Below are 144,179 nucleotides of genomic sequence, written 5' to 3' on the forward strand. Positions count from 1 at the left end.
ATGGTGAGGGCCCTCGTGGATTGCCCTCTTGCCATGTCGAACCCGCAGGGGCAATCCACGCGGAGCCCTCGAGGAAAATCCTCATGGATTCCATATGGATTTTCCACGCGGTGCCCTCGTGGATTTCATAAAATGCCCTTAACTTTATTTTCAATTAAATTAATAAATTAATTATTTATTAATAACAAATTAGTCCAATTATTGATAAATAACATTCTTATTTAACAATTTTTACTTTTTTTAATTAAATCGTGACCAAAAAAAAAAAAAAAAAATCTGACGCACGCGGGAATTGAGCCTACGACCTACTGACTACCAGACAACACTCTTACCACTATGCTACGGGTCCTACTTGAAAGTTATTGCTTTAATGTAGGTGACTTGCTGACTTGCTTTTGATGATTCAATAAATTATTTATTAACACTAATACACCATGACAAATAATTAAATAGTTTAATAATAATAATAACAATATCAATAATATAATAATAGACCATAAATATTCATAAATTAATATTTTTATAATTTCAAAAAAAAAAAAATGTCAAAACATTTGTGTTAAAAACGCGTTTTTCATAGTTTAAAATCATTATAAACATTAATTTTTTTATGTAAAGAAAAATTATTTTTTTGGACTTAGAAATTTTTTCTATAGTTAATGATGTGGGCAATCCATGAGGGCCCTCGCGTGGGCCCTCATGGATTTGCCCTTAGGTAAGTTCAATATTTTCAAAAAAAGTAACATTAAATATTTGTTAAAAACGTGTTTTTCATTGTTTAAAATGATAGTAAACAATAATTTTTTGTTGTAAAAAAAAAATTTTTCGTTTGGACATAGAAAAATTGTTGAGCAGGGCATTCATAATGGCTAAGAGCAGGGGCCCTGCTGGTGCCCTCGTAAATTTCCATAACTTTGTGATAGGATTTCTGGAAAAATGTCACTTAATGTTTATTTCAGGTGCTTTGAAACGTAATTTAATGCATTCTGAACTAAAGTTTTTCAACAAAAAAATTTTTTTTTTAAAACTTAGATAAATTTTTGAGCAGGGCAACCGTAAGGGCAAAGAACGGGGCCCCTGCTGGTGCCCTCGTGGATTTCTTCTCATGGATCTTCCACGAGGGCCCCGGAGCTGTGGGGCTCGAACGTGGCTTTTTCCACACGGGAAGAAAGAAAGGGTTGGTGTAATTAAAAGAATGTGAAAAATCGATGAACAGAAGTATAATTTAAAAAAATAACCCATATAATAAAATATGGAAATGTAAAATAATTATTTTTTTTTATTTCTGGTTATTAACTGAGATAAAAGTTCCTTTGAAACAACACAAAAAATTTATACTGACAAATAATTTATGACAATTATTATTAACCACTTTATTATTACTATGCAAAAAAGTATAATTAAAGTTTATTACAAACAAAGAGATATGTAAAGAGAATTAAAAATGACAATGTACATGTTGAAAAAAATATACTTTTTTCTTTCAGTTGTTGACTTGTTTTAAGAGAACGTAAAAACTATACGACATTTTAATAATCTGAAAAGAAAATATTAGATTTTTTAATCAAATATTTACTATGAATTATGTGAATTAATATTAATTATTAATTCCTACTAACTTATTATTGATTAATTATTTAACTCACTGTTGATTTGTACTATTAATTAATTAATATTCATAACTAAATAATTCACACTATTAATTAATAATAATAATTTAATAATCAGTACTTATTAGTAATTAATTATCACTATTAATTAATACAAGTAATCACTAATAGCAATCACTACTAGTAATTAGTTAATATTTGTAAATAATGAATAACATTATTTACATTCTCATGTGTCAATGTCTTTTCATTGGTGAATGAAAAGACAGTTTTTTAATTTTATGCCTTATTGTACTAACGGTAAATAATCTTACTTTAAAGAATGTGTCAACTGACAACAAAAAAAACTTTCCGACACATAATGTCATTGGAACTTGTAGGTGTGACATAATAATGCAAAGGGATTTTCTGAATTTTAAACTTGGCACTGACATCCATCCGCATTCATAAACTGCATCCATTAGTTCTGTCGTCTGCAACAAGTATCTCGGTATTTTTTTCAAACATTTTTTATATCTTTCAATTAATATTTTATATTGTCGAAAGAAAGTTACACTATAGTGAAAGATAAATACTATTTCAATTTAAAAAAAATAGTGTTAAGTTAATAATTTTAAATGAATGAGAGTGTTTGAATTAAATTTAATTGTATTTTTTCCAGTTGCAGTGTAAAATGACTGAAAGTAGGGAAAATGAATGTTTAAAGTTTTAATAAAATTACTTGCCTTTACGGTGATGTCATTACCACGCCATGTGTAAATAAATATTTGATACAACACGCACATTTGATATGTCAAGTACATGTAAAACTCCATCGTTGTTGGTGAAATCTAATAAAACAATATTAGTACTGATTTAAAGTAAGTACAGTAAATATTTTTACTAACATTTTTTATTACTTTTATTATTAACATTTTTTTTGAAAATGTTCAAACTTTTGTTTTATTTGTTTACTTTAATTGTCTTTGTTTATTTTAAATATGACAAATACAATATTTTTCAGAAGAGTATTATTTTTGTTCCTAATTTTTATAAAGAGAACTTACTGATGTTATTTCATAAGTTGTCGCACAAATGATGAAACTACTAACGCAGACTTGTACCACAATTCCAAATTGAAAAAAATTCGTAACATCACTAACAAATCTTAAAATGGAATCAAAATTAATAATTTAGGTATACTTTTTATTAATACTTTTTTAATTTTTGTACCATTTTTGTTTCATTTTCATATCTCTAAAACCTCCAAACAATAGTTTTCGACGCCGAGCGTTGACGCTAACTTTAGAACATATTATTTTTAATTTCGAAGTTATTCAAAAAATGAAATTATTAAATAACAATTTTTCGCGAAATTAAATTTTCCTATCAGAAAAAGTAAATTAAATAATTTTTTGGTTTGCACTAAACTTTTAGTTGAATTAAGAATATTGTAAAATAGGTTTGTAATATTATAACCCTTCAACGGGTTCAAAAATCCATAACTTTATTAAAAATTAAAATATTCTTGTTTTCTGAGCGGGAGTGGCCCGCAAATTTATTCAATTTTATGGACAAATTTTATAGAACAACAAATAAATACCAAATTTTTTTTGTAACAATATATAAAAGGTAAGTATGTTTTTGTAATATTTGCAAAAGCATAGCAAAATATTAAGAGAAAATTAACAAAATTTAGCAAACATAACTAATAGGGTGTTTTTGGGGTCGCTGATTACGAATAAGAAGTAAGTTTTTCAAAATTCAAAATGGCGGATCCAATATGGCGAACGATTTTTTTAATTGATCCGATTTGCATCAAACTCGTCACTCGGAGGTTTTTGGGGTCTCTGATTACGAATCCAATGTCAGCTTTTAAAAATTCAAAATGGCTGATCCAAAATGTCAGACAAAGTTTTTAAAAGTTGAGCTAAACTTTTGAAAATGATTATTTGAGGATTTTTTGGGTCGCTGATTACGAATCTGATGTGTGTTTTTTTAAAATTATAAGTTGTGAATCTAATATAGCGGAAGAAATTTTTAAAAAATCATGTTATGCACTTACAATTCGTTACTAGTGAGTTTTCGTAAACATCCATCGTCAAAACCGACAAAATCGACATTGAATTACGAGTTTCAAGAAAATCCTAAAAAATAAAAAAAATCGGCCGCCGTATTGGATCTGCCATTTTGAATATTAAAAAGTTGACAGCGGATTTGTAATCAGCGATCCAAAAAATCCCCGAATATCGTGTTTGATGCAAATCAGAACAATTTTTTAAAAAATCATCCGCCATTTTGAATTTTGAAAATTTTGCAAAACTGATATCGGATTGGTAATCAGCAACCTCAAAAAACACTTAACTACAGTAGATGATGAAATTTTTGTTATTTTAAAAATGTCAGACATTAAAGGGTTAAGAATACATCGTTCTTTAAATTTTAAGATACAATTTGTATTGACTCAACTAAAAGTGTCAAATTAAACTATTTAATTCACAGAACACTTATTTTTCTTGTCGACAAGCCAAATAGAAGAATTGAAATTAAAATTAATTTTCGAAAAATTAATATAATGAATGACGATAAAAGTAAAAAGAACATTTGCTATTATTAAAAAATGACTTTTATCTTACTTGATAATTGCCTGATATCGCAATAAACATTGAATAATTTGATCGTTTAATATTTTGTCCAAAGATTCTTCATTCTCCAGGAAATCATCTTTTGGCGATTTTAAATATAAATTATTCAAAATTGTCGTATTTATATCCTGAAGAATTGACAAATCACTAACAAATTGCTTCTGTTCATTAAATAATTGATAATTTTCATAAAATTCTCTATTCTTCTTGGAGAATTCAATACTTGGACTCATTGAATGTGCAGCAAATAAGTTTGTCAATTCACGAAAATCTTGTTTGAGGATTTCCATATGTCCCACCATGACAACGTAAAAGTTAAGAGTCAGCATGTCAATCATGCCATTCATAGTTGCTGTCGTTACCAAAAGAATTGTTTGAGAAATGTATGTATATGCATAACCCGGATTCTGTGTTACATTGTATGGATACCACGCAGCGTAAAGTAATGTCTTTTCCTAAAATGAAAATAAAATTGTCGTTTTGATTATTAGAAAATTTTACAAGAAAAAATGAATATATAGTAACTTTTTCTGTTTACGGAGTAAAATTTACCTTGGCTACAAAATAAATTAATTTTTCAATTTAATTAAAGTTAATTTAATTACCTCTCTATTTTCAACCAAAGGAAATATGATCCATATAACACAAGTACCAAGTGACAATGAAATAAATGTTATTGTACTTGCTCGTCCAATGTCTGCTGATTCTTTCAATATATCTAAATGCTCCCTTCGTCTTGGTGTAAAAATTGGATCATTTAATCTTTTCAAAAATCCCTCTATATTCTTGCGTCGAAATAATAAATTAAGAAGTTTCGATGTATAACCAACGCATGTTAATGTATAGAAAGAACTATCGACAAGTTCTTTCATGTCACCACGCATAATATAAATACTTATAAATTGTGCTGGTAAAAGTCCAATATAATAAAAGTGGATTGCAAAGCCGTAAAGTTTGTAAATACATCTTAAAAATTAAAATTATCATCTAAAATATACAACGCAAGTGTAAAATTTTATAAATTATTGTTTAAAATTTTGGTAAATTTTTTTAACTGACTTTACATCACTTTAGTTATTTTCTTTTAAAAACTATGAAATATTCTTATTTTTTAAAACTAAATTTCTTTGAATATTTTTAAATTTTCAGAAACTATTTTTCAATTACATTTATTTTTAGAAACTATTCTTCAATTATTTTTATTTTCGAAAAATATTTTCATTTTCTATCATGTTCTGCGAGTGTATAACAGATTAAAAAACCTTAGAGCCGGATTCTTTACTGCCAAAGGCCAAGCGCCAAATAATTTAAAAGTTTGAAGATTTAGAGAAAATGCGTCTTCTGGTCTATAGACGTCCATTTCAGGATGGGAAATTTTCTCTCAAAAGAAGGATGTATTTTGTAACACGGGGTTGCATTAAATTCACCTAACTATGCAGGTAATAATTCGAGGCAGTTGAAAATGATTGGCATGTAAAATCCATATACTTGGTTGCAGTATCGCGAAATAATAGGCACTCGAAAGAAACGCCCCCTCCTTATTTCTCAACTCGAATTTCCTGAAACCAACTGTCTATAATTTAATAGGGTTCGAATCAATTGTAAAACGTTGTTTTGCAATATTATCCTATGTCGCTGTTACTTACAGTATTATTATCATCTCTATCTTTCATGATACTTTAAATGTCAAATGCATCAATGAGGGTAATATTCTGAATTTTTCAATTTAGTGAAAACTGTTCTTAATTTCTATTTTTCTTATTTTTCGTTTCTTATTTTTACTATTAATTACTTATTTTTACTGTTATTTATTACTCATTTTGGGGATCCCTCATTTTTATTATCACCGTCAACCTAGGGTGTTTTGTGCAGCAAATAGCTATTTTCTGACTCAACGATTCATTAAAATTGAGAATTATAAAAAGTTAATTCGACTATTGTTATATGTTGTAGACATCCTTTTAGAGTTGGCCGATGAACAAAAATTTCTCTTCTGAGTTGTAATCACTAAAAGTCGTGCACAAAATAAATAATAATTGTAAAATAAATCACTAAGATTTTACTAATATCTATAGATTTACTAAAAATTAACAACTTAAAAAAATAGGAAATTAAAATAATTCATCTCAAAAATTTTATTCATTAAAAACTTCAGATTCACAGCATAGCTCCAGTTGATGGAACAGAATTTTATTACACTGAAATAAAAATTTATTTGAACCAAATAAAGATGCGATTACTTGTTTTTTATCAAATAAATATTTATTTATATCAAATAACTATTATCTTCATAAGTTTCATTTTTACAAATAATTTGAGTTGCTTCTGACCTACAGTGAGTCAGAAGGCAAGTAAAAGTGGCTAAAAGTAAAGTTTGAAATTTTTTGTGATAGACATGTTTCCTTTTCAAATGACCAAATTCCAATCACTATATTCTGCTTCACAATACAGCCAGTCAAGGTATTTAAACACTCTTTGAAAGCAATAGTTTAAAATAGAAGTACTACTTTTGGTTTACAAGAAAAAAATATTCCCTAAAATTGTATGCGATCCACTGTTGGCCACGTATGCCGATTTCTGAACAAAAATAATTAATTTCATGATAGAAAAAATTTGCAACATTTAACCATTTCTACTTATTGCTTTTTAAATCGCTGATTATAAATCTGAAGTCAAAATTAACAAATTCAAAATAAAGGATCCATTAATTTTTTATATTTCATGTTCGCCATTTTGAATTATTTAAACTTAACTTCAGACAGGTAATCAGCGATTTCATTTTAATAATCTGTACAAGAAAAAAATTACAATTTTCTACAAATACAAATTGATTATATTTGATTTATTTGTTATAATTTTTTATTGCAAATATTCACTAATACGAAGTAAAATTACCTTAAAGAAAGTGTCAACTGACAACATAAAGAACTTTCCGACACATAATGTCATTGGAACTTGTAGATGTGACATTATAATGCAAAGCGACTTTCTGAATTTATTATACTCGGTACTGACATCCTGTCACATTCATAAACTGCATCAATTATCTCTGTTGCCTGCAACAAAAATAACTCTGCGAATGACAACATCAACAACAAATAGCGATATATAACAACAAATAATAAAATGTAAAGAATGTAAGAGAAATAAAAGTTGTGGATTTTTTCGCAGATCAGGATTTGTGTAAAAATAAAAAATACATCACTAAAAATTTATCGAAAGTCGCTAATTTAACTTTTTTTATTCATCTAGGAGGAATAAAAAAACATCCACATTAAGTTTTCAACCTGAAAATCTTGAAACAATTGTTTGATTTTTTTTTGGTTTCAGAGAAAAAAGTGTTTTTGACACTTGACGCTAACTTTAGGGACCTTTTCACTTATTATTATTTGCCTTGTTTCAAACAAAAAATAAAATTACTTGCCTTTATGGTGATGTCATTACCACGCCAGGTGTATATAAATATTTGATATAACATGCACAATTGATAAAGGAAATACGTATAAAACTGCATCGTCTTTGCCGAAAACTGCGAAAACAATAGTAAATAATAAATACAGGTATTTTAATATAACTTGGAAAATGAAAACTTTTTTAGTAGACTTCCTACAACGCATGTGTCGGCCCTCCAACGATCCACAGAAAGTCCCCGACCCCCGGCAGTACTATAGGGTCACTCACCTGCGTAATTCAGGGACTAGCCAATGCGCCCAAATTAAGTCAATAGAAAAAACTGACCCAGAAAGCAATTATAGTGGGTAGCATTAACATTTTGTTCCATTGTAAGAAACTGTATGAAAGGTGCCACCCTCGCCAAATTTGTCAGTCCAAAAATTATCGTCTAATCAGATACCTGTGTTCTTCGTGTCAGTCCTACAACCGTCACCAAGTTAACTAGTTGTGTACTTTCATAAAGTTTCTTCTTCGACTCCAGTCCAGAAAACCTCCTCAAGTACCAAGTACCTTCTTCGAGTCTCGCCTTAGTCAAATTCATTCAAGAAGATAATTTCTACTACGCGGAACATTTTTGTTTTTCTAAGGAATGTATTACCACAACATCAAATAAATAATTTGGTTACTCCAAGGCTGATGGGTGTTCAATCTAATTTGCATCGACACTTGGACTGCGGACTTTTCACTTTGACTGGCCCGAAATTAATTTGAGGGAAATCTCCTGCTGCATTCTCTATTTCCGCTAGTCAAGGTCATTTCCTCGAGCACATACTGAAGAAGGTATCGCTTGCTGGGTCTACGACTCTAATAAGAATTTTAAAAGTTAAATAACTAATACTTTAAATTTTGTCCCTATTCAAATTCTCTTTAATTCCACAAAGTTCTATTTTTGTTTCAGTGTGTCTGAAGATATCTGGATCTACTCTTTCTCTCTCATTCTAATTGTAAAGGATTCAAATAAAAACCTTAATATTTTAATTTCAATTTTCACAGTTTCTTTTTTCTTAAATCCGCCCCCGTAAGATCAGAACCTTGCACTCTGTGAATAAATCAATGAATCACCGATGCCGGCCAATTTAAAGATACAGAGTGTCCCAGTCATAGGTGTATAGTCGTGCTCAGGAATGCCTTCCGCCAGGGAAGGCTCTAATTTCACGAAGTTTGCCTACCTTCTACATAAAGAGAAAAATCAAGCGTTTGTACTATGGACATGGTCCATACTGAAAAAGCACGGCGCTGTTTATACTTGATTTGTTGAAATCTATGCTAAAAGAGTTAAGATCTATACTCTTTTAGCATAGATTTCTACAAATCGAGTATAAACAGCGTCGTGCCTTTTAAGTATGGACCATGTCCATACTACAAACGCTTTGTTGCGATTCAACAGAGTTTCAACACTCAAATATTATTTCACAAAATAAAATATCTCGAGATCAATAATATAATTTATTAAAATTTTCTTTTTTGTTTTACTTAGCAAGTTTGTAATATTTAAGATTTTAATAAATTTGTTGTGATTTAAAACAATTTTCTTCTTTTGTATAAACAATTAAATTTCAAATAATTATAAAAATCGATACATTCTTCCACACAAAATACTCGTACACATACGCACATTCACACATACATTTTTATGGACATTAATACTCCAAATATTTTTTAATAATCTTGTAAATCAAATATAAAAGGAACACAATACAATTTTTAGTGTTATCACACTAACTTACTGCGAGCCAAAATCGTTTAATTTGTTTCTGCAAGCAGCGTGAATATTGACAATATAATCTCTTACTATCGTCCACCGATATTCCAACGAGATATTGAATATCCACCTGCTTCTATTAAAACTTCGTGATTATGTCCTCAAAGACAGCAACCCAGGGATTAGAAGTCGCCGTCCTTTTTATAATTGTATGAACGAAAACCACGCTACAAATGTTAAGGACGATATTCTTAATTGATTGTCACAATTGGCTCTAATTTTATTATTTAAAATATATAAATTTATATTTGCCGGGCTCACCTTTACAAATCGTGGTGTCCCGTCACTTTATATTATATTCTTTCACTGCTATATATTTTTCGTCAGTTTTTTTATTATGTATATATTTTTGAAGTTTATCGGAGTAAGTCAAAATTAATAATGAATCGTCGAGTACAAATAATTTTCCTTCGTTCAATTTCTCCCACTCTCACTTATTTTCCTCTTTTCCATACTAACTCTCATACTCACTAACATTTACACGCACTCACACATCCATACCGCTACAGCTTGATTTTTTTCTCTGTGTATATTGTCAAAAAAATCAGCCAACGGAAAAGCAGAATTCCGTCAAATTAGTGTCTTCCCTGAGAGAAGGCATTCCTGAGCACGACTGTACATATTTATTTGTTAAAATCTATGTCAAAATTGAAGACGAAAAGTCTTTTGATGTTTTTCAAAATATTTTACTGTTTTCGAGTTATTAATAAATAAAAGCATTTAATAAAACGCAGCATTACAGTCAGGAGAAGAAGGAGTAATTAGACTATTACAGTTCCTCTCTCTCTCCTGCGCTAAATTGGATACTTTCATTTATTAATAAATAAAAAAAAAATTTTACATTTTGAAAAACTTCAAAGGACTTTTTGACTTTACTTTTGACAAAGATTTCAAGCCATAAATATGTACACTCATGACTGGGACACCTTATATATATTATAATTTAGGATATATTTATTTTCCTTCTGAGATACACCAGTATATAAGCCGGCGCACGGTGCAGAATACTCGATAGAGTTGAGGCAGGGTTACTGCATAATCCGTCATGGTAAAAAAGTGTTACGTCAGACTGAAGCAGTATTCCGGCTTTGTTATTCCATTAAGACGTGTTACAGCAGATGTAACAACTAATTTACTAACTCATTATTTGAACTTACGCCTACTTTTGGGGTCCCACAAGATTTCATTCTTAGATCTATTTTATTTGTTATACTATATAGAAGATTTAGACTTCTCTTTAAGAAAATAATGAATTTTTGTTATACCTGAAATGCTAAATTGTTTAAACCTATCAACTGTATGCAGGATTGAAAAGATCTCTAGATGGAGGAAAAATATTGCGTAGATGGGGTGATGGGATTCACTGCGACTCACGATTCCGTTTATATGTGGAACCCCAGTAACCTAACGGTAGCTTTGAGACTATAAAACGATTGTTTATGTTAGTTTTATAAAAATAACTTACCGAAGTCATTTCGTAAGTTGATGTACAAATGGTAATGCTGCTAGCGCAGACTTGTATCGCAATTCCAGTTTCGAAAAAGTTCGTCACATCCTTAATGTATCTGAATTTAATATAAGCAGAATAGTAAATAATAATTAAAAATTTAATATATAAATAAAATATAAAAAATAAGTACATTTATAACTATAATAAATTAATTTAATATAAAATTAATAATTAATTACATTTAAACTCACTTGATAGTTGCTTGATATCGTAATACACATTTAATAATTCGATCATTTAATATTTTATCTATTGTTTCTTCATTATAATAAAAAATATCTTCAAAAGTGTTCGACGAGTTTAAGGAAAATTTTGTTAATTCACAAAAATCTATTTTTAACATTTCCATTTGACACACCATTGAAACATAAAAATTTGTCGTCATAATATCAATCATGGAAACCATTGATGCTGTCGTTAATAGAAGAAATGTTTGAGAAATGTATGTATAAATATAAGCTTCATTTGTTCTCACATCATAAGGAAACCATGCAGCATAAAGAAATGATTTTTCCTGTAAAAAAATATTTTTTCTATATTATCTATTCAGTTATAGTTGACAAATTTTCATTCTTCACCTCTTTTCAATTTGTTTCTATATCTATCTTAAGCCTGACAATCTTGGCTGTACATGTATTTTACACCGAGGAATTTTTTTGTATTGTTTGATTGCTAAACTTAATACCAAATGTTAAGTCAATATAGAACGCCTTGCAATTAGTACTCGCATTTGCTTGGACCCCCCGTCATCTGTATTTTGTCACTCTTCTGTTGGGTTCCCACTTGTCTGACACAAGTGTTAAAAATTAAATAAAAAATAACAATCTGACCCCCAAAAACAATAAAAGTGGATGGTATGACGTAGTATCCCCTTGCAAAAGAAACCTATAAAAGGTGCCGACAGTCCAGGAAACGCCTTCAAGTTAGTTAGTCCAGAAGTCACTACTGAATCAACTTCAAGCCTTCTTCGTGTCAGTCCAGCGACCAAGTTAACTAATTGTGTACTGTCATCGAGTTTATTTTTCGACTCCTGTCCAGAAAATCTTTTCAAGTACCAAGTGCCTTCTTCTAGTCTTGTCCTAGTCAAATACATTCAAAGAGATAATTTCTACTGTGAGGCACATTTCTGTTTTTCTAAGGAAAACATCAACGTCAAATAAATCATTCGGTCACTCCAAGGCTGAGGGGTATTTAATCAAATTTATATCGACACCTAGGCTCTGGACCTTTCAGTTTGGTTGTCCCGAAAACTATTTCTTAGACATAACACTTTTAACAATTTAATTAATTAAATTATTTAACGAAAATAATGCTTGGGAGAAAAATTGGATCGTGCAGTCTTTGAAAAAATTCTTCAAGTTTTTTGCGTTTAAATAAAACAAATGGAAGTTTTATTACTAAACCAATACAAGTCAATGTATAGAATGAACTATCTACAAGTTCTTTTAAATCAGTTCGCACAATGTACATACTTATAAATTGTGTAGGTAGTAATCCAACATAATAAAAGTGAATTACAAAACCATAAATTTTGTAAATAAATCTGAAAATGATAATACAATTGCGATAATGAAATAATTGCTTCCTCATGGAGTCATTGTTTTATACAGAAAATTTTCAAACTAGATTATTTCACTTTTCGTCACGTTTTCAGTCCTCAGAAACTCAACAATCGCAGTTTTAAAATTTAAACCTCACATGTTCTGGTAATTAATTATAATTATTATCTGGTAATTAATTATAAGTAACATGGAATGCCAATTGAAACGCCTCAAAACCGAAGTGGTTAAGTATGCCTTTTTCACTCTTAACCTTTTATTAAACACTTTTTGGTTATGTTAGCCAAAGTTATTAACATTTTAAGAACTCAAAATTTTTAAAAAAGTTAATTTTTTACGTTTTTTAACAATAATTTAACATTTAATTGTTATTTTTTTCCTTTAGGTTTATAGTTATTTTTGAGACGCGTTTTTTGACCCCTTTATTAAACATTGTTGGAGCATATAAGCAGCGGTTTTATAATTCATTTTAATTTTACTTAATGATAAAAAATTATAGTAACAAAAATATCGAAAGATGAAAACTTTAAGGACATAACAAATTTAATATTATTCACTAATTTTTTAAGCAAAGCAAATAAAAAATAATTCTTTGTTGATGTGCAATAATTAAAGTGAAAAGTTTGTATGGTAGTAATAATGAATTGAAATTTTTTTATGAGTGCAGAACAGATTTAAAACCTTAAAGCCAAACCATTTAAGTACTCGAAGATTCACAGCAAATTTATCTTCTGGTCTATACTCTTCCATTTTTCTCTCCTTTTTGGATTAGGAAATTGTCTATCAATTTATATAAAGTTGTAATACAGGGTTTTATTTTAAATTCAGATTAGCATACAAGTAATTCGAGGTATTGTTGAAAATGATTGGCATGTTACAATGTAGGAGACGTAGATCCATAAGTTCCAGTGTCGCGAAATAATAGGTACTTGAAAGAAACGCCCCCTTATTCTAAATTCGAATTTCCTGAAATGAACTCTATAATTTAACTGTTTTCGAATCGATTCTAAAACAACCCAGTGGGCAATTTTTGTCCGAGGACAATTCGGGGACAATGATGGTAATGTCTCTGAGTCATCAAAAAGACAACTAAAAGTCGTCTAAAAGACGTTCCATGTCTGGTCCAAAAGACATAAAAAAGGACGTCTTAAAGACGTTTTTTGGACGCCTAAAAGACAGTTTAATTTTATTTTTTCTAAAATGTGCAGAAATAATGAAAAAATTCCTACGAAGCTGGGATCAAACACGGATACCTTGAGATTGAAGCACTGCGCCTTAAGCACCTTAGTCGTTCAAGACAGATATGAAGCTCTACAAAGTTAACGATCTCACTTGTGAATGAAATGAATTTAACTTAGAAAAATTCCAATGAATTTTACATTCATGAATTCCTAAGTCCAAGTTGAACTTAGCAAATAATATTTCCTATTTATGAAAATTTTTCAATTTTCAAAAGTTGAATAAAAAAGACGTCTATAAGACATCTAATGGCCAAGACATAGAACATTTATAGGACGTACAAGTCCAAAAGACGTCCGCAAAAAGACATCCTTAGGATGTCTTTTGTACAAGTGGGGAAATGTTACTTCGTATTTTAACATTGAAAGAAAAGCCACATTATTGTGTCTTTATAACCAGTTTGTAAAGTAACTGCTATATGATATGATCAATCAATGGCCAGAACTTAAATCAAGAATTCTTTTATTGATTATTATTTTTCACAAGGAAAGGGCTACACTCTATTTGTCATAAAATTCTCATGTTTTTTCTCCTTAATTTTGTTTGTCCCACTGTAAGTAGAAACAAACCAACCGTCAATAAATTTTAAGGAGATATTACACAGAAACAAATTTATGAACAAAATATCTTACCTGTATAACAAGTTGCTTACGTGCCAAGAAGATTTCTCTTTTACTAAAAAGTGTATCAAAAATAGAGCCCCGTAGAATTGAAAACGGTCCAAATATTTTATAAGCAGAACTTAAGACTGACTTGTAAGGTAGATAACAAACTTTAGACTGAAGGACTGCATGAGATTGGAACAAGACTGACTTTTCCTACAGAACAGACCCCTTGATTGATTGAAGGCACATGGTGCAAAGGAGGCACATGTCAGAATTACATTGATTTTAGGTATAAAAGTAAAATGCTCTTAATAATAATATAATTAATAATTACAATATAATTATTAACTTATTTATAAAACACGTTGTTTGTAGTTTTCATTATATTTATAACCCTGGTTAAAAAACCGAACAGATTTCGAACTAATCCGAAATTTTTCCGAAACAATGCGGTTTATGGTCAGGTTTTTGTCACCCGAAATTAATCCGGAAAAATCCAAACTCTATACGGTTTGTGAATAACTAGTGAATCCGGAGTTGGTCCGATGATGTCCGAAATTAATCAGTTAATTTTAACTAGTGAATCCAGAATAAGTCTGAAGCAATCAAAAATTAGTCCGGACAATTTAGTAAATGTTTATAAAAAAATAATTATACAAGTTACACATATTAATTATTATTACTTTATGGTACATTCAACATATTTTTCGATTTACCTATCGCAATTTTATTTACATTAACTTAAAATTTCTAACGCTTGGGGATTCGAACCTGCACCTATCTAACATTATATCGCACCGAAATCGAATACACTAACCACTATACCACGCTCGCATGGGAGTTCAAATTCATAATAGAATTTATAAAGTGCCACGAAAAGAAATGACAAGAAACTAACACATAGTCAGTGTTAATTTTAATATTGAAACAAGATAACTAATAATATTAGTAAATTTGTAAAAACAAATTGACTGCAGAATTAAATATTTCATTTACCATAAGTAAATACGCTGAATAAAAAGTAGGACCGATTTCGGACTAATCCGGAATTTGTCCGCAACAGTAAGGTTTATTGTGGAGTTTTTTCACCATGAATTAAGTTTGAAATCAATACCGTTTTTTATCACTATTGAATCCGTAATTAGTCCGGTTTAGTCTGCAGTTAGTCAGATCATATGCAACTAGTAAATGCAGAAGTAATCCGGTTGGTTTAACCAGTGAATTCGCAGCTAATCCGAAACAGTCTGCTTATGGACAGGTTTTTGTTCTAAAATCATTCCGGATTAAGTCTTTGAATTGGATTGAATATGGATTGTATTGAACTGTCTGTGGATTGTATATATGTTACGGGCAATGTTCAAGAGCCGGGCAATGTCCGACAATGCCCGGGCACTGTCGACATTGCCCACTGTCACTGGGCATTGTCGACATTGCCCTGGTTTTTTTCGGGCAATGTTAGAAAATATCCATATTACTCGGTTGTACCGGGCAATGTCGACATTGCCCGGTCCGACTTGGGCAATGTCTATCTAACGTATAATATCATAATGTAAACAAGGTTTATATTCTTAAGTTTTCAATCAACTTTCGAAGGTAAATAACTCATTAATATAAACGAAATTTATACTGATTAGTTTGCATTTTGCTGTGAGTAGTTATCGACGTGCGCGATCATGGAAATTTCAAATGAAAAACTTCGTTTTGAAAATTATTTAAAAGAAGTACATTGTAAAAAACGCGCTGATAATAGTTTTGGCCTTTCTTCGGTGGCATATGATGAGTGTGTACAAAAAGTAGAACTTTTAAAATCAAAAATCAAAAAGGATTCGAGTGATTTTAGATATTTACGAAGATTTGACACAATTGCCGTTAATAATCAACGGAAATTAATAAAACCAATTATTGCGATGGAAAATGTTTTAGCTTTGCAAATCTCATTGAGAGAAGCTGCTTCCAAGAAGAGCATATTTGGTGTTCAGGGTTACGAGAGGTGTAATTGTAAAACGGGATGTGCCCAAAACAAGTGCAAATGCTTTAGAAATAACAAACTATGTAATTCTAAGTGTCACAGTAGTTTGTCCTGCACAAACAAATAAGTATAAAAATTTTTGTTCCTCATCAAATAAAAAATCTTGAATTAAATCAAACTCATTTGTCATAATTTCTACTGATATCGACATTGCCCAAATGCCCGGGCAATTTCGAGTGAGCGCCTCTGGGCCACTCACTGCTACCCGACTGGTACTAGCGCGTGTCATCCGAGCGTCCGACCGGTTCTTGAATTGGGAGCCTCAATTGTCTGCAACAATCCGGATTTAATCCAATTAAAAGGCATAATCCGAAACAAATATGAAATAATCCGAAATCTCTACGCAAAGAATCCGACATTAGTCCGATTCAATTCGGAATTATTGTGGTAAAATCATATTCCGAAACAAATACGCAACAATCCGAAATTAGGACCATTAAGAAACTCATCTAAAATAAATACAGAATAATCCGAAATCAATATGTAAAGAATACGAAATCAGCCCGCAATAATAAGAATTTAATCCAGTTAAAATATTTAATAGGAAACAAGTATGGAACAATTCAAAATCTGTATGCAAAGAATCCGGTAATAGTCAGCGGCAATCCGATCAAAACACCCCAGTCCGAAAATAAGTCTTATTTTATTAAAAGAATTTGTAATTATATACAATCCACAGACGGTTTGAGACAGTCATATTCAATCCAATTCAAAGACTCAATCCGGAATGATTTTGGTATAATATTGAATTTGTATATTAAAAACAATTTGTATTAAAACCAGATAAATTCAAACTGTAATTATAATTTCGTATGACAAAAACCTGACCAAAACCAGATTTATTCCGGATTTAATTGTAATAATTTTTGCAGTCAATTTGATTTTACACTAGTATTATTAGTTATCTTTTTTAATATTATAATTAACACTGATGTGTTAGTTTTTTGGCATTTCTTTTCGTGGCACTTGATAAATTCTATTATGAATTTGAACTCCCATGCGAGAGTGGTATAGTGTATTCGATTTCGGTGCGATATAATGTTAGATAGGTGTAGGTTCGAATCCCAAAGCGTTAGAAATTTTAAGTTAATGTAAATAAAATTGCGATAGATAAATCGAAAAATATGTTGAATGTACCATAAAGTAATAATAATTAATATGTGTAACTTGTATAATTATTTTTTATTAGCATTCACTAAATTGTCTGGACTAATTTTTGACTGTTTCGGACTAATTCCGGATTCACTAGTTAAAATTAAATGATTAATTTCGGACTTCATCGGACCAACTCAGGTTTCACTAGTTGTTCACAAACCGTATAGAATTCGGATTTTTCCAGATTAATTTCGGGTGACAAAAACCTGACCATAAACCGCATTGTTTCGGACAAATTTCGGATTTGTCCAAAATCTGTCCGGTTTTTTGACCAGGGAGTGTTCATGAAATGAACACAAAGAGAATTGTTAAAACATACAACTTTGCAGCGGTTTTTTATATTACTTACTGTTAAAAAATCTGTCAATTCACGAAAATCAAGTTTTAAAATTTATAAATTGTTTAATTATTAGTAATAAATAGTCTTATAAAATATTACTTAGGGGAGACTGGGACTTAACCAGACGGATTTGGTCTTTGACCAGAAAACTCATACAAAAAAATGTTTTTTGCTAAAGAGTAATTAATATATACGGTTTTGAAGCTTGTTCCCTCACCTACAAATCGCAATTGTTCGATTTTGAAAAACTACAGTAACTTTGGTGATATATTGCTTCGAAGGTGACTACGTCAAAAAACGAAGATCTCAAAACTGGTGGGACTAAACCGGACACCATATGGGGCTAAATCAGACACCGCTAAATAATTAAAGAATGAGACACAAATTTTCGTTTTTATGTAGAAAATATAAATCAATTTTTTGTTTATTTATTTGTAGGTAGTTCTATACAAAGAATATAATATAAATTATAAAATAGGTAATTAATATAGTATGAATTATAGTTTTCAGATTTGCTTGTTTACAGCAGCTCGCTTGCTAATTCATGTTTTAAAATAAATTCTTTATTTATTTATTTATGAAGTGGTTCTATCCAAAGAATATAATATAAAATAGTTAATTAATATAAAATAAATTATAGTATTCGCAGGCTTGGTTGTTGTTTATCACAGCGTTCGGTTTAGCCCCACACCGTCATTTAATAATTAACCTGCAATATATTTTTTCTTCTTAACGTTTTTCATTAAACTTTTTTTCTACTAAACTCAGTACACCTTCAATTAAAAAAAAAATTCCCATATAATATTATTTGAAATTCTTCACGGTTTTGGAAATATTTGACTTGTCCGTTTTAGTCCCAGTCTCCCCTAATATTTATTAATAGAAGTTATTTAATTGAATTATTTAAAAGAAGTTATTATTTGCTTTCATTACTTATTCTGTTGATAATAATTCTAATATAATGTATTTTCTTTTCCTTTTGTTTCAGGTGAGTTAAACAACATATATGTTTCCTGTCGAGTTTATTTTGTAAGTGTTAAATAAATGTATCGAAATATATAAAATTATATTATATTTTTAGTAAATTATAATTTTCAAAAGCAGAAGCGTGAATATAATTGAGGGCTCGGATCGAAGAACCGACGCTTCGCAATGTTCTGTGCGTTCACAAGCGTCGGTTCTTCGATCCGAGCCCTCAATTTCATATAATCTAATAAATAAATGGAACTTTTTATTACACAGAAAAGAAAAGTTTGTTACCTGTTTCGAATCAACCAATGGAAAAATAATCCAAGAAGTACAAGTGGCAAGTACAAGAGATATATAAATCGATGTATTTGTCCTTGCCGATATTGTATATTTATTCAACACGTCCAAATGTTTCTTTCGTTTAGGAAAAAATATTGGATTCTTCAATCTATCGAAAAATTCCTCGAGTATATTGCGTTGCAATATAAATACAATAAGTTTTAATGCATAACCAATGCAAGTCAATGTAAAGAAAGAATTATCCACAAGTTCCTTCATGTCGCCTCGCATTATGTATGTTTTTAGTTTTTATAATGATGATATTCCCTTCAAAAATTTGTTTTATATTAGAAGTAAGTAGAAATTTTGATCCGTGGAAGGTAAAAGTATGGACATATTCGTTTTATGTCATATTTTTTATTAATGTCAAATAATTAAAATGATAGCGACGTTTCGATGACTTAGTTTGTCATCATCATCAGGCTAAGCCTAAATAAATAAACAATAAATTTACACCATAAATAAAGACGAAAAATAAGGACGAAAAGAAAAAAATTATTTAAAAGTTATAAATTTAAAAAGAAATTATTTATCACATCACAAAAACACGTTACATATTAAATTCGCACAGTTATAACTGGCACGTCGAGTTTTGGAAAGCGTTTCGTCAAGACTAAAATCGTTTTACAGAAAAATAGAACTCTAGATAAATTGGAGGAGTCAATGAACTGAGATGTAAACAGCACGTGGCGATGACAAGATGACAATATTTTGAAAAAGAAATCAATCATGAATTTAATTTGCTTATTAGGGGAATATAAAATTATTTAGGTATAAAATATCCTCCTTTTTATTAATTGTATGTTTGTTAATTCTTATGTGCAGCATTTCAGAAAAACATCGTTTATTGAAATTTGGTTCACGATCAAGAATTTTTGCATATTCCCAGTCAAACTCATGATTGAATTCAGATTGATGCGCTTTGACTACAGTTTTTGTGTAGTTTTTATTATTTTTGTGTTCGTTAATTCGTGTTTTTAGAGAACGTTTTGATTCGCCAATATAATTCAACACTGTTACTAATTCAATTGGTAAACAAATCCGCACTATTTCATTAGTAGAAAACTACTAATTCATATTTAGAGAGTAAATTTCTAGTAAATTTTTAGAGAAAATATTAAATTTTTAATAAAGTTTTAGTACATTTCAATAAATCTTTTAGAAATTTGGTAAAATATTAGTAAATCTAGTGAATGTTTAGTATGAATCTTTTAAAAATAAACTGCTTGTTAATTTTTAGGTAATTTAGTAAAATATTTAACAATATAGGTTAAAATCCCCGTACAGGATCCTTAAAGGATCCTCTCGGGATCCTGTGCAGGTCCTGTGCAGGATCCCGAGCGGATCCCGTACCCGTCCTGTACAGGATCCCGACCGGATCCCGTGCAGGAAATTGGAACAGGGTTCCTGTGCAGGTTCCGATGCAGGAACCTTAGCTATCAAAGGTTCCTGTAAAGGTTCCTGTACAGAAACACTTGCAGGATCATGTACAGGAAACTTTGTGAAGGTTCCTGCACAGGAACCTTTACAGTTTTGTAAACTGCAGGTACTTAAGTATAAAGGATCCTGTAAGGAACCCGTAAAGGATCCTACACAGTTTCCTCAATTAATTTATTTATATTTTTAACTCCTGCGCAGTAGTTTTCTATGAGTTTCTCGAATGCGCAATACATTTTTCTGTCCAACATTGTTATACGAGCCTAACATATTGAAATATGAAGTCTATGTATGTCAAATGTTGCTTAACCCTTTAAGGACCAAATGTACAAAAATTGTATCCGAACTTTGGGAGCAATTTTTGGTATGAAAACGGATTGCTAAAAATTTTGCAATAGACATTTCTTAAAGCTCAGGAACCGCTCTTTCGAATGCTGCAATAACAAATATTGAAAATTTATAAATAAACAAATTACATACAATTATTTAAAAAAAACACAATTTTGTAAAGATTTTTTTTTGAAAATAAAATTTTTTTTATTATTTATGGCGAAGGAATACGTCTCAAAGGTAAAAATATCGCGTCAAAAATGTCTAACCAAAAAAGTTGTAAAATAAAAATTTGAAAAAAACAAAATGGCGGATCAAAAATGGCGTTCAAAGTTGACTTTTTAGTAAATAATATACAGCAAGTGCACATTTTTTTAAAAACCTCACAGATTCGCTTGAAACTGGTTACTCGGGGGTTTTTGGGGTCGCTGATTACAAATATGATAATAGTTTTTCAAGAATCAAAATGGCGAATCTAATATGGCGGACACTTTTTTCAAAATTTCATCGGATTCACTTGAAACTGATTACTCGGGTGTTTTTAAGGTCGCTGATTACGAATATGATAATAGTTTTCAAAAATTCAAAATAGCGAATCCAATATGGGGGACACTTTTCAAAACTTCACCGGATTCGCTTAAGAGGTTATGCCACTCTAGGATTTAAAAAAATCGTTTTTTTTTGCATTAAATAGTCCCTTAGGGTATCAGAAATAACATATCGTAGTATTACGGCTAGGGAAAATCTCTAAGTAATTTATTTTCGTAGTTTCGTATTTTCGTAGCGGCGAGGTCCTTTTGTTAACGCGCTACGGGAGGTGATCTTTGAAGGATCTAGAGCAGGTATAAGGCTACTTTTCTGTCTAAACTATAGTCTATTCTACACAATTTGGCTTCACAAACAGTATGCAAGCGTCTGTTTCAGTCAGTTAGGCATAGCCAAGCATGTGAAGAGCATATTAACTTTAAACTTTAAACGCGATTATCTGAAAACTACATTTTTCGAGTTGGGCGCACTAACAACTCGTACAATTTTCAACCGATAAAGTTCAAACTTCACAAACATCTTTGAAAATATATTTTTTAAGGCATCACGTAGGATTTTTTTTTATTTTGTATTGTTCATTTGTTATTAACAATTTACTGACGATTTTTTGGTAGAATTTAGAAAGGTTAACTTTAGAAGTGCGCCTGACCATAAATCAATATATCGAAAAAATCCTACGTGTTGCTTTAGCTATTGTAATGTACAATAAATAAAAAATTATATACTCAAGATATTTCAAAATTTACGGGAACAGTTGGTGCGGCCACGGACCTATTTTTCGGTTTCTAGAGTGGCATAACCCCTTAAAACTGGTTACTCAGGGGTTTTTGGGGTCGCTGATTACGAATATGATAATAGTTTTTAAAAATTCAAAATGGCGAATCCAATATGACGGATACTTTTTTTAAAACTTCATCGGATTCACTTGAAACTAATTACTCGGGTGTTCTTGGGATCTCTAATTACGAATATGATAGTAGTTTTCAAAAATTTTAAATGGCGATTCAATATGGCGGATACTTTTTCTAAAACTTCATCGGATTCACTTAAAAATAATTACTCGGGGGTTCTTGGGATTTCTAATTACGAATATGATAGTAGTTTTCAAAAAATAAAAATTTCGGAGCATATACATTAATTTTTGTAATATTTTACAGTAGTAATTTTAGAATTGCGTTAACTTTATTTTGTTGTAAAATATTTCAATTTTTATTAATTAATTAATTAATAATTCGAAAAAAAGCGTTTTTTTCGTTTTAGATATTGAAAGTACACATCTTAAGCTTTCTTTTGGTACAAGAAAAAGAAAAAAAGGGTCCTTTTTGAAAGAAAAATAAAAAAAATATTATACTAAAAAAAATATAGGTGTATATTACGTGGTAGTTAATTAGTCATACATATTACTAAATACTGTGAAAATATTAGCCCGATCCAACAACTTGCAATTTTGACTTTGGTACACTCGAGAAAATTTGCCCCTTAAACATAATTAATCTTTATTTATGAGGCTTCAAAGACAGACAAAACTAGATAATAACAAAGAACAGTTCCTATTAGTATTATTATTATAACAAAGAAATAGTTATGATTAGTATTATTATTATTAAGTTTAATATTATTAACCAGTTTTAAGCGATAATCCGGTGAAGTTTTAAAAAATGTCCGCCATATTGGATTCGCCATTTTGAATTTTTAAAAACTATTATCATATTCGTAATCAGCGACCCCAAAAACCCCCGAGTAACCAGTTTTAAGTGAATCCGGTAAAGTTTTGAAAAGTGTCCGCCATATTGGATTCGCCATTTTGAATTTTTGAAAACTACTATCATATTCGTAATTAGAGACCCCAAGAACCCCCGAATAACCAGTTTCAAGCGAATCCGATGAAATTTTGAAAAAAATGTCCGCCATATTGGATTCGCCATTTTGAATTTTTAAAAACTATTATCATATTCGTAATCAGCGACCCCAAAAACCCCCGAATAACCGGTTTCAAGCGAATCCGATGAAATTTTGAAAAAAATGTCCGCCATATTGGATTTGCCATTTTGAATTTTTAAAAATTATTATCATATTCGTAATCAGCGACCCCAAAAACCCCCGAGTAACCAGTTTTAAGCGAATCCGGTGAAGTTTTGAAGTGTCCCCCATATTGGATTCGCTATTTTGAATTTTTGAAAACTATTATCATATTCGTAATCAGCGACCTTAAAAACACCCGAGTAACCAGTTTCAAGCGAATCCGATGAAATTTTGAAAAAAATGTCCGCAATATTGGATTCGCCATTTTGAATTTTTAAAAACTATTATCATATTCGTAATCAGCGACCCCAAAAACCCCTGAATAACCGGTTTCAAGCGAATCCGATGAAATTTTGAAAAAAATGTCCGCCATATTGGATTTGCCATTTTGAATTTTTAAAAACTATTATCATATTCGTAAACAGCGACCCCAAAAACCCCCGAGTAACCAGTTTTAAGCGAATCCGGTGAAGTTTTGAAAAGTGTCCCCCATATTGGATTCGCTATTTTGAATTTTTGAAAACTATTATCATATTCGTAATCAGCGACCTTAAAAACACCCGAGTAACCAGTTTCAAGCGAATCCGATGAAATTTTGAAAAAAATGTCCGCCATATTGGATTCGCCATTTTGAATTTTTAAAAACTATTATCATATTTGTAATCAGCGACCCCAAAAACCCCCGAGTAACCAGTTTCAAGCGAATCTGTGAGGTTTTTAAAAAAATGTGCACTTGCTGTATATTATTTATTAAAAAGTCAACTTTGAACGCCATTTTGTTTTTTTCAAATTTTTAATTTACAACATTTTAGGTTAGACATTTTTGACGCGATATTTTTACCTTTGAGACGTATTCCTTCGCCATAAATAATAAAAAAAATTTTATTTTCAAAAAAAAATCTTTACAAAATTGTGTTTTTTTTAAATAACTGTATGTAATTTGTTTATTTATAAATTTTCAATATTTGTTATTGCAGCATTCGAAAGAGCGGTTCCTGAGCTTTAAGAAATGTCTATTGCAAAATTTTTAGCAATCCGTTTTCATACTAAAAATTGCTCCCAAATTTCGGATAACATTTTTGTACATTTGGTCCTTAAAGGGTTAACATATAAAAATTAAAAAAATTAAAAAGTTTTCTGTACATGATCCTGCAAGTGTTCCTGTACAGGAACCTTTACTGGAACCTTTGATAGCTAAGGTTCCTGCATCGGAACCTGCACAGGAACCCTGTTCCAATTTCCTGCACGGGATCCGCTCGGGATCCTGCACAGGACCTGCACAGGATCCCGAGAGGATCCTTTAAGGATCCTGTACGGGGATTTTAACCTGGGTAAACAATGACATGTTTTTAAGAATGGAACGCATTTGAACCAAACACCGGGGCGATCTGTACTCGCAATCAGTGCGTACTTTAAAGGTTAAATATTATTACTACAGAAGCTTAGTGCTGTAATAATAATTTTATTAGGGGAAATCGGGTTACATGGCGCATTTTTCACTCTTTGTTGTTTAATTCAAACATTTTTGCTTATTTTAATCCTTATTGCACAAAAAACTTGCTGTAACATCTAAGCTTCAATTTAAGAAAAAAAATTTAATTATATTAATTTAATTGCATAGATATACGATTTAAAGTTTAAACATTATATGATATAGTAAAATAAGTTTTCTATTGGTATTTTACAATAAAATTATTTTAAAAACGCATTCTTCATTTACATTTTTTAAATAGGGTTATTTTTTGGTATTTAATAATATACAAATTACGAAATATTAAACTTTATTAAAACCCGACCAAACCGCGCCTAGTAGGGGAACATAGTTGAGGTCGGCCCACTTTTTGACTTTTGTTTATAACTTTTTTTTAAAAATGAATTTGGACAATTGAACACAAAGTGGCCGACCTTGACAGAAAGTAACTTTACCGAATTGTTGTAAACACAAAGAAATACGTTTCGGGATTCGATTTTTCACTTTGTTTTTCTTTCAACCATAAGTCCCAGAAAATTTCTGCATGCTTGCCTTGACGATTCCATTTTTTTAAAATCTTTTATTAATGGTTTTTTACATGATGCACAAAACTTTTTTTAAGCTTTTTTTGTACCGACGTCACAGAAAACACAATTTTTGATTCTCCGAAAATGTAATTGAACAAAAAGTTAGGTTCCACTAAGACAAGCTTCGACAGGCATGCGCGTAGGTGGCGCTAGTGAATTGTCCAAAAAATCGCGTATGGCCTACCTAGACAGTGGTCCAACCTTGACTATACTCCCCTACCCCTGAAGGGATATTTTATATAATTATTAATTTTTTATTAACAATATTAATATTAATCAAAAATTCCTTATTGTCACTTTTGAAAATGAATTATTAGAGTTCAAAATTTTATATCTGAGCTTTTTTAAAATCATTTCCTGGAAAGATATAACAAAAAAATGAAGAGATTAAAAATTTACTTTGGATTACCAAAATCAATTATTTTAATCTATATACTTATTCCACAAAAGTTGATGAATAAAAATAAAACTTTGTACGAACTTATAGTTCATCAAGTACTTCAACTTGAGTGGAGAGAAAAATTCATTCAACTTAAAACTTTCGAATAAAGTCGAGTGCGCCAAGTAACCCCTGGACCAAAAATTTATTGTTTACTTTTAGTTGTAGTCACAAAATAATGAAGAATAAGTGACACTTTTTTACAAATTCTGTGAAAAACATCAATTACTATCGGCTCAAAAAGAACAGGCCCCTGACTTTGAAAGCTCACAACGCAGGTAAAAAAAATCATAGAGAGTTAAGACAAAGTGTAATACGTAGCTTAATTATCTAGTCGTTCTTATACAAAATTTCATAACCCAAAAAAATTTTTTGTTTAAGTTATAGATTTTTATTGAAAAAAATACGTGGTTTTTTTCATGATTTTGGGAATAGCCTACTTTGAAAGCACGTAGCTGATTTCAAGAATATCCAATCAACATACTGATTTTTTTCTATAATATTTGTATCTTTCTTAAATATATAGTGGAGAATTTTCTTAATTTCTTTAATAACTTTCGGAGATTATTTAAATCAAAAATAAAAAGTTATATCTCTTGCGATCAGAAGCACAGATTTGAAATAAAATGCAAATTATGCATAAGTTTTTTCTTAGATAAAAACAATTTGAAAAAACTTGTAAAAAAATTTTGTTTAATAATTATTTATGAAAATGTTTTTTGTTTTTTGCTTTATTACCCCATTGAAGCAAGGTGCAGTCGGACATGAAACCCTTTTGTCAACAGTAGAGAATTCTATAACAGTAGTAAACTACCGCACTTTTTTTTATATGATGCTTCTATTCTTATTAGTTATTTACAACTTTAAAGACTTTTTTTTGGGGTTCTAGCAGTGGTATAGGAAGGAGGGCCTTTAAACACAAAATATTTTTCTTTTACTTGTAACACTTTTAAATCAGGTAATTTAAAAGTAAAGTAATAATTATATAATTGATAAGTGACTTATTTAAATATTACCTGCTTTATATTTAATTTTTAATTTAATAGTTAATTTTTAATACAATTAATTATTCAATTTTTAATTAAATTAAATATTCCATTTTTAATTCGATTATTTTAATCTTATTCAACTTAATTATTTGAATCTGATTAACATAAATCTTTATTTTAATTTATTTGAAACAAATAATATTATGTAATTTCTTTTTACAATTATTTCTTTTTTCTTTGCATAAATTGAGGGTTTACATGCAATAAGAGGATACTTGCTATCTACTTTACACTGAGCGTATTCCCTTATTGCACTTAAATTCTCAATTCTTCTCAGTTACAAACATACAGACTCATTTATACCTGAGCGCTGATAGAAAAAATGGGTTTCCCAAGATTTTAGACCTCGGCGCCTTTGCAAAATAGATTTACGATAGCCTGCACCTTGCTTTAATGGTGTAATAAAGCAAAAAATGAAAAACATTTTTATAAATAAATGTTAAACAAAATTTTTTTACAAGTTTTTTCAAATTGTTTCTGTCTAAGGAGAAACTTTTACATAATTTGCTTTTTATTTCAAAGCTGTGCTTCTGCTCGCAAGAGAGATAACTTTTTATTTTTGATTTAAATAATCTCCGAATGTTAATTAAAAAATTAAAAAAATTCTTCACTATATATTTAAGAAAGATACGAATATTACTGAAAAAAATCAGTATGTCGATTGGATATTTTTTAAATGAGCTACATGCTTTCAAAGTAGCCTATTCTCAAAAACATGCAAAAAACCATGTATTTTTTTCAATTAAAAATCCATAACTTAAACAAAAAATTTTTTTGACTTATGGAATTTTGTATACAAACAACTAGATAAGTAAGCTACGTATTTGACTTTGTCTTAACTCTCTACGATTTTTTTTACCTGCGTTGTGAGCTTTCAAAGTCAGGGGCCAGTTCTTTTTGGGCCGATAGTAGGTAATTTGATGATGTTAATTCTCCACTTGATAAAATGAGTTTTCAGTTACGAGACAAGTAGAGTGGTACATAAAATTTGATCGGTATTTACAATCAATTAGTTACTCCATGTTAATTACAAACAGTGATAATGCCAATTAATTATTTATACAAGTTGCGGGAACAACATTTTTTCTACAGTTGAGAACAGAATATTACATGTTATTTAGTCAAATTTTACCATAATTTTGGAAAAAATATTATCCTATAAAGAAGATGATGTAAGTATAAAAATGTTTCTAATATCGAACAATCAAAAAAAAATTATAATTGAAGGACCCTAAAGTTTTGAACGTTCATTTGAACGAAATTTTTTTTTTTTATTTATGAACTTTTCTGCAATAATCTTGTTCAGAATAGTAAATACAACAAATATCTAACAAAAAATTATCAAAATTTTAATATTGGGGGTGAAAAACAACCCCTTTCCAAATAACATATATGCATAATAATAAAATATTAAATATCACTATTAGGAGTGAAAATTTTTGACTCAAAATATTTTTAAAAATTCTCAATAAATATACCAAACAATTTCCACAAGGTTAGAATCGGCGCGACCCAAAAAAAATCCACCCCTAATTAAAAATCGATTAAAAAAAGACATAAGTGCCCCATACTAATAGAAGGCGTAAAATTTTTTACTCAAAATATTTTTAAAAATTCTCAATAAATATCCCAAACAATTTCCACAAGGTTAGAACCGGCGAGACCCCCTAAAAAATCCACCCCTAATTGAAAATCGATTAAAAAAAGACATAAGTGCCCCAAACTAATAGAAGGCGTGAAAATTTTTGATACAAAATATTTTTAAAAATTTTCAATAAATATACCAAACAATTTCCACAAGGTTAGAACCGGCATACCAATATGCATTTCACCAATAAATGTGTGAAAATCGCGGAAAAGTCAAAATTATGTATTGAATTGAAACCTACAACAGTTCCGGGACTACCAAAGCTCAATTTTTGGTTTCAATTTTTTTTTCAATTCGTATATAGATTTTCCGAGTTTTTCGTCAATATTAAAACTCGCAACAGTTATTCCTAATCCAAAAAATAATTTAGAAATGAATTTGAATTACTTCTGCCAGTTCTGAAACAACGTAAATAGATTATTTTTATTATTTTGACTTTTCCTGAGTTTTCCGAGATTTTAACACATTCTTCGGACATCAGGAAAAAGTCTAGATATCATTGTAAATATAAAATTGTTTTGGAATTAATCTAAGTTAACTTTACACTACCCTAAACCGATTCTGACCACTTAAAAAGAATTTGTTACATTTTTCAAGGAATTTTCATAAATTTTCCGACTTTTCCGACAGTAACCAAGCATGTGGCAGTTAATTGTAGACCAGAAAATATTTTATGATATGTTTTTATCCCTTTTGCTCTTATTCCAACTTAATTCTTATTTTTCGGACTTTCCATGGTTTTTCCTGATTTTCACCACTTTCCCGAGGGTATAGGGGGAAATGAAGGTTACTACTCGATTCCTGGGCTCAAAATGTATAAGAGTTCACTTGAAATTTACTTCTCGCTTCGGGGTCAAAAATCGACCCTTTTTTAACATCCTTTTTTTTTTAATGATTAAATAAACAATTTAGCACTATTCTTTGAAGGCTTATGAAGAGAAACAGAGTTTGCTGAATGTAAAATATTTATTTTCAAGGATTCTATACCAATTTTACGAAAAAGTGTTTTTTCCCATGCATTTTACATGGGAAACTTTGAGCGCTTTGAGCAACCTCTAAATATTTTTTTTGTCCTACCTGCACGGAAAGTATGTCATTTCGGGCACTTAGAGCGGGCGCAAAGTATCTCATTCCCACCCAGGGGCAGGGGAAGCGGGCGCAAAATATTTTGCGCCCGCTTCCCCTTCCTCCGAACTGGCGGAGAGGATTTTGCGCCCGCATGTTAATTATTCGATTTTCTTCACTAAAATGCGATATTTTCGACTTTCTTTTTATGTTAACTATAAAAATGAAAACATTTTTAACTTGTTTTATTTTGTCTATAAAAATGTGCAATTTTTTTCGATTTTCTCTAAAAAAAATTATGACAAATTTGGTTTTGTTCCCATTTCGGTTGGAAAAATTGTCAATTTTAAATACATTGTTTTCTTATTTCTATATTAAAACGTCTATCATTATAGACTTCAAAGAGTTAACATTTATATAGGGTTTAATTTTTAATTAATATAAGCGTTTAATAGTTCGTGCCCTCAATGACATACTTTCCATGCAGTTAGGACAAAAAAATATGTTAGCATCATGGGCGCAAAATAGGTGATTACGACTCTGGCGAAATCACCTATATTGCGCCCTTGATACGAAAATAACTATTATTTTCAAACAATAGGGGTATTTTTTTCTCCATATAGAACAATCCTAGGGGGTGAGAGCATTAAAATTCCGATTTTACTTTTTTTAGACCACCCTATGCAGCACTCACTGTATTCACATGGCGTTCATAACAAAAATAGTTTCTAATATATTTATGTAAGACTTAAAATTCTTTATCACATCGGAATATTGAAGTTGACACCCAAAGCGAAATAAATCAAAAGTTTACTAATTTTTAAAACTTCCTATTTCAAAAAAAAAACTTCATTATATTTACACAAAATTTTTTGTTTTGTACGTGAAAAACAGTTTTTTTAGTTTTTCTGTGTAAATAATAAACCTATGTGCAGAAATTTTCCGTGTTAATTTATTTATAAGATTGTTTATCAATTGTTTTTAGCCTACCATAAATAAAAACGGCGAGTACAAACGTAAAGGGAAAAACGGACTTCTTGAATGATATGGGTTTAGATTCTAACACTCGCATATTGTACATTTATTGTTTTTGGAAAAATTCCATCTTTAGAATTTTATTCAATTTTAATTCATCACTGGAGGTCACTCTTTATTTGGAACAAAAATATAATTTTTGGGAAAAAACGAAAAACTCCATGTTGAGAAGTAAAAAAAAATCATTTTCTATATTTATTGTTTTTAATAACTAATTTATAAAACACACTCATTTGTAGATTTCACAAAAATTTATAAATTACGATTGAAAAGAGAAACATACTTTTCACCAAGAAAACAATTCTGTTTTGTTTGTTATAAACATAGTTTTTATTAAGAAACTAATATTTAGAAAAAAACTAAATTTGACTAACAAATAATTTTCTTTTGTAAAATTGTCCATAAAATGTTGATTTCACCCAAATAAAAGAAAAGCTTTCATTGAAGAGATGTTTCTTAATATTTCTCAATATTACACAATTTTGCAGTTTTTAAAAAATTGACGAAATTTGAGTAATTTAAAATAAATGGAAGAAAAGAAAGATTAGTTTAAAACTTATCTCTATACTTCACTTTTATTTTACAAATTTTCTCTGCTCAAAAGAAATTAATTAAAAGCTTGCAATTATTTTTTTATATTGCGTATGACAAAATGTAATTATCGCCTTTGCGATGTAATTTTTAAACATTCTACTTTTGCTCCATTAATTCCTTTTTCATGTTCATTTGCTTCAGTAGAACGTAAAATGTGTAGGCCAATTTTATAATCTGATAAATGAAAAAATTTGCATTAGTCGCAAGCAGTTAATTTTGCGTTTCTCTTTAGTGTAAAAAGTAAAAAAAATAATAATAAAATTGTATAGGGTCATTTGGGTAAATGTAAACAGAATATCTATTTTTCACCCCAAATGACCCTATTTTACTATAAAAATTAAATTAAACTAAAATTATATGTTTTACTACTACTTAAATAGTCATTTTATAATTAAAAAGACATTAATAATTATATGTTATTAATTTTTTTCTATTACTATTAACAATTGTGACTGTAATCGAATAGATAAACCCACAACCCGGAATATTCATTTCTAATGCAATTTTTTACTCTGAATCCGATAATGACCTCGAAATTGTTTCATCACGTCAAGATTTTGAAATATTCTAACCTAAATTTGTGAAAACTGATATAACTCAGCCAAAATAAATTAAATCAAAATAAGAAAAATAGATTCGAAAGATGAAATATAGCACTGTATTGTGACATTTAAACCAAAACTTAAAGTAGTATTTTGTTGACTTCATGGACATTTAAATATTGACAAAAGCGGCCTTTTTACACATTTGGGTTAAAATATTTCAAAATTCTAACATAATAGAACAATTAGAGGTCATTTTCGGACGCAGCGTAAAAAAATACATTAGAATTGACTATTCCGGTGTGTGGGTCTGACAAAATCCAAAATTTTCTATGTAAATTAACAACAATTAAAGTATAAATAGTGAGAAAGATTTACCTTGAAGTAAGTGTCGACTGATAGTAAAAAAAATTTTCCAACGCGTAATGTCAATGGAACTTGTAACTGTGACATAATAATGCAAAGGGATTTTCTAAATTTTGAATTTGGTACGGATATCCATCCACATTCATAAATTGCATCTTTCAATTCTTCAGTCTACCACAAAATTTTGTTTAATTATGGTGTAATTCAATTATTATTAGTTGTGACGACTAACGAAGAGAAGGAAATTTTATAGGTTATGTTTGTTATATTTTGAGTAAAAATACATAAAGTGGGTTAACTCTCAATCCAAACTAATTAAGTTTAACACTTTATTGCAATAAAAATATTCAATAAAAACCCAGGCGGAAAAGTCGGACGAATACCGGATCGTCCAACCGTCTAGGGCCCGCGCCGGTTGAATTGGAGAGTCAATGCCAGTGCAGGCAGTCTGTACCGATTCGGATGAGAATTTCTGCTGGCGCGGTACAAAGTCGTATCCGACTTTCGGTACAGTCTTTCTACTGTCGGCGGTACAGGCGCGGTACAGGATTTGATCCGACCGCCGGATCAAAATTTATACCAACTAGCAACCGGCGTTGTACTGGCATTCGTCCGTCTAACGACCCGAGCGGTACAGGCATTCTACCGACTGAGAACTATATAATTTATCTTATTATTAATATATTAATTAATTTAATTTACTTACTTATTTATTGATTTATTATAAATAAATTATAAGTAATATTAAATAAATTTGATTGGATTTATTTAATATTACTTATTTGTTTATTTATTGATAATAAATCAATAAATAAGTGAATTAAAAATTATTAATTAATTAATTTATTAATAAGAATATGCTTAGAATATAGTAATTGTTACTAGTTTTCAAATTAGTTTTATTTTTATATTGGATAATTTTTTTTATAAATGCGCTTTTAAAAATCTTACCACAAATATATTTTAAAATCTGACAAGTTTTGCTTTTTTTTATAATAAAAATTAATAATAATAAATTTAATCCATCATACTTTAAACATTTTTTGTATTAATAATTTTTAAAGAGTCGAAAGTACATTCGCACTGTCATTCTATTGCAAAATGCGTCCGGCTCGGTGCAGGTTTCAGCCCGCCAAACACCCGGCGTTGTATTGGCATTCGTCCGTCTAGCAACCAGCACGGGCCAAATTATATTCTTTATTAAAAATTCAAATAAAAGAAATGTTTAATTAACTATGCAAGGTGAATGTTAATTAATATTTAATATTTCTTTCAAATTAATTACATTCATCTTTTTCTCTTTTTTAAAAACAGTTATAAAGTATAAATGAAACGCAGTAAGTTACAAATGTTTATTTTAGTTAATTTTGTATTGATTTCGAATAGTTATAAAGTGAAGTGTTCAACTAATTATTCCTAAATAATAAAATAAAGATAAATATTAAAAACATTGAAGATTAAATAAAAATATAATAAAACTTTAGACTTCGGTGCGTAGATTAGGATAGGCTTGGGCTTCGTATCCTACTGCGAGCGTTTAGAATTTTAATGTGTAAAAAAAATGTAAAATGTGTAAAAAATGCTTCAAATGATCTATAAATAAATGTTAATTAACATGCACCATGCATAGTTAATTAAATATTTTTTTTTATTTTATTTTTCAATAGAGAATATAATTTGGCCCGCGTCGCTTGCTAGGCGGACGAATGCCTGTACAACGCCGGTTGTTCGGCGGCATTAAATCTGTACCGAGCCAGGCGCGCAGCCACTACAACACATTGTCAGGTTCCAGTACAATGTCTGCACCGCTCCGGTCGTCAGGCGGATCCATGCCAGTACAGTCTTACCGACGTCTGTACAGGCGCGGTACCCTGCCAGTGGGAAATTTCCGCCTGGGAAATATTTTTTATTTCTCATAATTAAAAAAGAATCCTTTATTCGAGATAAAGAGATAACAAACATAACCTATAAGTTTTTGTCTCTTAAATCACTTTCTTCGCGATGCATCACAATTATTTTAGCAATTTATTTATTTATTTAAGTACACTGAGAAAACATTATACTAAATTTAAATAGAAAAATAATTTTAAGTGATTTTATTTAATTGAAATTAGTTTGTGAGCTTAATCCCAATATATAGAAAATATCTACTGCTTTGATTCAAAAATATTATTTGTTTGAATAATTATATTTAATTCAAACATATTTTCTGTTTTGATTTAAACAAAAATTATGTTTAAAAATTTTATGTTTGATTCAAACTTAAAAGTTGATTATAAATAATTTAAAATCAACGACAACTTATGTTTGAATTAAATATATTATTTCTTTAAATGAACCAAAATATGTTTGACTGTATATAGCAAAGATATTTTAAGTTTTATGTAAACATATGTTTGAATCAAATAAATCGTTTTCTCAGTGTATTTTAAGTTCCTATATGGCTAATTAGCCCTCTAAGGAACATTTATTAATAAATATTTGTAATTTTAAATAATTAATAAATTAATAATACATAAATAAATTACTACTAAATTATTAGATTTTAATTTAATAATTTAATAGTAATTTATTTATTTATAAGGTTTTAATTTTTAATAAGACATTATTATTAATAAAATGAATTTACATCAGATGCGCTCCAAAGAAAGATGCCTAAGAAGCAAATCATTTAAGGTTATGTTTGTGTTAATTTTATCTTAATTGAATGTTTCTGTTTAATTGCGTAAAAATAAAATCAGTTTTTATTAATTTTTTTAAATGTTATAAAGAATTGAACATCAGTAACTTAAACTGAGAGTTGAATCTCTTTGTTTATTTTCATTCAAAAATTTACAAACATAACCTCCAATTTTTTGCTTCTTAGGTAGATTTTTTTAGAGCGCGTCAATTATTCACAATTTTACCTTTATAGTAATGGTATTTCCTCGCCAAGCGAAGATAAATATTTGGTACAGGATGCACAATTGATATTGTAGAAGCATGTAAAATTGCATTGTAGTCGGAGATATCTTAAGATAAGCACAAAATTAAATAAAAAGGAAAGTAATTTTCCTCTTTTTTTAACTGTAAAATTATATATAGGTATCTTATACATCTTTTAAATTAGCGTCGACACTAAACATCGAAAAAATTTTTTCATAATTTTTTTCCAAGATAATAACACAAAATATACACTAATTTCATTAGTATTATAAATGAAAGTACTGAATACTGAAACTTTTTAAGTTTTAACACACTGTTTGAACCTAAAACTTATGAAAAAATAAGTTTCTTTTTTGATTAAACGGAAAAATTATTTTTCGGCACTCAGCGTCAACGCTAAATCTCAGGAATTGTAAAACTTACAGAAGTCATTTCATACGTTGTCGTACAAAATATAATGCTTGTAACGCAGACCTGAACCACAATTCCAATTTGAAAAAAATTTGTTACGTCGTGAACAAATCTAAATTTTGTTTAAACAAAAAGAATATTTTTTGTACTGTTTATATATTATTTTTTATTTTTTTTATTGAAATTATTTAAAAATATTAAAAATATTAAATTTTTGTTGTTTACCTATAAACTTTTAAATCACCACGAATAATTAAATTTCAAACGATTTCCAATTGAAATTAAAGAACAATTTTTGTTGAAATTTGTTTGAAATTGGTTGAAATTTTGAAATGTATTTTTAATTGAAAATTTTCAATTAATAGAAATTTCGTAAAAATGAATAGTAAACAAGTAGGTACGTAGTTATTAGAATTATTTTTGGTGAACTTTCTTTTTTTCTCTGATTTCTCAAAAAACTTTCTCAAAAATTATTGATTTTTCAAACAATTTTAGTTAGAAATTATAGAAAATAAGTAAGTTGAAATCTTGAAAATAATTTTGGAGAAAAATAATTGATTTAGAAAAAAATCATAGTTGAAAATTCTAGAAAATAATTACATTCAAATCTTGAAAATAATTTTGGAGAAAAATGATTAAAAATAATTGATTTAGAAAAAAATTGTAGTTAAAAATTCTAGAAAATAATTGTATCTAAACAGTATTAATTTAACTGATTTCCAGTGACATATTACTGGATTTCAGTGAGAATTTTACTGAAATGCTTCAGTCGCTAAATTTCACGCAAAAAAAGGTCTGGAAGAGATATCCATAAAAATATTGTTGAGCAGAATATTGTTGTGTTATCCAATTCAATGGAAGAGACAACTTTCAGAATGGAAGCATATTCCATATTCAATGGATGAGGGAGCCATATTATATTGTTGAATCAAATATGGATGTGACATCCATAGGCATGGTTGGGCTTACAATTCATGCTATGGATTTTCACATATGGCTGTCTCATCCATATAAACTTTGGTTGGGAGATCCATAGTTAGTTCAAAATTTCGATACATGTTGCGCGAAATTAATTATCATGGCATCCATTTAAAAATGGTCGTCTCAATTTGTCCGTCGCGTCGGTTTCCTGTCACGTCTATATAATCGCGTTGTGAGTTTATTGTGTATAAATAGTGTTATAATTGTTTATTATTTATTATCGTTATTGTCTATTAGTGTTTATGTAAATTCATTTTCATGAAATATGTGTAGAGTATATAAGGAATATTATATGCTCAAATATTGTAGTTGCGTGTATAGTGTAGTGGATAGCGTTAGTGTTTAGTATGCGTTAAGTCTAGGGTTCGTGTCTCCCCCATCGGTAAATAATTTATTTCGTTAATATGCGGTTATTCAATAAGTGGTGTGTATTAATTAACAAAAATGTGTATAAAATATCTCAAGTGACATGGAATTTAATTAATTGAGTGATTCCAATTTTTTGTTTCCCATTTCCATTACTATGGATCACCCAACCATAGATCTTTTGCTGCTCCAACAATATACAGCCAGCCATAGAATATGGATGCAGCAACCTTAACTATGGATATCCCGTATTTTTCAATATAATATGGCTGTGATATCCGTGTATCTGGATGTGTCAACTATTCCTTTTTCTCCGTGTACAATTATTTCCCCAGTGAAATTTCACTGATTCAAATTTAAAGAGTAAAAAGAGTTATATGTTATTTAAAAAACCTTTTTTTTGTACCCACTTGATAATTGCTTCGTAACGTGAAGTGCAGTAAATAATTCGATCGTTTAATATTTTGTCCAACGAATTTTCATTGCAGTAGAAAACATTTTCAACTGAGTTGATTGACTTTAAATATAAATCGTATGGAATTTTTGTATTTAATTCGTGAAATTTTAATAATTCTTTCTGATGTAAATTTAATTTTGAAGAATTCAGTGGAACATCGTTTGAAAATCCATTAGTCTTTCCTGAACGATTGATAACGATAAAATCTGTCAATTCACGAAAATCAAGTTTTAAAATTTCTATTTGTCCCACCATAAGGACAAAGAAATTTGTTGTCATCATGTCGATCATGGTATCCATTGCAGCTGTCGTTAATAAAAGAAGTGTTTGCGACAAGTACGTGTAACCATAGGCTGGATTTACTGTCGTGTTATATGGATACCATGCAACAAATAGTAACGTTTTTTCCTGGAAACAAAAAAAAATTTTCTTTTTTCGAAATCAAAAAATTTTTTTTAATGCATTTAATAAAATTCAGAATATATTTACATAATGTTTTAATGAATTTACTATGTGGAATATTTTTTTTTCTTTGATAATTTATTGGTTTCTAAAGTTAGCGTCGAAAACTGTTGTTGTCGGGATTTTTTAGTGACACCAATATCATTACCTAAATATTATTTTGTCTATTCACTAAGAGTGTTTTATTTTCACTGTACAGTTTGAATTATAATCTTTTAAATAATTTTGTTAATTACTTTTTTTTTCATGGAAAGAAAATGTTTTTGACGCTTAGCGTCTACTCTAACTTCAGTGCTCTGAACCTCAGACTAAAAATTGGTTTTTATAAAATAAACGCTCACAATTATTTGTTTAATTTAAATAAATCAAGAAATCATCATAACTTAATTAAAATATACTATTTGTTATCATAAAACAATTTTAGTGAAAAACTTTGATAATTTTGATTTCTTTTTGCTCTCTAAATTTGAATTAGTAAAAATATTTACTAATTTATTAGTAAAATTTACTAATTCAAAAATAAAAAGTCAGTCACTAATTCAAATTAGTAGGAATCATTTTTACTAATTCAAATTCACAGAGTCCAAAATATAAAATAGAAAATATTAGCGTCGTTAGCGCCGAAAAGAAACTTTTTTGCAAAATCCAAAAAAATTAAACAATTGTTTTAAAGTTTTCAAGGTTGAAAAGTAAAATGTCGTCAATATATTTTTATCTCACTAGGCGAATAAGTGAAATATTAACCCATTTCGTTCAAGAAGTTAAAGAAGTTTTATTCTTTCGAAATTCAAAATGGCGTCTCAAAAATAGCGGCCAAAATAACTAAAATTTTAAATAGTCAGACAATTTAACAATAATATTTTATCAATTGTTTAAAGGTTTAAACAAATTTTTAATTTTTAAATAATCATAACTTTTTATCCTTAAGTCAAAAGTTAAATTTTCTTACAGATTCTAAAAGAGGACTAAAAGATACCTAAGAAACATTCTATGCAAATTTTCTTTAGCCCACCATTTTTAAAAATGTCGAGTTCAATTGTAATGGGTAAAAAACGAACTTCTCGGATGATTGGGTTCATGACATTTTCATTCTAAATAATAATTTTCGACTATAAATTCACGGATATAGTAAAAAAATTAAAGCGAATTATTTTAAAACTTACACCGATTATGTCTTTTATTTAATTTTCGAATTTAGAAGATAAGAAATTATAATTTCTGAAAATTATAATTTCTGAATACCTCTCTATTTTCAATTAGTGGAAAAATAATCCAAGTAATACACGTTGTCATTGCTATTGAGAGTAATGCCACCGAAGTTGTTCTCGCTGTAACAGCCGATTCTTCCAATACATCAAAATGTTCCTTTCGTTTTGGAGTAAATATTGGATCATGTAATCTTTGAAAAAATTCCTCAACTTTCTTTCGACGTGTTATAAAAATAATTGATTTCGATGCATAAGCAATGCAACTCAATGTAAAAAAAGAACTATCAACAAGTTCCTGTACATTATTTCGCATAATGTACATACTTATAAATTGTGCCGGCAATAAAATAGCAATATAAAAAAAATGTATCGAATATCCATAAAGTATGTGAAAAAATCTGTAAAAGGAAAAAAATAATACATTTTTCTGTATAAATATTTTTAAAAATTTCTTTCAGTATATGATTATCGAGTGTGTTGTGTTTTTGGTGCATAAAAATACTTTCTCATTATGATCAGAATGTAAAAAAATAATAATAATAATAAATTTTTAACCTTAAAACCGGATGTTTTACGGATGATGGCCAAACACCGAATATTTTAAATGTTCGTAGATTCATACCGAATGCATTTTCAGGTCTATAGACTTCCATCGTTTCTTGGAAGGAAATTTTCCATAAATGGGTGGTATTTGTTACTCTGAGGGTTGCATTAAACTTGCTTTAGTATAAAGATAATTGGAGGAAATTTGAAATGATTGGCATGTTGCGCTATTATGGTAGAAATTCAATTCACATACCTTGTTTGTGGTAAATGCGAAATAATCGAAAATTCAAGAAACGCCCCTTATTATTGTCAACTTGTTTCCTGAAACTAAGTCTATAATTTAACAAACGTCCACTCGTGAATCTATTATAAAAATCGTTTTGCAATATTTTATTATTAAAATTGCGTATTCCACAAAATGTTAGTTGTATCTTTACCTGTCACAGTAAATGTCAAATTCTGCTTTAAATTTTTTGAAAATCAAAATTTATTCTCTTTTATATTTGATATATTTATAAGTTCAGTAGTCTTCTATTTATCCTCAATTAATTTTCAATTACAGTTTTGTTCTCTCTAAATCAAAATTAGCTAAAAATAACAAAATGTGATGCATCATAAAAAAGGGACCTAAGAAGCAAAATATTTGAGGTTATGTTTATAATGTTTTAAGTGGAAATACATAAGATGGGCTAACGCTTAATTAAAAATAAGTGTTCAAACTCTTATTACAGTTAAAATATTCAATATCCCTTTCTTTGCAATGCGTCACAATGATTAGTTAAATGACATTTTGCTTTAGCAATTATTATTAGAAAATAATTAATTATTAATAAACTAGCAACAATTCGCGCGCAGCTGACTTCTCACTCACTTTTTAAAATAAAATTAGCAGTTTTTAAAATAATAGAACGTTAAAATTTATAATTCTTTCTTTTTATAAAAATAAAATATGAATTGGAATATATAGTTTTAATATTATTATAATTATAATAATCATATATTCTGACGTAAACTATAAAATTACCACGAATTCTAATACAAAACCTTTAATTTTTTCAACTTCTGACAAAAATTTATTTTAAAAATAACTTAAATTATGTACAACTATCATAAAATAAATAAATTATTTAATAAATAATTTTACTTAAATATTTCAATTATAAAGGAGTTGCGTTTATAATTCTCATAAATCAGTTAACTTCAAACGGGTTAAACTTGAAATTTTATAAAATTTCAATTTTAAATGAATTTATTTTGTAATTTTAAAGAACTTAAATTTTTGAAAAATTTTAATAATTTAAAATCTTCTAAAATTAGTTAAATTTGTCAATATATATTTAATTAATTATAAAAAATAATGTATTTAGGGGAGAGTCTCCAGTTGTGAGACACCTGCAGTTGTGAGACAATCAATTTTTTTAACATGCAATATTAAAAAGCCGATTGGTTTATATAAAAACATTTCTTTTTATATGAGCCAACTTTATCGAGTACGCCGAAGCGGATATATAAACTGTTTTTGTTAAATACCAACACCGTGTGTGATAATAGACTAAAAAGCGTTTTTTCAATAAATGCAAAATACTTTTTTTCCAAGTTAATTAATTGGAAAAGGTAAATGTAATGCATTTTCTTTTAGTGTTTTCCTTATATTTTGTGATGCAATATTGCATTGTTCCAATCTACGGTTGAAAATAATTTAATTTTCCTTTTTCAAAATAGCGCCAATTTCTGGGTGTGAGACACAGCATATCACCAGTTGTGAGACGGTGTCAACACCCATCTGGGCAGCATAAAAAATACGACTTTGCAGGCATACTATTTAAATGTTGTTTTGATTTTTTTTTCTAGTATTTTTGGGCGTGTCAAGTGGAAAAAAGTCAATTGATTCAGAAGAAATCAATTTTAATGCTCTTGTTGAAGCTATTTAATTGTGTTTATTTGATAGTCATATTTTGTCGAATAAATATTATTATTTAGTATATAATAATATATATTATTAATATATTTAATTATTTATACTAAAAATACCGTTTTATGTCAAACTTATTAAATTTTAGCAATTTTTAATGAGTGTCTCACAACTGGAGACATTTTTTTTTTTTGACAAAAGCGATGTGCTCGGAAAATGTATCGTAAAATTTTTTGAGTTCATCGAAACACTACACTTTCTTTTAATAAAAGTTGCGTATTTCTGTTACCTTTCGAACGGTGTATTTTATTTACAATTTACGGGTCAAAAATGAAACCCGTCTCACAACTGGAGACTCTCCCCTATAGAAGAATTTTAGTTAAAAACACTAAAAAAAATTGAATTTTGATGAAGTTACAAATGATTGCAGAAATTCAATTATTTTTAAAAGTAATAAAATTCTTATCACAAAATTCAAATATGTTCAACTTTCAACATTTACAAAAAAATCTCGACAAAATTCCAATTATTATCTTTATAAATAATAAAAAATAAAAATTAAACTTTGGGGAAGAATTTTGTTATTTATACCTAAAGATAATTGGGATTTTGACGAGAATTTTTTTTAAATTTGAAAGATAATTGAATTTCATGAGAAGAATTTTATCACTCTTGAAAATAATTTAATTTCTGCAATTATTTGTAATTTTTCCAAAATTGGATTTTTTAAGTGTTTTTAACAAAAATTTGAATTACAAATTTTTAAATTCTTTTATTTTTAAAATTGCTGATTTTATCCTAAAAAATTGTTGCTAGTAGATAATAACATTAATAAATAAATAACTAATTGTTATTATTATCTATTCAATTGATAGAAATGCATTAATAAATGATTAATAAATCGCTTATTTAAATAAATGACTAACTTCTTATCATAAAATTAGTTATTTTTAAGTAATTAAAATTTAGAGAGTTCAGATTTGCTACAAATTGTGTAATTCACACAAAGAACAGAATGATTAAAGGATAACAATTTTGGATTTTTTCAATTATTTGCAGGATAGAAAAAAGTAGATGAGATAAAATTTTAATGATGATTATGATGATGATTGTATTAACTCATATAATAATGATAGTAATAATTTGTAATAAAGACAATAATCAATTGATGATCAAATTTTTCCTAATAGTAAAAAATTAATTTAAAGGTATGTATAACAGTTTTAAGAAATTATATGCAAATAGAATTTTTTCCTTTTGTTAATTTATAGAAAGAATTAAGGAAATAGTTTTCTTTCAAAAAGAACAAGAAATATTTTGAAAATAATTTTATAGATAAATTAATTTTTTCCGTTTTCTTCCTTCATTTTATTACATTGAATTTGCTGTTTTTTTGGCGTTAACTTGCTTCAAAAGAACGTAAAATGTGTAGGCAATTTTTATAATCTAAAAAGAAGAAAGAACACTTAAATTTCAAATAAATAAATAAAACAAATAAATTTTGTATTTTATTTTTTTAGTTATGTAAATTTTTAATTATTAATTATTATTAATTTAGACTTTTTATTTGACTGTTTGTAAAATCTGTTTTGTTTAATTTTTTTTCTGCACTAGAAATTGAAACTTCTTTAAATTTCATTCCATGATTTTCTAAATGATACTTACTTTAAAAAATGTGTCTACTGATAGTAAAAAAAATTTCCCAACACACAATGTCAAAGGCACTTGTAAACGGGACATTATAATGTAAAGCGATCTTCTAAATTTTATATTTGGCACAGTAATCCATCCACATTCGTAAATTGCATCTCTCAGTTCAATTGTCTGCGAAGGAAACGAAATCAAAATATAAACTAATTAATTAGAACATTATTATTCAAAATAATAATAATAATCAAATTTTATTGGTAATAAAAAAATTATAATTAAAATAAAAATTAGAATAATTTTATAATTAATTAAACTTAATATAATTATTTATAAAAGTAATTTTCAATAAAAAAAAATTAATTAAATTATAAAATTTGTCCAAATTAAACTAAAAACGAATTTAAAAGAAAATTATACAATAAGAAAACAATAAATTGATAAATTACTTTCAGGGTAATATCATTCCCCCTCCAGGCGTAAAGAAATATTTGATACATGATACAAATTTGATATTGTAGAAACATGTAAAATTGCAATGTACTTGGAGAAATCTAAAGATGGAATATTAATTTTATTAAACGAAAATAATTTTTTAAAAAAACACATACTCAATAAGGTAAATTAATTTAATAATTTAAATTTTAACATTATTATGACATTTAATTTCGTTAAAATATAATGAAGAATAAAAAAGTGGATTGCACATTTATTGAAAATGTAACTTACTGTTGTCATTTCATAAGTTGTTGTACAAATAATAATACTACTTGTACAAACTTGCACTATAATTCCAATTTGAAAAAAATTTGTTACGTCTTTAACAAATCTAAATGTAAAAATATAAAACTATAATTTTATAGTACTTTTTTTATTCATAATTTTGATATTCAATTTCAATCAAAAATTTTGAATTTTTTTTCAGTGACTTTATGCAATTTTTATTTTACTAAATATTTATTTATTGAATTATTTATTTTTTTATTTAATTATTTATTGACCTATTCATTTATTAAATTATATTAAATTATATTTTTATTTTTTCATTTTTTGACTTATTAATTTATGTTATCTACTTATTTTGTATAAATAAAATATTAAAAATAAAGTATTTAATTTAATTTTTAATTAATTAATTAGTTAATAAATACTGAAATTATATTGATTCAAATACAATTTATTTGATTCAAATAAAAATTAATTGATTCAAGTAAATATTTATTTGGTAATAGATAAGTAATCGGTTATTTGAATGAAATAAATTTTTTTTCAGTGCATTCAATTATTTGTTGAATGTATTATTGAATTATTTTTCCCAATTATTATAAAAAATTAAACATTTATATTAATGAATATTAAAAACGAATTATTAATTTACATTAAATTGTACCTAACAAATTTAATAAAACTTCAAATGAATCTCACTTACTTGAGAATTGCCTGATACCGTAAAGTGCATTTAATAATTCGATTATTTAAAATTGTCTCCAATGATTGAATACAATTGGAAACATTTTTCCCTGAACTTGTTGACTCTAAATAAGTAGCAGAAGAAATTTTTGTTTCTTTTAATTGACAAAAATTTGTCAAATCAAATATTAAATCATCGTTAATGTATTTTTCATTATTCCAATTAATGTTTTCCATTAAATATTCATTGTTATTAATATTTTTGATATTATTTACTGTTAAAAAATCTGTCAATTCACGAAAATCAAGCTTTAAAGTTTCCATATGTCCCACCATAATCACGTAAAAATTGAGCGTCAACATGTCTATCATTGAATTCATCGTTGCTGTCGTTAGCAAAAGAATTGTTTGACAAACGTATGTGTATTCATAAGCCGGATTTACCGTTGTATTATAGGGATACCATGCTGGAAATAGTAACGTTTTTTCCTACGTTGGCAAAAAAAAATTTTTTTTTCGTCATTATTACATATTTTCTGTTTTGAAAAATTGAGCTTTAAAAAAAATATCAAAAAGTTTCGATTTGTACAAAAAAAAATTGTTGTTGAATTTAATGAACAGGTGCTTTTCTTATTGACTTTTAGAAAAATGATTCGGGATTTTAATATTATTTCACTTTATAAGGGCCTGAGTAACACTTAATATTACATTTAATATTAGTAATATTAATATATTATTGTTTTAATATTACATTCAACCTTTGCTAGATGAAAGAACTATAAAATTATAAAATATTAAAAATAAATTAATATTTTTTCCAGGGGGTCGATTATGTAATTTCATTTTGACTTTCACTTGCATTCTCACTTCAATTTTCACTCTCAATTTTTACTTTGACAGAATTTTATTTTTATTATCATTTTCATCGTCACTTTTATTTCACATTTAAAGCGAAAATAAAAATATATCGAAGTGAAAATGAAAACCATATACGGAGAAAATTTATTCCTAAAATTTTACCGAATTTTTCAACAAAGTTTGTATGTATTATGTAAAATTTAAAATGTTTTTAAATCATACAAAAAGAAAATGTAAAATACCAATAACATACCTATTTTTTGAATAAATTTTAATCATTTTAATTAAATGTGAAGAGTATTATTTAATATTTCCGAAAATATTTCAGAAAAATTAACAGAATTTGAAAATATTTATAAATTGATCTTAAATATATTTATAAATCATTAATTAATATATAAATATCATTTTTTGCTTTGAACAACAACAGTTTATTGATTTGAATCTTTCTCACAAGCGGTGAAATAAAATTCAGATAAAATATATAAGAACGATTTAAACTTTCTAAAGCAATGTAAAGCGTACGATGTATAATTATTTACATTATAAACAGTACGAGCAACAATTAAATTACGAGCTAACTTCTTACTAACTATCTTTTTTAAATAAAATTAGCAATTTTAAAAATAATAGAATTTAAAAATTTACTGATTTAAATTTTTGTTGACAACAACTAAAAAAATTCAATCACCCGAAATTACAAATAATTGCAAAAATTTAATTATTATAACAAAAAATAAAATTCTTCTTATAAAATTCAACTATGTTCAAAATTTGAAAAAAATTCTCGTAAAAATCCCAACCCTCACACACGGAAAAAATAAGTTCAGCAGATTTTACGAAACTAATTTCGCACTAGCGGATATTTAAGATTCCTTGACGAAGTTTTTCAAAAACCCAGAAACTTTCACTACTTTAAGCAGAACAATTGTCGAGAAACTGCAACCAGTGTTGTAATTTATAAAACAAGCTTGAATGTAGAAATGTTTCGTATTTTCTGGTGAACATTTTATCAGAAAATGGTAAAAATGTTTCGTGCAATCTAAAAACGCGTGGTTTGAGTTTCCACTTCGCTGTCTATCGTGAATTCTCGAACACAAAGTTTCGTAAAATTCTATACGGGGTGTACCAAAAGTCGCGTTATAAATAGATATGTTGAAGCTTGTCTCGTCGCGTCGGTATTAACTTGTCTGCTGTATATAGATATAATATGTGGAAGGAAAAAGAGAACTGCTTTACCTGCCGGTAACATTTGGATAATTGTTTTCTTTTACGTATTTCACATTTCATTGTTCCAAATTCGTAACATTTTTTATGTGCTTTTGTAATCCAAACTTTTAATTATTATTAATTTCTTTTAATTTACATTCCAATAAATTTTATAGTTTATCATAATATTTACCGATGACAATATATATATTAATTTCTCAAGTTTTAACTGTTATTACTTCAAATTTTAGACAATTTAATATAAACATTTTTTGAGTTTGAATTTAATTTTGAAAATTTTTTGTCAATTTATTTATAATTTAAAATTAAGAATAAAATTATTTTCTAAAAATTGAAAAATTTTATAGAGATTTTATAACTAATTATAATCAAAAAATGTTATTTTAAAAACCATAAAATATTTTGTATAACTTTTAAAAAAATGATTTTTTTTAAAATTAATATTCAGTATATTGACATCTCTCACAAGCGCACTTTTAATCTCCTCAGTTAGTATATAAAGAAACTCAATTCTTTCATCTACAAGTGCGAGTTATATTGTATGTGCGTTGCGTCAGAATTCGTTTATATGTATGCGTATTTCCGTTAAGTTAGTGTCAGAATAAAATAAGCCAATCCAAGCGAACCATTGCGTTGTAGAGGGCAGTCACATGTGTCGAACCAATCATCTATCTCCTATAGAAGACGAGAAAAAATTGTCTTGAGAGCTCATTGGTACATTAAGAAATTCTTTTTTCTGCTTTATTCGTTTTTTTCTCCGTGAATATTTTTTTCCGTGGCGCATGCGCTTCAGGCTAAACATTTTACAAAACTCTTGAATTAGAACGTCCAACCGATCATTTGTGAATTCCATAGAATTTTTTTTGAGTTTTCGAGAAACGCAGTCATCATATATTACTATTGATTCTGTTTTATCTTATACTAAACTCCTCTCCGTATCCGCTATTCCAAAATTAGTTTCGTAAAATGTACTAAATTAATTTTTTCCGTGCAGCATGGGATATCCCGTGGATATCCTATTTCCATCCCGCGACATCCCTTGGATATCCCAGGGAGATCCCATGGGATATCTCACGGGACGGAAATTTGGATAGCCCAGGGATATCCATTGGATATCCCTGGGATATGCAAATTTTTCTTTTGTGGGGCATCCCGCGTGGGATATAGTGGGATATATGTCAGCGCATGTGCATTAAACGGAATACGATCGTTCCAAGTGTCAAAAGATTGTGTGGAATTATATTTACAAATTAAAGTCAAAAAAGTTTCATTCAATATTTGTTGCATCAAATATTGGTAGATAATATATTAAATTATTCAAATATTTATTCTAACTACATTCTAAACAAATAATGCATGAATTACTAGATTAATTACTGAAAATCCAGTATATTTTTCCCTTTAAACAAGAAAGAAATACAATTTTATATGTATGTACTCATATAATCTTACACGCGCAGGCGTCGACCTTCCCAGCTGTTGAGTGTCATGGCGACCATGGCGTCGCGTCATTAGATCAGAAGCGTGTGTTTTGCAGTGTGTGATTATAAGTGTTGCTGTTTAATATGTTTAACTTTCACATTTTTTTAGTTTCTTGTAAATATCTTTAACCAATAAATATTTATCAGTAATAGACAAAATGAATTGACCAAAATTAGTTTAAACCCACACACAATAAATGTTTAGCGTTAAAAAGACATTTTATTGAATTCAACTAATGTTTATTAAATCACAAACAAATAACTTTGATATTAGTCAAATATAATCTTTTATTTTTGAAATAATTTTTTTCTCATTCTAGTTATAATTTAATAATGGTTTTTCAACTCTTTAAAGCTCTAATTATTTTTCAACATATTACTATTTCTCACGTAGCATATCCCGCGTGGATAATATTAGGATATCCCGCGCGAGTCTCCCATGGGATGGAAATTTGGATGTCCCTGGGATATCCCAATATCCCGCGAGATATCTCAGGGATATCCGTTTGCTCAGAGGGAATTATCTTTATAAATAACAAAATTCTTCTCCAAAGTTCAATTATTTTCATAAATGTCAAAAAAATTCTTGTCCTAATTTCAATTTAATTATTTTCAAAAATTTTTAATAAAATTGTATGCAAACATTTAATTATTTTCATAAATAATACAATATTTTTAAGGAATTCAATTATTATTTTCATAAAAAATAATTTTAAATTTTAGAAAATAATAATTGAATTTAAATGATGAAAATAATTTTGATGTAGTTACAGTAACAATATTATCAGGAATAAATTTTCTCCGTGTGAAACAACTGTTCCTATTGTTTTAAATGTTTAATTTTTCGCGACTAATATTTAATATGAAATAAACAAAATGATGATAAAGTGCATTATTTGTCAGGAAAAACATCGATTTTAGAAATCGGACTTTTCATAGATAAATATTATGTTTAACATACTATCGTTTATGCGCATGCTCCTCTAGAGAGAGAAAGAAAAGGGGACGTTAAGTTGAAGTAATGTTAAGTACTACTCTCTAAACCTGAATTAGTGTAACACTTAACTAACAAATAATAATTTGTTTACTATTTTTTAGTATAGTATTAAAACGACTAACAATTAGTTAGTTGTTTTCATTTACAACTTTTGTCAATTTAAATTAATCAAATATTATACTAAAAAAAGAACAAAAATTATAAAAAAAAATAAATAAACTACCAAAAAATGTTCAAATAAACGAAATATTTTTTCCACAAAAGAGATATTTTTTATAGTTATTAACTAAAGTCATCGATATAATATCTTATAATCTAATATATAAATGGAACTTTTTATTACACAGAAAAGAAAAGTTTGTTACCTGTTTCGAATCAACCAATGGAAAAATAATCCAAGTGGTACAAGTGGCAAGTACAAGAGAAATATAAATCGCTGTATTTGTCCTTGCCGATATTGTATATTCATTCAACACGTCCAAATGTTTCTTTCGTTTAGGAAAAAACATTGGATTCTTCAATCTATCGAAAAATTCCTCGAGTTTTTTGCGTTGCAATATAAATACAATAAGTTTTGATGCATAACCAATGCAAGTCAATGTAAAGAAAGAATTATCCACAAGTTCCTTCATGTCACCTCGCATTATGTACATACTCGAGAATTGTGTCGGCAAATGTCCACCGATATAACACAAGTGAATCGCATAGCCATAAATTTTGTATATAAATCTGAAATAATTATAATTCTTTAAAAAAAGAACAGAAAAAAATTGTTTCTCTTCACAAGAAATAATTAATTGTATTTAAGTTTCATTGTTTAGAGTTGCAGCAAGAATTTAAAAAAGAAAACAGTTTGGTAGATATTTAGTAAAACTATAGAAAATTTGTAGAAAGTGAGTGTCACTTCATGAATAAATTTTTAGTAAATCGTTAGTAAATATTTGCTAAATCTTTAGTAAATATTTAATAAATCATAAACAAGTTTTTAGTATTAATCTTCAGTAAACAATTTGTGTCAATCTTTAAAAATATTTGGTAAATAATTAGTAAATTTTTAGTAAATCTTTAGTAAATCTTTAGTAAATATTAAGTTAGTAGGTACAATTAGTAGAATATTTACTAAAGATTCATTTAAAATTTACGAAAAGTTTACTAATTATTATTTACCAAATTTTTGATAAAGGTTTACTAAAGATTTACTAAATATTTAACTATAATAATACCAAATACATATTTAATGGATTTAGTAAAGTTTCGAGTATATATTTGTTAAATCTTCGATAATTATTTGCAAAATTTTTAGCTAATATTTCATAAATAATTAGTGAATATTTACTACTAAATCTTTGGTAAATATTTAGTAAATAAGTAAAATTAGTAAAATATTTAATAAAGATTCAATAAGAATTAACCAACGAATTAATAATTACTTACCAAATGTGTACTAGAGGTTTACTAAATATTTACTAATGATTTATTAAAAATCTAACAATAATTTACCAAATATTTTACTAAAAAATGATCTAAAGATTTATTAAATTAATCAAATTTAAATTAAATAAATTTTACAAATTATTGAATATTTACTAAATGAATATACTAAATCATTTGGTTACTAGAAAAAAATTACTACTTAAATTTTTAGTAAATTATTAGTAAACCTTTAAGAATCCTTTTAAATTTCTGTTAAACATTTTCAGTATTTAGTATATTTTTAGGAAAGGTAATAAAGTAGTTCGTTAATAAATGAAATGAAATGTTTAGTATATATTTTGTAAATTTTTAACTAGTTTTTAGTACATTTTAAGGAAATTCAGTAAATATTTGCTAAATTTATATTGAATTTTCAGTAACGTATTAGAAAAGCTTTAGAAGTCTGGTAAATATCCAGGAAATTCGTAGTAAGTTTTTAGTATATTTTTGGAATATCTAGTAAACGTTTAGGAAAGTTCTAGTAGAATTTTATTAAATCCTTATGAAAGTTTTAGTAAAGTATTAGTAAATCTTATTAACAACTCTTAAATATTTGACAAATTTCTTAAGTTTGTAATATATTTTTAGCAAATCTAGTTAATTTTTAGTAAAGTTTCAGTAAATTTTCAGAAAATTTTTAGTAAATATTTGATAAATAATTAGAAAATTTTTAATGAATCTTTTAAAAATTTAGTTAATCTTTAGTTACTTTAGTAAACTTTTAGAGCAGCATTAAGAAATTTTTACTAAATTGTAAATTTTCAGTAAATCACTAGAAAATTGTCTGTAAATAGTAAATTTTTACTGCACCATTAGTAACTTTTTATTAAATAGTAAATTATTAATTAACCCTTCAGAAATTTGAAGTAAATTGGTAAATTTGTATTAGTAAATCCTTAGTAATAACCTTAGCAATGGATGTTTCACCGATGAAGGCCAAACGCCAAATAACTTGAATGTCAAAAGATTCATATCAAATGCCGCTTCCGGTCTATAGACTTCCATATTTCATATCAGGAGAAAGAGAGAAAGATAGAGAAATTTTTTCACCCAAATGAGCCACATTGAGGTTGTCTTAAATTTGTACCCTATTGTAATATGCTGAGTAATCGATGATATTTCAATATGCGAGAGGTGGATCCATATTACTGACTCGCAAAATAATATATAATGGAAAATTGAAGAAGCGAACGCCCCCTTCATGTTGTTGATTTCAGTTTCCTGAAACTTGCTCTATAATTTAACAATCTGAATCGATTATTAAACACCGCCTTTGTCGTATTTCAGTATTTTCTCATTGTATCACAAGTTAGTTATTTCCATTGTTTCTAAACATATGCTGCATTTCAAATATGAAATCATGAATTTTGGAAGACTTTCATGGTAACAATTTCGTATCATATCTGCATCATGATGCACATAATTATTCCCGTCAACTAGTGGAACATGATAAATATTTATTTATTCTATTGATTTTGTTATGTGCTAAATTTTTATTATTCATATTATTACTGTAATAATTGCTGTATTGTAATGACTACTGTAGTATTATTAAAATTATTGCTGCAATAATTATCGTAATATTATTAACAGTATTAGTATAATAACTTCTGCAATATTACTACAACCATTACTGCAATAATTGTACTTAAATGTGAAATTACAGAACATTTTCTTCAACAGTAATTTAATTATGTTAGTTCCCGAACTTAGGAAATCAGTTTTCAGTTACAACACGGAAAAAATTTATTCCTGAGATTATGCTGAATTTAGTTCGGTAAAACTGGGGTGAAAGGCCAAAACAATAATTTTTCAAGAACTGGTACTGTAAAATAAATTTCATTAAATAACAATGAGAAAGGCATAAAACATTATGAAATATGTATTAGCTTTTCAAATACTAAATTAAAAATTCAACTGAGTAATTTTAAAATTGGACTGACAGTAAAGTTCGAATTGATACATTTTATATAGTAACATGTATACCTACCTACAGTACATTCTAAATGCATTCATACATCGCATGCTTTACATTACTCTAGAAAGTTTCAACTGCTCTCATATATAAATCTAAAATTTTATTTCACCGCTTGTGAGAAACATTCAAATTAATAAACTATTGTTGTACAAAATAAGAAATGATGCATATTAGTGAATAATTTTTAAATATATTTAAGATCAACACAGTAAAAAGTAAATCTTATTTTAAGAGCTGCCTTAAATTCAACACTGTCTGCTATAATGTTAAAGGTTACGAAAAACGTGCGTAAATTCAACATTGACTGTCTTAAAAATGTTGCATCTTAATTTAAGGCAGCTTTCGTGCCTTAAAATAAGATTTTCTTTTTACTGTGAATTTATAATCTATTTTCAAATTATGTTTTTATTATTATAAAGAATAGTCATTCCAATAAAATACAATAAAAAGATACAGGGTGTCCAGCTACCTTGAAAACCTTGAAAACCTTGAAAAGTACTTGAATTTTTTTTGCTCCTTGAAAACCTTGAAAAGTACTTGAATTTTATGACAAAACCTTGAAAAATTAAAATTCATAAAAGTGAGATTTATTTTCTTGATGTTTTAAATTGAATTCTCGTCAATATTTCAATTATCTTTATAAATATAAAAATTCTTCACCGAAATTCAATTATATTCAGGTACTTTAATAAAATTCATTGCAAAATACAATTATTTTCATAAATAACAATATCAATCACGAGAATTCAATTATTTTAAAAATTCTTTACATTCTTCTCAAAAATTCAATTATTATTTTAAAAAAATCAAAATGAAAATTTTGGTCAACATTTCAATTATTATCTTTATAAGTAAATAACAATAATCTTCGACAAAGTTTATTTATTTTGTGGAATTTTAATAAAATTCATTGCAAAATTCAATAATTTTAATATAAATAATAGAATTCATCAGAAGAATTCAAATACTTTTAAAAATTTTAATAAAAATCATGGCAAATTTTCAAATTATTTTAAAAAAATGTTCTTTCTTCGATGGTTTTCAATATTCTATTATTTTAATAAAATTTCACGAAAGAATTTAATTATTAAACAAAAGTTTTTAAAATATTCTTCACAAACTTTCAATTATTTAAAAAAAATTTTTCTACATTTATTCAATTATTTAAAATAGAATTTGCATAAATTTTTTCGCAAAAATCAATTGTTTCAAAATTTGGCATTAAATTCTTCGAAGTAATTCAATTATTATTTTCAAAAGTAATAAAATTCAATTATTTTCAAAAATTTTAATAATATTCATTTAATAAAATTCGTTTTAAAATTTGGCATTCAATTCTTTGCAGTAATTTAATTATTTTCAAAAGTAATAAAATTTAATTATTTTCAAAAATTTTAATAAACCTCATTGCAAAATTTCAATGTATTTTCAAAAATTTTTCTTAATTTAATAATTTGTGTATCAATTATTTTTAATCGAAATTTCCAAAAGAATTCAATTATTTAAAAACAATTTTAATTGATGTTTCTTAAATCTATGTTCCTTATATTTCTAATATTTTATCAATAAATTGTATTTAAAGTTAGTATAAATAAGAAGTTATCAATCCTCCAAGTCAATTGATTGACTTGGAGGATTGATAACTTCTTATTTATACTAATATAATTTTACCAAGTGATAAATTCAACAATACTAAATGTATTTAAAGTTGTTTATGAATAACTATTGTATGTATGTAGAAATTATAAAATTGTTTATAAGTACTCCCTAAATTTTAATTAGTGAAAATATTTATTAATTTTAATTAGTTACTGACTTTTTGCTTTTTAATTAGAAAATTTCACTAAAAAATTAGTAGAAATGATTATTTATTAGTAAAATTTACTTCTTCAAAAGAAAAAAGTCAGTCACTAAATCAAATTAGTATTTAAATTTAGAGAGTAAGTAAAAATTTACTTGAAATAAACTTATTGAGGAAAACTTATAAACAGAACTTACTCTATTACACTCGATTATAAATAACAAATATTTTGAAAATTAGTACCCTAAAAATGGACCTTGAAAAAAATTATTTTGCACCTTGAAAACCTTGAAAAGTCCTTGAATTTTTTTTTAAAGAATCGCTGGACACCCTGAGATAATAATTTTAATTAATAAGTATTTAAAATAATTAATAATTACATAACTCGGTGTTACAAAAAATGGAAAAATAAAATTACTTTAAATCTATTTTGGCACTGAGACACTAAGATTTCAGTGTTTTTTCAAAAATAGCAAAAAAATTAAGAATTGGTGTTTTAATGCAGACATAATTTTTTTTCTTTTATTTTATTAAATACGACTAACAAGTTTTTTTCCCTTAAAAATGAAAATATTTGCCTCAAATATAGTGTGACATCTAAATGCTCTCTAAATTTTTGAAAGAATGAAAAGACGTTTAATTCTTTTACTTTCCTATTAAATTTTAAAGTACAAAAGTTAAAAAAGTGAATAAAAAATTAGTAGATGTTTACTAATTTTAATTTTATTAATTTGAAAGCATTTTTTTAGTAAATTGAAAACTTTACATTCTTACAAATTTAGACAGTAATATGCGGTAAAAATTGTTATCAAAATTCACATTTTTTTTAACTTCCACTTTTTCTGTCATTCACTTGTTTTAGAAGAACAAAGAAAGAATAGGCGAGTTTTATAATCTGTAAAAAAAAGTGTTTTTGGAATATTATTTTGCAGGCTATTTTAATATTTTTTTTACTTTTAGTGTGGGTGAGAAAAAGTATAGAAGAAAGATATTAAATGGATGGATTTACTTACGCCGAAGAATGTATCAATTGATAGAACGAAGAATTTACCAACGTTTAATTTTATTGGCACTTGTAATTGTGACATGATGATGCAAAGAGATCTTCTGAATTTTGAGTTTGGAATTGAAATCCACGCACAATCGTACACTGCATCCTTCATCTCGGTAGTCTATTTTTAATAACAGTTTTAAAAAAAAAATTTTAAACAATTTTCATTCAATTACAACTTTTGATTGTTTACAATATTAAATTTTTCTTCTTCAATTAAAATTATTTAAAAATTTAATTTGTTTTGGTTTCATTTAAACTACAAAATTTGGATAATTTACTAACTTTTTTTTACGATTTTTGTCAGATTCTTCCTCAAATAATTCAAAGTTGACACAAAAAATTTGTTTTTCCTAATATGTTCTCTATTTTTTAGATAGAATTTTGCCTTTTTTCCTGATACCAATAATAACTTCTATTCTGAATCTTCGCAAAATTTAATTATTTACAAAAAATTGTGATTTAAAATTTTTTATTAACTTGATTATTTATTATAATTTTAATAAAAGTCTTAAAAATATTAAAATTTTTTAAACCTAATTTTTTTAGAATTTGTAAATAAAATTATTTTAAACTATTTATTTGATTTGAATGAAGTTTATTTGATTTATGTAAATATTTATTTGATAATAGTCAAGTAATCGGTTATTAGAAACTAAGAAATTTTTTTTCACTGTAATTTTAAAAATTTTTCTTCTTGAATTTTCTCACCTTTAATGTTATATCATTCCCTCGGTACAAGTAGATGAAAATTTGAAATAACATGCACATCTGATACTGTAAAATGACGTAGAATTGTAAAGAGGTCGGTGAAATCTAAAATGTCAATAAGGGTTTTGAATTAAAATTTTTTTAAATTTTATTTTACTTATTTAATTTAACTTTCTATTTATCAATTCATTGAAAAAAAATTATTTGATTCAAACAGCCGATTGCTGGTCTGTTATCAAATAAATATTTATTTGATAATAGACAAGTATAATCGTTTATTTGAATCAATTAAAAAATTTTTTTTCAGTGTTGACTTAAAACTTACAGATGTCATTTCGTAGCTTGTTGCACAAATAATAATGCTACTGGCGCAAACTTGTGCCACAACTCCAATTTGAAATAATTCTGTCACATCATTTACAAATCTGAATATGAAAAACTTTAATGATTTTATTATAAAACGATGATTGTAGATCTGTTCAATAAAATTGATAAATATGTATGCTTCAATATTTTAATACTGCAGTAATATTGATACCTTACACAATGTTGTCTGAATTTTCAAAATTGAGACAATTTTGCTTGTACTGCTGCAATATTGAAACAAAGTTTGCTTTAAATTGATGAAAAATCCAGGCAATATTGCTTAATTTTTAGAAAATTGATACAATGTTTGTTACAATTTAAAAAAAATGGATACAATATTGTTTCAATTTAAAAAAAGAATTGACACAATCTACAAGTCTAGATACTGTAGATATGAAAATATTCTTACTTTACAATTGCTTGATAACGTAGTGTACACATAATAACCCTATCATTCAATATTTTGTCTAATTTTTCAGAATTATCAGAAAAATCATTAATTTCAAGTGTTTCCTTTTTTTTGTCAATAGAAATAAGAGTTTCGAAATTAACTTCTGTTTGTAAAACTGCTTCTGTGTATTTAATCACTTGAGGCGATGAATATTTTTGTTCACTGCCACTTTCTTTAACAGATGTGGCCAACTCTCGAAAATCTTGCTTAAGAAGTTCCAATTGTGCCACCATGAGAACATATAAATTTGCTGTCAACATATCTATTTGAGAATTCATGGATGCAGTTGTTAAAAGTAAAATTGTTTGTGAAGCATATGTGTAACCATAAGCTGGATCAACTGTCGCATTGTAAGGATACCATGCTGCAAATAATAATACTTTATCCTACAAACAAATAATAATAGTTATTTAAATATTAAACAATCATTCTTATATCATTAAAATCCTACAAACAAACAACATAATCTTAATGTACAACGATTATTAATCAATTTTGTCCGAAAAGTCCGTTTTTCTTTTTTTTTAAATATAAAATATAAAAACCGCTACCAAGTTGTACATTTTTGTGTTCATTTCTGGAACACTTTGCTTCCTCATAGCATTATTTAGCATTATTATTTTAACAATGTTATAAACAATTTTATAAACAAATTAAGAATTAAAAACAATTGAACCTGAAGAATATAATTCCTTCTTCCATCGACATTTTTACTGTTCTTTTAATGAATCTTTGAGATAAAAATTATTGATTACATTTATTTAAAATTTTAAAAGCTTTCTAAACAATTCTTCTAAACAAATTCCGAGTTAGCAACAAGGGAAGTTGAAAAGGATTTTACTATTTCTTTCTTTCTTTCACTATTTTTTTTTTTATATAAGATTAATGAATCTTGAGATTTAAATTTGTATCTAAGTGTTTTTCTATAAAGTCTTATAAACAATTGTTGTAAACAGAGTACATATTAACAGGAATTAAATATGAATGAAAATGGGTTTTTTCCCTACCATTTTTTATAGGGTTAATAATACTTGAAGATTAAATTTAATTTTTAATATTTTTCAACAAAGTTATAAACAATTCTTATAAACAAATTATATCTGAAGTGAAAAAGTCAATCTTTTCTTTTACTATTGTTACTATGTAATTTGTTTACAACAATTGTTTAAAACTTTATTTAAAAATATGAGTTTCAAGAATCATTAATCCTGTTGAAAAAAATGTTGAACAAAAAACGTAATCTTTTCACCGTCACTTGTTGCTAATTCAGAATTTGTTTATGAATATTGTTTATAATGCTGATTAAATAAATGTAATCAACAATTTTTATCTCAAAGATTCATTAAGAAAACATTAAAAAAGTCTATATGGAAAAGAGAGCTATTTTATCCAGCTTCAATTGTTGTTAATTCTTGATTTATTTATAAAATTGTTTATAACATTGTTAAATAATAATGCTAAATAATTTTTATCTTCAAGATTCATTGCACCTATAAAAATAAGAGCCATATGAAAAAAATGTTTTTCGACAATATTTGTGTCTTTCAAAACATAATTTGTTTATAAAAATTGTTTAAAATATAGTTTAATATTAGTCTATTTTTGATCATAGATGTTAGTTTTATATTGAGTTTAGTTATTTATGATGAGAAAATATATCTGCAATTAATTTTGTTGCCTATTTGAAATTTTAGTTATTTTGTCCGCCATTTTTGAGACGCCATTTTGAATTTCGAAAAAATAAAAATTTCTAATTATCTCTAAATGAGAGGTCATACAGTTTGAACCAAATATTTTGTCATTCCAAAATTTTCCTAAAGCGATTCATATGTTAAATATTAAACTTTGATTTAGGTTCTGCGAAAGAGGACCAAACAATACGATAGAAACACCATATGTAATTTTTTAGCCCAGCATTTTTAAAAATGATGAGTAAAAATTCAATCGGAAAAAATGACTTCTCGGTCGCAATTAGTTAAAATTTAGTTGTTTTAACAAAAATTACAATTTATTTTTTACACCATCTTAACATTTATTCGCATAAATGAAAATTTTCTCCTAAAAACAATTAACAATGAAAGTATAACAACTTTTAGAAAAGAATTTTCAATAAAAAAATATATATTTGATGTGAAAAACAAATTTACCTCTTTGTTATCAACTAACGGAAATAAAATCCAGCTTCCAACTGTTAGTATCGTCAAGCTCACGTAGATCAACGTACTTGCTCTTGCGGAAACAATAAAATCTTTCAAAATTGTCAGATCTTCCTTACGTCTTGGTGCAAAAATTGGTTGATGTAGTCTCGTGAAAAATCCTTCAATTTCCTTACGACGTAATAAAAAAACAACTAGTTTCGTTATATAACCAACGCATGTTAATGTGAAAAAAAAGATATCAACCAATTTTTCCAAATCATCACGCATAAGATAAATATTGATGAATTGTGTCGGTAATATTGCCAATATATAAAATAATTGTACACTATAACCGTATAATGTGTAAAAGAATCTAAAATTTAAAAAGAAAGAAAACAAATTTTAAAGGAAAGAAAATTATTTATTTCTACATAAAATTATTTAGATAATTAAATTTATTTGTAAATTTATTATGTATTTATTTGTATTGCATATCTATATGTGGGTGTCTGTTCGATATAAAGAATGAAAGAATTTTGAATATTGTGCATTTTGTTTCGTTTACATTCCAGACACTCGATAATCATATAAAATTAGGTATATAAAAGAGAACAGAATAAAAAAAGGCTGAAAAAAAATTTCCGATTAAGTTTAGAATTTTTAAGAATCGTACCTTAGGGTACGATTTTTGACAACTGATGGCCAAAGTCCGAAGAATTTGAAAATTATGAGATTCATTTTAAAGGCATCTTCGGGTCTGTAGACGAGCATGTTGTAAATTTTCGATGGGGAGTTTTTTATGCACCTGAACTATACTAGAGAAAGGATACTTTAATTGGCAGCTAAAGACACATGAAAGGATGATGCAAATACCAGGAAGGTTTATGCTTTCTAATTACAGTTTTGCTATTCTCCATTGTCATTTCAACTATCGTCATTGGCATTTAAAAATTCAGTTTCGATCTGCTTCAAACTAAACATACATTTAGTGACTATTCTTGTCCTTGAGATGTATGTTTGCTTTCGTTTAGACTATAATTGCATGGTGCATATCAAACACCAGGAAGTTTCTCTATACATATTGTAATTAGTACCTAATGCATCGTTTGTGACTTTAAAACCGATCGAATTCACCTTTCGATTAAAATAGAAATTTTCATCGATTGAGAAAGTTAACTTCGGTTTGCTTTTGACTTTTGTCACTTTCCAGTTGTTGTTTGTCGGGTAAAGAGGATGGTTCATTCTTTGCTACAAGTACAACAAATAAAGAATTTTTCAGTTTTTGTTAATTTTTTTTTATTAATTTCTCTGTTTGAAAATAGATAAAATTTTGATTCTATACCGATTTGATCAGTACGTTTGCATAAAGTAACTGAATTGGTAAAAATAAATTATTATTATTAGTCTAATTTAAATTTAGGGACTACATTAACCCTAGTCAATCAATAAGGTATGAGTAATAAATTTTCAGAAGGCAAATGCTAATAAAGGATGGTGGATGCACTAATTGTTGGACCGCGGGCATTGCTAACACTTAAGACTGACCTACTTATTTTTGGAATAAATTAAATAGTGAAGTAAAATTAATTAGATGTCAGTGCTCTCTTGTATGGAATGAAGAAACTGAAGGAATCTATCTTGCAGGGAACAAATGCGGTGATGATGACCCAAATATCAAGGAATAAAGCAGAGATGGGAGAATGTGTGCTTGTATATACTAGATCATTGTGTAATGAAAGATAATGAAGCAGATGCTTCCAGTTTCTGGGTCGGAAAAAAAATTAATCTATCCCACTTTATGCGGATGTAACCTATTTATATATAATTCAATACTAAAGTTGCACTCGTTCATATCTCTTTCGTACCAAAATCAAAATTTACATATTTTTCAACTTCTCTGTACAAAATGGTAATTTTTTAAAAAAAAGTATTAAAATTTTTCTAAAAAGCACAATTTTTGTTATATTTTACACTTTCTTCTACATTCTAATTTTAATTTTTCTTCTAAATTTCTCTCTTCTTTCTCTTTTTTAATTTAACACTTTCTTTTAAATTTCAGTACAATATGATATATAGCATAGTATATTTAGCATAGTATACTAAAGTAAAAAAAGTGTATATTTACAATAGTTATTCGAACATAACAAATTTTTATCATTGATTGGAGTTCCGTACATGAAGTGTACTGTAAAAAACCCTATTAGTCTCGCTTTTTGGGCTAAATAACATTTCTTACTCTAAAAAAAATTCTGTTTGATCGATTGTGTTCTTATTTGGTATAGGGATATATATTTTTCTAAGTAGAATTTAGAAAAAACGTTTAAAACGTAATTAAATTCGATTATGACGGTGCCTTTATTTAAGATTTTCATGAAGAATCTTGTTTCTGTTCTCCCAAACTACGTTTTTTAAACCAATTTTTATAAAACTTTGTAGAAAAGTGTACAAAATTTGAAAATTTTATTTTATTTTTCCCTGCTCTCTAAATTTGAGTCAGTTAAAAATTATAGCCTTAACTGACATTCAGTGACTGACTTTCTATTTCTGAATTAATTAAAAAATAACTGATTTTAAGTGAAAAAATGACTGATTTTCAGTAAACAATAACTAAAAAATTATTTAAACTTGACTAATTGTATCAGTTAAAGAAAATCTACTAAAGCATCAGTTATTTTTAACTTAAACGATCAGTAAAAATATTACTATTTGATTTAGTGACTTACTTTTTGTCTCCAAATCAGTTATTTTTAACTGATTCAAATTTTTAGAGTGGTTTTTAGACAGAATTTTTTACTTTTTTCCTGATCCCTATAATAAATTGAAATTTCAAAAAAAAAATTTTTTTTGTTTATTTCACGTGAACGGTCTTGTTTTTTGACAGAGTACTTGCCTAATGTCAAATAAATAATTTTTAAACAAATAAACCCAAAAATAACGAAAAATGTAAAAAACATTTTTAACAACATGTAAAAATACATTTAACTTTTCTCCCCAGGGTGGATTTTTGGCTTTAACAACAAATATAAAAAATCTGACTAAAGATATTCAGCAAATACCTTTAGGTATCTTTTCAGGGGACCCAAATAAGGACCTAAAAAAATCGCGATGAGAATAAATTCAAAAAATATACTTAAAAGTTGATATTTTCTTTTACGAAAAAATTTTCAAAATAGAGTGAAAACAAACTTTAAATATGGACACCACAAAAATAAACAGAATGTCACATAACTCCGGACATTTATTTAGAGTGATAACACCCTTCTATAATTAAAATTGCAATGCTCTAACTATTTCCGTTCGAAAGATAATGAATTTTAACTGTTTTCACAGTTTAACCTTTCGCCCCAGTCTCCCCTATCTTTAAAAAATTAAATTAAAATTTCTCAATAACGAGGTTTGATTGACTACTTTCTTCTCTCCGTGCAAGACTTTCAAAGTTAAAGTTCAAAATCTTTTCAATTCTCCTTGAATATTTTTTTTTCATCAAAATCATTTCAATCATAATGAATTTCAAAACAATATCTACAATAAATTTTTGAAAGTTATTAATTATAATTAACTTACAAAAAATTTTAGTTAAAAAAATATGCAATTTTCAGAAGTAATGAAATTTTAGAAGGTCATAGATTTATAAAAAATTTCAATTGAGCTGTAAATACAAAATAACAATTAAATATTTATTTAAGAAATTTTTTAAGTTTTAGAAAAACTTTATTTACAATTTTTAAAAGAGACTCAACCCTGAGTCATAGTTACTAAACTATATGGTGACATTTTCGTTCAACAAAACAAAAAGTAAGCTTCACTAAACGGTCGTTCAGTTAAATCTAATAGTTATTGTAATAAATATAAATAATAATAAGTGTTATAGCAAATAAATGTTTTGAAAACTGACATTTTATCAAGATTTCGTTTGATTTTTTCAAAGCTTTTTAATTAATTTTAATATAATTATTTTTCATGTAAATTAATAATATGATTAAAAAATCTGAAATAGAATCAGCTTTGTTTGCTTTACTAAGCAGACATTCATCTTTATACTACTATGTTTAGTTCGATTGACAACAAAAAAATTGAACGCTGTTTTGTAACGTTTACCTTATATTCATTTGTCGCAAACTCAAATGAATTTTCATAAAATCTTCCGCCATTTTAAATATTTAAAAACTGACTTCGGATTCGTAATCAGTGACTCTGAAAACCCCCGAATAACAAAATTTAAACGAATCCGACAAATATAAACAAGTCATTCGCCATATTGGATTCGCCATTTTGAATTTTTAAAAACTGACTTTAAACTCGTTATTCGCATCCCGAGAAATCCTCGATAACATTTTTATAGCAAACATCGAATAGCCCAATTTTAATAATCTGTTTATTAAATTTTTGAAAAACATTTCTTTCCATGTGTAAAGACAGTTGAAAAACTTATAGTTACAGGAAAGCAGATGTATACAGTACATATATAGACTTCCGTCTCACGAGGCTCCTTGAAAGTTAGCACCTTTAGTGAACTACCCAGAGGTATCACAAAGACTTATCTAGTTAATTAGTTTGAGAGCTATCGACGGTTAATTCCGTCTGTGACAACTTGTCCCATTAGTAAAACTATAAGAGCTGTTAAATATTAATGAGTTAAATTTCCTCAAGTTTCACCCATACATATACTATTATCGTCAGGGAGCTTCGTGCAATTTCATTTCGACAACTCCTCCTAAAGTGTTTGGCACACCCTTTCTTGCACAATAAATTTCAAAATAATATTTATAATAATCTTCATAAAATAATCTTCCTCCCATTTTTTCTTGTCTTTTTCTCTCTTTTTTCTTTTCAAAGTTTGATATATCGATATTTTTAAATGAAACAAGCGGAAATCGGACACAAATCAGAGAGGAAAGATTTATAACGTGAAGTGTAACTTTCGTGCTTGAATCCCAAAGGATATGGGGCCCTGAGGTTTGAAATCGATGGAGAAACCAACGAGTTTACCCCAATGAGTTGAAGGGAGTGGGTAAAAGGGGAGGAAATGCGGTCACGTCAAAGTGAAATAAACGCTGTAACGTTTAACTTCCAGTCCGATTTTGAGGTTTGTGAATATAATCCACTGAACTTCTGATGACAATTTCTGATAATATTAATTCCACTCTCTTTCCTTTCTTCTTTGTGTATTTATCAGAACAAAAATTTACAACAATCAATTTTCGACAAAAAGATCTTATTATTTAAAACTAAGTTTAGAAAATGTTTTATATTTTGTTTTCAATTTAAAAAGCAGTTGTGAATATCGGTTGAAAATGGAAAATGACAACAATTAGAAGGGATTATGTGAGAGGGAAGTTTAATTCCACTAGAAAGTATTTTAAAGGCAAAAATGGATTATTATCGTTATTTCGATGAGAGACCTGTATCTAATGATCGTGAACGTTTATGGTAATGTGTAATTTTCTCTCAAAATTACACGTTAATGGTAATTTTTCTACATTTTTGCATTCATCGATAACTTTAAAACCAAATTATATACTGTCAAGTTCTCATTTTTATTAAAGTGCAAAGAAAATTTGATAAAAAAAAATTAAAAAACAAGAAAATAATCTTTAAAAGTAGCAAATCATTTTTTATTATGAAATCAACAATTTTCTTTCTTCCCACTTGATTTAGTGTTAAAAATTTTTAACGTCAAAGACTTGAAAAGTAGGTTAAAGAGTTAAATTTCAGAAAAGGTGAAACAGACTTTTTTAATTCAGAAAGTGTTAGTTACAAATGCCTTGAGGTATATAAGATCCTGTGCTTTAACTTCAGTTCAAAGTATATACGCAGCACCAAACCTCTGAAGTTAAAGTTTCAGCGATAAACAACAGTCGTGAACACTTGCGCGCCAACAGTAATTCTTTCCTGTTTTTTGATGAAACGAGAAAAAGAAAATGTAAACTTACTACTATTTTTATAAGTTTACACTCAAAATATAAAGCGCATAAAAAATGTTGCACAATCCGGTACTTAGTTTTGCTGAATTTTTTTTAACACTCTAGGGATAAAAGTGTAGGGGAGTGTGCCCAGGTATGAGACGGGTTTTGTTTTTGACCCATCAATTGTAAATGGGTAAACGAAATTGTAAATAAAATATACCGTTCGAAAAGTAACTTAAATACGCAACTTTTATTCAGAGAAAGTATAGTGTTCAGATGGACTCAAAAAAAGTTATGATCAATTTTCCGAGCACATCGCTTTTGACAAAAAAAATATGTCCAGTTGTGAGACACTTAATAAAAATTGCTAAAATTTAAAAACTTTCTGAATCGGTTGATTTTCTTCCACTTGACATGACCAAAAATACGAGAAAAAAAATCAAAACACCATTTAAATAGTATGCCTGCAAACTCGTATTTTTTATGCTGCCCAGATGGGTGTCGACACCGTCTCACAACTGGTGATATGCTGCGTCTCACACCCAGAAATTGGCGCTATTTCGAAAAAGGAAAATTAAATTATTTTCAAACGTAGATTAGAACAATGCAATATTACATCACAAAATATAAGGAAAATACTAAAAGAAAATGCATTACATTTACCTTTTCCAATTAATTAACTTGGAAAAAAAGTTTTGGCTCTTTAATATTGCGTGTTAAAAAAAAATCGACTGTCTCACAACTGGAAGTGTCTCACAACTGGACATACTCCCCTATTATTATAGTTCTCGAGTGTTAAATAAAAAATTTCGTATTTTGTCGTCCTCTTTCAGAACTTTCAGTCCTCTTTCTTTTGATGACTTAAGGACATAAAGTTAGGATTGTTTAAACAAAGAAAGTAAAAATTTTTGTAGTTTTATTCCACTAAAACTAAAGTTTTGCTTGGAAATCGTTTAACAATTTTTATAAACAAATTAAGATTTGAAAGACACAAATGTAGAAAAACATTTTTCAATTTTCAAATCGCTCTTTTTTATAGTTGCAATGAATAATGAAGATAACATTCTTTAAGATTATTATTTCACAATGTTATAAACAATTTTATAAACAAATTAAGAATTAACAATTGAAACTACAAGAAATATTTCCTTTTTCCACCAAATTAATAAACAAATATTTGAAAGACATTTTTTTTCATATCGCTCTTATTTTTATATATGCATGCATTGAATTTGTTTAATAATTATTTATATGATAACTAATCGTCAGATTTTGAAATAAAACTACCAAAGTATTCAATTAGATGAAACAAATGCATAAAAGAAACATGACATTTTTAGACCGCACCAAACTATAAATATATTGACAGAAAGTTAAAAAAAAATTAAATTATACACGGAAAGAAAAAGTCTAAAGAATATTTTAATGTTTGTATTAAAAAGTTGGACAAGAGTCACTTTTTAAAAATGTTTCAATACTGTATCTCTAATTAATATTCATAACAATCATAGAGTTATTAGAATAGAGTGCGCAAGCGACCAAAATGTTTCTTAGGCGCATAGACGGAGACAGCCATACGAAAAGACGAAAAGAAGACCCCTTTCCTTTCTTTCTCTAATAACGCATGCGCGATAGTGAAACAGCTGATGCATCGAAACAACTGTTGCTTGCTTGCAATTATATTTTTCTTTTATTTACATGACAAATAAATAATTTAAAATAAATTTAAAATTAAAATAAAACATTTATAATATTTAAAACAATTTTTCATGCGATCTTTTTAGACAAAAACCTAACCAAAAACTTTCATTCTTGCACATGCGCCAATAAACAAGGTAAGAAAAGGGGTCTACTTTCATGCTTTTGTCTCTTTCTATGCGCCTAAGAATGCCTCTCACGGTAAAAGGTATAACTCGCGCACTCTATTTTAATAACTCTATGATAACAATTACAATAAAGTTTAAAGAAAATAAAGACAAATATGAATAAAATTTGGATTAATATATGAAATAAATTAAAATACTGTTTTAAAATACAAAGCCTTTCTATGAAATATTTAATCCTTACATTCATTGAAACATTCTTAATACAGTATAGTGAATATGTTGAATCAATATAAAGTAAATTACTATACTGTATATAAATGTAAAACCTGACAATAAAATGTATAATAACTTATCATACAGAAAATTTATTTTAAAAAAATTTATATAGTTTACCTTTTAGTTTTTAAACTTTTTTAAAGCACCACGTATCTTGATATGGCACCCAGAATTCATACACTATAAACTCTGAACATTTATTTATGCTTAATGATAGCCTACCTAACAGAAAATCTACTAACGACTGGAATCGAACGCACAACCCTAATATTAATAGAACGCAATCCTAACCAACTAGCTACGCAACGCACGCTGCAGGTGGTCCTTCGATACTAGAGGACATTCTCACTGTGCAAATGTATGCGCAGCAGACTACTGCGCAACTGACGCGTGCGCGATTCTTCAAAATATTTCATACAGTATAGTAATTTTTTTAAACTTGTCTGGAATACACATCTGAACTCATCTTTCTTATAAGTATTAAAATAATTTTACTTCTGTATATTGATAGTTTCATAAAATATAATAATAATTTTACGACAATTAAAAACATTTTTTCTATTATATGAGAATATTTATAATCTATAATTTTTTTAACCCCTTCAGTGTGTAGCTAAAATATAACAAAATGGTCCCAAAATGTGTAAGACCTTCTTGTAAATAAATTTTCATGACAATAGGTACTAAGGGGTTTTTGGGGTCGCTGATTACGATTCCGGTGTTAGTTTTCAAAAATTCAAAATGGCGGATCCAAAATGTCGGACACGATTTTGAAAAATTCATTGGATTCGCTTAAAAATCGTTACTCGGGGATTTTCGTTGTCGCTGATTACGAATCTGACATTAGTTTTATAAAATTCAAAATGGCGGATCCAAAATGTCGGACACGATTTTGAAAAATTCATTGGATTCGCTTAAAAATCGTTACTCGGGGATTTTCGTTGTCGCTGATTACGAATCTGACATTAGTTTTATAAAATTCAAAATGGCGGATCCAAAATGGCGGACACGATTTTGAAAAATTCAATGGATTCGCTTAAAATTCGTAACTCGGGGGTTTTCGTGGTCGCTGATTACGAATCTGACATTAGTTTTATAAAATTCAAAATGGCGGATCCAAAATGGCGGTCACGATTTTGAAAAATTCATTGAATACGCTTAAAATTCGTTATTCGGGGGTTTTCGGGGTCGCTGATTACGAATCTGTTATTAGCTTTTCAAAGTTTAAATGGTAAGAATTATTACAAGAATTTATCCACTTTTAAAATTTTTCAAAATTTTTGGCGGACATTTTGGATGAAAAATTATGTATTCTGAAAATATGACTTCAGAATCGTGATCAGCGACCCCAAAAACCCCCGAGTAAGAATTTCTAAAAGAATTTATCCACTTTTAAAATTTTTCAAAATTTTTGGCGGCCATTTTGGATGAAAAATGATTTATTTTGAAAATCTGACTTCAGAATCGTGATCAGCGACCCCAAAAACCCTTAGAATATTCTTTAGACTTTTTCTTTCCGTGTATGAACTTTTATACGAACGAATAGAGTGGGGAGTTAAACTGTCTCTCTCACTCTCACTGCCCCACTCTAGAAAGCAGCCCGGTAAACTTTTGGCCAGAGCCATCTGCGCGATTAATACCTTAATAAAAGAAAACCCCAAAAATTTGTGCTTTTCTTTGTTTAAACAATGATAACTTTTTATCCTTAAGTGAAAAGTTAAATTTTCTTGTAGATTCTGAAAGAGGACTAAAAAATACGTAAAAACTCAGAATGTAAATTTTTTTAGCCAACAATCTTTGAAAATGTCGAGTACAAAAGAAACAGACTTCTCGAATGAAATATATTAATGTAACGCGCTCCTAGGAAAGGTACCTAAAGACCGACCTGTCAACAAATAGTTGATCCACTTTTTGTATTTTCAATATAAAAATTATAAACACAACCTAAAATTGTTAGCTTCACATCTTTTCTGCACGGAAAAAAAGTTCACGAATCTCTCGTGAACTAGTATATCACTTTTGGATGGGACACAAAATTCTTGAAAATCAACAAACACTACTTTTTTATAGTATTTCACTTAATTTGATAACTTGACGCCTATACGCACCCAACTACACAGAATACACAATTTTATCGCCATTAAAATTCGTAATTCGCTTCACGGGATTCGAACCTAGTACCTATACCCTATAACATAATATTTCTAACAACTAACCGCCACGGCTAAATCTATATATACACAGTACTTTTGCAAATGACACGATTAGCTTTGTCTGCTGTAAAACTCAGGACCGTGCAAAGTAGAAAAAGACCCTTGTCGTAACCTTTAATTTATTTTATGAATTATTTGTTTTACAAAAGAAATTACCACACAAAAATATTCACTAAATAATAAAAAACACTGTTTCTAAATAATAACTTTCATCAAAGAATTTGCCCGAATGTAAACACCGATGACACCGACTGAATGATGAATGCTTGATCAGCCATATTTGATGCGCATTACGAACTGCGCATACTACTGACACTCGCGAGTTCACGATTTTTTCGTGAACTTGTACCTCTACTTTTGACGAACTACTCTTCATTAACAGTTCATCAAAAATTCATTAACTTTGTTTCAGTTTTTTGTTGACGTTCGCCATTTCTAATCAAAAGTGAATGAAAATTTTGAAATTTTGTGTCCCATCCAAAAGTGATATACTAGTTCACGAGAGATTCGTGAACTTTTTTTTCTGTGTGCGGACATAAAATTGAGACAAAAAACGTATCAGAACGTCGCTTCGCAATTATTTTAATTGTTAATAAAAAAAAATTTTTTGTCTCAATTTGATGTCCTTAGAAAAACTGTGTTCTTAGGTTCCTTTCTTAGGGGCGTGTCACATATTTTTGAAAATTTTGCCAAAAGAAGCAAATCAGTGCACCTGCATGATAATATTATTCATAAAAATTAGAAATTAGTGTTAAATACTTTAGACATAAGATAATAATGGTTAAACAGATCAATTTTCCGATCCTAATCAAATGTCAGTTGCTTGACAACGAGACAAGGTGATGAGTCCACGATGTAAATGGACCTTGTATGCAGAATCTGTGTACATAGAAATCTATATATCCGATGTATGCATAGATTCGCATGTACATACACGGACAGTGCACAACAAATATTGTACCAAATCCCAACATCTTCCCCTTGCTTCAAAGTTCCATAACAATCTTGTACTCGAGATATACGTCTCAGCTCTCAGGCTTTTCTCTCTTTTCAATTACCAAAATTTACCTCCTTCTGAATTACAAAATCTTCCTCTTCTCTATATATGTATTATTCCCATTCTCTTTTATTCAATAAATAATTTTTCATAACAAGGTGCAAAAAAGTGCCCTTTTTTGCACCGCGTTATGAAAAATATCGTTCGTAACTAGTGCTAGCATTTGGCAATTTTTGAACGAGCACTTTTTTTGGAACAAACTGTAGTGCTCATTCAAAAATTGCCAACTGCTCGCACTCGTTACGAAATATACTATATTCTGTTATTGTAAAAATATATGTGTCTTTTTTGAAATCTTAAAATTAGGCGTATGATAGAAAAATAGTATCTTACATCTTAGAGATTAGGATGTTTTCTAAAATATTTTTTTTAAATCTAAGACGCTTTATTATATGTTTTAACAGTTATTATGGATTATTTATTAACCTTTTGTAACTTATAATAAGTGTAAACAACAAATCCTTGTACATTTTATTTGCATGGGTCTAAAATAATTTGAGAAATTACGATTTCTTACACTGAGAAAACTGGAGTATTGGACTAAACATCTGGAGGGACAAATCGTTGATATTTGAGAGTTAGCTATTGGATAACAATCTAAATGTTCAAATACACCATTGACAGATATTCGTGCCATTTCTCTTGGAGGGAAAATGAGTTTATAACAGAGGGACAAATTAACCATCTTGAGAAACCTCTTCCTTATCCGGCGCGAAATGAATAAATATGGCAACCTAACCCCTAAATTAAATACATAAAATGTCAGAAAAATAATTTCGCGCGCATCAGATCGTACACATTTTCTGCGCAACTTTTAACCCTCAGATATAATGGGAGAGAATATACAAGTAGATTTCCATTACCAATTCAAAATTTATTTTAGAAGGACTATTTAACTCTCTTCATAAGCAAAGGAAACATACACTTTTTGAACCTCTGAATTTGACTCTCCAGTTTTCTCAGTGTATTGTTATATTGTGCCAAGACGGCACATTTTGATTTGCGAGGCAGTTATTTAAATACGTTTTTTCAATTTTAATATCGCGTTAGAAAGCTTGTCTTATTGGCTAAAAAATCGCCATAGAACATTTTGACGCAGGTTGCACTTAAAAATTTCTACAACCCTTTTCCCAAAGGACCACATTTTGGCAGTTTTGAAAAAACGTGGGGTGAGGCGGCTAACTATTTTAATAGTTAAAAAAACATAACTTAAAGTTAAAATTAGTGAAACATAACAACACACAAAAAACCCAGTCTCATTTTTGTTGCATCTCAAAATGAAACTATGTTAAACGCCATAGAACGTGGCGCCACCTAAGAGTCTTAATTTTGTTGCAACTCAAAATGAGTAGCGTACGCTACTCATTTTGAGACTAGGTTTTTTCAGTGAAGGTAGTTGTTCTTAACTTACTTTTATTTTGTTAGTAAACTTCAAAAATTTACATTTGAATAATATTATAATAATAACATTAATTAAATTCAATTTAACATTTTAAGGAAATATAAATTTGTTATTCTTAAAAAATGGTTTATAAAATTCAATTTTCAGTTTAAAATGTATTGGAGTAGGAAAAAAAGAGAAAACATTTAGAAGAACTAATAAAATCAACACAAAAAGACGAAAAATTTAGTTTTGGCTGCCTAACCCCACGAGTACTTTTTTAAGAAAACATCCATAAAACCCGTAATATTAAAAATATCGCAATTCCATTAACACCATCGTCTTCAGCACTAAATTCTGCATTAAAAATCACTTTACAAGAATTTTATTCGAGCAATTCCACGGGAAGTGATCTGAAGAATTTTCGATGATTTTAGCAATATTAATAATACTTACTGAATTTGTTCCCTCATATAGATGGATTAAAAATGTATAAAAGTTTTTTCAAAATTTTCAAAATCTTTTGAGTTACTGCTTACTCAAAATTTTGGTCGGTTTTTCAAAAAAGGCACATAACTTTTTTCTTTGTTAACCGATTAAGGGAGTATTCTGGTCTATAGGCCTCAATTTCAGGCGTTTTTCCGAGTAGAATAAAAAAGAAAGTTTAACATTTTTAGTATTTACTTTTCTTGCAAGTTGTTTATTAATGTTTAAAAAGTACAGAAAAAAATTATGAAACAAAATAATAAAAAAATTTAAAAGTTATAAACTGATGAAGTGGGGACTGAAAAAAAGAAAGAGCGTACTGGTTGACAGTGTGGAGACTTTTGTAATGTTCTACAACAAAAAACTCAAAGAAATTCTTGATTATTAAAGGCTTCGCTATGGTCGGTACCTTGGAAAAGAAAAAATAAAATTTTTGAGCAAAATGGCGACGATCACCAGTTCATAACTTTTAAAATTTTTGATTATTTTTTTTCCCAATTTTTTTCTGTATTCTTTGAACATTAATAAATAACTTGCAAAAAAAGTAAATATTAAAAATGTTAAACTTTCTTTTTTATCCCACTCGGAAAAACGCCTTAAAATTGAGGCCTCTAGACCAGAATACCCCCTTAAGATAATTTTTTTTGGAAAATACTCATAATAAGAAGTACTTTAAAGAAAAATATAAAAAAAAAATTTTTTTTTGCCCGAAAAAAATTTAAAAAAAATATTTGAATCAAAATTTAAAAAAAAATACCTCTTCGATTTGAAATTTTTTTTTTGTAGTTATTGTCTATAAAGTGAAGAATACTTCTTATAAATTTAATTATGGGACAACAGTAACTTTACGAGAAAAAAAATAAAATGTCCAGCGCTGCATGCCGGGACTCGTGCGTGTATTCGCTTATGGCGGCGCAAGTTTCGTTCCAAATCACTCTACAAGTCACAAGTTTTTGCCAAAACGATTTTTCTTTTTTTCTAAATCTTCGTAAAAAAGTTTTCTATCGATCTCTCAAGCCCGGTTTTGAAATTTTGTTTTTAAACATTTTTTTAATAACAATAAGTTTTAAAAAAATCATAAAATCGTAAAATATATTTTTTTCAGCTTCAATCATTCAGAAAATTAATCAAAAAACCTATTAAAAGAATGTTTGAGTGTTTCTGATGTATAACAAAAGTATATCAATTTATTAAATTGTTTAAACAATTAATTGTTATTTCTTTCCTAAACTGTACTTAGGGTTAGAAACTTCTAGTTTTTTTTTATTGTGCATTTTTTGTAACTAAAACATGTAAGAATAAAAGAAAAACTAAAAATTAATTATTTAAACATTGTTTAAACAATTTATTTTTTGTAAAGTTTTCAATTTACTGAACTTAAAACTAGAAACTTATTATTTAATTTATAGTTTTTTATTTTTTAATGAATTGTACTTTGAAAAAACTAGAAACTTTAGCCCTAAGTGCAATTTATGAAAAAATGGCAACAATTCATTGGCTAAACAGTTTTATAATAAATAATTTTTTATTTCTTATCATCAGTAGATGTTTACTCATGAAAAATTGTAACAATTTAGAAAAAACTAGAATTTTTAAACCCTAAGTATATTTTATGAAAAAGTAACAACAATTAATTGTTCAAACAATTTAATAAATAAATAATTTGGTTTTTTTCAAATGTAGATGTTTTACTCCTGAAAAATTTAACAATTGAGAAAAAACTAGAAATTTCTAACCTTAAGTACAGTTTAGGAAAGAAATAACAATTAATTGTTTAAACAATTTAATAAATTGGTATATTTTTGTTATACATCAGAAACATTCAAACATTCTTTTAATAGGTTTTTTGATTAATTTTCTGAATGATTGAAGCTGAAAAAAATATATTTTACAATTTTATGATTTTTTTAAAACTTATTGTTATTAAAAAAATGTTTAAAGACAAAATTTCAAAACCGGGTTTGAGAGATCGATAGAAAACTTAATTACGAAGATTTAGAAAAAAAGAAAAATCGTTTTGGCAAAAAATTGTGACTTGTAGAGTGATTTGGAACGAAACTTGCGCCGCCATAAGCGAATACATGCACGAGTCCCGGCATGCCGCGCTGTTACATCCAAAAAGTCTGTTTTCATAAATGATACTGCCATTGCTAAACTGCTGCAGCAATAATGCCCATCTGTTAGCAACTAAAGTAAACTACCATAAGCAGTTTAAATTTTCAATAGCGCACGATTTGAAAAAAATTATGCAGAAATAAGAAGCAATTGGCTGCCTTGCCCTGTTCTTCTCTAGTGCATAACCCACTCTTCGATATAGGAGAGAGTGGGTTAAAATGAACTAGGTTTTTTTATAAAGTCCAGAACCAATTAAATTTTACAAATTTTGATCAGGTTTTTGTATCAAAATAAAACTATATCAAAATAAAGTAGGGGAGGATGGGGCAAGGATAGTTAGTTGCTGTTATGCTTAGACGGCTTGCTCAAAAATCGCGTAATTCATAGTATATTCGCGTTTTAACACCAAAAGATGATTGTAAAAATTGCAAGTCAATCTGTCGCCATTTGCGAAGTTGGGAGATTATTTTTGAAAAAAGTCTGTTTTGCTAAAATGTCAACGTAATGTTTATCATATTGTTTTCTACATTAGAATTTCAGAATATTTTTTACGTAAAATGTTTTCCGGAGTGGAATTTCCTGCTGAACACGAATATCGTATTTATTTTCAAATTAATTCACGTCGTTCCTTAAAATTTAGAAAAAACTGAAATATGGACTCATGGGGCAAGGATAGTTAGAGATAATACGGCACGGTAAAAGCGTGTTAATACCATTGAAAATTTTAAAAAAGTGTTTAATTGTTCTTTTTAGGTTGATATACATAATGGTGCGTAATTATATACGGAAAACGAAGCTTATGACCAAGAAATTGGTGGTCGTCTGAAAAAAATTGTTTAAACTTCTGATTCTAGTTCAGATGAATTTTAATATAATAATTGCAATTCAGAAAATGTTCCATACATATTTTTAATACTTGGGATATCAATATTGAATAGTCTAAAACCAGTAAAATAAAAAAAAACAAAAATTTACTGATTTTCTATAACATTTTTGGCATTCGAATTCTTTTAACTATCCTTGCCCCGGTACTGGGGCAAGGATAGTTAAAAATTTTTGTTTACTTTTTCATTCATATCTCGTAGGGATTTGAGTCTACAGTAAAATAATGTACAGCAAAATTATAGCCAAATAACCAGGCTTTCCAAAAATACTTTTCATTTGCAGATAAATAATCAAGTTTGGCTGCTAGATCCGAAAAGGTCTTACCTAACTATCCTTGCCCCATCCTCCCCTACTAATAATTAAATTAAATTTTTTTCTAAACTGTTACACCAGTCTTATTTTGAAGGCTCTGTGTTTACATTGAACCACCTCTATTAAAATACTAAAACTTACCTCGAAAATAATATTTCTACTGACACATTGTAAAAAATCTTATTTTCTACTAAAAAAAAAGAAAATTGTTTTAAAATAGTTATTATTTGTTAATATAGGAGATTAATATATTTTGATGTCAGGTTACGTAGCAAAAGTGACAGTTTAAGTTTATCACGTTAACAATTGTGATAAAAGCATGTCTTCCAGTATTTTTTTACTTGTTAGTAGAGCAGACAATACTTTACCACTCTTAAAATTGAAAAATATAAAAGGTAAAAAAATTAAAAATGTCTGAGAACAAAGTAATTCATCTAATTGATACTAAAGATAGAGATCTATTTGTTGTTTCAGGCGAAAGTTACAATCAAACGACATTAATTGAAGATTGGATTCAGTGCAGTATTTGTAATCTTTGGCTACATTAAAACTGCACTGATTTCCATGATAAATGTTCAAAATGCGACCAGAAAAAGAGAAAAGTAATTTGAATGATTAAAAATGAAGTTTAAGCTAAAAGCCAAAAATCATAAGTATTGGCCATCTCTCCCGGACATTCAGGGAGAAATGTCCAGATGCACTTTTTAAAAAATGGAAATTTTATCATTCTTTCTATAAAAATTTTTAATTATTCGTTATTTTAAAGCTAAGTGTTTAATGTTTGATTATCAATAAAAGTTGAGACAAAAATCGCTTTTTTCATTTTTGCAGTACAGACTTTTTTTGTCCTTTCAACCCAGTTTTACGGAACAAAATTCAGTGAAATATCAGAAATAAATTTTCTCCGTGTAGTAAAAATTAATGTACTGAGAAGAAAAATGATAAAAAGTGAAGAAATGATAAAAGTAAATGAAATATATATGTTGAAGGAGATGCATGATGTTGTGTAAGAATGTGCAGTTTCGGAAGAGCTTTCATCTTTTATGCTACCTCCTTCATTGCGGACTTGGTCTTTCTAACCGTTCGAGATAAATTATGCGGCTTCGTAGGCAAAGTTTACACGAAGCCGAGACCTGCCACTAGCTATTTGCTCTTAGGCTACATCTTCACGTACAGCCTCCAGGAATGTAATTATCGTCGAGCACACCTATAGCTGTGTAAAGCTTCTCCCTTGGGATATCTTCCTCCATCTTCCTCCTCATTTTGCACCCATCGTTTATGCCCTCATCGTTCGTTCTTACTCCTTCAACCGGGACACTAACTCCCTATTAATGTCCCACCAATTCTGTCTTTAGATAATGGCTTGGACTACGATAAAACTCTCCCCTCCTCTAATCCCACTCATAAAATCAATCACTGTTGTCATTGTCTTCGGCAAATATTCTTCTCTCTCGCGATCCTATTTTTCAATATGTAAAATTGCTTTTGTACCTTTATCTTCAGTTTTCATTTTATCGTCCTTATCGAAAACAATTTTTAAATTCTTGCGTCAACTTTAGAAATTGCCGTAGGTACCAAATAGCTATTTTTCGACTCAACGTTTTATTAATATTCAGAATTAAGAAAAAAAAAGAAAATTAACTATTGATAAATGTTGTGGACATCCTTCTGAAGGTGTAGTTATTTAATAGTAGCATAACGTATTAATTAATGGTTTAAATTAATTTATTTACAGTTTAAAGAAAAAAATCTAATAAAACAACAATTTTTCTTTTAAAATTCACTATATTTGAAAAAAGTTGTTAAAGCAGAAATCGTTTTTACTGAAACTTTCTACCATTTTCCAGTATAAAACTGATATTTCCTGAAAGGAAGTACAAAAATGTTATAACGTTTTATTAGCTTTCATTAAAAAGAAAAAAAAAACTTGATAAAATCTGATAAAGAAGAAAAACATGAAGAGAATGATTTATCTCGAGATAGGATTGTTGTTAAAAATAATGAATCCTCATTTCTTTCATAGTACAAAATAAATAGCCGCACATAAAGAAATATTCGCCCTTTCGTTTAATTAAAAGAATTTATAATTAAAATTTATTAAAAACTTGTTAAGAATTCAGATAATTAATTTGGAAAAAATTAAGAATATATTCTGGAATATTTAACACCACACGTACCATATATCGTATCTAACACTCAGCATGAGACGCTAGTTAAGTGAATTTCCAATGAAGGAAACCGTATTTAATCAAGGATTTACGCTGAGCGAACATACCTCTATTTCCTTGCAAGGAAAATCCTAATACAGAATATTCAACTTCAACACTGATAATGGCTGAATGGTTATTAAGTTTACACCCTGAGTTTTGTTGATTTTCATGATTTGTTGATTGCAGAATTTACTGAGGAATAAAATGCATTGTGCTGCAAAAAAAAGAAATTTGTTATAATATTTTATTTCAATAAGAATCGAAAATAACGCATAATGAATGAATTCCTTGTAATGCCTTGTAATTCCATTTTCTACTTGGCTGTGAGCCATTGAGTTAAAGGCGTATCATGCTTTGCAAAAGACAAGTGAACGACAGACGAGTGATTTGACTTTTGAATAGCGAGATAATGATTTTTCCATTGTAGATCTTTTCAATTATAGATTTCCAAATAAAAATTTACAACTGGAGGAGTACTGTGCAAATACAGACCGAAAATATTTATGCAATTAACCGATAAAAATAATAAAACTTTAATGCTTGTTAATCATAAGAAAATTTTCAATTTTGGTGTCTTTAAAAATTTTTGTTTGCCTCATAAACTATGAAATTACAACGAATTGTAATAATAAACCTACCAATTTTTCTATTTCTGACAATAATTTCTTTTCAAATAACTTAATTCTTCAAGCTATCATAAAATTATTACTTATAAATTATTTAATAAATAATTTTACTTAGATATTTTAAAATTAATTGAATTTCAAAAGAGTTGCGTTTACAATATTTATAAATAGATCAACTTCAAAAAGTTTTAATTTAAAATTTTATAAAATTTCCATTTTCAATAAATTAAATTAATGAAAAACTTAAATTTAAAAAAAAATTTTAATTTATAATTATTTTAAAAAATTTCACTCAATTCAGTGATTTTCAAAATCTACTGTTTTAAAAAAATTTTCCAAAAGAATTCAATTATTTAAAAAAAATTTAACAAAATTCTACGCAAACATTTAATTATATTCATAAATAATAAAAATTTCACTGGAATTTAATTATTTGCAATTTTTTTAATAAATTGCTTCGCAATAATTCTATTATTTTCAAAAATAATAAAAATTTTTACAGGTATTCAATTATTTTTACAAATAATAAATTTTTTTTAGAAATTTAATTATTTTCATAACTAATAAAATTTCCACAGGAATTTAATTAATTTAGAAAAGCATTTTAAAAAAAAATTTGAAAAAATTAATTATTTAACAAAATTTTTATACAATTCTTCACAATAATTCACTTACTTTTACTAATAATACCATTTTTCATGGAAACTCAATTTTTTAAAAAAAATTTTGATAAAATTCTAATCAAGAATTTCATTATTTTCCAAAATAATAAAAACTCATCGAAGAATTGAAGGGCTACATAGAATAAGGGGACGAACGTGAGGCTTGGAAGGGATACTACTAGTCGGGTAGTAGTGACAAGCCTTGAGCCGCTCACTGCTACCTGACTGGTATTATCCCTTTCAACCTCGCGTTCGTCTCCTTATTCTATGTAGTCCTTCAATTTTCGTTATTTTTAATTACTATTTTAAATTAATTCAATTATTTTCACAAATAAAGTTTTCCACAAGAATTCAATTATTTAAAAAAAAATCCATAATATTCATTTGTATTTCGAAAAAAAAATTATTTAAAACAATGTTTATAAAATTCTTATAAAGAATTACATATTTTCAAAAATAACAAAATTTTGCTTAAAAATTCAATTCTTTTTAAACAATTTAATAAAATTTTCGCAATAATTCAATTATTTTCATAAATAAATAAAATTCTTCTCAGGAATGCAATTATTTAAATAAATTTAAATTAAATTCTACGCAAACATTTAATAATTTAGTTGATATTCTTTAATCGATTATCGGAAGAGTAATAAATGAAACACTATTTCATTAGTTGTGCAACGTTTCGGCGTTGTATGAAGTGCAAAATTGTCTCCTTTACACTACCGGTCAAAATTGAGAGACCACCCATTTTCAGGCGAATGAAAATCGTTTTAAAACATAAAATTTATTGAAACTAAAATTTTTTTCCTTTTATGTTTTAAAAGATGATAACATTTTGAATAGAACAACATCTTTCAGAAATCGTTTGGCCAATAATTTATTTAGATATTTTTAAAAAATCGTCATTTTCAATGTTTTACAAAAATTTGAATAACTTCTAAAATAATGAACGCTTTTTAATGATCTTAGGCTTATTTTAAAGGTCATTTGCTACACTACAAGAATTACTTATATGCATTAACGTATAATTTTTTTCTTAGAAAATGCAGGCCATCAAACTTGGACCAAAAAAATTCTAAAAATTTGAAACAATCTTATTAACAGAAAAATAATTTTTAAAATTCAAACGTATTTTTTTTATTAAATTTTCTTGAAAACTCTACACCATATGATGTTTTATATATTTTCTAGAATAGTTTTTAGTACAGAAAAATTGTACCAAATTTTTTGAATTTTTTTGGTCTAAGTTTGAAGGTCTGCATTTTCTAAGAAAAAAATTATACGTTAATGCCTATAAATAATTCTTATAGTGTAGCAAATGACCTTTAAAATAAGCCTAGGATCATCAAAAAGCTTCCATTATTTTAGAAGTTATTCAAATTTTTGTGAAACATTGAAAATGAGGATTTTTTAAAAATATCTAAATATAATATTGGCCAAATGACTTCTAAAAGATCTTGTGCTTTTCAAAATTTTATCATCTTTCAAAAAATAAAAATAAAATAATTTTAGTTTTAATACATTTTGTGTTTTAAAACGTTTTACAATCGCCTGAGAATGGGTGGTCTCTCAATTTTGACCGGTAGTGTAGATAGTCTTGTTTTGTCATCCGTACGAGATGTTAGTGTTCTGTCCTAATTTATTTGTTTTAATTTTTGAAATTTTTATTTCTAGACGCGTTACAAATGTAACAAATTAGTTATTTAAATAATTTATATAATTTTTTTTGAAATGACCAGGTAGATATTATTTTGTTTAATTTGTGTTAAAAATCCTAATTTTATTTTAAGTGTAAATTAAATGTTTATAAAAAATTTCATTGTTTAATAAAGTGGCCTGATGATGGTGGCAAACCAAGACGCCGAAACGTTGCACAACTAATGAAATAGTGTTTGATTTATTACTCTTCCGATAATCGATTAAAGAATATCAACAAAATTCAACAACGGAAGAAAAAATCAACTAGGTATATATATATTTAATAATTTAATTATTTACAAATTTTTTATAAATTTCTTCGCAATAATTTAATTATTACCAAAAATAATAAACTTTTTTATAGGGATTCAATTATTTTTATAAATAATAAATTTTTTTTAGAAATTTAATTATTTTTATTTAGAACATTTTTTTGAGTAAAATTTTTTCCGTTTTTCTAAAAATTCAAAAATTTTCAATTTCATTTTTAATTAAAATTTGTAATTGACAAATAGAATTAATAAACATTTTTTCCTTTATTTTTAAAAAACTTTAAATTTTATCAAAACAATTGTAATTAATAAATTGTTGAGAAATAAAAATTATGCATAAAATTAGTATACCTACCTATTATTTTAAAAATGCAATAATAATTTAAAGAACTTCGTCACAACAAAATTATTTAGAGAAATTTTCGTCTTATTCTTTCTCATGCCAAGTTATCGGAAACTGTTTGTCTGGCTAAATTTGCCATTAACTACTGATTTCTAAATGGAAAAGGTTCAATAAAGTTTTGACCGAGTAAAACTGATTTCTAATTGAAAAACATTTTTAATTGTTTTTTGTTTTTTTTAAACATACTTTAACTACTGTTTTCCAATAGAAAATGATTTGAAATGTTTTTTCTGGACAAAATTAACTTTAGATTTTAAAAAATAATGATTCAGGAGATTCTTGTCTGATCAATGTCTTCATCTACTTATTTTTTAATTACGATTGTTTAGAAATAACACGTCTGACTAAAATTGACTTTAACTACTGTTTTTTCGTATAGTAAATTAACGTTTCAAAAATAAAAACTTACACTCAAAATAATTAATGAAATAAACGTGATAATGACAAAAATAAAAAATAAGGAAACGAACTATATAGAAAATAAGTAATAAATAAAAAACAAACAGTAAAATCGTTGAACAAAAATAGATATTTAGTGCAAAAAATAGCGGATAGGACATAAAAATGACAATATAATTTTAATCACCCATGTATATAAATATATAAAATTGTATAAAATACTATGAAACATATCACTTTCATAAGGACGAATTTCATTTCGTGGCATGTACCTGGATAAATTCCCGACGTTTTAAGCCTCTGACGAACCTCGTAAGTTGACATTCGAGGCAACTTTTGAAGTCGTTGAAAGTTAGAGGAACTACGTCTCAAGAAAATTGAGCTTCAACTTTCAAAGTGTCATAAAAGCGTGTGTGTGTTACCATTTATTTTTTTTTTTTTTGTGAAACTTAAAGTATATCAACTTTACGTTACTTTTATGATATTATAATGGTACATTGACATTATACCTTAATTAAATAGCATTCAGAAAACATGTAGCGCACATGTTACGCACACCCGCTATCAATATATTTTTCCCTTTAAAAAAAATCATTATTTAGATATCATCAATTTTAATTATATTTCAATTTTATTATAAAAAATTGCGTACAAAAGAAATCAATAACCAATATTTACCATTAAACTGAAATGTTGAATGAAAAGAAATACATTATAATTAGAATATGCAGAATAATTTAATTATAATAAATGAATATACTTAAGTATTTAACTGTGCAACTGCATGTTTCAATTAATTAGTACTCTCTAAATTAGTGGTATACTTATCGCTGGGAATTAGTGAAATATCGCTAATTCAGATTTAGAGAGTAAATTTATAATTAAGCACTTGATAGTTAAGAAATAAGAATTGGTGATTAAAAATAATTGTAAAACTAAATTGCTCTTTTATTAATAAAACTATATTTTCGATCAGAAATCACTTCAGTAAAAATTTGGAATGACAAAATATCGCTTCCAAAATATATGACCTTTCATTAACGCATTATTAGAATTTTTAATTTTTGCGAAATTCAAAATGTCGGCTCAAATATGGCGGTCAAAATATCAAAAATTTTATTAGGCAGAAAAACAAATTTCAGACATATTTTATCATAACATATGACAAGACTTAATATAAAACTAACATCTAAGATCAAATTTTACTACTGACTAATATTTAACATCATTTTAAAGTTTAAACAATTTTTATAAACAAATTATGATTTGAAAGACACAAATATTGTAGAAAAAAAATTTTTTTCATGTCGCTCCTATCATTATTTATACAATGAAAATATTTTTTTGTCATCTAGCTCTTATTTTTATTGTTACAATGAATGTTGAAGATAAAATTTGCTTAAGGAAGTACCCTCGGAAATAGAATTAACAGCGAGTTTTTGATGAAACTTTGAATAATGGTAGATGTTGGTTTAAAAAATATGTAGTTAAATTTTTAGAGGTCTGCACAATGTATAAGAAAAGTTATAAACAATTTTATGTTTTCACATTTTACATTGTGTCTTATGGGAAAATGCACTTTCATGATTTTTAAAATTCAATTGTGAGAAAAATGACAGCGAGATATTGATGTAACTTTTTACAGTTAAAGCTAAAGAACTGATGTTTAAATATTGTCCAAAAAAATGATCAGTCACAACCTGTGAGACTCAAAATTAATTATTTTGTATAAAAAAACACCTTTTTTATCAATCAGAAGTTACTAAGCACGACACTTGGCAACGTTGCTTCTTAGAGACACTTATATAGGTTATGGTAAAAAAGCGGGAGAGGCGAAACATTTAAAATAGGTAGATTTTTTACAATATTAACAATATTATTATTAAATATTAATTTAATTTTTTGATTATAGAAAGTTTAGAAAAATTAAAAGTAACACCGAATTAATAATTTAATCTAAATAAAAAGAAATAAATTTTAAAAATTACAAATAGTTTTAAAAAAATTTCATTTGAATTATTATATACTATTTGAATAATAAATTTGTTAATGGAATTTTTTGTAAGAATTCAATTTAACGATGTTGCGCAATTTCATACAGTGGTCGACTTTTAAAAATAATTGCTTGAACGCGAAACGTAATTTTAAAAGGATTTTTCTCCATTTGGACAGTTATTGAAAAATGAGAAAAAATACCAGATATTAAATGAATTTTTGTTCTGTCATTTTATGCACAAGAAATTGAAAATCCAAAATAATACACGACGTCAGGAAGTAAAATGAGAAAATTTGATGTGCCCATCAGGTGCTGCCCTCTGGCGGTAATTTTATGTACCGCACATTTGTTTGACTTTTTTCTATTTTACTTTCTGTCGTTGTAAATGGAAGTAAATCTTTTACTTTTTGTGCGCAAATGAAACATAAAATATTCAGGATATCTAGTATTTTTTCCGATTTTGCAAAAACTGTCTGCATTGGAAGAAAAATCATTTTAAATTTTCAAATCAAGATTTCTCGATAAAGTGCGACTAACAGTCATCACCCAACAAATACGGCACTGACCGGTTTAACTCTTTGCCGTAAATAAGTTTTCCCCACCTCAGAAACAAGCAGTTTGACAGTTGAATCACGTGGACAATATCAGGGCCGGATGTTAGTTTGATTTTGAGGTAATGTTTACATAGGATATTTATGTTTGATAAAAGTCTTTAACAATCAAATTTACCATTTTTAAATTGTAATAAATTGCAAATATACATTTGCACTTTACACAAAAAATCATATTTTTAGTGATCAATTAGTATAATTAAATATAATTTATTGTAAAATATAAATGGGTTCTAATTTTAAGAAGGTACGATCCTGCAAGTTTAGACACTTACATACTCACACATAACTAACTTATCAACACAAGCATAAACGCCTCTTCTCATTGGCTGTTCCCCCAAAAAGGACTCTAGACGACATTTCGTAATATATCAACGGCAAAGGGTTAAATGACGTGAAATTGGTAAATATTCATTTTCTAACAAATTTTTCTCTGTTCACAGGCACTACTTTTTACAAAATATGACAACCTACAATCGTCACAAATGTTTTTAATTATCTGAATTCAAAAGATTTTGTTAATCCATGCAGAAACACGGTTGCAGCATTGGAATTACCGTAGCAATGTAATGCGAATCATTTTGACAGCTGAGCCTTTTCGCTCCCTGCATGCTTCTGCCCTCCACTGGCAAAATGGCTGTAACACACTTCTTGCCGCCTATCATTACATTACTTTTGTATTTCCAATCCTGCAACCGCGTTTCTGCACGGATTGACAAAATCTTTTGAATTCAGACAATTAAAAACATTTGTGTCAATTGTATGTTGTCAGATTTTGTAAAAAGTGCCTGTGTGCAGAAAAAAAACTCGTTCGAAAGCAATTGTTTACTAATTTCACGTCATTTAAACGATGCAATGCCGTTTCTCTTGGGCGATAACTGTAAGTCGCACATAACCTACAGATTGCAGAGACCATCGAACGCTCAGAACATTTTAATTAAAATTCCAAAAGTATTTTTTTAAAGACTATCAGAATTTTCTGAAATATTATCTAACATGGTTAATAGCAATGACAGACGACGCGAAATGAGACCGGAGGAAGCATTACAATGTTGCCAAGCGTTGCATTAGTACTACGTGAGTAAATTGAAAACTTAAATGGTAATTACATTGACTCACAATGCAGAGAGGGTTCTTCCTTAAATATTAGTATTTAACAATCTCATAAATAATTTGATAAACAAATTAAGAATTGATAACAACTGTAGCTGTAAACAGTATTTCTTCCTTCCACCGAATTTCTTACTGTTTTTTTTATAAATCTTTGAGATAAAAATTAATTATCACAATTATTTAACAACTTTATAATCAATTTCTATAAACAAATTCTTAACGAGCAATAACCCAATGGGAAATGCTAGTGTAGTGCCGATGTTCACCACTGGCTTAGTACTCAGACGATTGTTCGGCGTAGTCTAGCCGAGCCTCGACAATTAGTGCTGGCGCAGTACAGAATTTTTGTTTCGCCAAAGCTTGGCCAAGCCACGGCGGCAAGTGCTGGCTGAGTATAGAAAAATTGTTCACAACGCTCTTTGCCAACATTGCTTTTTTGACATAAACTTGAAAAAAATTATAAAAAAGTTTATAAATGTTTATAAATATAAATTTATTGAAAAAAATTAATATTTTACTTTTCAGTTGTTCATTTTTATTAAATTTAATAATAACAATTTAACATAATTGTCTAATTTTGTAAATAATAAATTATTTAAACAAATTAGAATTATAAAAAAATTTAAACTTTAATCTCAATAATAATTTGGATCCTATTAAAATACTATTATACTTCTTACTATGAATAAAAAATTATTAAAAAATTACTACGTAATTTCAGAATTACGTAAAATGTTAAATGCAATAAGTAAAGTAATTTAATTGAATTATTAAAAATTTAGTTTAATTTATTTTATTTCAATTTATTATTTCTAACGTATCCCTATTTTTTTCTCATCTTTGACTCAATAATTGTATGTCTGAATGATACTGAGATATTAATACTTTACTGTACACATGTGTCGTTAGCATAGTGGTTAGAGCGTTAGTCTGTTAGTCCGTAGGTTCGATTCCCCTCGTCAGCAATTTTGTTTATTTTCATAGGTTTTCGATATTTCTAGATTCCAATCGTTAGGTACTAAAACATGAAAATCTAATGCACACTTACTGTAATTGTTTATTATTTAATTTTTAAATGTTATAAACAATTTTTTTCTACTTCAGTTACTATATCCATTGTTAGTCTCCATCTTTAATACAATTTAATTAAAAAGAGAAATATTTTATGAATAATAACTATTTATTAATATTATTTACCATTTTGTTGTTAAATTATTTATAATTATTAATTTACGACTAATTAATAACAATACGGCATTTATTGCGGCAATATTCTCAGCCAGCACTGGCAGGCAGTACTTCGCCAGCGTTAGACAGCGTTATCATCCCAGAGTTATGCCAGTGCTGTCTGTCAGCGTAGCTGCCAGTTCTGGCGCAGTACTCCGCCAGTTGTAAATTTCCCATTGGGAAGTGACGGTGGAAAAGATATAATTTTTTCTTCCACTATTTTTTCTATAGGATAAATGAATCTTGAAACTTACATGTACATACTAATATTTTTTAATAACGTTATAAACAATAATAATTGTTGTAAACAAAGTTTATATTAACATCTACTACATTCTTAATTCTTTCAACTATTTTTTGATGGTTAATATACAAGTCTTTTTATTTGATTGGGGACTTATTAAACTAAGCAGAGTAGTTAAAAAGTAGTCAAATCTACTAGCAATTTTTTTGAGTGTAGATGAAAAATATACACAAAAAATTTTATGCATTCTACAGAAATAAATAGTACAAGAAAAAATTAATTTCTTTACCTTCAGATATTTCGATATTAAATAATTTATTTACAAGAATTGTTTATAGCTTTATTGAAAAATATTAAGAATTAAATTTAAGCTTTAAGATTTATTATAGAAAAAATAGTGGAAGGAAAAAACGATTTTCTTCATATTTAATTGTTGTTGCTAGGTAATTTTTTTATAGAATTTTTTATAAAGTTGTTAAATAAATGTGATCAATCATTTTAATCTCAAAGATTCATTAAGAAAACATTAAAAAAGCCGGTGGAAGAAGGAACTATTTCTTCCAGCTTCAATTATTGCGAATTTTTAATTTGTTTATAAAATTGTTTATAACATTGATAAATAATAATGTTAAACACTTTATATCTTCAACATTCATTAAAATTATAAAAATAAGAGCGATGTGAAAAAAAATGTTTTTCGACAATATTTGTGTCTTTCAAATCATAATTTGTTTATAAAAATTGGTTACAATGTTGTTAAATATTAGTCAGTAGAAAAATTTAATCACTGATGATAGTTTTATATTGATTTTAGTCATTTGTAATGAGAAAATATGTCGGCAATTTGTTTTTCTGCCTATTTGAAATTTTTGTTATTTTGTTCGCCATTTTGAATTTCAAAGAAATAAAAATTTCTAATAATCTCTAAAAGATAGGTCATACATTTTGGACGCGATATTTTGTCACTTCAAATTTTTCCTGAATCGATTTTCAATCCAAATTTTAGTTTTAATGAAAGAAAACCCCAAGAATGTGTGCTCTTTTTGTCTAAACAATCATAACAATTTATCCTTAAGTCAAAAGTTAAATTTTCTTGTAGATTCTAAAAGAGCCCTAAAAATACATAAGAAACACCATATGCAAATTTTTTTAGTTTTTATTAAGTAGTACATATCTCATACGCTTCGATATAGGTAACCCAAAAAAAGGAAGGATAAATTATTTTATTTTTTTAATATCTTCATGTTTACTTCTGTCGTGTATTATTATTGCATGATATGAACATTAACAGCATGTGACTGTTATAATTTTAATGATAATTTTTTTGACAATTTTTCTCTTAAAATATTAAATAAATTCAGCTATTTTTTGTGGACAACTCTAAAAGATAATGAGAAAGAGCAGTGAGATGCAAAAATTTTAATATTTTAGAAATAAATTATTAAACAAGTTGTTTATTTCATGATCATTTAGCTTCCTCAACATATAAAATATAAATTCGTGACGTAATTCACTTACAAAATTTTAGCAAACTCCATCTAAACATATGTATAAAATTAAATTTATAGCATAGAATCGGGATAGAATCCAATCAAATATATAAAATATTTACTAAAGTTAATAATATATTCAATACTTCATTTTAGGTACAAATCTCCATGAAAACAAAATTATGATTTTTCAAAAGCATAACAATGAAAGCATACATTCTTCTTAAGGAAATTTCTTTTTGATGCAGCAAGATATATTCATAAATATCCTCTATCTCTTATTATATTAAGTTGAAGAATGACCGACCGACCGACCGACCGACCGACCCTAGCCGTATATATATGTATATCTCTTATTATATTAAGTTGAAGAACGACCGACCGACCGACCGACCGACCGACCCTAGCCGTATATATATATGTATAAATATATATGTATAAATAATATTAACACAAATGTATAAATATTCACAATGTCACGCATGCGCAGTAGTGTTCTGTCAATGTTACGCATGCGCAGTAGTGTTCTGTCAATGTTACGCATGCGCAGTAGTGTTCTGTCAATGTTACGCATGCGCAGTAGTGTTCTATCACTGTTACGCATGCGCAGTAGTGTTCTGTCAATATTACACATGCGCAGTAGTGTTCTATCACTGTTACGCATGCGCAGTAGTGTTCTGTCAATATTACACATGCGCAGTAGTGTTCTGTCAATATTACACATGCGCAGTAGTGTTCTGTCAATATTAGGCATGCGCAGTAGTGTTCTGTCAATATTACGCATGCGCAGTAGTGTTCTGTCAATATTACGCATGCGCAGTAGTGTTCTTTAAATATCAGGCATGCGCAGTAGTGTTCTATGAATATCAGGCATGCGCAGTAGTGTTCTATCAATGTCAGGCATGCGCACTATTGTTCTATGAATGTCAGGCATGCGCAGTAGTGTTCTATCAATGTGAGGAATGCGCAGTAGTGTTCTATGAATATCAGGCATGCGCAGTAGTGTTCTATGAATATCAAGCATGCGCGCATAATACCCACACATGTATACTCACACATATACACTAATCACATGTACATGTATACTCACACATGTTCATAAATTACATACACATGTATACTGCTCATATGCAGATATAAACTCCTACATATACACAAATCACATATATGTATAGATTTAATAAACGATTGATAATATAAATTGTTGAATTTTTTAAGGTTCGTTGATGCACGTAGTGTCTGTTGAAATTTTTTTAAATATACGTAAATACCTCACTCGCTAATGCTGCGCTGTCTGTGTTGTAATGGAACTTATTTATTTACTTGTGTATTTACTTATTTATTTCAGGGTTGCCACAAGACATCGATTTTAAAATTCCATGACTTTTCCAGGTTTTTCAGACCATTTCTTAAAAAATTCCAAACCAGAAATAAAATTGTTTTGGTATGTTTTTAGCTAATTACGACAAAAAGTATAAAATCCTTTAAGTAAATTGTTAACAAAATAAGTTATTAATTTTTAATTTCATTATTAACAAAAAATTAAGTTAAAATTTGTAAGGTTATTTGAGATACGCTCCGAAGAAAGATGAGGAGCAAATCTTTTTAAATTTAAAAATTTAGTTAAGTTTAGAATTTTTCACAATTATTAAACCAGTATTTTAAAAAGCATTTTAATAACATTTTATGAAACTGAAGTTACCTACGTTTATTCAATGACAATTTTTTCTTTGCTAATTATTTATTTTAATGTTAGAAGCCTTTTAAAAAATTTTAAAAGATCGAAGTCGGGGAAATTATTAATTTTGATTTTTTACACAGATTTTCGAAAAATCCATATATTATTTAAACAAAATTATTATTTCCTCACCTCATAAGCAATTTTTTCTTTTACAAATTATTTATTTTAATGTGACAAGTCATTTAAAAAAATTGTAAGAGGATCTAAGGAAGGCAAGGAAATTAGTGATTTTTAATTATTTTTTCGTAGATTTTCCAAATATCCCGAAATTTTAACTAAATTATTATTTCCTTGCTTCAGAAGCAATTTTTTTCGATTGCAATTTTTTAAAGGGCTTCTTACATTAAAAAACAATTAGCAAAAGAAAAAATTTTCATTGCATAAAAGTTGGTAGCTTCAGTTTCATAACATTTTGGGGTTTCTAAAATGTATTAATTTAAAAATTATTTAAAGGAAGATAGAGACCAAAAGAAACTAAAATTTAGAAATGCCATATTGATTTCAATTGTAAGCACTAAATTTAAAATCAAAAAGTTGTATGTCAACTTGAAAACTTGAAATTTTTACGACTCAAATACAAAAAATTGAGCTTTTAGTATCAGGCTTTATAAAATTCCCTGACAATTCCAGATTTTTCAGGTTTTCCATGACTGAAAAAAAATTCCATGACAATTCCGGGTTTCCCAGGTTTTCCAGGTCCGTGGCAACCCTGTATTTGTTTGGCAGACATCAACAATAATTTTTTAAATGGATAATCAGTGAAAAATGACTTATATTTCTGTAAGTTAGTGTTTCACTTCGATCCGCGAATTTCATTTTTTCGAGCGATTATTTGGTTATCGTCTTTGGTTTTCAAACGATCATCTTGTTTATTCTTTTGTTAATTGTCAAATCGTATCGTCTAATTTTCTAATTGTCATCGACCGAACTTCTCGACTGCTTCTCGACTTTCCCATAACTGACAACTAAAAATAATACAATAATAACCTATTTTTTGAAAAAAATCGATATCCAAAAACATTTAAATTCTTTTTTATTAATTCTATTAAAAACTAAAATTAAATTCATTTTAGTGAATTAAAATTATTATATCAAGTTAAAAATTAATTCAAGGTGTCTAGTGAATTATTATTTTTAAATTCCCGGACCAAAAATAAATATTCCCGGATTGATTTTTTAAAACAGCAATTACTATAAAATTTAAATATTAATACTTTTAATAAAGAAATTTTTAAGAAAATCAATTTTAAAAAGTCAATAGACATCTTTATTTAGAGAAATATATATAATATTACTTGTTATATATTACTTAATAAATCTATAACATTGTAATAGTTGGATCTAAATTTAAAATTAACCTACTTTTTTATTTTTCTATTAGTTGGGCTTTTTTGCGGAGTATTATTATTATTTTTAATTGTGTATTTAAATAATAAAAATTAAAAATAATTATTTTTAATTTTTATTATTAAAAAAAAAAAGTTGTCTGTTCATTGAACAAGACCTACATGTCTTATAGTATTTTGGCCCCCTGAATACGAATATGAAGTCAGAATTGCTCCATCACCCTCTGTTTTCTTTTAAATCGAAAAAACTACCCTTAAGTCTAAAATTCAAGAATTAAAGTAAAAAAAAATAAAAACACGGCTTTCTTCGGAGTAGAAGAATATATTTATGCGTTTTCTTCTTTCAACAACTCAAATAATGTCAAAATTGCTCCACCACCCCTACTTTTTTTTAAATCGAAGAAAGTACCCTTAAATCTAAAATTCAAGAACTAAAGTTAAAAAAAATGAAATAACCGGTTTTCTTCGGAGTAGAAGAATATATTTATGCGTTTTCTTCTTTCAACAACAAATAATGATAAATTAACTCTGATTCTGCTTTTTAGTTATGAGAACAAAAATAAAGGAACGTATGCTTTTGTCTAAAACTAATTGTTTTTATTGTTGTTAGTATACTCTGGGTTCATACTTAAAGGGGTAGTTTTTTCAATATAAATCAATAAGAGGGTGATAAAGCAATGCTGATGCTTTTTTAAAAAGTACATAAATATATTCTTCTACTTTGGAAAAAACCTGTTATATCATTTTTTACTATAATTCTTGAATTTTAGATTTAAGGGCAGGGGGTGATGGAGCAATTTCGTCATTATTTCTAAATTGTTGAAAGAAAAAAACGCATAAATATATTTTTCGACTTCGCAAAAAAACTGGTTATTTCATTCTTTGACTTTAGTTCTTGAATTTTAGATTTAAGGGTAGTTTCTCCCATTTAAAAGAAACAGGGGTGGTGGAGCAATTTTGACAATATTTCTGAGTGGTTGAAGAAAGAAAACGCATAAATATATTCTTCTACTTCGCAAAAAAGTGGTTATTTCATTCTTTGACTTTAGTTCTTGAATTTTAGATTTAAGGGTAGTTTCTCCTATTTAAAAAAACAGGGGTGGTGGAGCAATTTTGACATTATTTGAGTTGTTGAAAGAAGAAAACGCACAAATATATTCTTCTACTCCGAAGAAAGCCGTGTTTTTATTTTTTTTTACTTTAATTCTTGAATTTTAGACTTAAGGGTAGTTTTTTCGATTTAAAAAAAACAGAGGGTGCTGGAGCAATTCTGACTTCATATTCGTATTCAGGGGGCCAAAATACTATAAGACATGTAGGTCTTGTTCAATGAACAGACAACTTTTTTTTTGTGTGCCTGTGATTGTAATCATGCCTAAATTAAAAAAATTTAACATTTTTAGGTATAAAATAATTTTTTAATAAACATTAATAAAAATTTAGTTTTCTAAACATTATTCAAAAGTAGACGAAAGAACAAAGTTTTGTCCTCTTGATGTAATTTTTCTAAATTCAATAGATTAAGTTATAGATAATTAAAAATAAGTATACTTAGATTTCTTTGAATAATTTTTTAACACAATTAAATTTTTCAAATATGTCTACAATAGAAACCTTTTTGAATAGTTGAAATTGTGCAAAATTTAATTGAAAATAATTAATTTATTTCAAGTATTTTGTTACAATTTTTTGAAGAATTTTAATTGCAAATTTTGAAAATAATTGAATTACCAAAAATTTAAAAAAAATTTTTAAAGGTAAATTAGGATATAAGAATTATTTTAAGAAATTCAATTATTTTCGAAAAATAACATTATAATATTTTTAAAAACTAATATTATTAGAATTTTTTTATAGTAATTTTTTAAGATTTAATTATCTTCGAATAATGTAAATAAACATTTATGAAAATTTACTTCAATAAGACGAGCGAACATGACAGCTTGGTTATCAAAACAAAAAGAAAATCGTTTTTTGTTCGTTTCTCGGATCGTGTTGCTCGAATGAAACACTACTGTAAGTGTAATTTTCAACTGACTTTTAGTAAAATTATTTGTTTGACAGAAATTTACAATATTAATAAATAAATCACAATAAAATAATAATCAGTGAAGAATGACTGATATTTTAGTACTTTTCAACTGATTTTCAGTAAAATTCCACTGATTATGAATCCAAAGTCACTTTTTAAAAATACAAAATGGCGAATCCAGGATAGCGGACGAAAATGAAAGGTTTAGTAAGAGAATACGTAAAAATAACATTTCGTATAATGTACAATGACATTTTTTGTAGGGGAGAGTGGGGCAAAATGGGGTAGGCGGGTCAAATGGGGTACCTCTGTTTTTCCATGATAGGTACTTTTAATTTTTTTTTCCTCGACATATATCATTAATGTTGATAAGAAACTGTTATTAATTATGAAGACACTCCAAAGAAAATTTTTTTTTGAAAGTTATACAACTTTTAAGTTTTAAGCAAAAAAAATATGGATTTTTTTCAAAATTAAAGTGCTCTCCAAACTTTTTGGGATAATGCATTTAATTTGGCAAGTGTGGGATCTTTTTCAGTACTTATTCTAGAGTAATTTCCAATAGAATAGATTGTTTAATTGTTTACAATAACTTGTAAACATTGCATTTTGTTTTAATATGCAGTGTGGGGCAGAATGGGGTACCTAAGTGTGGGGCATGCCGGAAGCTACGCCGCTTCATTAAAACTATTTAAAAACATTATATTATGTATATTTAAAGGTTTCCTGCAGAAGAATCAATATTTTTGTTTGGAAATTTATACCATCGATGTTTCATTATCGATATATCGATATTTTGCAATATGGATGTTTTTTTATTAAATTCCAATAAATATTACTTGTTTTTTCATAGTAATAAAGAATCTTACTTTTTGTTTGTATTTATAATCTCATACAACAAGAATTTAATAAATTTTGAAAAAATATTCCATGTTTTGTATAGTTATTTGATGACACCTCATTTTGCCCCACGGGTGGGGCAAAATGGGATTTTAGCACTTTCTCAGAAAATACGATATAAGTTCTTTCAAAAATTTTTTTCTCCGCTATTATCATAATTTCCTCAAAGCTAAGTGTACAAAGAAGAATTCTGAAGTTTAGCTGAATCGATTTATTCGTTTGGTTCTCTGTAAACAGCCAATTTCAAAAAGGTACCCCATTTTGCCCCACTCTCCCCTAAATGTCACTTCATAATTTTTGTCTTATTACACAATGATTTTAAATAAAATAATTTATATTTTTATAAATATTAATAATTTTTTACATTTTCTAACCACTATAAGGTTTTAATTTTGTAAATGTTCAAATTCTGGTTTAGAAAGAAAAATTTATATTATTATACAACTATATTGTCTAGACTTGCAAAAACCCAAAGTCTAGACTTTGTTGTAACAATATTGTTACAATATATATTGTAACAATATTGGTGACGGTGACATGCGTAAGAATAGTGCAGTAAAAATTTCAAAAAAACACCCTGATCATTACCTACAGAAAATCCTATTAGTAAGAAAAGAATGGACGTATCTTCGCCCTTTTCTTACTAATTATTCAGAGAATCAGGCTAACATTCAAAATCTAACCTTCTAAGTTTAGTTATTTCAAAAAAATTATTTTATTGATGCAAATAAATATTTATTTTAATTAAAAACTATGCATTATTTAATCAAGTAATTTTTATAATTGATTTAAAGCAATATTTATTAAATTAAATTATTCTATTTAATTGACTTAAGTAATTTGTATTTGGTTCAAATAACTATTTAATAGATACCATAAATTAAAATATTTATGTCCAGTAAATATTTACTTAGTTCAAATAAAAAAAAAAAAATAAGTAAAAACTAATAAGTTTATATACAACCGAACGAGCGTTAGCGAGTGAGGTATATGTTGCTAGTATTATATTAAGTTAATGTACGACCGACCGACCGACCGACCGACTCACACCTCTTTCTATTCTGTCTAACTATCTTTGAAAATACTTCACTCACACATGTCCAAAAAACACATACCCATGAATGTTACACATATACACAAAACACATACATGTCATGTCACGCATGCGCAGTAGTATTCCATGAATGTCACGCATGCGCAGTAGTGTTCTATCAATGTTACGCATGCGCAGTAGTGTTTTATCAATGTCACACATGCACAGTAGTATTCTATCAATGTCACACATGCAAAGTAGTATTCTATCAGTGTCACACATGCGCAGTAGTGTTCTATCAATGTCACGCATGCGCAGTAGGGTTCTATCAATATTACGCATGCGCAGTAATGTTCTATCAATGTTACACATGCGCAGTAGTGTTATATCAATGTCACGCATGCGCAGTAGTGTTATATCAATGTCACGTATGCGCAGTAGTGTTCTATGAATATCAGGCATGCGCAGTAGTATTCTATCAATGTCACGTATGCGCAGTAGTGTTCGATCAATGTCAGGCATGCAAAGTAGTATTCTATCAGTGTCACGCATAAAAGTAGTATTCTATCAGTGTCACGCATGCGCAGTAGTGTTCTATCAATGTCACGCATGCGCAGTAATGTTCTATCAATGTTACACATGCGCAGTAGTGTTATATCAATGTCACGCATGCGCAGTAGGGTTCTATCAATATTACGCATGCGCAGTAATGTTCTATCAATGTTACACATGCGCAGTAGTGTTATATCAATGTCACGCATGCGCAGTAGTGTTATATCAATGTCACGTATGCGCAGTAGTTTTCTATCAATGTCACGTATGCGCAGTAGTGTTCCATCAATGTCAGGCATGCGAAGTAGTGTTCTATCAATGTTACGCATGCGCAGTAGTGTTCTATGAATATCAGGCATGCGCAGTAGTTTTCTATCAATGTCACGCATGCGCAATAGTGTTCTATCAATGTCAGGCATGCGCAGTAGTGTTCTATGAATATCAGGCATGCGCAGTAGTGTTCTATGAATATCAGGCATGCGCAGTAGTGTTCTATCAATGTCAGGAATGCGCAGCAGTGTTCTATGAATATCAGGCATGTGCAGTAGTGTTCTATGAATATCAAGCATGCGCGCAATTCACCCACACATGTATACTCAACATATACACTAATCACATGTACATGTATACTCACACATGTACATAAATTATATACACATGTATACTGACTCATGTGCAGATATAAACTGCTACATATACACAAATCACATATATAGATTTAATAAACGATTGATAATATAAATTGCTGAATTTTTTAAGGTTCGTTGATGCACGTAGTGTCTGTTGAAATTTTTTTAAATATACGTAAGTACCTCACTCGCTAATGCTGCGCTGTCTGTGTTGTAAGGGAAATTATTTATTTACTTGTGTATTTACTTATTCCCAAGTGCGAAATTAAAAACGGCCCAAAACTGGCTTAGTGACGGCATAGTCAGTGACTACTCTTGGCAGACAATAGTGGCCCGACTGTCGGGAGGTTAACCGCGGTAGGCCGTCGGCAGCCAATCATCGGCCGATTCTTGGTAAACATTAATGGCCCATTATTGGCTGCCATTACTCCCCAGTGTTGAAAAAATTTTAAAAAATATATTTTTTATTTAATTAACTAATTAATTCATAATATTTATACAGTTTATTTCCCTGAATTAATCGCAAACTTACAAATATTTGAAAAATTCTTACCGCTCGCGGGGATCGATACCTGAACCTGACGCACCAAAGCCTAACACTCTGACTACTCTGCTACTCTGACGTGAAGTCGAGGAAGCAAAAGGGTTCTTATAAGCTATACTACACTGGCCGATACTGTGCCATTATTGGGCCGAGCTACGTCCCAATATTGGCAATTATAATTTACCATCATAGATACAAAATGATAGACATTAATATGGCATTCCTGAGCCAAGGTACGTCCCAATTCTGGCAATTATAATTTGCCACAAAATTTTTGCCATTAAAGTGCCACTAATGTGCCTTTAATGGGCCGATCTTTGTCACATCATTGGCAATTGTCTTTTGCCATTAAAGATTGATCAACTTTGCCAATATTGTGCTATTGGGCCGAGAGCTGGCCCAGTCTTTAAAAATTTGAAAATCTGACCATCGGCGCCATCATTGGCCCATCAATGGGACGTTTTGAACACCAGTAATGGCCCAGTAACTACTGCCAATTCTCGGCAGACATTACTAGACCAATTATGGGCCGTTTTTGCAGTCTTGGCATTTCGCACTTGGGTTTGTTTGTTTGACAGAAATCAACAATAACTTTTTAAATGGATTATCAGTGAAAAATGACTTATATTTCTGTAAGTGTAATTTTCAACTGACTTTTAGTAAAATTATTTGTTTGACAGAAATTTACAATAATAAATAAATCACAATACAATAACAATCAGTGAAGAATGACTGATATTTTAGTACTTTTCAACTGATTTTCAGTAAAATTCCACTGATTATGAATCCAAAGTCACTTTTTAAAAATACAAAATGGCGAATCCAAGATAGCGGACGAAAATGAAAGATTTATAAGAGAATACGTAAAAATAACATTTCGTATAATGTACAATGACTATTTTTTAAAATGTCACTTCATAATTTTCGTCTTATTACACAATGATTTTAAATAAAATAATTTATATTTTTATAAATATTAATAATTTTTTACATTTTCTAACCACTATAAGGTTTTAATTTTGTAAATGTTCAAGCTCTAGTTTAGAAAGAAAAATTTATATTATTATATAACAATATTGTCTAGACTTGCAAAAACCCAAAGTCTAGACAAATTTGTCGTAACAATATTGTTACAATATATATTGTAACAATATTGGTGACGGTGACGTGCGTAAGAATAATGCAGTAAAAATTTCAAAAAAACATTTCTCAAAAAAATTAATAAAATAGCATTTTTATATAGTTTACGAGATAAAAATTCCTGAAAAAAAGTGTTGAAATTATTTGATTGAAGAGCGTTCACAAATGATGTCACGCAATTTTTCGGGATTTTATAACCCCCCCCCCCCTCCCCCTGTCAAACAAATTTCATGCAATTTCACATGTAAAAATACATTGTGTCACGTTTAGTAGAGACCCTCCACCCTCCCCCAAAAAACGTGACATCATTTATGAACGCACCCTTGCAAATATCTTGCAAAATATTAAAAATTTTGTAAAACTTTTTGGCACACTTATTTAGGACCCTAAACACTATCAAATTACAAAGTACCCAAGTATCACGGAATATAACCTTAAATTTAAGGGAATATTGCATTTCATATTCGGAATATTCCAGTGGAACGTTCCAGAGATCTTAAACCCCAGTAGCACGTAATATTGGGAACATTCCAGCAATATGCCACGACATTGAGGCAATATTGGTAATGTTAAGGCAATGTTCTCAATATCGCTGTAATATTACGTGCTACTGGGAAAGTAATATTAAAATGTCCGCTGCACAGGAATATTCCAAGATATAAACATTTAGGGAATGTTCCACGATTATATCGAAGTAATATTCCAGGATGATGTTGAAGGAATGTTCCACCGTAATATTAATGGAATATTCCAGGGTGATGTTGAGGGAATGTTCCTAGATAATATTAAATATGTTGAAAATACCATTGAAAATCGTTTTTACTAAAGAAAGAAGATAAAGAGAAAAAAAGTCAAATTTTTTCAAAGTATGAAATTTTGGAATAATTCCAGGGAATATTCTGGGAATATTCCCTTAATATTCATTCAACATTACCTTGGAATATTCCATTAATATGACGGTGGAACATTGCCTCAACATCATCCTGGAATATTACTTCGAAATTAAAGTGGAACATTCCCTCAATGTTATTTTTGGAATATTTCTGTGGGGCGGACATTTTAATATTACTTTAAGATCCCTAGAATATTCCGAATATGAAATGTAATATTCCCTTCATTTTAAGGTTATATTCCGTGCTGCTTGGGTATAAGCAAAACCAAAATTTCGTCGGTTCATAGAGCCATGGAACGCCCCATATAGCATTTTAAGATGATTCACATTTTGGACAAGTTAAAACCTACGATATTGGCTGGTTTTAATAAAAAATTTAGGGGAAAATGGGTCAAAAGTACTAAAAGATGGGAAAATATTATTTTTGAAATATCTTTTTTATTTTTTGTGCAGGGGAGCGTGGGGTAATGTGAGCTTTTAAATTTCACGTACTTAAAAGCCTTAAAATTCGCTGCAATGTCTAGAAAATCTTCTACAACCTTTGTTTATATCATTCCAAAACAAACGATTACATTCTTGACAAATTTTTAGTAAAGACAAGGGAAAATGTATTTTTTTAGTTTTCGTTGTAAAATGCAAAATAGTTGTAAACATCACCATAAGTAGTTAAAATCGTATTATTTAGTTATGCTTTTTCATTATATTATAGGTGAATATGTGTAGATATGTATACTTGTATAAAAATCGAGATAATAATAAAATTTGTTAATATTTTTATTTTTTTATTCAAATTTTGGCCTGTAACAATTCTGTGGGGTAATGGGAGAATTAGTGTCAGCCCAAAGAATCTTCGTTACTATGTTAGGGCTTTCGTTATTTCTTTCAAAATTGTAAAAGATATGAATATTCCCTTAATATTCATTCAACATTACCTTGGAATATTCCATTAATATTACGGTGGAATATTGCCTCAACATCATCCTGGAATATTACTTCGAAATTACCGTGGAACATTCCCTCAATGTTATTTTGGAATATTCCTGTGGGGCGGACATTTTAATATTACTTTAAGATCCCTGGAACATTCCACTAGAATATTCCGAATATGAAATGTAATATTCCCTTCATTTCGATGGGTTAGTCGAAAAAAAGGACACCTCGAATTTTGGTTGAAAAAGAGGACACCTCGCATTTTAGTTGAAAAAAAGGACACGTCGAAAATATTCATTTTACATCAACTTTCGTTTGGCGATACTAGTAGTGATGCATTACGAGCGAATATCGAGAATCTCGCGAAAAATACAATGAAAACAATTGAATGTTACAGTTTCATCTCTTTCCTTTTATGAAAGGACAAAGTCTCGTTATGCATCACTAGGCGATACTATGTGTAATGTAATTGTTTTTTGTAATAGAAGATTTAAGAACATATTATCTTCATAGTTTTTTGAGCACAAAATATCATAAGTCAATTACTTTACACATATCGTTCACTTCATGTGGAATGTACGTATGTTTAAAGAACATTTTAGAAGTTACGTATCTTCCACGTTCAGTGAAGAAACCACGTATCCTTCTGTTCCGTGCAAAAACTACGTATCTCTGTCAGTCACTTTAGAAGATCTACATTTTATTATTATTATTATTATTATTATTATTATTTTTTTTGTTATTATTATTTTGAAGTTAATATTTTGTTATAAAGTAATAATTTTTTCAAAAGTTGATGCAATAAAATATATATTTTTTAAAATAATTTAATTTTTTTTCTTAAAAATATTAGAATATTATTAGAAGTTTTTAAAGCGACTGACAGAGATACGTAGTTTTTGCACGGAACAGAAAGATACGTGGTTTCTTCACTGAACCTGGAAGATACGTAACTCCTAAAATGTTCTTTAAACATACCAGTGCTGCCAGATTGGGAGATTTTTCTTCAAATTTGAAGAATAATTTGTAGTTTTGAGAAATTTGAAGAAATTTTTTTAAAATTTAAAGATTTTTTTTTAAGAAGTACGTTTTATTAATTTCTTTTTTAAATAACACTAGAATGGTGAGAGGTGAATGTAAATTGTTACCATTTGGTAGTGTTTTGTGACTAAACCGTAAATGCATAAATGTGAGAGAGATATGTTCGCTATATTTGCACCGAAAGCAGAAAACCATGAGTGCAAAAAAGATAGGTAGATATTGTTGTTCTTTTCACTCTCATGATTTTCTGCTTTCGGTAGACGTATTCTGCTCACATGGTATCTCCCCTGATATACGTAAGAACAGTCTTTTGCAGCAGAATACAATTTACCATCAGAGAATAAATTTTGTTTGGTTGAAACATATTCTATGATCTAATGCAAAATCTTTCAGATCAAATATTAGTTATAATAATTATATAATTTCATAATATTCTTGATTCTAAGTTTTTTAAAATTTGGAGATTTTTTTGAAGATTTTTTTCATAAGGTTTTGAAGATTTTTGAAAAAAAGTTTTAGAAGTTTGAAGAATTTTGATTTTCCTGGTCTGGCAGCACTGAAACATACGTACATTCCACTTGGAGAAAACGATATTATCGTCAAACAAAAATGCATTTAAAATTAATATTTTCGAGGTGTCCTTTTCTTCAACTAAAAAGCGAGGTGTCCTCTTTTTGAACCAAAATTCGATGTGTCCTTTTTGTCCACTAACCCAGCGATAAAATTATTCCATTTAATTGACTTAAGTAATTTGTATTTGGTTCAAATAATTATTTATTTGATACCATAAATTAAAATATTTGCGTCCAGTAAATATTTACTTAGTTCAAATAAATAAAAATAAATAAGTAAAAACAAATAAGTTTAAATACAACCGAACGAGCGTTAGCGAGTGAGGTATATGTCGCTAGTATTCATAAATTAAATGTAATTATATTGCGGTTTGTAAACTTTTGCAATTCGAAATGATTCGAATTTTCTGTTGTCGAGTCGATTAATGTTCGGTTCGACTCGATTAAATGCACACCTCTATTTCATATGCAAATTGCTTCCTTTTTTATGATAGAATAATCATTTAAAAATATTAATATTAAATAAATTATGAAAAAATACAAAATTTGAATTTTTTGTGAAAAAGAAAAATTTCTATTAATTTTATAAATTTTGATAAAAAATATACTTTGTATACATCAATCGATTCGTTTTCTTGCCAGGAATGTAATTTTGAGAATAATTAATTAAAATATTAACAAATAAAAAAATTATTTACAAAAATACAAAAAAAAATTTTTTTGAATTTTAAAAAAATTGTATAAAAATTTTTTTTTAGATATTTTTGAAAATCCTTGTGTCAGATTTTAGGTATTAATGACTGCAATAAACCTGCAAAATTTCAAGACAATCCATCAAAATTTGTTTGAGATAATTTGTACACAATTTTTGTGACATACACACATACACACACACATACATCTGGAATTTAATTTAATCTCAGAATTTAATATACATATGTTATAGATGAAAATGAGTCCATATAACCTTCTTTTGAAATATTGAAAATCGTCACGAATGCAAAGCTTCCTTATGAGGAAGCAAAAGCAATTTAAAATTGGAGAAAAATGTGAGATTAAAAATGCCCATCACAACTGATAACTTTAAAGTGTTTTATAATAATTAATTTTTTAATTATCAAAACTTTTACACATTACTGCAATTCCTGATTATATTTGAGACTTCATCATAAAATTATGTTTTGGTCATCTCTCCCTAACACATTTATTTTGTATTTGTATGTGATTTGTATAATATAGGGAAGAAAATATGGATGATATTCAACCGTTTCTGTTTTCAAATTAAAGTTGATAAGATAGAGTAAACTTCATGTAAGGTAAATTTTTATTTAATGTAAAAATGACGCAGTAACAAAAATTGAAAAGTGATACGTCCCGGTCTCCCCTATTATGATTTGATTAAAAACACTGATACTACAATCGTAATTTATTTACATTTCATATAATAAAGTAATTATGAATTGCATTATTTAATATTATTGATTACCTAACCAGGTGTGTGGTTATTTATTATTGTTACGATTATTGACCATTTTGTGGATACAATTCGTTAAGAGATTATTTCACAATATTCTCTTTATTTGTTTTGTTTTAATATTCCAATAATACTATTCAGCGTATAATATTCATTTAATAATATCATTTAATCATTATTCAATATTAAACGATATATATGCAAATAGCAAAAATGACAAGACAATTGTACAATAAATCCCTTATAATGATCATAATGCAAATAATGATTAAAATGATTAAAAAGATTATAATGATTATATTGTTATAATGCATTATATAATGATTATTAAGATTGCAATAATTATGACGATTGTAATAAATTAATGTATTAACATTATTACCTATACAATTAATTATTTTATTAAATGTTACTCGCTCCGAAGAAAGATATCGAAAAAGTAAATCATTAATAAGGTTATTATTTTTACATTCATGAAAAGTAATTTACATTAAGAGTTGATTCCATTTGTATACTTTCAATCAAAAAATTACAAACATAACCTAAAAGTTTTGCTTCTTCGCAGCGTGTCACAAATATTTTAAAAAAAGTCATTTTCTTCAAAGGAAAAAAAGAAAAAAATATATTATAAACATGTCGAAAAATAATAAGAAAGCTTACTCAACGTCTATAAAAGAATTTTTCCATTGTACCAGTAAATATTTTCCCTCTTATATGATGATAGCATGTATATATATGTTAAGAAACGACCCTATAAGATACCTTATTGCATGATAGCTGGGTAGAAGAAGTTTAAATTGATTACAACGTTGAGGCCACAGTGTAGTATGCATGAAAGGACATTATGGTTGTTACGTACATATTATGATTGTGCTTTTATATCATGAAAATTCTGATACACAGCTCTTTTTTATTCTCACTGAAAAAAATACACTTAAATTAACAGCATGTGACTTTTAGATCACCAATGATAATTTTACGACCATTTTTCTTTTAATATAGGGGAGACTAGGTGCAGTTGTTACAATTTTGATAAAATCAGTTACACAACAGGTACATTTTTTACAATAAATCACTTTATTAAAAAAGTATACACTAAATGTGGACAACCAAGGCAGTTTGTTAAAGCTAAATCCTCATAGAATTGATATTAAGGTCTATTAGTTATTTAAAAAATATCAACCAGAGAAATATTTACTTTTGGCCTCTAAAAACCAATGTGCCTATTTTTTACTTGTTAAGCTTCACTGTTTCTGAGATATTCCATTTGTAACAACTGCACAGCGTAACAACCGCACCTAGTCACCCCTATTGAATAAATTCAACTTAAATTTTGTAAGAATGTTTTTTAAAATGTTTTATAAAAATTAATTTAAAAAATATTAAAACTTTTGCACCTCACTGCACTTTTTCCAGTGGCGTATTTATTATATCTACATTCTAGATAATTTTCCTCATTTTTATAATGTTTATATATATCATATAATTCATTTTTCCTAGAGTTATAATTTGTAATATAAAATTGTATAAATATTTGTACAAATAAATAAATGAATGAAAAATACAATTTTTATAAATTGTCCTCCATAATTCTTGTTTAATGATTATTAATTAATATAATTTGTTTTTAAATTTTCTACAATAACATTATTCGTTTCTTTTGAAATTGCCTCAGAAGAACGTAGAAGGAATATGATGTTTTTACGGCCTAAAATTTTTTTGGTATTAAAATGTAAATAATTTATTATTTAATAATTAAGTGTTAAGAAAAAAAACAAAACATTAAAAACTTACACCTAGAAATGTGTTGAGCGACAATAGAACAAAATTCCAAATTCGTATTTGAATTGGTACTTGCAATCGTGACATAATTATGCATAATAATTGTCGAAATCCTTTATTTGGCACAGAAGCCCATGAACATTGATAAATTGCATTTATCAATTCAGAAGTCTAAAATTTATATACAGTTTTAAAACAATTATTTATTCTTCTTTCTGCAAAATCTAATTTTCTTGAAAGATATTTATTAATAAATATATATATTAAATAATAAATTCATTTCATAAAAAAATTATTATTTTACATAAAATCTTTTCTTTTTTCGAATAAAAAATAATGTACCTAATTAAAAAAGAAGTTATTATTTTTAATATAAACCTAATATTTTTAAGGCCAGGTTCCTCCAAAAACCGTGTTTTTTCAAACATATTTTATTCGTAATATAAGAAATATAAGAAATATTTTTAAATGAAAGTTTTTACAGTTGAAAGGTATTAAAAAGTACTAAGTAAAAAACATTTTTTTTTCTCTTAATGGCGGCTGCTGAAAAATGCCCTTTTTGTTGGTGGGTGACAGGATTAATAGAAAACGAATCATCTGAAAGCAAAAATCGAAACGGTTTCTTATTCTGTATCACATTGGCTATATGGTCTGAACTAAAATAAAACATATTGACCAAAAAAAAATGTCGGACTTTTAAATTTTTTTTCATTTTTTTCACTTATAATTATTTATAACTTTTTTAAAATAACAATGAATTTTTTTTGGTTGTAGTTCACACCATAGAGAGAAGGGAATATTAAAAAAAAATAAATAAACAAGCACCCGCCCCGGGGTGCTCTAGCGGGATTAATTCTATATTATTTCTAAGAGCATTTTCTAGCAATTTACGGGGAGAAAAGTTCGATTTTTTGAAAATTGTTTTGAGGAACCTGGCCTTAAAAAAATTTCTTAAAAAATAGAAGAATTATTCAACAAATAATATTATTTTAAATAAAATGTAATTAAATAAATACTACTAAAGTATTTTCTAACATAATATATTATTCCGAATTTGGGAATAAATGGACCGGTTTAAAAAAAATATAATTCTCAACCAGTTCTAGTCGGAACAACCCGGTTATAAGTTATTGCCGGAAGCTGAACGAAATTTGACTTACCCCATTTTGTTCGGTTAAAATTAATGGGCAGAAATTTGTTGCAATCAGCATCGGGTCATTTTGTAATTAAATTTATGTTTGAAAATTCAATTGCAAAATTTTACATTAATTAAATTTTCTCTATATTATTTGTTTGACATAATTTTATTATTTAATTTATTCATATTTATAATAATTAATTATTTTAAATTAACTACCTATTTGATTTAATTTTTTTATTAATTAATTATATTTACCTTCATAGTAATTTCATTTCCTCTTCTCATGTAAATATACATTTGAAATAACATACATATCAAATATTGTAAAATAACGTAAAATTTTATTGAATTAGGTTTTAACTAAAAAACGAGAAAAATTTAATTAATTTTTAAAAAATAATTTTATAAGTAAGAAAAAAATTTTTTTTTACATTATACAAAAAAAAATTAACTTGCCAAAGTAAGTATGAAACAACTTAAACATAATGCAACCGAACTTCCACAAAATTGTACCATTATGCTCGTTCCAAATGTTTCTACTACATCTTGAATGTAACTAAAATAAAAAGAATTTCTCCTTATAAAAATACATATTTCACATCATAAAAAAGACAATTTTATTTGAAATTTTCAGAAAGTAAGAAACTAAAATTTCTAATATTATTGAATTACTAATTATTTGAAATTTGTAATTATTTTTAGCTAGTGGTTAATTTGTACCTGATCTGTAGATACTTTTAATTAGAAATTATTTTTAATTAGTATTTATTTTGAGTTAGCAGTTATTTTTAATTATTTTCAATTAATATAATTTAATATAATTACCTAATTGAATGAATTTTAATTCAAAATTAATTATAAAAAATAAAATAATTAAAAAAACTAAACTAATTAATTAATTAAAATAAATTAATTAATTAGTAAAGTTTGATTATTAAAAATTATTTATTTTCGGAAAATAATGGAGTTTTGTTTTCGAATTAAATAATTAATAACATAGTGTTGACTTAAAAGAATAAATATCCACTTACGCTATTATTGCCTTGTAACGATTAACATAATTAATGATTCTTTGCTCGTAAATTCTAATCGCATTATTATCCTCATTAAAACAAGAATAAGTCGTTAAATTATCATCTTCTGTTAGTCGAGAAATTTCACGATTTTCCGTTTCATTGATATTATTATCGTTAATGTCGGTTAATTTCTTAAAATCAATTTTCAGCATTTCTAACTGTCCCAACATTGTAATAAAAAATGCAATTACAATCATGTCCATCATTGAATTTATATTAGCTGTTAATAGTACCATACTGCATTGAAATATGTAAGCGTATGTGTAGTATGGCTCGACTGTAACGTTAAAAGGATACCAAGCACCATAAAGTAATGCTTTTACCTGAAAGGGTTGGAAAAATTATTGAAAATCTATTTTTATTATGATATAAAAAGTTCCTTAAATTTCCATTCATAGTTGTATATTTCTATTTTTTTCAGCAAATATTTAGTGTATAAGTTATGTTATTTATTGTTAATTTCATACAAATGTAGCAAAAAATTTAAGAAAATTAAGTTCAATGCTAATTAAAAGAGTTAATTACATTTTTCCTGAACTATTCAGTATATTTTCATATTCAGAATATTTTGAGCTTTATTTCTCTAATTTGTTAGTAACTTTATTAAAATTTACAGAAAAGTTAGAGAAATTCATATTTAATTCGAAATAAAGCAGTCAATTCATTTTTCCTGAACTGTTCAGCATATTTTGCAATAATTAGTACTTCTAGAAATTCACTTCTATACTGCTTCGATAGCCTCATTAAATTATGGAGCATTTACGAATTTACATAAGTTTTTGAGAAAATCAAGTTTAATTCAATGAAAATAAAATATTCCAGAACTATTCATTGTAATTTTGACGAATTCTTTAGAATTTTGGTTCCGCAATTGTAATTTCAATGTAAACTTAACAAAAAAGAGAAGAATTTTAGAAATTAAAGTTTAATTCAAATTACGGAAGTTAATTGAATTTTCCTGAACTTTTCAAGAAAAATGTTATTTATTTTATTTATAGTTATTTTCACGTATTTGTTCTAGAATTTTAGATCTATAATTCTTCGTTAACTTTTTCAAAATATACAGTACAATTTGTAAAAAAAGTTTAATTTAAATAAAATTTTCTAGAATTATCCAGTAAATTTTTCATGAAGTTCTAGAATTTAAGTTGTACACTTTTTTATCAACTTCATTAAAACATTTCGCGCAATTCGAAAAACTGAAATTTATTTTAATTTTAGGCAAGTAAATTATTCAGAACTGTCCAGTAAAACTTTGATAAATTTCTACAATTTTAATTTAATCTTTCAAAATATAAATGTTATTAAAATATGGAAATAATAGGAGGACATCAAGTTTAATTCGAATTGAATTGATTAACTTAAATTCCCTAAACTGTTTAGTATATTAATTTTTATAAATTAATACTTTAATTAATACTTTGAAAATTTTAGTTCCATAATTTTTCGTTAAGTTCAGTAAAGTGTAGAGAACAATTAGTAAAAATGTCCAATTTAATAGAAATGAAATTTTTCAGAACTGTTCTGCACTTTTTTGTTCGATGAAGTAAATAAAAAATTGTACAATTAGAATTAAACTAGAACTACAATAGTTTTTGTCTCATCAAACAGTTGAATGAAGAAAATAAAATAAATAAAAATTAAAAGTATGAATGGAAATTTAATGTACGAAATCGAAATCTTTCCAAACCTGACTATCATCGACAAGGGGATATATTATCCACCAAATACAAGTTAGCACACACATTGAATAAAATAGTACACAATTAAATATCGCATAATTAGCACTTTTTTTTGCTATTAAAAAATGTTCTCTTCTAGTTGGTGTAAAAATAGGATTATTTAGTCTTTTTAAAAGTTCCTCAATTTTCTTTTGCTTAAAAAATATGTTAAGCATTTTAACAAAAAATACAAAGCAAGTCATTGTAAAAAATGAGTCCTCAATTAAATTGTATAAATCTTTTCTATGAACATACATATTTATAACTTGTGTTGGTAACAGAGCGATATTATATGTAAAATGAAAACAGTAACTGAAAATATTATAAAATCCTCTGAAAAGTAAAATATAATTTAATGTTTAATTTTCATTTTATTTACATGGAAGAACAGGTCATGATTAATTTTTATATGATGAGGAAAAGGTTCAAAAATTTTTTCAATCGGCCATGTTCAAAAATTAAAAAAAATTTTGGATTGCAAGCATATTTTCTCTTCGAAAATGACTAAATTCAATATAAAACTCACATCTATGATCAGATTTTATCACCGACTAATATTTAACAATATTTTAAACAATTTTTTTAACAACAAATTATAATTTGAAAGACACAAAATTGTCGAAAACATTTTTTTTCATATCGCTCTTATTTTTATAGTTGCAATGATTGTTGAAGATAAAAAGTGTTTAACATTATTATTTAACAATGTTATAAACAATTTTATGAACAAATTAACAATTCACAATAATTTAACCTAAAATAGTTCCTTCTTCCACCGGCTTTTTTAATGTTGTCTTAATGAATCTTTGAGATTAAAATGATTAATTAAATTTATTTAACAACTTTATAAACAAATTCTATAAACAAATTCCGAATTAGCAACAACTAATTTATTGAAAAATTATTGAAAAATATTAGTAGGTACATTTAAGTATTAAGATTCACTAATTCTATAGAAAAAAATAGTAGAAAAAAAGTAATCTTTTCACCTTCTATTGTTGCTAATTTGTAATTTTTTTATAAAAATTCTCTATAGAATTGTTCAATAATTTTTTTCAATAATTTTTATCCTAAAAACTCATTAAGAAAGCAGTAAAAAAAGTCCGTGATAGAAGGAAATATTTTTTTTCAGCTTCAGATGTTGACAATTCTTAATTTGTTTATGAAATTGTTTAGAACATTATTAAATAATAATGTTAAATAATTTTTATCTTCAACATTCATTGCACCTATAAAAATAAGAGCGATGTGAAAATAAATATTTTCAACAATGTTTTGTGTTTTTAAAATTGTAATTTGTTTATAGAAATTGTTTATAAAGTTGTTAAATAAATGTGATCAATAATTTTTATCTGAAAAACTCATTAAGAAAGCAGTAAAAAAGTTCGTGAAAGAAGGAAATATTTTTTTTCAGCTTCAATTGTTGTCAATTCTTGATTTGTTTATAAAATTGTTTAGAACATTGTTAAATAATAATGTTTAATAATTTTTATCCTCAACATTCATTGCCAACATAAAAATAGGTACACAATATTTTTCAACAATATTTGTGTTTTTCAAATCGTAATTTGTTTTTAAAAATTGTTTAAAATATGTCTGAATATTAGTTAGTGATAAAATTTGATCATAGATGTTAGATTTATATTCAGTTTAGTCATTTGTGATGAGAACAAATGTGTGTAATTTTTTTTTAGACTATTTAAAATTTTAGATAATTTAATCGCCATTTTGAATTTTGAAAAAAAAATTTCTAATAATAGGAAAAAAGCGGACTTCTTGAACAAAATAGGTTAACGAACTCATTGAAACTTTGTTGAACAATAAATATTTCATCCATTAATTTTTTTCCTAAAGTGAAATAAAAATTTAGGGAACTTTTTTTGTGTATTTTAATTAAAAAAATATTTAATTATACTTTAAAATTATGACTATAGAAAAAAAGAGAAATTTAACAACCTTAATGTTGGAAGTTTAACTGCTGTTGGCCACATACCAAAAATAGTAAAAACACTTACAGCCATAACAAAACCATCTTCCGGCTTATAGACTTCCATTATTATTATTTTCCGGTAGAGTCAATTTTCCTCTATTATGGTTGATATATTTGAAGTGATATTTTATTATGTTGATGATTGGGGTTTGAATTTCAATTGATAGTCATGTGACGAGAGGTAAATTGTTTTCCAATCATGAGCGGCTCCCATTACAAAGTAATGAACAATATTTTCCTCGTCACGCCCATTTGTGTCTGTCGACTTCATGTTCCTTACATTGTCTGAATAATTCAATTATGTTTCCTCCCTTTTATCGATTTGAAATCATCATTTTCATCCGTGTCTTGTCAGTATCGTGATTTTCATTCAATCATATAGTTGGAATCCATATTTTACTGTAATAGAAAACATATTTTATGTATATACAAATTATTGTATATTGTAGTACAGAGGGGAAAAAATAGAAAATACAAACATTTTCTACGATTTTTGCAAAAAAAAGAAATTATTAATAATAATAATTTTAATATTTAACAACTGAAATTTTTGCTTTTTTCGTCAGGATTTTTGGATAAATTTTATTTCCGGATTTTGGAAAACTAAATTTGTAAATCCAAGGGTCAAAACTAACACAAACATCGTGAATCGACGTTTGTGGAAAAATAATTTGAGAAAAGTTTGTAAACTAATGCTTTTATTTTAACAGTGGTAAAAAAATGGTTTATAAAATATAAATTAGTAGATAAAAAAGGAGATAAAAAAGTAGATAAGAAAATTATTGTACTGGTACAATAGTTTTATAAACAAACGTTTTTTCAATTTCATTTCTATATTTTTATTTATTCAGTTTTATTTTCATTTAAATTTCATTAAATACTATTTTTTAATTATTTATTTATTAATGTTTTATATATTTTTTTATTACGTTCAAACTCGTGAAATAAAATTATAATTAAAAATATTAATTATAATTATAATAATAACAAATAATAATATTATAAGTCATTTTAAAATAATATGATTAATAATAATGATAATACTAATGATATGAAAAAAGAATGAATGAAAGATGAAGGAAAGAAAAAGAGAAAAAAAGTAAAGTAAAAGTAAATTGAAATTAAAGAAGAAAGTTTCAGTTAAAAATAATTCTTTGCCTGTTTTATTTCTCCAATCTCATATCGTAAATTTACTCTTAGAAGAAAGTTTTTTCATAATAAAAGTAATTTTTTATTAAATTTCTAAAAAAGTAGGTAAGAAACATGTTTAAAAAATATTGGGCTATTTTTAGAATATATTTTTTCAATTACCAACAACTTATTCTACACAGGGTGACTCTATATAATAATAATTAATAACACACATGTCCAATGTTCGATTCTCCACTCACTGACTCTACCCAAATAAACTATCCAAAAATAAGTCGAAACTTATAACTGTCCACTGACCGACTCTACATAGACCGACTCCCCAAAATGAAATGAATTAAAAATTATTTAACTCTCCATTAACCGACTTTACACGAATAAAATCTCCAAAATAAATTAAAAAATTTTTAACTCTCCACTGACCGACTCTACATGAACAAACTCTCCAAAATTAATCAAAATTTCTTTAATTCTCCACTGATCGACTCTACTAGGAAAAACTCTCCAAAATAAATTAAATGTTTTTAACTCTCCACTGACCGACTTTAAACGAACAAACTCTCCAAAATAAATTAAAATTTTTTAACTCTGCACTGACTGAATCTACTTAGATAAATTCTCCAAAATTAATTAAAATTTTTTTAATCCTTTACTGACTGACCCTACACTAAAAAACTCTCCAAAATAAATTAAAATTTATTTAACTCTCCACTGACCGACTCTACATGAACAAACTATCCAAAATAAATTAAACTTCTTTTAACTCTCCAGTAACCGATTCTACACGAATAAACTCTCCAAAAATTAATTAAAATTTTTTTAACTCTCCACTGACCGACTCTACACGAACAAACTCTCCAAAATTAATTAAAAAATTTTTAATTTTTCACTGACCGACTCTACACAAATAAACTCTCCAAAATAAATTCATAATTTATTAACTCTTCGCTGACCGACTCTACATGAATATTAAACTCTCCAAATTTAATTAAAAATATTTTAACTCTCCACTAACATTTTAAAAAATGAAGTAATTGGTGGATTCCACGTCAGTTTAACACACTAATGTTCATGACTTGTTGGAATTTGGCTGCACTTTTGTAAATTTATTTCTTTTATAGTGATAAATAACTCCACCAAATATTTTTTCAAAATTTTGAAAATTACCAAAAATATGGCATTTTTATAATTTGTCTCTTTTCTTTAAAATGCTATAACTTTGGTTCTAATTAACCGATTTTTGATTTCGAAAAAATGATTTCTTTGTTTTTAAGTATATTTTAAGTTTAAGTTAATATAAAAAATTTTTTTTTTTTAATTTTGAAAAATTGAAAATCCGTTTTTGAAAATACATCATCTTTGATTTTTTTCAAAATTTTACTAAATGTTAGGACAAATGTGCTTTACATGTCCTGTAAGTTTCATCTTGGGATCTCAAAGGGATTCAGAGTAAAAAAATAAAACGTAACCACATATTACGAACATATGGGGCAAAATTCCTCAACTGCCCAGGTCAAAAATGAATTTTCTCTAAACTTTGCTAAAATGTTACTATTATTAGTAGAAGTGTAAATATTAATTTTTTTTTAATTTCATAAAATTTTCAAGAAGTTGAAATTTCGCGCCACCTTCGAAGGTTGCGCCACCCTCGAAGGCTAAAGTCTTACGACAGTTCCGAGGGAGGGTAAAGGGCTCCAGAAGAAGGGTTACGGGTTTTAGTGGGTCGGGCTGGCAGTAGATCGCCAGTTTATTAAATTTACTATTTTATATATTTATTTTTCTTTTTTTTATCTCCTTTTGTTTTATCACACCAACCCCACATAACCTTGGAGTGCGGAATCCAAGGTATCTGTAGGCAGATTTCCCATAAGTCCCTAAGCAAAAAAAAAAAAAAAAAAGAAGTTGAAATTTCAACTTTAGACATTTCACGTAAAATGCCTCATATTCGTAAACAATTCAATTTCATACAATCGAACGTATACACTACTGTATTAATGATTATTCATGTACAGTCGTTCAGTGAAGAGTTAAAAGAATTTTAATTTATTTTGGAGATTTTGTTCGTGTAGAGTCGGTCAGTGGAGAGTTAAAAAAATTTAATTTATTTTGGAGAGTTTGTTCGTGTAGAGTCGGTCAGTGGAGAATTAAAGAAATTTTGATTAATTTTGGAGAGTTTGTTTGTGTACAGTCGTTCAATGAAGAGTTAAAAGAATTTTAATTTATTTTGGAGATTTTGTTCGTGTAGAGTTAGTCAGTAAAGAGTTAAAAAAAATTTAATTTATTTTGGAGAGTTTGTTCGTGTAGAGTCGGTCAGTGAAGAGTTAAAAATTTTTTAATTTATTTTGGAGATTTTATTCGTGTAAAGTCGGTTAATAGAGAGTTGAATAATTTTTAATTCATTTTGGGGAGTCGGTCTATGTAGAGTCGGTCAGTGGACAGTTATAAGTTTTGACTTATTTTTGGAGAGTTTATTTGTGTAGAGTCAGTGAGTGGAGAATCGAACATTGGACATGTGTGTTATTAATTATTATTATATAGAGTCACCCTGTGTAGAATAAGTCTAGGGAGAGTAAAATTGTATAGAGAATATTAGTTTGTAGAATCAACCATGTAGTATCAGTCTGTGAGTAATCAGAAAAGGTTGAACTGAGTCCCTGCCGGGCATTCCATTTCAAATCGACCTTCTTTGTAAACAATTGACATTGTAAGGCAATTTTTAAATAATTATTTCTCCTACTTATTAAAGTCAAACTTTATTTACTATTTAAAACGAAAAATTTCTCAACTTTATGATGGTAGAAAATTTTTTTTTTTAAATAATATACCTAATTTATGAAAAAAATTAAGTTTGAAAGATAACCTATTAAATATCTTAAAACAAATCGCCTCCGATTTTTTTGAAATTGCCCATTATAATGTTTACAGGGAATAAAACTAGAATATTTAAGCTTTTTATTTTGACATAGATTTCAAGAAAACGCAGGCGACGTGTTTTGAGATATTCAAAATGTTATCTTTCAAATTTAATTTTTTCATAAATTATATTATTTAAAAAAAAAAAAATTTACCATCGTAAAGTTGAGAAATTTTTCTTTGAAAATCACTAATATAGTAAATAAAATTTGGTTTAAATAAATAGGAGAAATAATTATTTAAAAATTGCCTTACAATGTCAATTGTTTATAAGGAGGGTCGTTTTATAATGGAATGTCCCATAAAGAAATAAAGATTTGAAAAATACAGAAAAATGGAAAATATAAAACAAAAGTGAATAATTAAAAAGATTTGAAAAATAGAAAATTTAAATAATAATGAAGAATAAAATTTTCTGCATATTTTGGCACTATTCCCTGAATTATAAAATACCTCACAATTTACCAGAAAATTTCTTTCATTTGAACCTTTCTTCTCAATTTTTTTTCTTTTTTTTTCATTCTTATTTGTTTTTTCATATAAGAATAAATTTTTCTTTATTATTTTTGTCTTTATCTCTCCGTTCTCTTGGGATCCTTTAAAACCATTTCTTTCTTTCTTTCTTTTCTTGCCTTTTTTTCACCCTCTTGTTCTGCTCACTTTTCTTCTGATTTAAAGAGGCAAGCTTTTCTGGCTTTTAGACAGAAATTTTGAATGAAAAGTGCACCTTGATGAGAAAACGTGTTTACAATCTTTCTCTCTCTCTCTCTCTCTCTCTCTCTCTCTCTCTCTCTTTCTCTCTATATAGAAAACAGAGACCATCAGCATTGTTCACTTTCATTTTGCAGATTACTGGGTAAATCTCCTGAAAATGGTCTTTGTAAAATAATATAAAAACCACATCAAACACAATGTTTCTTTTCAAAGCAAAAAAATAAAAATATTGTATATATCAATTTCTTTTTTTTTCATGTATAATTAATTTTCTAGACAATAAAAAAGGTCCTTTTTATTATTTTGAATAAGTTTTTTAAAATTAAAACAATGATTTTCTTGGAAGAAATTTGTTTACAAGATTTTATAATTTTTGTCATCTATTAATTTTACTATCACTGTAAAACTTGTAAAAAATATACTTATTTTATTTCAAATTAACATATTTTACAATTATTTCCCTTTGGTGACGATTTTTTTCTTTCTTATTCCGTGACATGAACTTGTTTAAGAAGAATAAAAAACGAGTACGCGGATCTCAATATCTGGAAAAAAAAATTTTGTGTTATAATTTCATATTTCTAAAGAACAATTTCTAGTTTATTATTATTATTTATTTTATTTTATTCTACTATTTATGTAATTACTTTTTCATTATTATTTATTTGTTTAATATTTTTATTTATCAATTCACCAAGATTTTTTTGTGTAATCGTATGTCAACAAATAGTAAAGTTTACTAGTTTTGCAATGAATTTTGCATTTGTTTAAACAATTAATTATTGCAAGTTTATAACATTTCTAAATTAACAGAGACATAAGCAAAGTTTGAACAATTTTTCATCTTTTTTATTCTTACTTAAAATTGAATTAATAAAAGAAATATAATATTTATTAAAATTAGCTACAATTGTTATTCAAAGATTGTTTAAAGAAATCATTATTGTTATTTACTTAACTTTTTACATTAGAAGTTGCAGTTTACCTAAGAAGTTGCAGATCTAAAACAGAATTAGTGTTTAAACAATTTTTGAAAAAATTATTATTATTTACTAAATTTTTATTGAACTGTGAATTTTAATTAGTTTTTAACTTGAATCGGTATTTATAAAAAGTTTATACAGAGAAAACTGGAGTATTCAACTAACTATCTGGAGGGACAAACAGACTATATTTGAGGTTAAGTTTTTCGTAACCATCTCGGAGGGATAAATAGACACTCCGATGATTAATTTGACAAACTCGGAGGGAAAAGTTAACTATCCAGAGAATCAGGCTTAACACTCAAAACCTAACCCTCTAAGTTTGACTATCCAGTTTTCTCAGTGTAGTAAATTGAGTAAAATTAGAAAAAAACTGCATCTTTCAAGGTACACTGTAAACATGTTTGGTAAATAACAATAATTATTTGTTTAAACAAAAGAAAAATTCATCCTAACTTCATCAACATATATTATTTGTTGTCAAAAAATAATTTTAGTGAAAAACTTTGACGATTCTAAATTTTTTTTGCAATGTACAAAATAGAAAATATTTAATTCGACATTGATAAAAATTATAAATAAACAAAAAGAAATGTACAAAAAATTTGGTTTTTCATTCTTCGAAAGTAGTCCCTACGTCCTGGTAGGGTTTTAAAAAAATGTTATAAAAATTTTTATTTTCTTTTTTAGAAAACTAACATTAAAAAATGTGTCAACTGACAGTAGAAAGAAATTTCCAACTCTCAATTTAATTGACTTTTGAAATCGTGACATAATAATGCACAAGGATTTTCGAAATTTTTTGTCTGTTATTGAAGTCCAAGAACATTCGTAGACGGCATCTTTGAGCTCAGAGGTCTAAAAAATAAATTATTACTAAAAACAAATTAAAATTTAAAAATGGTTCGTATTTTAATAAAAAAGAATTTTTTCTTTTTTTCAAAAACAAATTTTTGGTCTTAAATTTAAAAATTTGTTGATAACTAAGGTAAAGGAAGAAAATATATTCCCAATTTTTTTCGAAAGAAAATATTGAAAACTAGAAGTTTTATTCAGTTTTCCATTTTAATATATTATGTACATTTGTTAAAATTCTTTTTGTATTTTTCTTATTCTACTTTTGCTTGTTGACTTGTTTATATTTATTTAGTTGTATTTGAATGGAACTTGTATTTCTCAGTCTAAATAATATTTTCCTTTAAAAAAATAGATTACAGTTTAGAGTTGTAACTTACTTTTACAATAATATTATTTCCTCTCCAGGTGTAAATAAAAATTTGAATCAACATACATATTTGATATTGTAAAATAACATAAAACTGTAGTGTATTCGATGATAACTGCAAAATATTGATTTATAAAATCATAGTACATTTAAGTTGGCTTTTTTAAATACTATACAATACTATAAAATTACTGTAAATAAAAAGAATACTATAAAATATTATGAAAAGTACTATAAAAATATAAAATGTAAAAAAATACTACAAAAATACTGAACATAAAAAGAATACTGCAAAATATCATAAAAAGTACTATACAAATAAAAACTACTACTATAATAAATGAAGAAAATTCTATAAATAATATTGTATTAAAAAATGCTGTAAAATTCTATAAAAAATACAGTAAGTAAAAAATACTGTATTAATAATCAAATAAATAAAAAAATACTATCGAAATAAATAATAAATAAAGAGAATTATGTAAAAGCTAAAGGGCATTTGAACTATTATGATGTCACAATTTTAAAACACATGCTTTGAACGAACTGTACGTCATAATTATGGTCCAAATACCCTTAAGACGAATGTTATAAAATATTGTGAAGAAAATGCTTTAAAAATTGATGTAATATTAAAATTAAAAACTAATTTATTAAAAATGAAAAATACTAAAAGAATGGATAAAATAAATAAAAATAAAAAAAATGAAATAAATATTGTCACTTACTGATGTTAATTCGTAACATGTTACGCATATAACAATACTGCTTGCACATACTTGAACCACAATTCCAATTTGGAATAAATTCGTTACATCTGTTACAAGACTGGAAAAGAAATTTGTTTAATTTAAAATTTTTTGTAAATATACGTAGTAAGTAGTTACTTTTTAGTATTTAAAAAGTAAAACAAAAACTTTTTACAATTTCTACGCATTTCTGCAGGTAATTTTTCTTATTTTCGTAGAGTAAAATTTTTGTAATTTTTGAAGTAAATATTACTAATTTTTACAGTAAAAATTTTTTCCAGTGTAGTAAAATTCACTTCAGGGTACAATTTATTTTGCTATACCTTCGAAGTACATTTTACTAATATAATGAAATTTTCTTCGGGTATGGTAAAATTTACTCGGCAATAAAATTCCAATACATTAAAAGTAAATTCGCCATTTTTTACCCATAGTTTGCCATCACCTATAGTAAAATTTATTCTGTAGTAAAATTCAACCATACTTGAAATAACTTTTACTAGTTTCTTTACTAAAATTTACTCAGTAGTAAAATTGAGCTAAATTCGAAGCAAATTTTAATAATTTTTATACTAAAATTTCGAAGTACATTTTACTAATGTTTACACTAAAGTTCTTTTCGCCTGTTGTGAAAACCACTGAATTATTAAATGTTAAAATTTAAAAATGGCTCGACTATCAGTTTAAATTTTACGACGAAAATATAGAAAAAATTGTTTGACTCATATCTTGCACAATTGTATTCATACTTAACAATTGCATCGTAATGTTTCGTACAACGAATAATACGATTATGTAACGTTTTCAAATGAAAATCATAATTTTTATAAAGATTATCACTGCTAATGGAAGTATTCTCTTTTAACAGATGATTCACATCATTTTCGTGAATAATTTTCTCCTCCTCAATTGAAAACACTTTTTTAATGTTATTCCCATTAGTTGAATATTCACAATTTGTAGTGGAAGGAACAAAATCATTTGTGTCATTAACGGTTAGTAATTTAAAGTCCTGTTTGAGAATTTCAATTTGACCCAACATTAGGACATAAAAATTTGCCACCAACATGTCCATCATTGACGCCATTGACGCTGTTGTTAATAACAATACAGTTTGAAAAATGTACGTATATATGTAAACCGTATTTTTTGATGTGTCAAAAGGATACCATGCTGCAAAAAGTAGTACTCTTTCTTCCTACAAAAAAAAAAAAAATAGCAAAATTTGTGTCGACTCAAAATTTTATGTTAAATGATGATTCTTTAGTATTTTAATCACAAAGTAGTATAAGGAGACCTCACGCCAATGCTTAGCAGCGGCAAAAATCAACACATTTTGGGGGGGTTAGAGTTATGAGTATTTGCACCACTAGCAGAGGTTGCGCCATTACGGCTGAAATGTAAACCATGGCCGCCATAACACTTCGTCGTATTTCACTAATTTGTAGGTTATCTTCATATACAGTAGCAGACGAAAAATTTTAGTACAATAGTTTAGCCACAGAGGCGCAACCTCTGCTACTGGTGCAATCTCCTATATCTCTGTCCCCCCAAATGTGTGCAGATTTTTATGTCCCGTTAGGTCTCCTTATACTACTTCGTGATTTTAATATTCCAAGAGTAAGGGGGAAAAATTGGAAATCCCCAAAAATAGAATTTCTAGGTCTTTACCCCTAATTTTTAAATAATTAAATAAATAATAGTTTTCTTTAGCATTACCTGTGTTTTATCAACAAAAGGATACATGATCCACCAGACACATGTGAATAAGCATAATGCAAGATACACCAATGAATTTCCTTTAGCAATATTTGACCAATTCTTCAATATAACGAAATGCTCTTTTCTTTGTGGAGCAAATATAGGTTCATGTAATCTTTTTAAACAATTTTCAATCTCCTTGCGACGTAATAGAAACAAAAATAATTTTGTCGTATAACCAGCGCATGTTAATGTGAAAAATGAACTTTCAACTAAATTTCGTAAATTACCACGCATATGATAGATATTTATCAATTGCGATGGTAGAAGTGCCATTATGTACAGTGATTGATAAATAAATCCATAAATTTTGTATAAAACACTGTAAATAATTTTTTTTTAATAAAACATTAAAGAATACTTTTATAATTCACTGCGTAGAGTTAACACAAATAATTTTTAATTATAACGATTTTGTAAAATTAAAAACATTTATGAAAATCTATAGTTCACAACGAACTAAAGAAACACTTTTAACCATTTTTCTAAATTAAAAATTTTTATAACTTTTTTACAATAATAAATTGCATCAATTTAAAAAAAATTAATAACTGAAAATTATTTTGTTAGAAATAAAAAGGGATTTTTTTAATAGTTAACTAATATGCACTCTTTTAAATAAAAAAAAATATAATAATATAATATACACTACCGTCCAAAAGTATCAGGACGATTACATTCGACTCTATGAAAAAATATGCCATCACTTTTTCAATCATATCTCGGAAATAAAAGGAGGTACAAAAAAACTTAAATACGGTTAGAAAGCTGATTAAATTCTGCGTAAAATAAGCCGTTTCTAAAGTCATTTCGTTAATTATTTTTCAAGTTGTAGAGTGAGAAAGAAATAAAAAAAATTATCAAATTTTCTCATTTTTGTCTCTTGACTTCAATTTTTTCAAAAATCTAGAAAAATTTTTCTAAAAACACAGAAATCTTCGTTAGAATTTCAGCTTTAAAATAAGCCTTCGAAAATTAAAAAACCGGACAAGTGCGAGTAGAACTCGTACTAAAACCTAGGGTTCCGTACCCTCCATAAAAACTTCTAATTTTCTTTCTTATAAAAATAAATATATATCAATTCCAATTCAATTTGAAGTTACTCTGTTTTGAAAATATAAACAAAATCATATTTAATGATTGTATTAATAAAAAAACAAATTTAATTTTTAAATATTTTTTTAAAAGATTATTTTTAAAAAATAGTGAATTAATAATGATTACTAAATATAAAACTAAATCAAATAAATTTTCTGTTATTGAAATTAAATTAATTAATTAATTATTAATAAATTAATAATAAATTAATAATTAATAATAATACACGCTTATTTGAAAATTATTTTTAAAAATTTGAGTTTTTCGCTAAAAAAAATTTGAAAATCAAATCCGATCATGTTTGCTATATTTTTCCTAAAATATGCAAATGAAAATATATAAAATAAAAAAAAATGCAGTCCAATAGATCAAAATTTGTGAAAACCAAGGGGGGTACACACTTTTTTTATAAATCAAAAAAAAATTTTTCAGTTTTTCGTAAAAAAAAAGTATGAAGATGAACTCCAATAATTTTTTCTGTATGTTGGTTGAAAACTACACGAAAAAATAAATAAAAATGTATAGCGACAGTCCACTAGATTAAGAATTGAGAGAACCAGCAACGGTTAAAGAATTTTCGAGCTTTCAAAAAGAGATTTTAGTTTTTCGATGAAAACATCATGAAGATCAATTCTAATCACTTCCGCTATATTTTTCCTGTAATCTATGCGTAAAAACGAATAAGTATGCCAATTTTCAGCTCTTCAGATAAAAAACTATGGGCGCCAGGGGGGGGGTACATGCATTTTTTTCGAAATTTTCAAAATTTTTGACTTTTTCGATAAAAACAGAATGAAGATCAATACTAAATGTGTTCGCTATATTTTTCCTTTAATCCATTTTTGAAAATACATATGCATACCAATTTTCAACTTTCTAGGTAAAAAACTGTGAGCGCTAGGGGGGGGGGTACATGCCTTTTTTTGCGAAAAAAGGCCAAAATTTGATGTTTTTCGACGAAAACTCTATGAAGATCAATCCCAATCACGTTCGCTATATTTTTCCTGTAATCTACGCGTGAAAATACATACGTGTACCAATTTTTAGCTCTCTAGGTGTAAAACTGTGAGTTCTAGGGGGGGGGGGTACATGGTCATTTTTGTAACCGTTCCAATAGGGTTCCTACCGGGTACGGAACCCTAAAAAGGTTAATCCGTCTTTTATATGTCATTAAAAATGCGAAGCCGTGTTTCGACCGATTGGTGCATTGAAATTCAACTGTGACGACTCGATTTGTGGCTTCGCGCGGCAGCGAATGAGAGAGAAAACAGGAACGAATTCATGCGCGGAAACGATGAACTTTTGAGTTTCTTTATATTACTCGTGAAACATCATTATTTATTATTCTCCAGCAAAAATTCGTCCCTGTTTTCTCTCATTCGCTGCCGCGCAAAGCCAGAATCGAGTCTTCACTGTTGAATTTCAATGCACTAATCGGTCGAAATACGGCTTCACATTTTTAATGATATATCGAAGACGGATTAACCTTTTTTAATTTTCGAAGGCTTATTTTAAAGCTGAAATTCTAACAAAGATTTCTGTGTTTTTAAAAAACATTTATCTAAATTTTTTTAGATTTTTGAAAAAGTTGAAGTCAAGAGACAAAAATGAGAAAATTCGATAATTTTTTTTATTTCTTTCTCACTCTACAACTCAACAAATAATTATCGAAATGACTTTAAAGACGGCTTATTTAACGCAAAATTTAATCAGCTTTCTAACCGTATTTAATTCTTTCTTGTATCTCCTTTTATTTCCGAGATATGATTGAAAAAGTGATGGCATGTTTTTTATAGAGTCGAATGTAATCGTCATGATACTTTTGGACGGTAGTGTAATAATATAATAATTGTCAAAAAAATTTCAAAAATTTTTAATTTTTAATAACAATTTTATAAACAATGTGTATTTTTTGTTCTTTCTAGGGAAAACATTTTAATAAAATTTATACATAACATACCTTGGACTCTTATCTTTATATTCTCGAAAAAATTTTTTGTATTTTGAATTATAACCAGAGATTTTGAATTTTTTGTTGCGTTGTGTACCGACCGCCACAGGGCCCACAGGGTTTAAAATCGAAAAACTAAGTTCAAAATAACGGCCTTGAGGCCGTTTTTTTAAAAAAAGCTTTAATTTTTTTAAATTTACACTCGAATCTCGCTATAACGAGAAGTTCGGGAGTCAAGTCTCCCTCTATTACGAGCGCAAGAGGAGAAATGAAAAATCCCCACTTTTAAGATTCTTTATTCATTTTTTTTGTGTTTACAATTTACGTAATGTCAAAATTACAAACGTAACCTAGTTTAATTTGAACTTCAACGTACAGAAAATTTATATAAGCTAAAATTTTGAAGATGTTCGACTCATTGATATAATTTAAAAAAAGAAGTGACTTTTTAGGCTCATTATGATATAAATAAAATTGATTTTAACCAAATTTAAATCAACAGAATGTGCATTTGTTTATAAATAGTGGGGGTAATAGGAAGAAAATTTTTCTCGTTATACCGAGAGACAGAGCCCTCGTTATAGAGAGCGCTCGTTATAGAGAAGGTCGTTATAGCGAGATTTGAGTGTATTTATAAACATTGAAAAAAGCATTTTTTTAAATAAAAATAGTACTCCTTTATAATATAATATTTAAATTCATCGCTTAAAGAAAAATTTTATTAAAAATAATCAGAGAAACATTATTCACCATGATCAGTAGAAAAAAATTGTACATATTTGTTATAAACAATTTAGAGACTAAAAACTTGGTTGTTCAAATATTGCTATATTTTATAGTTTAAAAATTATGTCCATGAAACAAAAGAATATTTTATGTTAGCTTTAAATAAGATATTGAAAAAAAAATTTAAATTAATTAATTAAACATTTTTAATAAACGTATAAATAATATACTTGCTTTTTGAGGAAATTTCTTTTCAATTTATGCAGTTGACAAATAAAACCTTAAAACATATTTCTTCTGAAATAAAATAATTTAATAACATTTAAAAGTAGTAGAAAAAAATGTAACAACTGAAAATCGATTACTTTAAACAAGCTTCATTAACAAATGATAAAAATAAAATGTGAATGATAATGTCTAAACTTCTTCAAAAAAATATTCGTGCTTTTTATAATTTTAATTAAATAAAATCGTTTTATTATTGAATCTAGTATGACAATATTTTGTACAACTTTATGTTTTAATTTTTTTAAAAGTTTATATGACAAACATGTACAATTTTTTTCTACTGACCATGGTGAATAATAATGTTTATCTGATTATTTAAAAAACATTTTTTTTCCTTAAGCGATGAATGTAAATATATATGTAAATTATCTGAAACTACTGTTTTTCTCATTTAGGAATGAGTAGACACGCGGGAAACCACTTTTTTTTGGGGGGGGGAGTATTTCCCTTAATATTATTAATAGAAAAAAATTTTTTGTCCCAACTCTTGAAAAAAAATTAAAATTAGTAAATCTTCTGAATAACCTTAAAAATGGATGCTTAACAGCAGAAGGCCAGAGGCCGAATAATGTGAATGTACCTAGAGTCGTAACAAACGCATCTTCTGGATTATAAATGTCTTCCATTTTTTTTCTTTTTTTTAGAAATGATTTGTTATTGACTATGGTTGAGTTACTATCTTTCTCTCTCTTTCTCGCAATTTTATTATGTATGCACAACATGTTGGAAATAATTGGAAAATTATTATATGAAGGCAGGAAATGTTTCTTTACATTGTCATTATGTGATAGTATAATGAAAATTGTCGTAACGCCCACTTGAACGTTTTAGTCTTGAGAAATGTAACGGTAATTTTCCACAGTTTCCTCCCATTTTATTGATTATTAATAAAAAAAACATTGTGGATGTTCGTTTTTAGTTGTTTTTATTTTCTTCCACTTTTTATACTTTTATTTTTGTACAATATATAATTGTTTCATATTTTGTTCACTAAAATTTTTGCGAATAATAAAAAATATTGCGAATGCAAAAAATTAATACTGTAAATTGCAAACTGTTATTATGAGAAGAGAAGATTAATTTACATTTCGTAATTAAAATTAATATTTTTTTTTTAATATTTAAAAGTTGATAAAAATTCATTAAAATGTTAAAAGATGAAGAAAAAACAATAATTTAGAAAAATTTGTCATGGTTTTAATTTTCTTTAATACTTTAAAATACAAAAAGTACAAATTGTTTACAAATTGTTTCTTTTCTCTGTTGCAGGTGAGTTTCAACAATACGAATTTTTTCATTCTTTCGCATTCCTTTTGCGTAAGTATTCGCCGATTTTTATAAATGTTTCACATGGAGTTGCTTAAGAAGAACGTAGAACGAATAAGATGACTTCAAAATCTGAGAAGATTTTATTTAAATATATAAAATCGATAATCATAAAATAAAAATAATTATAAATAATGTAAAAAAAATATAATTTATAAAATAAAAAATAATTAGGTATATTTTGGTGAAAAGTATTTTAATTATTATAATTAACTTACGCTAATGAAAGTGTTGATTGACAGTATAAAAAAATTCCAAACACGTACTGTGACTGGCTTTTGCAATCGTGACATAATTATGCATAATGATTGTCGAAATTCTTTATCTGGTACCGAAACCCACGAGCATTCGTAAACAGCGTTCAGCAGTTCAGAAATCTTTTTAATTAAAATAATTTCATTGAATTTAAAAAATAAATTATATCAAAAATTTCGAATTTAAATTTAGAAAATGTAAAAATTAAATTCTGAATACATAAAAATTAGTTTGTAATGTAATTATAGAAATACAATTATGAAAATTCAAATATTAAATTACAAAAATTTAAATATTCGATAAATTACGAAAATTTAAAAATTAAATTTTTAATAAGTTAAAAAATTTAATTAACGATAATTTGAGAAAGAAGATTTAAATATTAATACCTTCAGTGTAATGCCATTTCCTCGAAATGTGTAAATAAATATTTGAAACAACATGCATATTTGATATTGTGCAACAACATAAAATTTTATTGTTGCTGGATGCACCTGCAATTTTGCAAATAACAATAATAGCAATAATAATAATAATAATAATAATAATAATAATAATAATAATAATAATAATAATAATAATAATAATAATAATCCTGAGGAAAGGTGAAAAACCTCTAGATAAAGTCTCATCATACAGGCCTATATGCCTGCTAGATACGATGGGTAAACTTCTAGAGGATATGGATCTGCAGAGAATGCAAAGCCACTTGACCGAACAGAATCGCCTATCCGATCACCAATTTGGTTTCCGTAAAGGCAAGTCCACAGTTGATGCCAACCAGGCAGTTGTGGACATAGCCAAAGCAGGAAAAAACAAATTGGGACCTGGAAAAAGGAAGAGCTTCTGCGCGTTGGTAGCAATTGACATACGCAACGCGTTTAATTCCGCAAGATGGAAAGATCTCATCGAGTCGATGGAAAAGAAAAACATGCCGCCCTACTTGTTGCGGATAATGGATAATTATCTTAGCGACAGGTGGGTTATATATGAGGGAGACACCTGCACTCTCAGGAAAGAGATGCAGCGTGGGGCTCCTCAAGGCTCGAGGGTGGGTCCATTTGTATGGAATGTATCTTACGATGATTTTCTGCGAATGGATCTACCCGAAGGTGCGGTGATCATCGGCTTTGCGGACGACGCGTTGTTCGTGTGCACTGCCGAAAGTGAGGAGGCTCTTGGGACATTGGTGAACGAATGTCTGCGACTAGCTAAAAGCTGGCTGGATACCAGAGGTCTTGAAATGGCCCTGGAAAAGACCGAGGCACTGCTGGTCACAGACAGACGTGGTTATGAGCTCCCACGAATCGTGATAGACGGATTCGAGGTCAAGTGGAGTAAGCAAATTAAATATCTTGGTGTGGAGTTAGATGGAAGGTTAAACTTCCACCACCACATGGTTACGGCGTCAAATAAGGCGATCGAGTGTGCGGCTAATCTTTCACGGTTAATGCCAAACGTAGGCGGACCCCGTGAACAAAAACGGAGACTGGTGGCGAGTGTCGCCCACGCTAAAATGCTATATGCAGCACCAGTGTGGGCCCCATCCCTGAGGAGTAAAAGATGTGTGACCATCTGTGAAAAGGTACTGTCGGCGCAGAGATCGATAACTACGCGTATCATCTCTGCATATAAGACGGTATCTACGAGTGCTGTGCAGGTCCTTGCAAGTGTCCCGCCAGCAGATCTTTTGGCGAGGGAAAGGGAAGAAATGTTTCTCTTTTCTAAAGAAAGAAGTTCCTTAGATGAGGAAATAAGACCATGCAAGGGCCTGATCCGCAAAGAAGCGAGGCACAGGCTCATAGAAAGATGGCAAGAAAGATGGGATGGTGAGGAAAAAGGTCGATGGACTTATCGCCTTATTCCGGCACTCGCTACCTGGATAAATAGGAAACACGGTCAGGTTTCCTATTATTTGACTCAGGCGCTCACAGGTCACGGGTGTGGCCATGTTCGAAGGTGTAAATAGTCAAGTTACACTGGAAAACATATGGTATCGCTGATGACTTAGTCAGAAGAGAATTGGCGGCAAGTCGAGAACTTCATAATCTCAGTTATGTCGAGGAAGGATCTCGACGGCCGCCAAAAAGGCGTGATTTAAACAGCTTTTAATTTGTTTGTTCGTTTCTTATTAATTTATTTTGTGTTTTATTTGTCCTTATACAATTTTAGTTCATTATGTGATTTATTTGTCCTTATACACTTTTGATTTGTTTTGTGTTTTATTTGTCCTTATACATTTTTTTTAATTTGTTTTATGTTTGTACTTGTCTTTATACAGTTTTGTGTTTTCAATATTATATACGTGTATTTTTTTTTTTATATATATCCGTTTACAATTTTATCTTTTGACTTCTTAAACTGAATTAAACATTTGTTTTTTTTATTATTGTTGTGCTGTTAATTTCGCTTTTATATTGAGATGGTTTTAAATTTTAACTATTGACGCAGGAGAACCGCAGACAAGGAACAGAGTCGCAGCAGCGATAGAGTTGGAGCGCCTCCCTCGAAGGCTAAAGTCTTACGACAGTTCTGAGGGAGGGTAAAGGGCTCCAAAAGAAGGGTTACGGGTTTTAGTGGGTCGGGCTGGCAGTAGGTCGCCAGTTTGTTAAATTTACTATTTTATATATTTATTTATTTTTTTTTTTATATTTCCTTTTGTTTTATCATACCAACCCCACATAACCTTGGAGTGCGGAATCCAAGGTATCTGTAGGCAGATTTCTCAAAAGTCCCTAAGCAAAAAAAAATAAATAAAATAATAATAATAATAATAATAATAAAAATAATAGTGTAGTAATAATTACAATAATAATATTAAAAATAAATAAAGAAAAAAAGTAATAATAATAATGATATTACTAGTACCTAATAATATAATTAATAATAATAAAATATCAAAATATGAAAAACTTTTTAATTTATTCACTTGCCATTGACAAATCAAAATTAGTTAAACATATTATAAGACAGCTGCCACAAAGTTGTGCTGTTATACTTGTTTCAAATGTTTCTGTCACCTCTTCAATGAAACTAAATAAATAAAATAGTTTTAAATCAAATTTAAAGGTTTAAGTTTACAAATTTTTGTATGTCTCAATTTGAGAACACTTGGCATAATATTAATTTAATATTATAATTGAAAACTAATAGTAATAATAATAATGATAAAATGTATGACCTTTCATATAGGCATTATTAGAAATTTCTATTTTTTCGAAATTCAAAATGGCAGCTCAAAAATGGCAGTCAAAATATCTAAAATTTTAAATAGACAGAAAAACAAATTGCAGACAAATTTTCTCATCACAAATGACTGTACTTAATATAAAACTAGCATCTATGATCAAATTTTTCTACTGACTAATATTTAACAATATTTTAAAGTTTAAACAATTTTTATAAACAAATTATGATTTGAAAGACACAAATGTTGTCGAAAAATATTGGTTTGTCATATATAGCTCTTATTTTTATTGTTACAATGAATGTTAAAGATAAAAGTTGCTTAACATTATTATTTAATAATCTTATAAACAATTTTATAAACAAATTAAGAATTGACAACATCTGAAGCTGTAAACAATATTTGTTTCTTTTACCGACTTTTTTACTGTTTTTTTATGAATCTTTGAGAACAAAATACATCGTCGTATTCTTTCTTTCTGTCCATATTTGAAGTTAGTCTTTTGTGCATTCTTTTATTTTTCGTTAAGTTTTTATAAATTTTATTGTAATTATTTTTTTTTATTTTATAATAAATTAATATTTTTTATTTTAAGTTTTAAGTTGTAAACAATTTATCTGCTTTTATTTATTAATTATTATTTTATTGAGAAAAAAAAATTATTGCAAATTTTTTCCTTTTAAAATGAAATTGAAATTTTGTGACAAAAATTGTAATTGACAAATAGAAATCATACAAAATTTTTTAATTTCTTTTGAATAAGAAAATAAAGTTTCGTCAAAAATTGTTGTTTATTAAATCCAAATTATGCATATTGTTTCTTTGTTTTTACACAAAATTAGGATATTTTTAAAATATAACGATTAAGAAATAGAAAATATATTTTGCATATTTTTTGTTTATTAAACACAATTTTTCTCATAAAATTATAAGTTTGTTTTAAAAAACAATGAAAATATTTGCATAATTCCTATTTTTTAATCACAATTTTTGTACAAAATTCTTTAATTTTTTTTTAAAACAAGGAAAAAAAAATTATTATTTAACCTTTCTTTGTAACAATTTACAATAGTATTTTACTATACTATAAGACCAACTTTATCAAAAATAATATTTAAGAATTAATTTATTGAGAACTTTGAAAATAATTAGTTGGTTAAAAATTTTGATTGTAAAGGTTCGACTGTAATTTTGAAGCTTTTTTAATTTACAAGGGGAGAATTTTGAGTATTAAAAAATTATAACGCGTTCTTCTTTGTGGACCCTCAAATTTTAGTTCTATATTGAGTTTAGTCATTTGTGATGAGAAAATATATTTGCAATTTGTTTTTCTGCCTGGTTGAAATTTTTGTTATTTTGGCCTCCATTTTTGAGCTACCATTTTGAATTTCGAAATAATAAAAATTACTAGGGGAGAGTGGTCCTAAGTTGGCCGCCTAAGCAAATTGGTCGAAAATAGTAACAAAATGAAATTTAATCACTTCGGCAAGTATATATTAGTGTTCAGAGATCGTTTTGCTATAATTTTGTGGTATTTAGAACGTTATAGAATGACTTTTGTAGTCTTAATACAATAAATCGTGAAAAGCTGCATTTTGGACATTTCAGAAATAGCGGTCCTAAGTTGGCCACCACTTTTTTTCGCTTGAGTATAAGGAAGAAATGCATATTCTTTTCAATTACGCAGAAATTTTACAAATTTGATACATTTAGGAGAATAAAAACGCATTATTTAACTATTTTTGTTTAGAAAATGAAGCAATATTTTATTTCATTTATTTACAGTGGTGGATGGCTGTAGAGACAGGCGTTTTTGTACCATGTCTTTTCTAATGTTTTTTAAACCATTTTTTTTGTTTTTGTCTTTGTTTAATTCCTACGTTGCACTTTTACGGTCTCTCTCGTGATGAAAAACACAAAAAAGAAGCAAAACATAAATAAAAACAAACAAAAACAATAGGTGGCCAACTTAGGACCACTGTAGATTTTTACAAGTTTCAAATTACTACGCTAATAAAAAAAATTTAATTAAAAAATCAACAGAACCTCTTATTACAACATTAAATAAAGGAACTAGCGCACACACTTATTTAGAAATTTTTAATTATTTATCTCTTGTAGCTGCTCTCGAAAAAACAAGAAAAATTAAATTTTTCTGGTCGTAAACAATATTATTGTCCTCACAATGCGTAGAAGAATTTTAGATTGTAATTAGGTCCATAAATTATATCATGGTTTATCAACATATCACACCACAAAATTATAGATTCGTCCAGTACACCATCTCTGAAAAACGCAGGGTGGCCAACTTAGACCCACGGCCAACTTAGGACCACGCTCCCCTAATAATGTTTAAATGAAAGGTAGTAGGTACACTTTGGAGGCGATATTTTCTTATACTAATTTTTTTCTGAAGGGATTTCCAATTGAAATTTTAGTTTTTATGAAATTAAACCTTAATAATATGTGCTTTTTTTGTTTAAAGAATCATAATTTTTATCCTTACATTAAAGTAAAATTAAAAAAAAAATTTTTTTTTAATTTTTTTTTTTGCGAATTTGGAAAGAGGACTAAAAAATACGTAAGAATCAGTCCATGCAAATTTTTTTCGCCCACCATGTTTAAAAAAGTCAGGTACAAATGTAATGGGAAAAAAATGAATTCTCGGACTAAATGGGTTTGACAAATAGTTAAGAAAATTATTTATTTTACAATTTTTGTTTTTTAGAAACCAATAATTTCGTAATTTATAATCGTTTTAGTTTTAAAAATAAGTCAATTGCCTCCTGAGGTCAAATTGCATCGAAATATGTCAAGCAAAAATTAGAAAAGTGGACAAAAAGTAAAAAAACATTTCTACAATTGTAAACTTACGCCAAAATTGCCTTATGACGATTGACATAATTTGCGATAGTTTTTCTGTAAATTCTAAAGTCGTTATTGTATTCTTTCTTTGAAAATAAATCTTCCGGTAGTTTTTCACAATTTGCAAAGACAATTTGCAAATTTTTCTCCTTCCGCGATTCACTTCTAGTGATAACTTTAGTCAATTCGCGAAAATCAACTTTAAGTATATCTATTTGTCCCATCATGCTTATGAAAAATGAAGTGATTAACGAATCAATCATGGAGTTGATTCCAGATGTTAAAAATAGCATTCCCGATTGGAGAATATAAGTATAGGTGTAATACGGTTCTTTGGTTGCATTGTAAGGATACCAAGCATCAAACATCAAGACATTTTTCTAAAAAAGAAATAAAAAACAAGATTAATTCTCTTTTTCTTTCCATAGAGAGGAGAAATATATTTGATCTTGTAAATTTTTATTTCAAAGAGTGAAATAAATTCTGTCTCTCCTTGACGGGAAAATGTATCTTGGATGTTTTTAAGAAATATACTTCTCGATGTTGAGAAAAAAAAGATATATAAATATAGGGAAAGAGGATATGAATCATTTTTATGTATTTTTATAAAGAAATTCTCACCTGTTTGACATCCACTTTAGGAATTAGGACCCACATTGCAATGCAAAGCCAACACATTGTAATGAATGTTAAAGAATTATATTTTGCAATATTGGCAAATTTTTTTATTGTTTTCAAATGCTCTTTATTATTAGAATTGAAGTGTGGATTGTTTAATTTTTTAAACAGTTGTTCAATTTTTTTTCTTTTTACATATAAATTTAGTAATTTCACATTGTAGAGAAAAACGGTGATTACGAAAAATGAAGTATCAATCAGTAGATACAAATTGTTGAGATTAAAATAAACATTCATAATTAGTGGCATTAAAAATGTTATGCAGCATATTATATGGAAGCACAGTCCAAGAATAATGTACAATAACCTAGAATTTTGTTATTATTTTCAAGTTATTTATTACCTAATATCACAAGATTTTTACTATTTGCAGTTTATCAAAATATTTTTTTATGTAATTCTCAGTGAAGTTCAAAATGCAAAAAAAATTATTATTTTCAATTTTTTTATTTTAATATATACACGGAGAAAAAAATAAGGTTATACCAACCGGAGACCCCGATTAAAACTACTTGACCGACACAGGCGTTAACATAACCTCTGATTCCCAAGTCAGCACAATTTGACATCCAGGCAGTTTTGGCCTGGCTGCCTCAAGTAGTGTCAATGGCTGGATCGATATCAGTAGTAAATTAACTGACGAAAACTAAAGACTCAACTGGAGAGCCACGTCAAAACGGCCTGGCACTCCGGTTATCACTACTTGACTTCATAAAATTAGCATGACGACTCAAAAGGAAGCAGTTACAACTTTTTTTTTCTCTCCGTGTACTAAGAAGTACTTTTCATTAAGAAATAAGTAGTTTATGTCAATTATAGTCAGACAAAAGATGTTAGAAATTTTCCGATTTGTAAATCAGTAGTAAAAACTAATTGTAGTCAGACCAAACATCTACTGAGCTGTAGGTACTTTTCATTCAAAATATTCAATGGGTTTTTGTAGGCAAATATTTTCTTAGTACTTTTCAATTAGAAATAAGTAGTTTAAGTCTATTTAAGTCAGACAAAATATTTCTAAATCTTTTTGATTATGAATTCGATTTCCTTATTAAAAATTTACAGAAAAGTTTTGGTTGACTAAAATTGATATAAACTACTCATTTCTAAGTAAAAAGAATATACTGAATGTTCGTCTGACTAAAATTGAAATAAACTTTATACTTATTTTAATATATTTCGTTTTTATATACATTATCAGTCGTTTTTTTTTAATTCGTCAAATGTTTATTATTTTTGATGTCGTTTTGCTTCTTACTGTATTATTATCTAAATTGTAATTGTTAATTGTTTTTCTGATTAATTAATAACAATTAATTAATTTTATTTGTGATAATTTTAGAAACCTTTTTAAATTTCACTTTTATTAGCGAATCCAGATCCGGCAATGTTTGTCATACTAACAATGTCTTTTAGGGGAGAGTGGGGCAAAATGGGGTAGGCGGGTCAAATGGGGTACCTCTGTTTTTCCATGATAGGTACTTTTAATTTTTTTATCCTTGACATATATCATTCATGTTGATAAGAAACTGTTATTAATTATGAAGACACTCAAAAAAAAATTTTTTTTGAAAGTTATACAACTTTTAAGTTTTAAGCAAAAAAATATATTTATATATAAATTTATCGAAATTAAAGTGCTTACAAAACTTTTTAGGATAATGAATTTAATTTGGCAAGTGTGGGATCTTTTTCAGTACTAATTCTAGAGTAATTTCCAATAGAATAGATTGTTAAATTGTTTACAATAACTTAGAAACATTGCATTTTGTTTTAATATGCAGTGTCGGGCAGAATGGGGTACCTAAGTGTGGGGCATGCCGGAAGCTACGCCGTTTCATTAAAACTATTTAAAAACATTATATTATGTATATTTAAAGGTTTCCTGCAGAAGAATCAATATTTTTGTTTGGAGACATTTATATCATCCCAATGGGAAATGCCAGTGTAGTGCCGATGTTCACCACTGGCTTAGTACTCAGACAATTGTTCGGCGTAGTCTAGCCGAGCCTCGACAATTAGTGCTGGCGCAGTACAGAATTTTTGTTTCGCCAAAGCTTGGCCAAGCCACGGCGGCAAGTGCTGGCTGAGTATAGAAAAATTGTTCACAACGCTCTTTGCCAACATTGCTTTTTTGACATAAACTTGAAAAAAATTATAAAAAAAGTTTATGAATGTTTATAAATATAAATTTATTGAAAAAAATTAATATTTTACTTTTCAGTTGTTCATTTTTTATTTTTATTAAATTTAATAATAACAATTTAACATAATTGTCTAATTTTGTAAATAATAAATTATTTAAACAAATTAGAATTATAAAAAAATTTAAACTTTAATCTCAATAATAATTTGGATCCTATTAAAATACTATTATACTTCTTACTATGAATAAAAAATTATTAAAAAATTACTACGTAATTTCAGAATTACGTAAAATGTTAAATGCAATAAGTAAAGTAATTTAATTGAATTATTAAAAATTTAGTTTAATTTATTTTATTTCAATTTATTATTTCTAACGTATCCCTATTTTTTTCTCATCTTTGACTCAATAATTGTATGTCTGAATGATACTGAGATATTAATACTTTACTGTACACATGTGTCGTTAGCATAGTGGTTAGAGCGTTAGTCTGTTAGTCCGTAGGTCGTAGGTTCGATTCCCCTCGTCAGCAATTTTGTTTATTTTCATAGGTTTGCGATATTTCTAGATTCCAATCGTTAGGTACTAAAATATGAAAATCTAATGCACACTTACTGTAATTGTTTATTATTTAATTTTTAAATGTTATAAACAATTTTTTTCTACTTCAGTTACTATATCCATTGTTAGTCTCCATATTTAATACAATTTAATTAAAAAGAAAAATATTTTATGAATAATAACTATTTATTAATATTATTTACCATTTTGTTGTTAAATTATTTATAATTATTAATTTACGACTAATTAATAACAATACGGCATTTATTGCGGCAATATTCTCAGCCAGCACTGGTCCAGTGCTGTGCCAGCGCTGTCTGGCAGCACTGGCAGGCAGTACTTCGCCAGCGTTAGACAGCGTTATCATCCCAGAGTTATGCCAGTGCTGTCTCTCAGCGTAGCTGCCAGTACTGCCAGTGCTGGCGCAGTACTCCGCCAGTTGTAAATTTCCCATTGGGCATCGATGTTTCACTATCGATATATCGATATTTTGCAATATCGATGTTTTTTTGTTAAATTCTAATAAATATTACTTGTTTTTTCATAGTAATAAAGAATCCTACTTTTTGTTTGTATTTATAATCTCATACAACAAGAATTTAATGAATTTTGAAAAAATATTCCATGTTTTGTATAGTTATTTGATACCAGCCCATTTTGCCCCACGGGTGGGGCAAAATGAGATTTTAGCACTTTCTCAGGAAAAACGATATAAGTTCTTTCAAAAATTTTTTTCTTTGCTATTATCATAATTTTCTCAAAGCTAAGTGTACAAAGAACAATTTTGAAGTTTAGCTGAATGGGTTTATTCGTTTCGTTCTCTGTAAACAGCCAATTTCAAAAAGGTACTCCATTTTGCCCCACTCTCCCCTACTACTAATTCCGTTTTGAAAAGAATTTAGAAAAATTTTGTCTGGCTAAAATTGACTTACACTACTTATTTCTACATAAAAAGTTTTTACTGAGGCGCATGATTATTCTCCAAATGTCATTTGACCGAACTGTCATTTTACCGAATTGCATTTATTCGAACTGTTATTTTAACCCCTTGGCTGTCAACGAGATTTCCACTGTTTGGGCCAAAAGTGTGTTGAAAAAATTTTTAATGGATTTTTATGAAACTTGGTACCCTAAGGTTTCTGGGGTCGCTGATTACAAATCTGACATCAGTTTTTCGAAATTCAAAATGGCGGATCCAAGATGGCGGAAATTTTTTCAAAATTCGTCGAATTTGCTTGAAACTTGTTACTCGGAGGTTTTAAGGGTCGCTGATTACGAATCTAACATTAGTTTTCTAAAATTCAAAATGGCGGATCCAATAAACGACAACGAAATAAAAAATTGATCAGATTGTCTTAAAACTGAATACTTGGGATTATCAGGGTAATCAGCGGATTACGAATATGAAATCAGTTTTTCAAAATTCAAAATATCTAGTTCAATATGGCGGAAAATTTTTTAAAATTTATTGAATTTGTTTGAAACTGGTTAATCTGACATCAGTATGATAATTTTTGGTGAAATCAAATTTCGTTAAATACCCTGAAGTTTCAAGCCATTATAATTCATTTTTTATTTTATCGTCTGCCATATTGGATCCGCTATTTTGAATTTTGGAAAACTAATGTTAGATTCGTAATCAGCGACCTCGAAAACCCCCGAGTAACCGATTTCAGGAACATTTAAGAAGTTTTTAATCACCTTTTTTGAGTTGCGCATATATATGCGTCATGAACACTTTTGGCCAGTTTAGTTTTGCGCATATATGCGTCAGCGACAGTCAACGGGTTAACGAAAAGTCATTTTTGCGAATTGCCATTTTTTCATCAATTTTACGAAATGTCATTGTTGCGAACCATCATTTCGTAAAAATGTCAGTTCGCATAAATGACAATTCACAAAAATGCCAATTCGAAAAAATAACTTTTCGCAAAAGTGACAATTCGTAAAAATGTCGATTTACAAAAGTAACATTTCGTAAAAATAACAATTCGTAAAAATGATATTTCGCAAAAATTATTTTTTGCAATAGTGTCAATTCGTAAAAATGGCGATTCGCAAAAGTGCCATTTCGTTAAAATAACAGTTCAGATAAATGCAATTCGGTAAAATAAGAGTTCGGGCAAATGACATTTGGGGAATAATCATGTACCTTTGTTTATTGCATGTTTGACTGACTAAAATTGATATAAACTACTCATTTCTAAATAAAAAGTATTTACTGAATGTTTGTCTGACTAAAATTGAAAATAACTACCGAAATCCTAATTGAAAGTTTGCACAAAAGTTTTTGTTCACTGATGCTGATATTAATTGGTTCCTAGCACAAGAACTTTATAAAATCATAAGATAACAAATTTTTTTTGGTCGATACCCCTATTTTTCTAAAAATTATTTACTTTTTTGGTTGTAAACATTTAGTTTAAGACGTCACGAAAGTCTCAAAAGTGTCAAGTTAAGAAAAAAAATTAAAAATCCCAAAAACATGCTTTTGGATTCTTTACCCGACTTTTTTCACAAACCTGACACTCTAATCAATTTTGGAAGTCGCCATCGTCTTCATTAGATAAAAAAACATTAAAAATCACTCCAATATAAAAATAATTGTAAAAAATTTTTTCTTTTTTGGGGATATAAATATTATTATTATTATTTATTTTTATTTATTTACTCTTGCTTACACCCAAAACACGTTTTTTGGATCTTTACCCCCACTTTTTTCAAAATTCTGTCGTTTTAGACAATTTTGGAAGTTGAGATCGTATGTATTCCTGATACAAAAATACATTAAAAATCACCCCCATATCAAAAGTAGTTGAAAATTTTTTTTTCTATTTTTACCCCTACTTTTTTTAAAATTCTCAATTTTTTTGTTTAAAATGAACGTTTTAAGTTTTAATTCAAGACCTGATAGAAGTTTTTATCAATAACTCAGGTTAAAAAGAAAAAATATATTGTTAACCCACCAAAACACGTTTTTTGGGTCTTTACCCCCACTTTTTCAAAATCCTGTCGTTTTAGGCAATTTCGGAAGTCGGGATCGTATTCATGAGACAAAAATACATTGAAAATCACTCCCATATCAAAAATAGTTAAACAAATTTTTTTCGATTTTTACCCCCACTTTTTCAAAATTCTCAATTTATTTGGTTTAAAATTCACGTTTTTAGTTTTAATTCAAGATTTCATAGAAGTCTTTATCAAGTCAGGTTAAAAAGAAAAAAATATCTTGTTAACCACTCAAAACACGTTTTTTGGGTCTTTACCCCCACTTTTTTCAAGATCATGACGCGATAGGCAAATCTGTGACCTGAGATCGTGTTCAGCAAGCCAAAATATATTGGAAACCACTCCGATATAAAAGTCATCGCTATTTGACCTAAGGGGACAACAGGCCAATAAACAAAACCAAACCAAACCACTCCGATTTCAAATTATCTCTGACTACAAATTTATTTAAAAAAATAAAATTTTTGTTCAGAATAAAAAATGTATTTATTAATAATCATCGTTTTATTAGCTTATTTATCTTTTGACAAAAACTGTATTTTTTCTCCTGCAGTGTAAATATTGGTATGGAGTGATAAATGCCAGTTTTTGAATATTCTGTTTTATATAGTAAAATAATAAATAAATATATAGAATAAAAATTTAATGATAACTTTAATGTTGGTAGTTTGACTGAAGCAGGCCATAAACCAAGCAACGTAAAGAGTCCAATAACAAAAACAAAACCGTCTTCCGGCTTATAGACCTTCATTATTGTAGGGACAATTTTCTCCAACTATGGATGGGACTTAAAGTGATATTTTATTATGTTATGTTGATGATTGGGGTTGAATTTCATTTGATAGTCATGTAACGAGAAAATTGTTTTCCAATCCTATGTGGTTACATTACAAAGTAATGAACAACGTTTCATCCTCACCACGCCTATTCGTGTCGTCAATTTCGTATATCCTGACATTGTCTGAATAATTCAATCATATTCTTCCCTTTTATTGATTTCAAATTATGATTTTCATCAGTTGAGTCTTGTTTATTATTGCAATTTTCGCGATCTACTACTCAGGAAATTATAGTTGAAAATAGTGATTACGAAAAATAGTATTTTGAAAAGTTCGCCTAAAAAGTATTTCAAATATAAGAAAATTAATGAATGAATACTTTTTTACACAGAAAAATTTTACTGTTACAAAGAAAAAATTTCCTTATTTAATATGAAAAGTGGAAAAAAAATTTAAGTTTACTATATTTTAATATAGTCGAATGATCTTGATTTTAAATACTGGTTTCATTATTAATAAGGATTCGAGCACTTTTTGTCTGACTATAAATGACATTAACTACTAATTTTGAAAGTAAAACCATTTACTCAGATTAAACTTCATTTGCACTACTTATTTTAACATGAAAGCTGTTATATATTGTTCCGTCTGACTAATATTGATAATAACTACTGATTTTCAAATTTAAAAGATTTAGAAAAATTATGCCTGACCAAAAGTGATTTGAACTACTGATTTAAAAATGAAATTGATTAAAAATTCCTCCGTCTGACTAAAATTGACGTTAACTACTAATTGTCGAATTGAAACAATTGAATCTAACCAAGATTCACTTCTTCTACTGATTTTAAAACGATAACTATTTGTATATTGTTCCGTCTGACTGAAATTGATATGACCTACTAATTCATAAATAAAAACAAATTTCTAAATGTTTGTCAAACCAAAATTCACTTAAACTACAGATTTTACAATTACAGTGAAAATATTCTCTAATGTCTGACTAAAACTGACATTAACTACTGATATTGGTAGTGAAACAATTTAGACTGACCAAAATTCACTTGTACTACTGATTTTAACATGAAAGCTATTATATATTGTTTCGTCTGACTATAATTAATAATAACTACTGATTTTCAAATTTAATCGGTTTAGAAAAATTTTATCTAACCAAAAGTCATTTGAACTACTGATTTAAAAATGAAATCGATTATAAATTACTCCTTCTAACTAAAATCGTCGTTAACTACTAATTGTGGAACTACTGATTTCTAAATAAAACCAATTTACAAATGTTTGTCAGACCAAAATTAACTCAAATTACAGATATTTTAATGAAAGTGATAATATTCTCTAATGTCTGACTAAAAATGCTATTAACTACTGATTTTGGCGTGAAACCATTTAGTCGAACCAAAATTTACTCAAACTACTGGTTTTAAAATGAATGTGACAATAATCTCTCCTTTCTTAGAAAAATTGATATTTACTACTGATTTTCAAATTTAAACGATGTAGAAAAAAATTGTCTAACCAAAAGTCACTTGAACTACTGATTTTAAACTGAAGTCGATTATGAATTACTTCGTCTGACTAGAAATAACATTTACTACTGATTCACTTGTACTACTGTTTTTAACATAAAAGTTGTTATATATTGTTCCGTTTGACAAAAATTAATATTAACTATTTATTTCTAAATAAAATCAATTTAAAAAGGTTTTTTAGACCATAATTTACTTAAACTTCTGATTTTCAAATAAAAGTGATAATAATCACTTTTTCAAATTTATTACTTTATAGTGATAAACAACTCCACCAAATATTTTTTCAAAATTTTGAAGATTATCAAAAATATGGCATTTTCAAAAGTGTCTTTTTTTTAAAGTGCTATAACTTTAGTTCTAATTAACCGATTTTGGATTTTGAAAAAAGGATTTCTTTGGTTTTAAGTATATTTTAATTTAAAATTAATATAAAAAAAAAATTTTTTAATATTTTTTTTTGAAATTTTGAAAAATTAAAAATCTGTTTTTGAAACAACATTATCTTCGATTTTTTCAAAATTTTACTAAATGTTAGGGCAAATGTGCTTTACTTGTCCTGTAAGTTTCATCTTGGGATCTCAAAGGGATTCGGAGTACAAAAATAAAACGTATCCACATATTACGAACATATGGGGTAAAATTCCTCAACTGCCCAGGTCAAAAAATGAATTTTCTCTAAATTTTGCTAAAATGTTACTATTATTAGTAGTAGAAGTGTAAATATTAATTTTTTTGAATTTGATAAAATATTTTTTGAGTTATGGAGTTTCAAAATTTTGATTTTTTTGAAAATATATTTTTTTAATTTAATATATTGATAAGTAAAATTAATCAAATTTAAAGTACGAATAGTGTTTTTTAAAGGGGTTTTCACGAGTTATAAGCTGGTGACCTTTTTTTCCAATGAGCCATGTAAAAATCAGAGTAAGACCATGGAAATTTTTGAGGAAAATATTAATTTATCATTATTTTACATAGAAAATGATGATTTATAATTAATTTCTTCAAAAAGTTCCATGGTCTAACTCTGATTTTTACATGGCTTATAGAAAAAAAGGTAAGCTTTCGATTGGCATAGGTTAGAAAAAAATAAAAAAAACACCGATTTTGAGATATGTATATTGAAATTAAGAATTTGACCTTGAATTTCAAGGTCAAATTGAAAGAAAACAACTTTTTTTTATCTCCAGCTAAAATAGCTTGTTAAAACCCCTTTAAAAATCACTTTTCATACTTTAAATTTTATTAATTTTACTTATCAATATATTAAATCGAAAAAAAGATATTTTCAAAAAAATTAAAATTTTGAAACTACATAACTCAAAAAATATTTTATCAAAGTCAAAAAAAATTTATATTTACACTTCAACTAATAATAGTAACATTTTAGCAAAGTTTAGAGAAAATTCATTTTTTGACCTGGGCAGTTGAGAAATTTTGCTCCGAATCCCTTTGAGATCCCAAGATGAAACTTACAGGACATGTAAAGCACATTTGCTCTAACATTTAGTAAAATTTTGAAAAAAATCGACGATAATGTTTTTTCAAAAACAAATTTTTAATTTTTCAAAATTTCAAAAAAAAAATTTTTTTTTAATATTAATTTTAAATTAAAATATACTTAAAACCAAAAAAATCCTTTTTTTCAAAATCCAAAATCGGTTAATTAGAACCATAGTTATAGCACTTTAAAAAAAAGACGCAAATTTTGAAAATGCCATATTTTTGGTAATTTTCAAAATTTTGAAAAAATATTTGGTGGAGTTGTTTATCACTATAAAAGTAATAAATTTACAAAAGTACAGCCAAATCCCAACAAGTCATGAAAATTAGTGTGTTGAACTGACGTGGAATCCACCTTTTATTTACTTTAATTAACAGATAATAATTAATTTTTTACAGTGCAAAAGTTATTGAGAGTGTATAAAATTTTCTGACTGTGAAACCCGTGTAGAAATTGCCATGTTATGGCCTACAGAATGATCAAAAGATCTGGCCCCGATTAAGGCCATTGTTAAATTTCTACACGGAAATGACTTTTTTTATCGAAAAAGTTAAAAAAAAAATTCTTTAGAAAAAAATATCGACATATTTAATATTTTGTTTTGGACACATTTTCCAATAATTGTCGATCAATGAAAGTGGAAATTAATTTAAAAAAAGTCTCAAGAGAATTAAAAAAAGGAAAATAAATCTTTTTACTGGAATAATAATACTGTGAAGAAAATTGTTGCTTTTAAAAAATATACTACAAAGCATGATTAATTCTATCATTCATAAATGTTACCATAGAGACACTTTAATGCGACTCTTCACAGACATTTTCTGCTTCATAAAGCAAATGGCTCTCTGCTCTAGAAAAAGCAGGTATGTTTTAAAATTTTAACTATACTCTCAGGAAAATTTATAATAATGACACGTTAATTTATAAGCAGTTGATAAGTCTTCTATGTATATACATATATATGTACATATTGGAAATATAAAATGGACGTACAAGAGCTTTTGGACTATAAAAAACGAATAAATTAAGTTAGAAAAAAATTTTATGTCCTTCATAGAGGAAACTAACAAAAAATGCATAAAGCCATTAATTGCAAAAAATGAAAACAGAATAATTATTTATATAAACGAATATTAAAATTATTAAAAATATTAATTATTTATACTAATTACTAAAGGTATTAGAAAAAATATATCAACATTCCCATGATTAAATTTTGTAAATTTATTTATCACGATTTACAAGTTTTAAATATTAGAAATTATTAAGTAAACGAATTTATTATAAAATTAATGAAAATTTTTAATCATACAAATAAAATAATTCTATTTATAACAATTTATACAATTATTTATCAAAAATTGGTAAATGCGTTAACAATTTAAATATAAATAATGATTTTAATTTAAATTTGCTTATTATTTTTAATTTTAATTTAGTTTTAATTTTATAAAATTTATAAAAATCAATAAATATATAAATAATATCAATAATATAAATATAAATTATAAAATTTATCAATTTTAGTTTGAAAGTATTAGTATTAAAATAAATTAGACTAAATATTATTCATTCTTTAAATTCATGAAATTTGAGAATTAGTAGTAGAAGTTAGTTTCAGTCAGACAGAACAGTT

General features: G+C 27.4%; 6 protein-coding genes across 6 annotated transcripts; all 6 read right to left on the reverse strand.

Moving 5' to 3' along the window:
- Nucleotides 1–1,483: 1,483 nt before the first annotated feature.
- On the reverse strand, nt 1,484–40,248 carry LOC122509985. The gene is made up of 15 exons (XM_043624349.1): nt 40,119–40,248; nt 39,935–40,008; nt 39,691–39,834; nt 39,170–39,533; nt 37,604–37,873; nt 19,147–19,437; nt 11,151–11,473; nt 10,915–11,014; nt 7,655–7,763; nt 4,787–4,791; nt 4,226–4,689; nt 2,657–2,756; nt 2,336–2,440; nt 1,925–2,083; nt 1,484–1,537 (listed from the first exon to the last, which is right to left on the reverse strand). Exons 3-15 carry the CDS (start codon nt 39,786–39,788, stop codon nt 1,484–1,486), a joined length of 2,442 nt encoding a protein of 813 aa, XP_043480284.1. The 5' UTR covers nt 39,789–39,834; nt 39,935–40,008; nt 40,119–40,248.
- Nucleotides 31,236–35,767, reverse strand: LOC122510034 (odorant receptor coreceptor-like). The gene is made up of 4 exons (XM_043624423.1): nt 35,674–35,767; nt 35,232–35,336; nt 32,338–32,496; nt 31,236–31,591 (listed from the first exon to the last, which is right to left on the reverse strand). The coding sequence occupies exons 1-4, from the start codon at nt 35,680–35,682 to the stop codon at nt 31,514–31,516; spliced, it is 351 nt and encodes a 116-aa protein (XP_043480358.1). The 5' UTR covers nt 35,683–35,767; the 3' UTR covers nt 31,236–31,513.
- A 2,716-nt stretch (nt 40,249–42,964) lies between the features above and the next one.
- LOC122509986 lies at nt 42,965–51,954 on the reverse strand. Its single transcript, XM_043624350.1, has 5 exons — nt 51,597–51,954; nt 49,582–49,945; nt 43,690–43,794; nt 43,319–43,417; nt 42,965–43,039 (listed from the first exon to the last, which is right to left on the reverse strand). Exons 1-5 carry the CDS (start codon nt 51,692–51,694, stop codon nt 42,965–42,967), a joined length of 741 nt encoding a protein of 246 aa, XP_043480285.1. The 5' UTR covers nt 51,695–51,954.
- A 3,303-nt stretch (nt 51,955–55,257) lies between these two features.
- LOC122510031 (odorant receptor Or1-like) lies at nt 55,258–57,308 on the reverse strand. The gene is made up of 5 exons (XM_043624418.1): nt 57,006–57,308; nt 56,556–56,655; nt 56,231–56,335; nt 55,482–55,640; nt 55,258–55,363 (listed from the first exon to the last, which is right to left on the reverse strand). Exons 1-5 carry the CDS (start codon nt 57,305–57,307, stop codon nt 55,295–55,297), a joined length of 735 nt encoding a protein of 244 aa, XP_043480353.1. The 5' UTR covers nt 57,308; the 3' UTR covers nt 55,258–55,294.
- Nucleotides 57,309–57,313: 5 nt separating this feature from the next.
- LOC122509987 lies at nt 57,314–60,048 on the reverse strand (the record flags this gene model as incomplete). Its single annotated transcript, XM_043624352.1, has 3 exons — nt 59,859–60,048; nt 59,195–59,276; nt 57,314–57,433 (listed from the first exon to the last, which is right to left on the reverse strand). Coding segments are annotated over exons 1-3 (300 nt in total), but the record flags the coding sequence as incomplete, so codon positions are not given.
- Nucleotides 60,049–105,006: 44,958 nt separating this feature from the next.
- On the reverse strand, nt 105,007–111,524 carry LOC122510036 (odorant receptor 94a-like). The gene is made up of 7 exons (XM_043624425.1): nt 111,096–111,524; nt 109,109–109,472; nt 107,374–107,741; nt 106,799–106,898; nt 106,598–106,702; nt 105,214–105,372; nt 105,007–105,127 (listed from the first exon to the last, which is right to left on the reverse strand). Exons 1-7 carry the CDS (start codon nt 111,191–111,193, stop codon nt 105,056–105,058), a joined length of 1,266 nt encoding a protein of 421 aa, XP_043480360.1. The 5' UTR covers nt 111,194–111,524; the 3' UTR covers nt 105,007–105,055.
- Nucleotides 111,525–144,179: the final 32,655 nt, after the last annotated feature.

This window comes from Leptopilina heterotoma, unplaced genomic scaffold, assembly GCF_015476425.1.
Source record: "Leptopilina heterotoma isolate Lh14 unplaced genomic scaffold, ASM1547642v1 Lhet_65, whole genome shotgun sequence".
NCBI lineage: Eukaryota > Metazoa > Arthropoda > Insecta > Hymenoptera > Figitidae > Leptopilina > Leptopilina heterotoma.

What these genes read in the sequence shown, in the direction of transcription:
- LOC122510034 (XM_043624423.1), bottom strand. An exon ending in GAAATACCATTACTATAAAG is followed by an intron (nt 32,497 to 35,231) that starts GTAAAATTGTGA and finishes ATTTTGTGGTAG; the next exon opens with ACTGAAGAATTGAAAGATGC. An exon ending in CAGTCGACACTTACTTCAAG is followed by an intron (nt 31,592 to 32,337) that starts GTAAATCTTTCT and finishes TTCATTTATCAG; the next exon opens with ATTATAAAATTGGCCTACAC.
- LOC122509985 (XM_043624349.1), bottom strand. Translation starts at nt 39,788, where the DNA reads ATGGAAGTCTATAGACCTGAAAATGCATTCGGTATGAATCTACGAACA. An exon ending in CACTAATTGAAAATAGAGAG is followed by an intron (nt 37,874 to 39,169) that starts GTATTCAGAAAT and finishes TTTTGTTTCCAG; the next exon opens with GAAAAAACGTTACTATTTGT. An exon ending in CGATATCAGGCAATTATCAA is followed by an intron (nt 2,757 to 4,225) that starts GTAAGATAAAAG and finishes TTCCATTTTAAG; the next exon opens with ATTTGTTAGTGATGTTACGA.
- LOC122509986 (XM_043624350.1), bottom strand. Translation starts at nt 51,694, where the DNA reads ATGGAAGTCTATAGACCGGAAGCGGCATTTGATATGAATCTTTTGACA. An exon ending in CATTGGTTGATTCGAAACAG is followed by an intron (nt 43,795 to 49,581) that starts GTAACAAACTTT and finishes TTCCATCTTTAG; the next exon opens with ATTTCTCCAAGTACATTGCA. An exon ending in GGAATGATATTACCCTGAAA is followed by an intron (nt 43,418 to 43,689) that starts GTAATTTATCAA and finishes TTTCCTTCGCAG; the next exon opens with ACAATTGAACTGAGAGATGC.
- LOC122510031 (XM_043624418.1), bottom strand. Translation starts at nt 57,307, where the DNA reads ATGTTGACAGCAAATTTATATGTTCTCATGGTGGCACAATTGGAACTT. An exon ending in CGTTATCAAGCAATTGTAAA is followed by an intron (nt 56,656 to 57,005) that starts GTAAGAATATTT and finishes TTTCATATTCAG; the next exon opens with ATTTGTAAATGATGTGACAG. An exon ending in CAAGCTACGAAATGACATCT is followed by an intron (nt 56,336 to 56,555) that starts GTAAGTTTTAAG and finishes TTGACATTTTAG; the next exon opens with ATTTCACCGACCTCTTTACA.
- LOC122510036 (XM_043624425.1), bottom strand. Translation starts at nt 111,193, where the DNA reads ATGGAAGTCTATAAGCCGGAAGATGGTTTTGTTATGGCTGTAAGTGTT. An exon ending in GTTAAACTTCCAACATTAAG is followed by an intron (nt 109,473 to 111,095) that starts GTTGTTAAATTT and finishes TTTACTTTTCAG; the next exon opens with AGGATTTTATAATATTTTCA. An exon ending in CCCTTGTCGATGATAGTCAG is followed by an intron (nt 107,742 to 109,108) that starts GTTTGGAAAGAT and finishes CAACCCTTTCAG; the next exon opens with GTAAAAGCATTACTTTATGG.